The sequence below is a fragment of the Aquarana catesbeiana genome, linkage group LG06 (genome assembly GCF_042186555.1).
Source record: "Aquarana catesbeiana isolate 2022-GZ linkage group LG06, ASM4218655v1, whole genome shotgun sequence".
NCBI classification, from domain to species: Eukaryota; Metazoa; Chordata; class Amphibia; order Anura; family Ranidae; genus Aquarana; species Aquarana catesbeiana.
Genome location: NC_133329.1, coordinates 108433037 through 108558342, shown reverse-complemented (window position 1 = coordinate 108558342; position 125306 = coordinate 108433037). Strand labels below are relative to the sequence as shown.

At 44.2% G+C, this 125306-nt stretch overlaps 1 protein-coding gene across 4 annotated transcripts; it reads right to left on the bottom strand.

The window, feature by feature from the left end:
- Positions 1-3669: 3669 nt before the first annotated feature.
- On the bottom strand, positions 3670-74483 carry LOC141148849 (uncharacterized). Of its 4 annotated transcripts, none has more exons than XM_073636645.1 (15): positions 74396-74482; positions 61420-61485; positions 55544-56542; positions 53931-54144; positions 50591-50739; positions 42067-42174; positions 41056-41250; positions 31421-31968; positions 25918-26233; positions 20368-20578; positions 16748-16896; positions 16523-16636; positions 15251-15433; positions 10416-10509; positions 3670-6807 (listed from the first exon to the last, which is right to left on the bottom strand). In XM_073636645.1, the coding sequence occupies exons 3-15, from the start codon at positions 56382-56384 to the stop codon at positions 6744-6746; spliced, it is 3186 nt and encodes a 1061-aa protein (XP_073492746.1). In that variant the 5' UTR covers positions 56385-56542; positions 61420-61485; positions 74396-74482; the 3' UTR covers positions 3670-6743. The 4 variants fall into 4 exon arrangements, with proteins under 4 accessions (XP_073492746.1, XP_073492749.1, XP_073492747.1 ...); XM_073636648.1 differs by having other exon boundaries at positions 25921-26233; XM_073636646.1 differs by lacking the exon at positions 61420-61485 and having other exon boundaries at positions 74396-74483.
- Positions 74484-125306: the final 50823 nt, after the last annotated feature.

Below are 125306 nucleotides of genomic sequence, written 5' to 3'. Positions count from 1 at the left end.
CTACACACTTTCATAAACAGGCACTCAGAGGAGCGCGATCTCCTCTGAGAATGCCTGAGAACTGAAAAGCGGTATTTTACCGCACTTTCATAAAAGGACACCAGTGTGCCACAGCAAACAGTGGGTGTGGTAAATTGCTCTTGCTGACATCATCGCCCTGCCCACTAGTGATGTCGAACCTGCTCCTAGACAGCCGCCCACAGCCCCCGGATGGCAGCAGATTTGTGTATGACTATCTTGGTTACTTGGGAAGACACAGCCCAGTCTGAATAACGTGTCCGGGTTTCAGTCTGCCTGAAACCCGGACACATGATTTAAAACCCAGACTGTCCGGGTGAATCCTGGACAGGTGGCAACCCTACACGCGTACATGGGATGAATCAGACTCCTGGCTTGGCATTTAACTATGCTATACAGAGGGTGGATCAGATCAGGAATTTTTTTTTTCTTTTTCAAGCCACATGATTAGAGCCCGAGGCTCTAAGTGGCTTGAAAAGGGTTGGGCTCATGTGACAATAGCGAATCAATATTCGCTATTGTCTTCCGGCTTCTCCTCCCAGCCAATCAGGACAGGAGGCGGATCCAGTTGGATGGGAGAAAAAGCAGAGGAGTCCCCGGAGGGGCTGAGTGCGGGGGGAGGGGGCGTGCCATGGAGGGGTGAGTGCGGAGGGGGGGGGGAACCGTGTCGCCCCCCCAAAAAAAGTTTAGCACCAGCCACCACTGATTTTGGTGCTCTGACACTGGACCTTTGGGTCTTCTACACAGCAGATACACTGCATGCCCCTCCTTTCCCTTATCCATTCACAGAAGACTTTGTAATTTGTGAATGGGTTCACACATCAAAACACTTTCTGTGACTGGGCAAGAGGAGAGAAAGGTCAGACAGACTCTGAGGTTGCTGTGGAGGAGACCTAAAGGTTTAGTGTCAGAGCACCGGAAGTAATAGCTATACATTCAGCGCTCAATAAACATGTAAATTGTAAATAAATGAGAGAAATCCAGGAAATAACATACACCTCATTGGACATAACCCATTGTAAGCCAGCAACATTAAAATTGTGAGCTAATTCCTGGCTTCTTCTTGTTCTTTAAACCCCAACTTCAAATGTAGGTAGAGTGAGGAAGGGTAAGAACCTCTGTCAGATTTTTATTACTGCCTATGGTCTCACTGGGGAGGTTTGCTCTCACTTCTTGTCCCAGTAAACAGGGACGGGAAATAGACAATAGCTGGCAAAAGTTCTACCCCTTTCCTTCTGTCAAAAACTAAAAACAAAACATTTTGACTGGAGTTGGGCTTTAATAATTTCTGTTATATTAGGATCAGCAGATTTTTCTTTTGAAGCAACTTTAGGAAACTTTTTACATAAAGTATTAGACTACGAAGGGATATTGTAAATGACAGTCAACACCTACATGTACACATTCATAGAAAGTTATTTTTTTTAGGAAATTCCTCACTCATACAATAAGTGTTACTTGTGTCACAGAAAATTATTTTGTGTTTGAGTCTTGAAAGAAAAATTCTGACTCTCGCATATATTTGGCCTTGGTGTCATTTTATTTGAAGAACTTTTACGGGGATTTCCAACTTATTAAAAGATCTTTTTAAACATAGCAAATATGCCAAAACTACTATCTGCAAATATATCTTTTGGTAGGAGAAAGAAATTGTATGGAAATTTACAGTAAGACGACTTAGAGAGGAAGTAAACCTGGGGTTTTTTTTTCTTCTTTTTTTCCTACCTGCAAAGTAAAGCATGGCATACTAACACATTATGTAACACCTGCAAACAAAGCCCTCGTCGTCCCTGCTCGAGGCTGCATCCATCTTCCTTCCGGGTTCGCGGACTCCGGCTGTGTGACTGGCCAGAGCCACGTGACGCCACTCCAGCGCAGGTCCCGGCTCAGGCTTCTGAAAAAATGGCATGAGCGGCCTTTACTCCAGAGCCGATGACATCATTGTCGCAGTATACAGTGAATATCTTCTAAACGGCACACGTTTAGGAGATATTTACAGTACCTATAGGTAAGCCTTATTCTAGGCTTACCTATAGGTACAAAGAATACAGGAAGGTTTACTTCCTCTTTAAATGCCAGGGACCTAGTTAGTATTTTTATTTGTCCACCCAGCTTGCACAATTAATACTAAGGCTGGGTTCAAACTGCAGTGCGGAGTGGCTCACAGCAGAGGTCTGGTGCATCCCTGTTCACCGTTTCAAGTGCAATTTCGGTGTGAATTTTTGGCTGCATTCGGACCTGAAATGGACCAGAAGACACATAGGACTCCTGTGCAATTCGCTCCGCAGCTTCCCCGGAGCTGTGTGAACTGGCTCCATTGAAAGACATGCGAATTGGATGCGGAGAAACCTGCATCCAATTCGCAATAGTGTGAACCCAGCTTTAGCCTATAAAATGCATACTCAAGGTTCAGTGCTAATGGTTTGTGCTTCAGATATAATGGGGTTGATCTACTAAAACCGGAGAGTGCAAAATCTGGTGCAGCTCTGCAAAGAAACCAATCAGCTTCCAGGTTTTATTGTCAAAGCTTAATTGAACAAGCTGAAGTTAGAAGCTGATTGGTTAGCATGCACAGCTGCACCAGATTTTGCACCCTGCAGTTTTAGTAAATCAACCCAAATATCTTCATCTGTGAAAATGTAAAATGGTATAGTCATTTTACTGTAAATTTTGAATGGTATAGTAATTGTGACTGTAAAATAACTTTAAATAATTTAAAATAATTAAGTTAATAATTTAAATAATTTTTAAAATTTGTCAAAACTCATGAACAAAAATGTAATATATTGCAGCTTACCAGTCCTTAGCTGCATTTGTTTTCTTTCTTTCTTTTTTTCAGGATTTTGTTCCATTTATTTTCACCATGTTATCCTACCAGTAACACAATTCCCATCCTGGGGTCCTCCCTTTCTTATTCTTTTCCATAATATATTGGAGAGGTTTCTGTAGTTCTCAGAGAGAGCTGAGAACAATGTAACTGATAAGAGTGCAGCACAGGAAGTTACCAGCTGTCAAGTTTTCTGGCAATATCAACAGGTATTTTTTGCACCTACCGAAAAGGTATAACATAACGCTTTCAATGGCATATTTAAAGTGGTTGTAAAGGCTCAAGGTTTTTTACTTTCATGCATTGTATGCATGAAAATAAAAATCATTCTGTGTGCAGGTGCCCCACCAAATACTTACCTGAGCTCCATCTCGATTCAGCGATATGCACGAGAGTTGCAGCTCTCCTGGGTCTCTTCCTCCTCATTGGCTCAGACAGCAGTGGTAGACATTGGCTCCCACTACTGTCAATCACAGCCAATGAGCCAATGAGGAGAAAGCATGGGTGGGGCCAAGCCATGCTCCATGTGTAAAGGGACACAAAGGCAGGGGCTCAGGGGTGAGTCTGCTCCCGTTCCCCTCATAGCAAGCTGCTTTCTATGGGGGCACTCGGCAATAGGGAGGGGCCAGGAGCGATGGCAGGGGACCTGAGAAGAGGAGGATTTGGGCTGCTCTGCAGCTAATTATGACATGTTTTTTATTCATTTTTTTTTTAATCTGCCTTCGATATCACTTTGACAAATCGAAATAGACCAAATAGGAGAAGTGCATTGTTAGGGTTTACATACACTTAAAGGAAGCTTAAAGTGACCAAAGCAGCAAGTATTTTTTTAACAAAAAAAATATGCAGAACTTTATTTTAAAAAATCATCTGTCAAAAGCAATGTACATAAAATATATCTGTTTCCTATCTGATTTACAACAAATGCAGTCAGCCATAAAACAAACTGGATAAATCTCAGTTCAGCCATATGATAACCTATTACAGCACATCTACCTAGGTACACCCAGATGTCTACATCTCTGTCTCTCTGACTGCAATCAGATTACTGCACAGGTCTGTTAAGCACCGTTGTGGCAGAGCTCTGAATTATAAGGTGCAGATTGGACTGGAAAAATCAAAATTTATGGATAATCCATGAAAAGATCACCAAGAAAATGCTAAATGTATTGTTTGACAAACTATAAAATATGTACCGTTAATAAGTGCACTTGTAACTTTTTCAATTTGACATTTCCGATCAGCTCAAACATTTTTATTTGATATTCTGCTCTCGTGCATTTTAATTGGATCATCAAAGGTCTTGACAATTCAAGTTTTTTAAATATTATCTGTAAAGGCCATGAAGTACCCTCTTCACAGACAGTTATATTCAAGAAAGAATTCTTGGCATCCCCTAATAGGTACATTCTCAATAGGCTTGGCCTTGGTAAGCCAACTGGGGCTGAGCAAGGAGATTCACATCTATAATTTATACCAGGAATTCTTTCTTGTATACAATAGTAGAACACATTCGCCTTTCTCCTCCTACATCCAATACATTTAGCTTTGTAGATGCTTTTAAGCTGAAGGCATGTGCTGCATAGAAGTGACTAGTTTAATCTTCTCAATAGAATGTAGTTCTCATAACCTCATTGCATTTAAATGATGATGTTAATTTTCAATAAAAACTCTTAAAATCACCAAATCTTAACGTTATATGATTCGTTTTGTACTGAACCTATGACAACAGTGGATTTTTTTCTTAAAACAACAGTTTCAAAAACTAGCAATGATCTTCAGGATGGTGGACCTGAATCAACCAGGTATGAAAAGCATCTTAACAGTTACTTCTAAAAAGAGTAAAGGCATTGGTTTTATCTCCTTCCCAATACAATGCACTGGGGACCAAGCATGCTTGTAATATGCCCTGCATCCCTTCACAGCCTTCATTGACCGCTGGGATGCATAATGAGCTGGTAGGTCATAGCTTTGATGTTGGAGCATAAAGAGATGGCAAAGTGACTGAGTCTCTTTAAACTCAATTACCTTCTTCCTATTCCCAGCACTCCCTTGCCACAGCAGCCCTAACCCTATCCAAGCTCTATATTGATTAGGGATGTTCTCCCCCTCTCACATAAAAGTTTTCAGACCTGGTGAATAGCTGCTCAGAAACACTAGGTATTTTGTGGTGGCTCCAATAGAGCAACATAGTAGTGAGGGATGATGGCAAAAGTAAGTAAAGCAGGTCTGGGGTTGGGATCTAAAAAACTCAGAGCCTTGAATGAGCAAAGTGACAGCATCAGAGACTGTTACTTCACCCTTGTGATGTGCCTTCTGATAGTGATGGTGCCTTCTGATAGCCCACATTCCCAGCAAACCATACTTAACTATCTGAGCTCTATCACTGCCACCCACTCTATCAGAGGTTTGCTGTATTGCTGAAATAGAAAGAGGGCTTAGCCAGCTTAGCAGGGAGGCAATTAGGCATCAAAGATGGGTGAGTATACCTGGGTGGAGGGGGCAGCTATCAGGACGCATTACCACTCAGCCTGTGAATAGGCAAAGTGACCTTTTTTCTTCAAGTCAGACTCCTTAGTGTTCTTCCAAGGCACATTTTAAAGAGCTCTATCACCAGCTGATTCTATATGCTGCCTGGCTCTGCATCTGTGGAGCTTCCTTGACTCCGTTATTACTAACACAGTCCCAACTGCAAAGACCTGATTTTCTGTTTGGTTGGGAACAGAGGGGACCCAGGCATTTTAACATTAATTTATACCCAGTCCCAAATCCATATGAACTGTAGATCTGAAGTCTGACTGTGATAAATGAAAACTTTCCCCTGCGCCTGGCTTCAGGAATGTCCATTTTGGTAGCAAGTCTCAAGCCCTGGCCAGAGGGACACACATAGAAGATGGATATGTAGAGGTGGGATGCATCCTGCACCATGAGCAATCCTAGGGCAGACCACAGCTCAAGAAAGTACAGACCCATGGTTGGGGCAAGAAGGTGCCTGGGACATCAGAAATGGTAGGAATCTACCCTGAAATACTTTGTAGCTGTGTACATTGGGGGAGCTGGAAGAGGCAACTCCTTAATTATCGGAATGGGCACTCTTTACAGGGAGGCAACAAAACAGGCCCAATTTTACATCTCTGCCATCCCTTACAGACCAACCCAACTTGACATCCATTCACCCTAGACCCCTCTGCCCCAAGCCAGCATAGAACACAGGCCAAATGGATATCCAGTTAGCTTACCATATTAGGGTCACCCATGACTGTTGGGGTTTATTGGGAACAGAGGTTCACAAGCATTTGTTGGTAAATAGTCAACATAAGCAATTTTAAAGACAATATTGGAAGATCTATTTCTTTCCTGAAATGGTACCATTTCATGATTTTACATGAATTCACTGACTTAACATGAGATTCTAATTTGAAAGTTAGAGCGAACTTTTGAAACCTGATATACTGTACATACTGGAGGGGCCATGTTGGAAAATCTGCTTTCATACTTGTGAAGATGTTACCAAACATGCTCTTGTCTTAAAACTGTTATCAGCATGAAGTACCAGGAGAGTAACAGTCTTTATAGTCCACTTTAGAAATGTTCCACAACTGGCAATAGTTGCAACTGTTATAAAAAGTACGTTTCATACAAAGCAACAGATATTTCTGCCCCAAAACCAAACAATGGTCTCTTTTTCCATAATCCAAGAGGAGTGTAGTCCCATATATGCAACAGGTGCATCAATTTCCTGCTCTGGTTTTTAGGGTGCAGATACTTCTTTGGTTTTGCAAGCTGCAGCGCTGACCCAACAAGGCCATGCTTATCAGGCTGAGCCTACAGAATAGTTGTGCCTACAACAGGCCTCTTTATTTGGTCCATAGTCTCTTTGCCTATTTTTCTCTGCTTGTTAATAGTCTAGAGTCAGTTCTCTGTGTGCATTCATTTCAATGCTAGTGTAGTTCTGTGGCGTTCTGCAGGGGTAAAGGATACAATGGTTAGCCCAGCAATTTAATTCAGAAGCACTATGGAAACACAACCTTGTCTTTCATTATTATTTGTGTTCTGGCATACAACTTCAACTATTTTCAGTATATCCCATAAACCATACTGAAAAGTTAAAGGACAACATACAATGGGGAAAATAATTATTTGATCCCCAGCAGATTTTGTACGTTTGCCAACTTACATAGAAATGAAAAGTCTATCATTTTTATCATAGGTATATTTGAAATGATAGAGACAGAATTTCAACCAAAAACCCAGAAAAAAAACAAATGTTATAAATTCAGTTGCAGTTCAGTAAATTAAATAAGTATTTGACCCCTAAGCAAAACATGACTTAGTACTTGGTGGAGAAGCCCTTGTTGGCAAGCACAGAGGTAAGACGTTTCTTGTAGTTGGTAACCAGGTTTGAACACATCTCAGGAGGGATTTTGGTCCACTCTTCTTTACAGATCTTGTCTAAATCCTTAAGGTTTCTTGGCTGTTGCTTGGGAACTTGAAGTGTCAGCTCCCTCCATATCCATACATTTTCTATGGGATTAAGGTCTGGAGACTGGCTAAGCCACTCCATGACCTTAATGTGCTTCTTCTTGAGCCATTCCTTTGTTGCCTTGCCAGTATGTTTTGGGTCATTGTCATGCTGGAAGACCCATCCACAACCCATCGTCAGTGTTCTGGCTGAGGGAAGAAGGTTCTTACAATACATGGCCCCATTCACTGGCCCCTCAATGAGGCAAAATAGGCCTGTACCTTTAGCAGAGAAACAGCCCCAAAGCGTAATGTTTCCATCTTCATGCTTGACTGTAGGGATGGTGTTCTTAGGGTCATAGTCAGCATTTTTCTTCCTCCAAACACAGCGAGTCGAGTTAATGGCAAAGAGCTAAATTTTGGTCTCCTCTGACCACAGCATTTTCTCCCAATCCTTCTATGAACCATTTAGATGTTCATTGGCAAACTTCAGACGGGCCTGTACATGTGCCTTCTTGAGGAGGGGGACCTTGTGGGCGCTGCAGGATTTCAATCCATGGTGGCTTATTGTGTTACCAATGGTTTGGTGACTGTGGACCCAACTGCCTTGAGATCATTCACAAGCTTCTCCCGTGTAGTTCTGAGCTGATCCCTTACTTTTATCATGATCATCCTTACCCTGTGAGGCAAAATCTTGAATGGAGCTCCAGACCGAGGGCTATTGATGGTTATTTTGTATTTCTTCTATTTGCAAATAATCACTCCAACAGTTGTCTCCTTCTCACCAAGCTTCTCACCAAGCCCATTCCAGCCTTGTTCATGCTTTAAATCTTGTCCCTGACGTCCTTTGACAGCTCTTTGGTCTTGCCCATGATGGTGAGGTTTGAATGGAAGAAAGAGATTCTGTGGACAGGTGTCCTTTATACACATAACGAGTTGTCATTAGGAGCACCTTCCTAAATTGAGAGGACTAATCTGTGTACCACAAGAGCACATACTGTAGCCAGTCTGTGGGAGCCAGAATTATGGTTGGTTGGTAGGGGATCAAATAATTATTTTACTCATTGAATTGCAACTAAATTCATAACATTTGTAACATGTGTTTTTTCTGGATTTTTGGTTGATATTCTACCTCTATCATTTAAAATACACCTATGATAACAATTATAGGCCCTTCATTGCTTTGTAAGTGAGCAAACTTACAAAATCTGCAGGGGATCAAATAATTTTTTTCCCCACTGTAAAATAGAAGACAAAATCGAATAATCTCTGTGGTCTCTGCTGATGCAAAGGAACTCAGGTACTGATTTTGGCAGACATGGCTACTGGTTGGCTCTATCTAGGGTTGCCACCTCATCCCTTTAAAACCGAATACATATTAATTACACAGGTTCTGTGGCTGATTTAGGTGGTAATTAAACTCACTTTGTACCTTATTTTCATTAAATTAGTCTCAGAACCTGTGTAATTTGTATGTGTTTGGGTTTAAAAGGATGAGGTGGCAACCCTAGATCTGTAATGCCCCGTACACACGGTCGGATTTTCCGATGGAAAATGTCCGATCGGAGTGTGTTGTCGGAAATTCCGACCGTGTGTGGGCTCCATCGGACATTTTCCATCGGATTTTCCGACACACAAAGTTGGAGAGCAGGAGATAAAATTTTCCGACAACAAAATCCGTTGTCGGAAATTCCGATCGTGTGTACACAAATCCGACGGACAAAGTGCCACGCATGGTCAGAATAAATAAAGAGATGAAAGCTATTGGCCACTACCCCGTTTATAGTCCCGACGTACGTGTTTTACGTCACCGCGTTCAGAACGATCGGATTTTCCGACAACTTTGTGTGACCGTGTGTATGCAGGACAAGTTTGAGCCAACATCCGTCGGAAAAAATCCTAGGATTTTGTTGTCGGAATTTCCGAACAAAGTCCGACCGTGTGTACGCCCTATTACACCTTCGGTTTCCAAGAATACTTTGGTGGAGATCACAAGAGCAACTTTGTGGTGTAATTTGGCCTAACTAGGCACCAGATGGGTGTGGATTTTCCCTCTTTCCAGAAAAGGGTAGATTTTCCTGTATATTTATTTTCAACATCGTACCATAAATAACATGGGTATGTCAGAACTTAATCTGCTTTCATTTGAAACCCCATAAAAATCTCTACGCATGTTTAATTTACTCAGAAAATCCAGTCGGGATAAATCAACAGCTTACAGTTAGTTTTTTTTTAGATAGCAGCCACCGCCTGAGTAGGAAAGTCTGTTTCCTGCCAGCATGTTGCAAAGAAGGACCATTACTCTCTGTGTGGAAGAAGTGGTCTCTTTGCAGAGGTTCAACTTGCCTAAGGCTCCTTTCACATCATGAATTGCGGGCGGAATCGATTCAAAATCGCGGCTATTTGCGGGACGCCCCTGCATTCCCTGTCACTGCCAACAGCACCCCAATCGCAGTGCGATTTTGCTGCGTTGCGTTGGGCAACAATCGCGGTAAAATCACCCAAACAGAATTGCATGACGCCCAAGTTCTTGTACTTCTTTAGGGCGACAGGCGTCCCGCGATTCTGTTTGCACAATTTTACCGCAATTGTCGCCCAATGAATCGCTCCATGATTGGGGTGCCATTGGAAGTGACAGGGAATGCACAGGCGTCCTACGATTTGCCACTGTTTCGAATTGTGGGCAGAATTGCAGCAATTCCGCCTGTGGTTCGGAACGCCAAGATGTGAACGGAGCCTAATACAATCAGGAAAGTTCATGTGCTTTGCTGGTTGGAGAGCTCTAGTTCTGACCCAGCAGTGGCATGGTGGAACCTCTGCAGAATGACCACTGCTTCCACACAAAGATCAAGGTTCTTCCCTGCACCATGCTGGCAGGGGACAAGCTGACCATTGTAAGCACCCCATCAGTATAATAATTTTTCACAGCTGACACTTTTGCTGCATGTAAAGATGGAGGAATATATAAATAAAGCCTTTGCAAAAAAAAAAAAATAAATAGTGAATACTATCACAACAATTATTAACCCAATACAGTTATCAGACTATAATATATTTTTTACTATAATGGTGTCTTAAAACTGCAACTCTGGCTTATGTGTCTGCTCACCTCTTGCGCAGGTAAATTATAAATCCGACTGCTCCACATATTATTAGCAGCAATAGCAGCACCAGAAGACAGACCTGCCAAACCTTAAAGGATCCTGACAAAAAATAAATAAAACAGGTTAAATAAATATATTTTAGCGGGTTTTAGAAGATGTTCTACACTTCTTGCAGACCAACAGTTCTCATCATTCACATCCAGCACATTCAAAATGAAAGGAGGGCAGGTTACACAATGATTTGGCTGTGCCTGCAGTGCTGTGCTGAGTAATTATGCCAAGCAAATACCTTATATTGCTGTTTGCCCCTGTAATCAGCACTGGATTATCCATTGAGCAAAATAAGCCTGTGCTTAGGGCACAAAGGGAAAGGGGCACCACGGAGTTCTCCCCTAGTTATCATGCCCTCAATGTGGAACTAATAATTTCCTATTAAAAAACTGCCAGCACGCTCTTTATTTTAAATTATTTTTTTCGTATTATAATCCTAAATACCTCCTTTCACAGCGCCACTCTGAAGTCACATGACCTCCCTCTGCTGATCAGCTGATGTCAGAGGGGAATCTCAGCTCCTCCCGATGCTCTCCTTAGATTGAGGAAGGAGAGCGGAGGGGGATCACGTGACCGCAGAGCAGCACTGTGAAAAAATGTATTTAGGATTATAATAAAAAAAAAACACACACACATACAGTTCTTTAGATCTTCATAAAACAGAGAGGATACATGTAATGGGGGTATGTGACCTAATGACCACTTTAACACTCCTTATTAAAGAGGCTAAAGAGATAAAACTGTTTGCATAAAAGAAAAACAGAAACATATTGGGAAGCTATGAGCCTAAATGCAGACGAGGCATGGCCTTGGTCATCTATCATTTCTGTCTGAGCTGTCATCTAGGTTGTATTATAAATAGTCGAGGATTGGATATCTCTCTTTGGCTCCATGTTAAAATCATGTCAGTAGCAGAATGACAGAGGTCAAGGACTCAAGCCAAGTACATGGCTATCCTCCACTTTTAAAGGTCAGGCCTGAAGAGGAAAATAAAAATTAAAGGACCAGATAATATGGAATTTTCATATTCATTTACAAATACTGCCTGTTATTCTTGACAAAGCATTTGGAACTGCAAGTCATTTCTAGCAGGTTTGCACTCTGACATCTATTTCTAGATATAAAATGTATTTAGTGATAGGTAAACCTCCTGATGTATGGTCTCAGCTTATTTTCTTTACATACTGTATGTAACAGGAGTCTATACAGCCTGTTCTGGTTCAGTAACTAATTGATTTCTATCTCATCTCCAGTTCATGTGATATTTTACAGCCAGGAGGCAGAGTTCTGTACTGAAGTTTGACGATGTCAAAGAAAGCGGGTGTCTTAAACTGACCATACATGTGAGAAATTTTCTTGTTCTGCCCTAAATCTATGGATTCCCCTATCCATGCTAAATAGAGTGAAAGGATGAATTCTTTACTGCTGGTAGTTGTATTCTGACCACCAGCACCTGCGGTTGTCAGAATACCCGAACAGAGACGGCAGCTGATTGGCTAAAGTCACTGTTTGGTCAACTTTATTCAGCCAGGCTCTTCATTTACTTAGGCCGGCCATAGACAGAGAAAACGTATTTCTTGCAACCAGTCAGTGTTGATGGAGGAATTGATGTTTGTCTGATGGAGGAGCCATTGTGTGGGATGGAGGAGCCATTGTGTTTTTTGAGCAGGGGAAGCTGTTCGCGCTGGGAGAACGCAGCGATTACTGCTAGCGGCTATAATAGCCGCTAACAATCGCATGTAAAATCCAACAGGCTGGTTGTACCCAAGTTGACCAATCGATCAACTTGGATACATTCAGCCTGCCCATACATGGTTCAAACCTCAACCGTCTATGGCTGGCTTAGTCAAAGTTCAAATGGAGGAGCAAGTGACTCAATTCCCTTCTCACTCATGTGCGTGCTCGTGCTTGGTGACTGATCCAGCCCTGTCCACATAAAGAGACATATTGTTACAAAGAGACAATTATCAACCCTATGTAAGCCCTGACTAGAGCAACTCAAAGATAACACAAAGCTCCTGTTCCTTGCCTAAGATGGCTGATGAGAGAAGTAGAGATTAATATGGACAGCTTGGGCAGGGCGTAATAAAGAAAAGGTAAATATATGCTTGCTGGAGGAGGACGGAGTGAAAGAGAGCGGAGTATGGGCTGCTGAAGAAAAGAGAAGAGTGAAGGACAGGTGAGTATGGTCTATTGGAGAAGGGTGGGGTGAAGAAGAGGTGAGTATGGGCTGCTGGGGAAGGGTGGAGTGAAGAAGAGGTGAATATGGGCTGCTGGGGAAGGGTAGTGTGAAGAAGAGGCGAGTGTGGGCATCTGGGGAAGGGTGGAGTGAAGGAGAGGTGAGTATGGGCTGATGGGGAAGGGTCGAGTGAAGTAGAGGTGAGTATGGGCTGATGGGGAAGGGTGGAGTGAAGGAGAGGTGAGTATGGGCTGCTGGAGAAGGGTGGAGTGAAGGAGAGGTGAGTATGGGCTGATGGGGAAGGGTCGAGTGAAGTAGAGGTGAGTATGGGCTGATGGGGAAGGGTGGAGTGAAGGAGAGGTGCGTATGGACTGTTGAAAAGGGTGGAGTGAAGTAGAGGCAAGTATGGGCTACTGGAGAAGGGAAGAGTGAAGGAGAGGTAATAATGGGCTAATGGGGAAGGGTAGAGTGAAGGAGAGGTGAGTATGGACTGCTGGGGAAGGGTGGAGTGAAGTAGAGGTGAGTATGGGCTGCTAGGGAAGGGTGGAGTGAAAAGAGGTGAGTTTCAACAGCTGGGGAAGGGTGGAGTGAAGTAGAGGTGAATATGGGCTGCTGGGGAAGGGTAGTGTGAAGAAGAGGCGAGTGTGGGCATCTGGGGAAGGGTGGAGTGAAGGAGAGGTGAGTATGGGCTGATGGGGAAGGGTCGAGTGAAGTAGAGGTGAGTATGGGCTGATGGGGAAGGGTGGAGTGAAGGAGAGGTGAGTATGGGCTGCTGGGGAAGGGTGGAGTGAAGGAGAGGTGAGTATGGGCTGATGGGGAAGGGTCGAGTGAAGTAGAGGTGAGTATGGGCTGATGGGGAAGGGTGGAGTGAAGGAGAGGTGCGTATGGACTGTTGAAAAGGGTGGAGTGAAGTAGAGGCAAGTATGGGCTACTGGAGAAGGGAAGAGTGAAGGAGAGGTAATAATGGGCTAATGGGGAAGGGTAGAGTGAAGGAGAGGTGAGTATGGACTGCTGGGGAAGGGTGGAGTGAAGTAGAGGTGAGTATGGGCTGCTAGGGAAGGGTGGAGTGAAAAGAGGTGAGTTTCAACAGCTGGGGAAGGGTGGAGTGAAGTAGAGGTGAATATGGGCTGCTGGGGGAGGGTGGAGTGAAGAGGAGGCGAGTATGGACTGCTGGGGAAGGGTGGAGTCAAGAGTAGGTGAGTATGGGCTGCTTGGGAAGGGTGGTGTGAAGAAAAGGTGAGTATGGGCTGCTGGGGAAGGGTGGAGTGAGGAAGAGATGAGTATGAGCTGCTAGGGAAGGGTGGAGTGAAGAAGAGGTGAGTATGGGCTGCTTGGGAAGGGTGGTGTGAAGAAAAGGTGAGTATGGGCTGCTAGGGAAGGGTGGAGTGAAGAAGAGGTGAGTATGGCTGCTAGGGAAGGGTGGAGTGAAGAAGAGTTGAGTATGCTCTGCTGGGGAAGGGTGGAGCGAGGAAGAGATGAGTATGAGCTGCTAGGGAAGGGTGGAGTGAAAAAGTGGCTAATATGGACTGCTGGGGAAGGGAAGAGTGAAGGAGAGGCGAGTATGGGCTGATGGGGAAGGGTGGAGTGAAGAAGAGGTGAGTGTGGGCTGATGGGGAAAGGTGGAGTGAAGGAGAGGTGAGTATGGGCTGATGTGGAAGGGTGGAGTGAAGAAGAGATGAGTATGGCTGCCAGGGAAGGGTGGAGTGAATAAGAGATTAGTATGAGCTGCTAGGGAAGTTTGGAGTGAAGAAGAGGTGAGTATGGGCTGCTAGGGAAGGGTGGAGTGAAGAAGAGGTGAGTATGGGCTGCTTGGGAAGGGTGGTGTGAAGAAGAGGTGAGTATGCACTGCTGGGGAAGGGTGGAGAGAGGAAGAGATGAGTATGAGCTGCTAGGGAAGGGTGGAGTGAAGAAGAGGTGAGTATGGGCTGCTTGGGAAGGGTGGTGTGAAGAAAAGGTGAGTATGGGCTGCTGGGGAAGGGTGGAGTGAAGAAGAGGTGAGTATGGCTGCTAGGGAAGGGTGGAGTGAAGAAGAGTTGAGTATGCTCTGCTGGGGAAGGGTGGAGCGAGGAAGAGATGAGTATGAGCTGCTAGGGAAGGGTGGAGTGAAGAAGAGGTGAGTATGGGCTGATGGGGAAGGTTGGAGTGAAGGAGAGGTGAGTATGGGCTGATGGGGAAGGGTGGAGTGAAGGAGAAGTGATTATGGACTGCTGGGTAGGTTAAGCTAACTTGTTGCTTTGACCTGCATGAGCAAAGAACAGGTCTGCTTTAAGTTATATTATGTACACACACACACTTTTCTACTCCCCTTCCCTATCACCTAATATGCAGGGCTGTCTACAACCTACCAGAAGCACCAGACATCCTTCAGTTGTCAGTGTCAGGACATGTGGTTGCTGTTAAAAGACAGGGGCTCTATTCACTGCTTGAATATCTGTCTGTGAAAACTCCCAGTGCTATGACTGTGCCAAGGTGCAAGGGGTGAAGGAGATCCCTTTGGTTTGGTTCTTAAAGGTAAAATCCATTCAAACATGAAAGCTTTGCATTAATTCAAAGTCATGGCCCGCTAACTACCTCAAAAACTACTTCTGGGCAGATGTGTACATTTGTTACCTTGTCTCTTTTCCACCATTAGGCATCCTGTAAAAGACCCAAGAGATTTGTCTTGGAAGGCAAAGACCTGAGAATGATTGACAAGGTCATTGTTCCATCTATGTATAAGGGGTTGGTCACTGTAAGTACTCAAGATGTCAGCGGAGAGGGACAGCTTGTCCTGCATACACATGACATTCAGTTCTAAGGGAAGAGAATTAAAGATTGGGTTCAGAAACAAGTATTCAAATAACAGTAGCTGTTTTCTAAAAAAAAAAAATGGAGGATGCTGTGTTAATTGCATTAGCCAATCAGACAAAAGCTGTATTTTTTTTTATTAATCAGTCATATTATTTTTTGTAGCTCTGGATAGAGTGGGTTTCTGTGTCCCTGTCAGTGAAATATACACTCTCACCAGGACTTAATTTTAGGGAAAATCCAAAATATTGAGTTGTCACCAGATTGGTAATGAAGGTTAAGTCTTTAGGTGGAGATCCATGTACTCGTGATAACTGTCTAGAGGGGATTTTCAGCACTTCGTCTGTCTATTTATCTTTAATTTTTTTAATAAATAACATTTTTATTAAAGATTTTAGAAAAGAGGATACATACACTGTGTACATAGCTCAAATTTTACAATCCAATTTCATTTCTCTTCTTATTGTGCATATAGGACAGAAAGTCAAGGGGGCACAGATGGCAGAAAAACTTGCAGGGGTTTTAATCATTTCTTACTCAAAAAATGGCTTCAGATATACAGTACGTTAAGCATAGGAGAATATTGTATAAACTATAGTTAAAAAGTTTCCTTTTTTGCATGGTAATTATAGCGGCATGCCATAGGCCAGATTGGCCAGGATCCCCCCATGTTGAGTAGAGAGGTATGTCATAATAGGGAATAGGGGTGGTAGGCAGAGAGGTCCGAAACAATCAGCAATTACTATTTTAACAGAGGCTGCCTCCTATTAAGCCTTCCTCCAGCTGCCACAAAAGGTTGACCAAGTTTGAAAGCCTACATCTAATTAGGTCGCAGGTCTCTACTGGTAGTGGAAGCCCATAAGTATGCATCGTGGGTTGCATTAATGGCTCCTAGCAACCATGAATCGAGGGTGCACAGATGGTGACACAACTACTTTCATGAACTTCTGACATTTGCAAAACCACAATCAGGGATAAATAAGTGTTAATTCTGCTTTGGGCCCCTAGACAACGTCTTTGATCATCGTACACGCAAGATGACCCTGAATATAAGACATTTTTGTTTCTGAAAGGCAGGATTAGGAGGGTACTAACCTTGTATATATGAAGGAGGTACAGTACACGAACAGTGATTTTCAATGGAATGGCTTAGCAGGATTTTTATTCTGTCCAGTGTAGAAGGCTCCATTGTCATCCATTCAGAGCAATCTAGTAGCAAGATAGCAGATGTTTTAAGTCTGACACATATCTACTCTACAACAACTTTTTACAAACAATTGCAGGTTCCAATGTAGGAAAACAAAGTGGCTGCCATATTACCTAGGTTGGAGTCCTTCATACACAGGTCAAGCTTTATCGAGGTGACTGTGGAGGGACATATGTTTTCTGAGCCAGGGCTGGGTTGTTGTACAGGCAGTAGTGCAGTAGAGGATCCATCGGAGAGACTACAACGGCTTATTGACACTAACCTAAAATAACACAAAAGAGGCCTTGTAGCAATGACACTACAGAATTGAAAAGGGATTATAATTGGAGGCACCTAAAAATCATTAAAGCTGAAGTTTAGGTCTTCCCATTTTTATTTAGTTACATTGGTCCAGGTTACAACATTGGTTACATTGGTACATCAACAGGATACGCAAGTTGGAAATCACTGTAGTAGACACAGCTAGTACAGTAAAGTAATCTCAACTAGCTTTTGTGTCCCGTGCCGAGCAGCTACCCTTCTGCTTACTGAACACAGTAGGTAGCCCAATAGGCATGGGCACCATTCAGATAGAACTCTGCATTTTCTTAACTAATGCAAAATGTTCTCTGATTGGACAATGTGGAAATGGTGGCATCACCCCCTCTCAACCCTGTCCAATCAGAGAAAGCCTTGTATTCATTTAGAGAATGCAAAGTGCTCCTTAAATAGCACCTGTGCCTAGCAAAAGACCTCCTGCATTCACAATGCAGCAGGGCAGCTGCTCGGTGCAGGACCATGATAGTGGTGCCTACTACAGTGATTTCCAGCTTCCACAGAGATCCTATAGGTATGGTACACACATATTTACATTGCTCCAGGCTGGATCAATGTAACTATGTAAAACTTACTTCAAGTATTTATAGAAATATTTTACAGGGTTTCAGATACCAGGTCAACAAGGCTACTCTGTAACAATGTTCTTTTAGCTTTGAACACCCGTTCCGTGAGTGTCACTGCTGCCCACAGCAACCAATCAGATTCCAGTTGTCATTATTTTCATATGTAACAATTCTGAAAGGAAAACTATGACTGCTTCAACCTTGACTTTTCTGTCAGGCAAGAGACTTTTAACACACAAGCACAACAGCACAAGCAAATTCTTGTTTTCAGAGCAGGTGTTCCCATTGGAAGACTTCCCCTCACCTCTTATTATTATGGTCATAATTGTAACATTTGGGATTTTTCATCACCTGCTATCTTGGTGACAGTGGTCACTAGGACAACTAGAGGAGGTGAGGCTGGGTTTACACCTCCGACGGATGCGGCTCGCAGCAGGGGTCCGGTACGTCCCTGTTCTCCTTTTCAGGGACGAATCAGGGACGAGTTTTTGCCTGAATTCGGCCCTGAAACAGAGCCAAAGACGCACAGCATTCCTGTGCAAGCCGCTCCGCAGCCGCAACAGAGATATGTGACCCGGCTCCAGTGGCGTTGCTAGACGGGGCGGGGGGTGCGGTCCGCACCGGGTGCCACCCACTGGAGGGGTGACACCATCCCGAGCAGGGACGATCCTGGACGGGGTGCAGTGCACCCAGGCGCCACAGAGGTGGGGGCGCTGAAGCGCCAGAGTGCTCCCCTCCCTTCTCCTCTTCCTTGTCCGTAGGCGGCTCTCTGCTGATCGCCGCCTCGACCTGCCGAGTGTCGAAGCCCATCCCCCGTCCCTCCTCCTGTCAGAGGAGGAGAGCGAAATTAGATCGGAGCGGCTGTCTCTGTGTGAGAGACCAGCCGCGCAATGACGTGACTGACGTCACTGGGGGGGCGTGCCCAACGTGTTCCACTTCAGACAGTTCTCCTCCTCCGACCTCCCTGACGCATGCTTCCCAAGCCTGACACACTTCACCCGGGCAGCGCGGCTGCATACTGTCCTCTCCTCTCCAGCTGCCGCCCGGGTGTTTTAAGTTAACCTAATGTGGGGGGGGGGGTGGTTTGTCCTGGGGGTCTATAGTAATGTAGGGGGAGGGGTTTGTCCTGGGGGGTCTATAGTAATGTAGGGGGGGTGGTTTGTCCTGGGGGGGTCTATACTAATGTAGGGGGAGGGGTTTGTCCTGGGGGGGTCTATAGTAATGTAGGGGGGGTGGTTTGTCCTGGGGGGGTCTATACTAATGTAGGGGGGGTGGTTTGTCCTGGGGGGTCTATAGTAATGTAGGGGGGGTGGTTTGTCCTGGGAGGTCTATAGTAATGTAGGGGGGGTGGTTTGTCCTGGGGGGGTCTATACTAATGTAGGGGGGTGGTTTGTCCTGGGGGGTCTATAGTAATGTAGGGGGGGTGGTTTGTCCTGGGGGGGTCTATACTAATGTAGAGGGAGGGGTTTGTCCTGGGGGGTCTATAGTAATGTAGGGGGGGTGGTTTGTCCTGGGGGGGTCTATAGTAATGTAGGGGGGGTGGTTTGTCCTGGGGGGGTCTATAGTAATGTAGGGGGAGGGGTTTGTCCTGGGGGGTCTATAGTAATGTAGGGGGGGTGGTTTGTCCTGGGGGGGGTCTATAGTAATGTAGGTAGGGGTGGTTTGTCCTGGGGGTCTATACTAATGTAGGGGGGGTGGTTTGTCCTGGGGGGGTCTATACTAATGTAGGGGGGGTGGTTTGTCCTGGGGGGGTCTATACTAATGTAGGGGGAGGGGTTTGTCCTGGGGGGGTCTATAGTAATGTAGGGGGGTGGTTTGTCTTGGGGGGTCTATACTAATGTAGGGGGGTGGTTTGTCCTGGGGTCTATACTAATGTAGGGGGGGGTGGTTTGTCCTGGGGGGGTCTATACTAATGTAAGGGGGGTGGTTCGTCCTGGGGGGGTCTATACTAATGTAGGGGGAGGGGTTTGTCCTGGGGGAGTCTATAGTAATGTAGGGGGGTGGTTTGTCTTGGGGGGTCTATACTAATGTAGGGGGGTGGTTTGTCCTGGGGGGGTCTATACTAATGTAAGGAGGGGTGGTTTGTTCTGGGGGTGGTCTATACTAATGTAAGGAGGGGTGGTTTGTTCTGGGGGTGGTCTATACTAATGTAGGGGGGTGGTTTCCTCCTGGGGGGGTCTATACTACTGTAAGGAGGGGTGGTTTGTTCTGGGGGTGGTCTATACTAATGTAGGGGGGTGGTTTGTCCTGGGGGGTCTGTACTAATGCAGGGGGTGGTTTGTCGGGGGATCTGTACTAATAGGGCGGGGTGGTTTGTTCTGGGGGGGTCTGTACTAATGCAGGGGGGTGGTTTGTCGGGGGATCTGTACTAATAGAGGGGGGTGGTTTGTTCTGGGGGGGTCTGTACTAATAGAGGGGGGTGGTTTGTTTGGGGGGGGTCTGTACTAATAGAGGGGGGGTGATTTGTTATGGGGGGTCTGTACTAATGGAGGGGGGGTGGTTTGTTCTGGGGGGTCTGTACTAATAGAGGGGGGTGGTTTGTCCTGAGGGGGTCTATACTGATGGGAGGTCTGTACTGAGAGAGGGGTTTATACTTAGTGGGGGGTCTGCACTTAGTGGAGGGGGGGTCTGTACTGAGGGGCGACTATAGTTGGTGGAGGGGGTGACACCATGTTTTACCGCACTGGGTGACACCAACCCTAGTGACGCCACTGCCCGGCTCCATAGAGAGCCGGTCACAATCTCCTGTCATGGGAATTGGATGCGGGGTATGAACCCAGCCTTAAATCTCCCCAGTCCAGTCTATCAAACACCAAACAAAAATGAATAAAAGTGTGCTTTGTATTACTCACCAGTGTTCTCCATACAATATGGTGGACAGTGTATTTAGGCTTCTGAGAACATCAGACGGTGTGCTACTTTCCCACGTATAAACAAATGCATCCACAAAATCCTTTTGGTTCAAGGCGGACCCAATAGGAAATGATTCAGGGTTTCCCTTATAGAGAGCTAAGGCCTCAGAACTGAGGGTGTATGGCCTGGACAAAACAGGGAGCTGCTGATCTACAGATAGACAGCAAGAGAAAATGCAGAAGGTCAATTGTATTATATTTAATGTATGTATCTTTAAAATGTGTTTTCAGACTGATGATCATATATTTTTCTATATTTATTTCTTCTATGACAGCTGTGCTTTAATAAAACCCTTTAAGCTGGCCTTACGCTCATCAAATTTCACCCAGTTCCTGCTGAATCTGCCAAAATGCATTCCACATGTGTCCCTGTCAGCAACATCTGCATCATCAAAAGTCAATTTTTCAAACTACTTTTGTCTAAGGAGCTGGGTGAAAAATTGTCGGCTGAACGGCACCTGCGTCCAATCAGATAGCTGCAGCAGGAGATTCGTCCATCCGCTCTATTGTGTGTGGATGGAGGAATCTGTTACATTTTGTTCATTCAGCCCACAAGTTGAACAAAACAAACCAAATTGTTATGGCCAGACATTTTTTTTTAAGTTTTAAGCTCACCAAACAAGTTACAATCTGACTGTACAACCTCCTTTAAGCTGGCCATTGAAGGATCGAATCTCAGCCAGTTCAGCAGGGACCAGCCGAGATTCAAACCATCTATGGGCAGGCTGAATATATCCAAGTCATTTCATTGGGTACAACCAGCATGTTGAATTTTCTGCATGTGACTATTGCCAGCAGGATTATTGGCATTGCGTTCTCCCAGCAGGGACAGCTCCCCTCGCCCCCACAAAACCCCCCCCCCCCCGCGCGCCGGGAGAACACAGCTCCCCACGCCCCCACTACCCCCCAACCCCTGGGAGAACGCAGCTCCCCCCGCCCCCCGCAACACCCCACCCCTGCCAGGAGAACACAGCTCCCCCCGCAACACCCCACCCCTGCCGGGAGAACACAGCTCCCCACGCCCCCATAACAACCCCCCTGCTGGGAGAACTCAGCTCCCCACGCCATCCCCCCCCCCCCCCCGCCAAGAGAACATAATAGCTCTGTGGGAGGAAGTCAGTGGTGATGGTGGTATTGAGTGATTTTCTTTACTGCAACCTGTGGTTGCAGAAAAGAAAATTACACCATCTATGGCCTGCCCTAGGGTCACCATATAATCTGGCCATACAACCTTTGTACAATTAACCTTGGATTTACCAAAACTCTGTAATCTCAAGACCTACCTAAATTATCCAATCAATTTGTATTAAATTAGAGAGACTCTTGCACAACATAGTTGTTGGTTGTTAGTAGAGCTAAGGGAAATTGTAACAGGTGTGGTTATCTTAAGATCTACCAAAAACAACTCTATGTTGTACAAGGGCTTCCCTGATTGGACGAATCTAAAGAAGATTGTAGGGCGTGAGCAATACATACGTAGATCAATGAGGATGGATTTACTGTATACTTCTCAAGGTATGCGATTTTAAAAAAATAAATTTATTTCTTTGTATATTTTCTTTTCATTATGCTCCTGAAAACTGCTGTGTGTATTACACATGTAGGTTCCGCTACCTGCTTAGAACAGTACAGTGATTGTTCCGTACTGTTGCGTTGGCTCGATGCAAGTCTATTAGTTATAACAGACTAATATAAACAATATTGGAAGGCTTATCCTGTAACTTATTCAGCAAAAGTGCTCATTGCATTGTCTGACATATAGACAGCCACTAGACTACAAATCTCAAACTTCTGTATGAGATAGACTCATGAAAATATAGAATAGCAAGCATGTAAAAAATGTCATATTAAAATGACCTTCACTGTAGCAATGATTATTGCAAATATGTTAGAGTTTTCCTTTAATGTAAGACCTCAGAAGAGAAACCAATACATGATATGAGTACTGTATATGTGCAGCTGGTGCCCATCAGCTCAGCACAGTGCGAGCCAGCCAATAGGATGTCAGCTGGATGGCTGTCCTGGCCGTTACCCAACACAGCACTAAGAATAGCACAGCGTGCAGAGTGTACCTAATACCTGATACTGCAATTCTGGATAATCCCCCCACTCTGTGCCATTCTTCCATATGTCACTTCTTACAAGTCTTGCATCCATCTACTGTATAGGATTCATAAGACCTCTGAATGCAAAGGATGGTGATTTCTCCTATTAATTAGCAGCACGGTCTTCTTTAACCCATTTACGACCTCTATATGCAAATATGAGGCAGCAGGCGGGTGTGCCTTAACACCCAGCCACCACATACCCTATATTACCAAAAGTATTGGGACGCCTGCCTTTACCCGCACATGAACTTTAATGGCTTCCCAGTCTTAGTCCGTAGGGTTCAATATTGAGTTGGCCCACCCTTTACAGCCATAACAGCTTCAACTCTTCTGGGAAGGCTGTCCACAAGGTTTAGGAGTGTGTCTATGGGAATGTTTGAACATTCTTCCAGAAGCGCATTTGTGAGGTCAGTCACTGATGTTGGATGAGAAGGCCTGGCTTGCAGTCTCCACTCTAATTCATCCTAAAGGTGTTCTATCGGGTTGAGGTCAGGACTCTGTGCAGGCCAGTCAAGTTCCTCCACCCCAAACTCGCTCACCCATGTCTTTATGGGCCTTGTTTGTGCACTGGTGGGCAGTCATGTTGGAACAAGAAGGGGCCAACCCTAAACTGTTAACACAAAGTTGGGAGCATGAAATTGTCCAAAATGTCTTGGTATGCTGACACCTTAAGAGTTCCCTTCACTGAAACTAAGGGGCCAAGCCCAACCCCTGAAAAACAACCCCACACCATAATCCCCCCTCCACCAAATGATTTGGACCAGTGCACAAAGCAAGGTCCATAAAGACATGGATGAGCGAGTTTGGGGTGGAGGAACTTGACTGGCCTGCACAGAGACCTGGCCTCAACCCAATAGAACACTTTTGGGGTGAATTAGAGCGAAGACTGCGGGCCAGGTCTTCTCATCCAACATCAGTGCCTGACCTCACAAATGAGCTTCTGGAAGAATGGTCAAACATTCCCATAGACACACTCCTAAACCTTGTGGACAGCCTTCCCAGAAGAGTTGAAGCTGTTATAGCTGCAAAGGGTGGGCCAACTCAATATTGAACCCTACAGACTAATGCTGGCCATACACTATACAGAAAATCGGCCGAACCCATTTTCGAAAAACGAACGTTCGACCGTGACCGCAAACGATCGTGCCATCATATAATGTCCAATAATCTGTTCAGTGGACATGAATAAATAATTTTGTGTTCGTTTTTTTACATATACCTAGTGCAGGCAGTTCGGACGGGAAACACATTAACCTTGCAATTTATCGTACGTTCGGCAGAAATTTTCCAAACATGCCGTTCGTTTTTTTTCCACAAAAACGTCACAAACGATTATCGATTTGTACCCACTAACTTGCCAAAAAACGAACGAAGTGTCCATACGAACGATTTTTCGGCCGATTTTTCGTATAGTGTATGGACAGCATTAGACTGGGATGCCATTAAAGTTCATTTGCGTGTAAAGGCAGGCGTCCCAATACTTTTGACAGCATAGTGTTTATATGTCACCAACAGCTCGTGGTCACATACTGACGATCAGGATTTTGGTAAAATTGGCTCCCAATGACACCAGTACTGTGCAGCCAATATATGTGCAGAAAGACAGGGATTCCCTCTTATCTCTGGGCATCACAGCCCATTTAAAGCACTGGCTGTGACTGGCATAAAGGGCTTAACTTGTCAATTCTAGTTTAACAAAACTATTTAGGTTAAAAAAATAAAAAATTAAAATCAGCATCCTCAGAGCCCCAAATCTGCATCTGATCAAGAGAATAAAAAACAAAAAACAACAAAAAGGTGTCCAATTTGTTCCAACAGGGAAAAAATATCTTCCAGATCCTTCAGGCAATTGGATATTCTTTGTATCAACAATTTACAGTGTTAGTTCTTATAAATACTTAGGCTAGGTTCACACTATACAGGTGTGAAAAAGCCCGCAAGAAACATGGAAAAGAAGTCTCTGACCCTTTTCCGAAAACATGCTGCACACACAGGTATCAGTGGATGCATTAATAACCCCTTAGCACAGGTGTTATATTATTACACCCCCTCCCCCACATTGGTTGTCAGTGGCATTGAAATATAACCCCTCCCACCCTTTGATGTAAGCTAGTGCACCTACAACATGGGCTCCCATTAGTTGGCCCTTGGGCCCAGGTGACATATATGGACCTTTGGTTTATCCCACTAGGTCGCCCAGTGGACAGTTAGTAAAAATGTCACCTGATCGGACTTTCCCAGCCCATGCCTTTTTGTTATGTTTAATATGCTGTACCCCTGCGTAGGTGAACGGTTGTCAAGTTGTTATGTTCATTACAATAAAAAATGATTGTACCAGAAATGTAACCCCTCCCATGACCACCAATGTGGGGTGGGAGTGGGTTAACTTTCACCAGCATTGCCACAAATACAGAAGTGGGGTGGTGGGTTAAAATTTCACTGCCATGTCGGATGGGGATGCGGTCAGCCTCAGAGATCCAACCCACCTACCTGCCCACTCGACCACCTGGAAGAGAACAGACAGTAGGGCAGTGGTCATCAACCCTGTCCTCAGGGCCCACTAACAGGCCAGGTTTGCAAGATAACTGAAATACATCACAGGTGATATCATTTGCTGCTCAGTAATTGCAGTAGTATTCTAGTCTGCATCTCCCCAAGGTAATACATAAAACCTGGCCTGTTAGTGGGGGCCCTGAGGACAGGGTTGATGACCACTGCAGTAGGGGAATGGGACTGCAGCAGGCTGGAATTGAGGAAGGGGTTTACCTTGCCATGAGGACCAATGCATGGTCCACAAAACAGAATCCCAAGGCTTCCTTGTGAAGGGGCACCCCCGCTCAATCGAGTGAGGGGAAGACTTTGGTGGTTTTCAGAAACTTGGCAAAAGGAAATCCAAGACAAATGGGTCCTCTCTGTGGTAGCCCTGGGCTATAAACTAGAGTTCCAAGAATGTCCACCATCTCCTTTTCTAAGATCAAACGTTCCCAAGGACCCAGTAAAGAAAAAGTCCTTGTTTCTGGCACTGGACCGGTTAAGGTCTCAGGGAGTAATAATAGAGGTCCCCTCAGAAGAGAGGGACATGGGGTTTTATTCAGATCTCTTTACGGTACCAAAACCAAATGGAGATGTCAGACCCATTCTAGATTCTGTTCTGAATGACAGGAGTGACCGCAGTGTCACTCCTGTCATTCAGGTAGCTAGACAGCTGTGTGCTCATCTGCTCTCAGAGCCCGCTCTCCACATAGCATCTCTGCACCCAGGGCACATGTCCCTCCTGCCTGCGCCTTGTCCCAGCCCTGATATGCAGATAAACTCTTTTCAGTCAATGGATCATACAAAATCAAATAATAAAAAAAAAAAAGAATACGCAAACACCACGTACCACCTGTGCCATTGGTGCTGATCACGTACAGTCCACTGTCTCTAATAACGCCTTGCACACCAATCTTCTCAAAAATCTTTCCTTCCCTATTGTACATGACCAGAGTGTAATCCCGGATGCGTCCTCCGGCAGGTCCCTTTAGCTCAATGAAGCTATATGGCTCAGATCCGCGCATTACCCCCACTTCACTGATCAGCAGAGTCATAGGGGAGGTAGGGGTAGCAGGCTGAGAGGACGTTCTGGGTCTGGAGGTGCCAAATGGGATTATATTTGGAGCTTCACAGTCATTCTTAGTAAGGGGGGTGATCTTGGTGATCTGCAAAAAAAAAAGTTATGTTATATGCATATTAAAGGGGGGCTGTACTGAGAAAATGACAGAAGCTGCCGATGTCCACAACCTAAAAAAATGCAAATCTGGCTGTTTTTTAATACAGTGGTGGCAAACAAGCAAACAGCTACAGCAATCAAAACAAAATTAGAACTCAGGATTGCTCAGGATATTTTTTCTGGGCCAGAAAATATTGAAGCCTTTCGGATCAGTATAACAAGCATGTAGCCAGCATTTTCAAAAGGAGTGTGCATTCAATACATTCATTAATGACTTTATGCACTCAGGTTTCATCAACTTCATCTTTTTAATAAAAACAAAAAAAAAATGCATTGCCCATTGGTGCCTCCACTTTCCGATCTAGGTGGTCCTCTTTAAGGTTGAAAGACACTCAGGCCTTGGCTGTCATGGACTTGCCCCTGGAGTGTGTCATCATGTTGGCCTAGGCTGGCAGTAGTGCTGCACAGAATGGTGCTCACATATCATTACATACAAGTGAGGACCATACACGTCAAGTAAGGAAAGACAATACACATCATTAAGTGTGAATAAAGACCATATACTGTACATCATTATATGTGAGTAAAGCCACCCATAGATCGAAATTCAGTCCGTGCTGAGCCGACCAAATTTAAATCCATTTATGGGCAATGAGGTTGCACGGAAGTCAATCAGTTCTGTACAGCTGGAAAATTTCCTCTCAATTAGGACTGCAGGCTATAGTCTGTAGCACTGATCTGTGTATTCTGACAGTGGGAAATCTCCCCACTAACAGAATACAATGACTCAGCGGGAGTATTTCCCCATCCACCTTGAATGTATAGATGGTGGAATCGTGTCAGTTTTTTTCTTTCAACCCCGCTGGTTGAATGAAAAAACAGACCCATCTTTGGCCAGTCTTAGGACCATACACATAATTACGTGTGAGTAAGGATCATACATATCATCAAAACCCACCATTGGAGGAGAAGTGGAATTTCATGTCATCAACCAGAAAATTATTGGGTTTCAGGTATGTATAAGGTGAAGTTGGGATTTAAAGAGGTTTTGAACAAGTATGGTAAGTTCTGAAGGATCAGTCCATCCAAAACTGACATTCCAAATAATGGTAGGTGGTGATCTGTCCCACTTCTGTCCACCTTCTCTGGTCCTTAAGAGTAGGCCTTACTTTAGGACTCAAAGGTTGTGTTGGGAGCACAGCTGGAAACTAGAAGGCATATGTATAACTTATAACTAATGCCAATGAGCTATGGAGCAAAGCTTAAACAAAACATCTCATGGGAGAAGCGCAAAGGCTGCCATAGCCTTATGGAAATGCTAGAAGCCTGAATTTCATGCTGACCCTTTTACTTCACTTTTATTTCTCTGACCCAGGACAAATATGCAGTTTAAGGAAAATTGTCGGTCCAGCACCAGATGCATCCAATCACATGTAACCCCTGCTCAGGCATTTTGATATGTGACCTTATTCAATCTTATTTTCTCAACAGATGCTCAACAACAGGAGCAAAGTGTAGTGGAAGAAGAGGAATGCGATTCCTCCTGTTCAAAATGTAATAGAGGCACAATTGAGCAATCATGATTGGGCCCCATGTAAGGGTGGGCCCTGAAGTAGTTGTCCCCCCAACACTCTAAAACAGTAGGGGGAACTCAACACTGATACTCTGTGAGGGTAAATCTGGCCATACACCGTTTTTTATGATTTGCCAGAGGGAGGAATGAAAACAAATGACCAGGTTCCTCCATCTACACAAGCCAGGTGGATGTGTCTTGTCATAAAAAGTCTTATCATAAAATAATCTATCAATAAATGAAATATCTACTTTGGGTTGACAATACTAAAAAAAAAAGTTCAAGCCAGTTTTTTTTTTTTTTTCAATTTGGCTAAGGCAGGGAAGGGTTTGCAATTTTTTTTTCAATTATTTACTTATACCAAAACCCCTGTCAGTTTTTTTTTTTTGGCCATCTGTGTCCCATTGGAGGAGACGTCCCTTTACTTCCCATTCCGTAGACAGAGCAGGAAGTAGCTTTTACTTTGGTGGCCCTTACCAGTCTGCTGTTATAATGTTTTTGCATCACAGCACAAGATCTTTGCATACACCTGTCATTCCAGTCACAGCAATCAGCAGATTCTCACAGCTGGAATTCACAGTGTGTGCTAATCACCCCTGTGAATGGACCCTTAGGACTTCACTAATGTACCAGCTCAGATTTGGTGAGTCCGCTATGTGCTTTCATTAATTATTAATGGCACATTGACATCTATAATATATGCCCACGTGATCTCCACCCCAAGTACAGCACCACCGACCCACATCACTCGCTGGGCGGCTGACTTCGATGTCCAGCTGGAACCTGAAGATTGGTCGGATATTTGGCATTGCACTAAATCATCTACTGTTAACATATTGGCTTTAGAAATGAACTATAAAGTCTTAACTGGGTGGAATCTGGTCTAGAATTGCAAAAATGCTTCCCACTTACTCCCCGAACTGTTTTAGGGGATGTGTGGCGATGGGCATATATGGTGGACCTGTCCTGTAGTTTTTTTGTATTGGGCTGAGGTATTTAATATGCTTTCGGCTCTTATAGGTATCCAAATATTGCTGGACCCTGTTGTAGCGTTATTGAATAAACGCACCCAAGATCTGACGTCTACACCAGGGTTTCTCAACCAGGGTTCCATGGAACCGTAGGGTTCCTCCAGAGGTTACCAGGGGTACCTTGAGCAATGAGCAATTTCTGCCTCTCAAATAAGTTCACCCTGATACCTTTCATCTTTTTAGCTATCTGTAAGAGGGAAATTCTTCCAAATGACCACAAGTGTAAGGAGCATTCTTCCCACTGACCATCACACTAATGTATCATGAGATGTAGATATAGTAATTTTTAGCAGAGGGTTCCCTGAGACTTGAAGTTATTTCAAGGGTTCCTCTGCTTTGAAAAGGTTGGGAAAGGCTGGTCTACACAATTTAAACTATTACTTTATGTCACCACAGCTTCTAAGCAGACCATTGCCAAAGCTTGGAAAAAGCCCACTATATGTATTCTAAAAACTAAACACGGAATAACCCAATTTATGGTACACAGTAAAATTGAAGCTACATTGCTTGACTGTAAACTGAAACAATATACTAAACATTTGACAGCCATGGGTAGACCATTATTTGTTTCTCAATATTGATCATTTGCTGCTGGAACCTTAATCGCTCACTACAGAATAGGTGGCCCTGCTTCCGGAGTCTCAGAGTTTGGGCTCTGCCTGACCAGAGAGTGACTACGAACCCTCCACCCTCCCTTTACTTACTTTTTTCTCTCTACCTTCCCTTTGCTCAACTTCACTCTAATGCCCTGTACACACGGTCGGATTTTGCGATCGGATTGTGTTGTCGGAAATTCCAATCGTGTATGGGCTCCATCTGACTTCTACCGTCGGAATTTCTGACACACAAAGTTTGAGAGCAGGCTATAAAATTTTCCGACAACAAAATCAGATTGGTTAAAATCCGATCGTGTGTACACAAATCCGATGCACAAAGTGCCACGCATGCTCAGAATAAATTAAGAGACGAAAGCTATTGGCTACTGCCTCGTTTATAGTCCCGACGTACGTGTTTTACGTCACCGCGTTCAGAACAATCGGATTTTCCGACAACTTTGTGTGACCGTGTGTATGCAAGACAAGTTTGAGCCAACATCCGTAGGAAAAAATCGATGGATTTTGTTGTCAGAATGTCTGATCAATGTCCGATCCTGTGTACAGGGCATAACTCTTACTTTTCTTTACACTTTACAACGACAGCTTGTCAACAGTCACTTTGAATGGAGAATTTTGGAGGTGTTAAGCATATCATTTCGCCTGGAGATAGGAGAGACTATGTATGCTACTACAATCTTGATCGGCTCTATGTAATTTTTAAGTTCTGTTTATTACACAATTTGTACATCTTGTATAATTACAGAAAAGACAAAATGGAAGGTGTGCACACCTAGTGCATTACCAATGACATTTATTGGATGATAAAATCAATATAAAGTGCGTACTCACAAAATGCAACTCTCAATGAGCCATAAAATCACAGAATGTGGAAACATTTGCAAAAACACATCATGGGGTACAAGCTAACGCGTTTCGGGGCACACCCCCTTTTTCAGAGTTAGGCTCAGTTCACTATATGGACCTCTTATATATTTGTACATGTTGATCATATCCCCCCTTAATCTCCTTTTCTCAAGAGAGAATAAATTCAGTTCCTCTAATCTTTTCTCATAGCTGAGCTCCTCCATGCTTCTTATCAGTTTGGTTGCCCTTCTCTGCACTTTCTCCAGTTCCCCGATATCCTTTCTGAGATACATTTATCAACATTAAACCTCATCTGCTACATAGTCGCCCAATTAGACATTTGCATTGTGCATTGAGGTCGGCTTGTAAATTGGAGACATCCTGTAAGGACGTTATTCCACTGCATAGCTTAGTGTCACCTGCAAAGACTGAAATGGTACTTTTAATCCCAGACCCTATATAATTTATAAAGCTATTAAAAAGTAAGGGTCCCAGCACTGAACCTTGGGGTACACCACTGATAACCTTAGACCATTCAGAGTAACAATCATTAACCACTACTCTCTGAATTCTGTCTTTTAGCCAGTTTTCTATCCATTTACAAACTGATATTTCCAAGCCTTGTAGACTTTACCTTACACATTAGCCGTGTGTGGGGAACTGTATCGAACACTTTTGCAAAATTTAGGGTGTAACATGTAACATGGTGCCAAGCCAGACCCCCCCACCCCCAAAACAGCCCTCCTCTGAAAGTGTACAGAGATGTGTAAATGAATAAACCACTACGGCAGACAGACTTGAAGTCAATGGAACAAAAGTGCGATGACCACCACACTTGTAGTCCTTTGCCACTTTCTCCAGTTCTCTAACTTAAAATCTATACCTTGGTACAGGCAGAGAGCTGGAGAAAGAGTCTGCAGGAGCCTTGCATTTTATTTTGGTTGCAATGCTTTTCAGGCTCTTTTGCAACAAAAATAATAAATGCACATTTTTTTTTCTGTAAATACAGGTGCATTTATTATCCTTTTGTTAGGAGGCCCCCATCTGACAAAACAAGAGAGGCCCAGGCTTCTGTCCAATTTCCCACCTTGCCAGCCTTCTTCTGCCCTTACCTGATAGGCAGAGTGGTCCAGCGGCTTCAGTCCTTGGCATCGGCTCAATGATTCATCTTCCAGTATAAACCTCTCATCCTCATGTACAGCTTCCTGTCCAGGGGTTAACACCTTTAAGAGGCCAGAGGCATCATCCCTTGCTTGAGATACATATACTATGACATCTCTCAGGCCATCTGCTGTCACAGGCATATTTACAGTGTAGCCGGCCTTTCCCAGACGGTAATACAGCGCAATGGCATCTGCCCCGTTCTGAATGGTGTTGGCACGTAGCGGAATGTGAGGCTTTGGCGTCATCTTGGTGCTGCCAATCAGGAAGTAGCCATTCTTGTCCGTGTTGTAGCCTTTCAGATTGAGGATGCTGTAGGCCAGGTTGTTCTTCCCGTTGTAGAAGACCAGCCAGTAGCCAGCCAAGCTAACGGAACTGTTGCTTGTGTGGTAAAGTTCTACATATTCCATATCCTCAGCTGAGCCCGGAGTATTGGGATTGACTTCATTAATTAGTAGGAGGCCAGGTTTAAAAGGTGGAGAGGCAGTTGTAGTCATTTCTGCAGGAGGGAATATAAAAGAAGTGACAATTTGGGGTTGATGTACTAAAACTGGAGAGTGCAAATTCTGGTGCAGCTCTGCATGGAAACCAATCAGCTTCCAGGTTTTTTTGTTAAAGCTTAATTAAACAAGCTGAAGTTAGAAGCTGATTGGCTAACATGCACTGCTGCTCCAGATTTTACACTCTCGATTTTTAGAACATCAACCAATATGTGACATATGCATGCATCTGACATCTATAAGGATTCCTACTACCCTAGGCAATCTTTCACAGCATGTGATTTGATAAGTGTTATCCATACAGTAAGTCTCTTTGTACATTTAAGATTTCTGTGAAGCATTATGTGACTTATTCTATTAAGATATGGATTACCCTTGTATTGTGTTTAGTTGATTGAAATCACTTATTTTGTTTCTGTATTGAAAACCTTATAAAATTCAATAAAAATACAATTATTAAAAAAAAGTTTGCTACAGCTTACATAAAGGAACCAAGAGCAGTAAAATACAGTGCTGCGAATGTACAAGAAAGTCCCACAAGATTAACAGGTAAAGCAGACCATCTTTCCCTGGATACATGGGGCAACATTTCTTTCCTCACCCCTCCGCAATCTAATACAGCAACTTTCTTTTCCTTTGTTTACCCCCGGCCACCATTCTCACCTATCCGAAATGACATCTCTACCACTCAGAAACCTCCTGGCATTGATACATCTTATATGAAGGATGCTTGCCTTTTCATTCACAACAGCTGGAGGACAATAGGCCTACAAAAAAATTCATGATGGATAGATGTCCATCTGGAAGAGTGGATGTTCCCAGTCCCATGCTGCCATTTTTGTTTCTGACATCATCAGGTGTCAGCTGTCTCTTCCTGGTTCACTGATGATGCAATCAGTGAACCAGGAAGAGGCAGGTGACACCTGATGCCAGAAATGTAAATGCCTCTAAGTATAACAAAATGGTTATATTTAATGAAAGTACAACATTTAGCAACTCACATGGTTGATGATTAAAAGAGGCACATCTCTGGAGGACTGGCAGATCATGACAATAGCTCTTACCAAGGGTTCTAGGAACGTTCTCATTTTGGAAAATGCCTACAAAGTGTTCTATAGATGTACTATACGCCAGCTAGACTTGCTCGCTTAATTCCATCCTACTCCCCTCTTTGTTTCAGGGGCTGCTCGCAGGAAGGGACCATGGCCCACATGTCCTAATGTCTGTAGACTACGGGTCAGGGTTTATACCCTTCTTTGTAATGTTTCATTCCAATCTTAAAAGAGACCCTTTTGAAGCTCTCATTTGCAAACCTATCCCTGCACTCCTTCGTCTGGAACGCCAGCTGGCTCTTCACGTTTTTAGTGCAACTAGGTTGACCATTGTGAGGGCCTGGAAAACTCCTGTGCTTAGTTTTGAAGCAGTTAAAAACCGCATAAATGACATTATGATTAACGAGAAACTGACAGCCTTTGCCTCTGACAGTCACAATAAATTTCTTAAGGTTTGGCAACCACGGATAACATGCAACCAATCCTCTAGATTTAACAATATACTTCTTTTAATTTAACAGTCTCCCGACGCATCCCCCCATTGGACTCCCCTCCTTCTCTCTCTTTTACTTCAGTCCTCTCTTTTTTCCCTCTTACATTTCACCTCTTGTTTCCACAATTTTCTCCTTCTGTACGATTCCTTCCCCGACACAGCTGGATCCCAGGAGTCGGTTCAGTGGAAATGGTTACAGTGATAAACTAACTTCATAACTAATCTATAGTTTTTATATGTATACATGTTCTTCCTCATTATCGCTTGGGGTTTCCAAGTCTTTGCTTTATATACAGTATGAGTCAGGGCACTGAATGCTCTTTATTGCGGTTTACAGTTAATGTTTCCCTTTACATTGAAGAATAATGTACCATGTTTTTAGTATCCCTTTGTTGTGATCTTTTTCTTTCTGCATTGTTTGATGTAACCACCACACTGTCATACGAAGCTGTTGAATTTATTTTTTCCTACTAATAAAATTATTTTGTAAAAGAAAAGAGGCACATCTAAGTATGCAGGCCTTCGGGGTAAAGCTGTCCACATAGAACCATCCTCCTCAACGCCATCACCGTCGTCCCTTCCACACTGCACTTCTAGACTCGCTTTCAGATCTCTCTATTGCAGGGTAGTCTTCCCAGTCATGATTGCAGACTGACAGCGGTGAGAGTCGGCAGTGTGGAGGATGGTCTATGTGGACAGCTTTAACCCGGATGCCTGCATACTTAGATGTACCTCTTTTAACCTCCCTGACGGTATTCCCGAGTGTGGCTCGGGGTTAAATTTCAGTCCCATTAGCGGAAACCCCGAGCCACACTCAGGATTACATTGCAGGATCCTGGTGCAGCGTTACTTACCTTGTCCCCAGGATCCTGCGATGTCCCCCGCTGTGTCTGCGGGCTCTATCTCCTCTGAAGCCTCTCCATGCCAGGCTCCATTCCCTGTGAGCGTCGTGACGCACGGGGGCGGAGCCTGGCGGCAAATTAAAAAAAAATGTACAAACCACAACATATACAGTACTGTAATCTTACAGATTACAGTATTGTATGAAATCATTTCACATCCCTTTTGTCCCCAATGCTTTGGCCCATGCCCTGCATGCAGTTTTATATGATATATACTGTTCTTTCTGCCTGGAAACTGGAGATTGTCCATAGCAACCAAAAAGTGTCCCTTTATGTCAAAAGTGGCTTTAGACCAGCTAGAAAACAGCGATAGTAAATTAGAACACTTGCAGAATTGAGCGATAGTGAATCGTGGGGAAATTTATTTTATTATTATTATATTATTATTTTTGTAAATTATTTATATTTATTTATTATATTATAATTTATGTTTTTGTGTTTCAAACTTCATCATACCCGGGATATCTACTAGACGCTTGTTTGGACAGATTTAAGTGTGTTATTGTTAAGAATTACAGGCCTACAATATAAAACGCCAAATTTCCATGCAAAATATTGTACCACTTTCAGCACCTAAAATCCGAAATAATCGCCAGGGAGGTTAATCATCAACCATGTGAGTTGCTAAATGTTGTACCTTCATTAAATGTAATCATATTGCTACACTTGGAGGCGCCTCTCTTCTCTTTTATACTCTGTAGCTCCTGCTGGATTTTGCTTCTAATCCCCTAGTGGAGGCTTCCATTTGTGGATGTATATAGCAGTATTTGTTTGAAAAAGAGGACAACTAGGACCTCTCCAATTGAGTCCTGCCTCTTTCAATTGGAGAGGTTACACTTGTAGCTGCTGACTTTTAAATGGGTGGAACTCCACTTTAACCCACACACATCTGGCAAACATGGGTGCGTTCACTTTCACCAAACCACATGGTACCATGCGGTTTGATTCAGAATGATTTAAAAAATCGTGCTTGCTTTACTTTTTGCACATTCCTGCATGTTTGACAGCCCATTGAAATGAACAGGCTGTCAAAAATGTGCCTTTCGTGAACGCACAAAACCACGCACAAAGGAAAGCGTTCTGGTGTGAACTGGCTCCATCTGACCTTGTGACACACAACACTTGCATTGCGAGAGTTATTGGGGAAACATACTGTACACCCGACAAGATGACATAACAGGATGGCACAATTTGCTCAGCAGACATCTTCCGGACAGTAACTTGCATGTGAGCAGATAGATGAAATGTGCCACCTAATAATATTCTAACACCTATAGATCTTCCTACCACAAAAGAAGTACAGCCGTGCAAAGAGTTCTGCAAAAAAAAAATCACAAACATGTTGTATGGAGCTGTGATGTTTCCTCTTTCTAAATGTTGAACTCTGGATGAATGTCTTTGTTAATTGTGAAAACCAGAAGCGGTTATTTTCAGCTGTGGCAACCGCCACTGTTTCCTTTCATCATGGACACTGAAGATTTGGCGCAGACATTGTCAATGCAGGAATAAACTGGGTATGCAGAAGATGGGGTTATTTAGAGTTGGGGTAAGGCCCTTTGCACATGGGCCCATCTAGGTGCAGTGCGTCCCTCCTGATGTTTTAATGCGCTCTAGAAGGACAGGTGCAGCAGATCACCTGTCAAAGTCTATGGTGCATAGGGCCCTAAACGCGGGTGTCACTCGGAACAGCATTCAGCCGCAGCCTGCCATTGTGTCTGCAGTAAATATCTTCCTGTGTGTGCAGGGTGCTGTGCTCCGCGGGGGAGGTCATGACGCATACTTCCCAACATTTTGAGATGGGAATGAGGGACACCTACTAGAAAACGTATGTAGGCATAGGACACGCTCCTTGCCACACCACCTTAAAGGAGAATTAACCAAAAAAAAAAAAGGTCAAAGGGGTTGTAAAGGTTCGTGTTTTTCCACCTTAATGCATCCTATGCATTAAGGTGAAAAAACACCTGTCAGTTACGGGCCCCCCAGCCCCCCTTACGTTTTACTTACCTGAACCCTTGAACTTGTCTCACGGGGACGCGCTGTTTCTCTGCTAGAGGGTTCTCGGCTGTTGATTGGATAGATTGAAAGCAGCGCAGCCATTGGCTCCCGCTGCTGTCAATCAAATCCAATGACGCGGCCGCCAGGGGGCGGGGCCAAGTCCTGCATTCGGCGTCTATGGGAGTGTGTCCGCAAGGTAACTCCCTGGGAGAGCGATTCTCCCAGGGGGTTATCTGATGCGGGAAGGAGCCGCAAGAGCCGCCGAGGGACCCCAGAAGACGAGGTTCGGGGCCACTCTGCAGAACGAGCTGCACAGTGGAGGTAAGTATGATATATTTGGGTTTTTTTTTTTTTGAATGAACCTTTAGTGTCACTTTAATTAAACCCACAAGTGCTTTTTTACCACTACTATTCCTTTATACCGGCTTTTATAATTTACAAATTCAGCAATTTAGAATTTGGATGAAAGGTTTAGCACTGGGAAACGCTTTTTAAAAGATAAAAAGTGCATTTTATATACAACTATATAGATCAGACCAAAATGAGGGACAAATGAGGAGGAAAGAGGGACAGAGGGAAATTGCTCCAAATCAGGGACAGTCCCTCGAAATCAGGGACAGTTGGGAGCTATGCATGATGTCCTGCACTCGCAGTCTCTTCTCAGACTTCCAGGTTGAGGACATCCTGTGATATGGAAAAGGTACTTTGGATGATAACCCCAGTTTAAAGTTGAGTATTGCAGCAAAAGCGATTTATTACAAAAGGACATTTTAGGAAAAAAAAGTTCAGTATTGAGCTTTAAAGCAGTTGTAAAGGTAAATTTTTTACCCCTAAAATAATAAACTGGGTTTACTTACCTGCTCTGGGAAATGGTATTGCACAGAGTCAACCTGAACCTCTATTAGCCCCAAACCTTCTGGGGTCCCCCAGCAGACCTCTCAACTCCTCTACTGTGTCTGCTCCCATAGCAAGCTGTGTGCTACGGGGGCACACTCCCAAGCCCTGCTGTGTGCATCCATAGACACACACAGTGTGGCTCAGCCCCCCACCTCTCTCCTCATAGGATTTGATTGACAGCAGCAGGAGATTATGGCTTCCGCTGCTGCCTCTGTGAGGAGAGGAACAGAGACCAGCACCGCTGCAGACAGGCACAGAGCTGAATCGAGATAGGACTTAGGTAAGAATATAGGGAGGTGTGTGTGTGGGGGGGGGATGGGGGGGGGGTGAGCAATACAACTACTGGGACATTTTTTTAACTTACCACTGTGAGGTTATATTTTAGGGTTAAACTTCGAGTTTGATGTTAGAGGATACATTAAAGTGGTTGTAAATCGCTGGGTGCTTTTTTTTTTTTTTCAGACCTGCAAGGTAAAGGCATAATGTGCTTGTATGCATTGCCGCTTCCATCTTCTCCGGTGTTCCTTTCAGGTCCGTGAACTGCGGCTGTGTGACTGACCAGAGACGCGATGACGTCACTCCCACGTATGCACGGGGGAGCCGCCATTTACGCCACGGGAATCTGAAGGAACGGCCCGGGTGGCTGTTCCTTTGGAGCGTATTTGCCGATGATGTCATCGGCTGCATATATAGTAAATATCTATACTATTATAGGTACTGATATTTACAGTACCTATAGGTAAGCCGTATTATAGGCTTACCTATAGGTACAAGTACAAGATTGAAGATTACAACCACTTTAAGTGTTGGTGGTGATTGCCGGGGACAGAGTTTAAAGGGGCCCTGTGCTCCATTTTATAGTTTTGTAGTAAAAGTGCTCCCTACAAGCAGACACAACTAGTCTCCTGTTGTTTCATATATCAGTCTGAATTGGCTGCAATTATAGAACATGGACTCACTAAAAAGATTTGAATTCACAGTGGCGAGTTAAGAGGATTGTTCCATTTTTGTGTAATATTTTTATATACCGTATTTATCGGCGTATAACACGCACAGGCATATAACAGGCACATTAATTTTAAGAGGGAAGTTTCAGGAAAAAAAACTTAAATTTTAAATAAGGTGGAACTTTGAAGCAAAATAAGGGTCAGTGCCCATCTGCAGCCTCACAAGTGCCATCAATGCAGCCTCATCAGTCCACATCAATGCAGGAGCCTCACCATTGCCATCAATGCAGGAGCCTCACCATTGCCATCAATGCAGGAGCCTCACCATTGCCATCAATGCAGGAGCCTCACCATTGCCATCAATGCAGCCTGATGGATGCCCACCTGCAGCCTAGAGGGGACAGGGAGGGGGGCGGGACGAGCGCCGACAGATTACATACAGTGAGAATCTCCTATGATAGACAGAACAGTGGTCCAATGGCAGCCCAGGAGACGGGACTTCCTATTACAGAGGCCGCCAAGCAAACAGGGGATTCTCACTGTATGTAATCTGACGGCGCTCGTCCCGCCCCCTCTCTATGTCCCCTCCGAGGCAGCTAAAATTGAAGTATCAGCGTATAACACGCACGCGCTATTTGCACCCGATTTTTCAGGGTGAAAAAGTGCGTGTTATACGCCAATAAATACAGTACATTTGTTTGCAATATTTGTATAATATTTTTTTTTAAGGTGATATCACAGCGCTACTAGTAACTAGTTATTGGTTGCACTTTTGAACAATTATAGAATATGGACTCTTGCTGGTATAAAGGAAACCACTAATCCGCTTGTTTTGAATGTGGTGTTACTGTAGTGTCTCCCTTTACAGTGGAACCTTGGTTTACGAGTAACGTGGTTAACGAGCATTTTGAAAGACGAGCAACTTTTTTAAAAAATTCTGACTCGGTTTGCGAGTGTTGTCTCGCAAAACGAGCAGAATTCAAGCAAATGGGCGGTGCAGTACCGCATTCAGCCAGAGGTGCGGGGGCACCGGGGACACTCAGAACGGTGCGGAGCCGGAAATACTCAGAAACAATGAGAAATACTCCATTACCGAGTGTTTCCGAGCCTTTACAAGTTCATCCGAGCTGTCCCCGAGTATTTCCGAGGCTCTCCAGCGCCCCCCCCCACCTTTGGCCACATGTGGTATTGCATGTAATAGAAGACAATGCGGAACAAATTATTTTCATTTCCATTGACTTCTATGGGGAAACTCGCTTTGATATGCGAGTGCTTTGGATTACAAGCATTTTCCTGGAACGGATTATGCTCGTAATCCAAGGTTCCACGTGTATATTGTAAAGCGCTGCACACACCATTAGTGCTCGATAAATCCTGAAGATTAATAATAATAACCACTACTATAATAAAACAAATTATATTAACTATATACATTGGGGTTTATTTATTAAAGGCAAATCCACTTTGCACTGCAAGTGCACTTGTAAGTGCAGTCACTGTAGATCTCTGTAGATCTGAGGGGAAGATCTGAAATGAGGGGAAGCTCTGCTGATTTTATCATCCAATCATGTACAAGCAAAAATGCTGTTTTTTATTTTCCTTGCATGTCCCCCTCAGATCTACAGCGACTGCACTTCCAAGTGCACTTGCAGTGCACTTGTAGTGCAAAGTGGATTTGCCTTTAGTAAATAAAAGCCATTGTGTTACATATTTACACACAAGTCATTTTGTAATTTAATGGAGTAAGTTAAAAGTGATATGTAAATTAAATTCTACAGTCATCTGATTTACTAAAACGAATTTTCTTTGCAGAATGGGTTGTGGTTTTTCTAAAATTCTACTAAGGAATTAGACAGAAATGGTCCTTAGTGGCGTTGGGCTTGAACTTTTCCCTGCTTTGAGGTTACCATGTATATGGGCAGCCCCACTAGATATCCCTGGTCAACCAATCCAAGGGACTTTTAAATGAATAGAACAAGTATGAAAACCTTGTCCAATTACTGTTCTTTCTTCTTCTTAGATAAGTCATAATCAAAAATGGCCAAGCGGGCATAAACATGTTGGTCTGTTTTCTCAACTGCAGGTGGCACTCAACCACAGCAGCATTGCAGAGGGAGAGGACATCAAGGGCAACTTAGTTTCTCTATGGTTTCATGGGTCACAGTGGGGCAGCTATCTAATTGGATGCTGGTGCCCCATGGGATTCTGGCGGTCATCTTGGGTCAGGCAGAGTCTATTTAAGACCCTGGCTCCCGGGCGCACATTTTGCATGTGACTAGAGTAGGGACTGGTTACCTGTCTGAAAAGGAAAGTGCTTAGCGTCAGGGAGAGGTTCTGGAGGAGTAGGGAAAGTGCAGGGACACACTATCCCATCTGGAAAGCCTCCCCACTTAGGTATGGACCAGCCAGGCCTCATTCCGCTCCTCGAGACAGGTGATGTCAGAGCTCCGGGTTGGGTTGCCTTCTCCCTGGGCCTATTCTGTACTGCCGAACTTCAGTCACAATATATTTCTGCTTCTCTGCACTGGGACTCTGAGTGTTTTCTGCACCTCCCCACATGTATATTTAACCACTACAAGAATACCAGTTTATGATACAAGCCTCGTGACAAGTACATCCAAGGGTTTTTCAAAGTGTATGGCCCCTCTAAAGATTTGCCATGCTCTGGTGCACAGGAAGTCTATAGACAAACACTGAGCTACTGCAACAGGCTGCTGGATGATATATCAAAAGGTGGCCAAAAGCTTAACAGGTCTCCCTAACAAGATATAGGACGCTACTATGGTATAGTAAATCTTACCTGTAGGCGTTGTTGGGATTGTCGTAGGTTGGGAGCAGACTGATGTCACAGTGGCACTCTTATTGCGCACATTCAGTTCAATCCCTGTTGTTACATACAGCTGGATATCGTCCAGGTCAATACTTTGAGGAGTCAATGTTGCGTTTTGCTTTGCATGAAGGGTCAACAAGTGAGGTTGACAGGCAAGACTGGCATCTGTTCACAAATAAAAGGATGAATTAAGTAAATATATCTGCATAAGGGGATATGACATCAGCAATTTTTCCAGTTTTCTCCAAAGAACTGTTCCCAGTCCAAAGGCATAAGCTGTAATATGACTTAAAGTAGGATTGCACTAATACTGTTTTTTACCGGCGAGTACAAATACTAATACTTTTAGTCATATACTCACTGATACTGAGTACCAATACCTTTGCAATGCGATTTGAGCCCGTACAAAGTGAATTCACTATGACAAGTCTGGGTTCACACAGGAGCGGTGGGGGAAACCGCATGTGATTCAGACAGGAATCACACCACATTCCAGTTCAAATAACATGCAAATCTTTGCAGTGCGATTTGAGCCCATTCATTTTGTATGGGCTGAAACCACACCACAAAAGGTATCAGTTTCAGGTATCGGAGCATTTGCGCGAGTAGAAGTACTCGCGCAAATGCTTAGTATCGGCATCGATACTGCTGTTAGTATCGGTGCAACCCTAGCTTAAAGTAGCAGTACAGCCTAAAAGGGAGGTTAAACATGCGTTGTTTCTCAGTTGTAGCCCAACAGCACTATGTACAGGTCTTTTTTCGGGATTTTCTTATTTTTGCACAGGTAAATTTATCAGTGTTGTATTGGTAATAACCACAGCTTTCCCCTGGCAGAAATCTCCAAAACATGACACGTTGGTTGGGTACTTCAGGTCTGAGTATGATTAACAACATAATAAGCTACTAAACCGGTTCATTTCCCCATCTTAGTTAAAATATTGCTGCTTGAACCATCTGAACATTTTTCAGTCAATAAGCTACCTGTGAACATGCTGGCAGATACATGACATTTGCAGTGAGTCTGTAATGACTGAATCACAGCAGTCAGAAGGTCAGAGAGGTCCTCACCACCCTTCCATAGGGAGCAGTCTGCAATGAAAAAGTTGAAAAGTGCTTACAGATGAAACATCTACCCAAGAGATTGCATTAGTAATAGAGGCTAAAGTGGATAGGATTGCATTTTTGTAAACATATCAGTACATATTATAGTAGATGATGCATCTCCATCAAGTAAATGAAAAACATAAACATCTATCAGTGTAAGCGGGGGCTATGACAGGTGTACATACCCCAAAAATAAGTGCAAAGAATCTAACCCAAAGATCCAGGAAGAATAAATGATATGTATAGCCAAAAAAATGTTTCTGGTTTTAGAGTAGGGAAGGGCTAGAGTCCCATTCAGTTTATTTTCTGCTGTCTATGCTCTCTAGTTACATTTACTTCCTTTCTTGGAGATGCAACAAAAAGAGAGGAAGTCCCTACTTAAAGTAGAACTATAGGCAAAACTTTTTTTTTTTTTTTCATTTTGGATAAAGCAAGGGAAGGTTGTAACCCCTGTCAGATTTTTTTTTTACCCTATCTGTGTCCCATTGCGGAGATTTCCCTTTACTTCCTGTCCCATAGGGAAACAGGAAGTGAGAGGAAATCCCTGCAAATTAGGGAATTCCTTGGGGACCCCCAGGCCACCAGAACTAGTGTCCCCATTGGAAGATTTCCCCTCCATTACATTTCTGGGAACAACCCAAAATTTGGGATTTTCTTTTACTTTCAATGATAATGGTAAACAGGACAAATAGAAAGGGTGAATCTCATTAATGGGGGCACAGACAGCAATAAAAACTGACAGGGGTTCTAAGCTTTCTACACTCTGTCTAAAACTAAAAAAAGGTTTTGCCTTTAGTTATACTTTAAGCTGGCCATACACGTATAAAATTCAGCCAAACCAGCAAAGAGCAGTCATATTATAATCAGTGAATATAAAGGAGAAAAATATGTCCATTCCCCTATCCCAACGCTATGGTGCTCAAACCTTTACAACATAAAAAACTGATTAGAACGAAATTATCTAAAATCCGAAATGTATTTATCAGCAGCTGCTTAATATAAAACCCTTAAAACATTCAAAAAGGTAAACAGGTCCAAAAGTACCTAACCAGTACCAGGTATTTACCAAAGCAGCGCTCCTGTCCTTAATTAATATGACTGGCTTACATATGTTAATACACATATGTGCACAAAGAAAAACACATTGGAATGACAGATGGTGATAAAAGTCCAGAGAAGACACAGGTGGTGTTGATTGATATATGTGCACCTTTCACCAGAATCCTCACAGCTGTGCGTCACACTCCCCTCTGGGGTTTAAACTCACCAGAAAGTAGTCATTTTCAAGCCTCAAATCACTTTAGCCATTGCCATCAGCAATATGAACTGGATCAGAGCTGCATACAATCTCCACAGGTATTGGGGTTTATGAGAAGAAAAACTCCACATAGTACAGTTCCGTTTTAACTTTTATTGCAATCCTCCAATCGTTAAAAAAAGACACCATAAAACAATCTGCATCAAACTGGTCAAATGTCTCAGTTTCAGCGTTATCGCCAGTCTTACTGTAGAGCCGGAGGTGGTCAAAGGTAGTCTCAGTAAACTGGACAGTCTACGTTCGTTCCTTCCGGTTGTCTCTTCCGGTCGTCGTAAGCTCACGCACTGACGCGTTTCATCATTACGACGTGTTTCATCATTACGAATTTCTGAGTTAAATTAAATCTCTCAATGCCAAAACCGCTCTATTAATAGGTACACACTAGTGGTGACTTGAGTAATGCTCACAGAATACCAATCTCTTAGTTCCTTTATTGACTGCGGCCGACACTAAACATTAGACCATTACAATCTTCATTTATGGCTCATGTGAGCCTATTTAAAAGTAATGCGAATAACATAAAATTGACCAGTCAGTGGAGCAAGGAACAGATAAATTTTTTAGACGTCAATATCTATAGATATAATGACAGTTTGGAGACTACGGTCTTCTTTAAACCAATGGATGGCAATAGCTTTTTACCCACACACACTGATCATCACCTTCTTTGACTGAGAAACGTTCCTAAAGGCCAAATGAAGCGGGTAAAAAGGAATTGCTCCACCACTGAGAATTTTGATGCTCAATCTTTAGTATTAAAAAGCAGATTTTTAGAAAAAGGCTACAATGCTATTCCCCCAAGAAGAATGTCTAAGGGATAAGATACCAGAGACAAGTAATAAGAGCCATGAATGGGGTTTTATATCAGCCTTCCATTCGCAGTATAGAGAAGACACTCAAAATGGAGCTTCCAACCATGCCCAAGTTTATCTACAGGAAATCCCAAATTTTGGAGACTTGGTAGTTAAAAAAAGTGTTAGACCCCCCAACTAGAGTTCCATTAATTTGGGACAGAGATGGCTTTGTCGTGTGAAGAAAATGTAAGTCATGTGTCTAGACCCAAGAGGGGTTTGGACAAGTTCACATCAACCTCTAACAATAAGGAATTCTCTATCAAAGAATTTATCACGTACAACGCCTCACATGTGGTCTATGCCTTGGAGTGCCCATGTGGGCTGATGTATATAGGTAGAACCAAAAGGTTGTTGAGGATTGGAATAGCAGAACATGTCCATAATACTAAGCTGGGTTTTAAAGATCATAATGTGTCACTTCACTTTAACCCTTTCCCGACCATCCGCCGCAGTTGTACTGTGGCAGTTTGGCTCCCCTGGGAGAAACTACGTCGGTTCGCCTTTTGACAACTAGGAGGCGCGCGCACGCACCCGCGGCGCAACGCCAGAGCCAATGCGTGTGCCCAGCGGTCGCGACAACCGCCGGGCACCCATGATCGCTCCACACAGAGACAGAACTGAGATCTGTCAATGTAAACAGACAGATCTCCTTGCTGTCAGGGAGTGAGTAGAGCGATCTGTTGTTCATACTAAGTAGGCAGTCCCACCCCCTCACAGTTAGAATCACTCCCTAGGACACACAATTAACCCCTTCCCTGCCAGTGACATTTACACAGTAATCAGTGCTGATCGCTGTATAAATGCCAATGGTCCCAAAATCTGGTCCCGATCTGTCTGCCATAATGTCGCAGTCCTGACAAAAATCGCTGATCACCGCCATTACTAGTAATAATAATAATAATAATAATAAAAATACCATAATAAAATTAGCTTTTTAAAACAAAAAAAAATGGGGATATTATAGCAAAAAGTACAAAATATTTTGTTTTTTTCTAAATTGTCACTTTTTCTTGTTTATGGCGCAAAAAATAAAAACCGCAGAGATGATCAAATACCACCAAAAGAAAGCTCTATTTGTGGGAAAAAAAAGGACGTCAATTTTGTTTGGGCAAAAACCGCGCAATTGTCAGTTAAAGCGACGCAGTGCCGTATCGCAAAAAATGGCCTGGTTATTGAGCAGCCAAATCTTCCGGGGGGCTGAAGTGTTTAAACTGCCTCACAATCAAGACCCTTCAGGTCTAAAATTTTGGGGAATAGACCATATAAAACCAACATGGAGAGGTTCAAATCTGGTGAGAGAGCTCTCTAAGCTTGAAACTCACTGGATTTTTTTGACAGATACTCTTGCCCCCAAAGGGTTAAACATAGAGCTTGATATTAATTGCTTTATCAGTGACTATTGAGCTCTGTGGTGGTATTGACTTTTTGATATCTGGTAATGTGCACATTAAAATATTCTAATATGATGCTGCATACTTTTAGTTACCTTTATAACTGTAGATTTGAGTACAATTAGAAACAGTGGAGGAGTCTAGATTATTTACACTGTATATTAAAGGAGTTCCCCTTTTAGGTGTAAATATAATTTTATAAGGAATAGAGTTTTTTATAAAAAAAGTTAATTTTGACAATATTGTATTGTTTTTACTGTTTATTTTTTGAGTAATAGTGATGCTTATTGAGATCTTGCTAAGAAAATAGGTGATTTTATTAATAATATCTGTATTAAGTTTAGATACAGATAAGAAAATATGGTATTTAATAAAAGGTACCTGTGATATTTGTACATAGGCTTACATTTAGAGTTATAAACGAAGATTGTAATGGTCTAATGTTTAGTGTCGGCCCGCAGTCAATAAGGTACTAAGAGATTGGTATTCTGTGAGCATTACTCAAGTCACCGCTAGTGTGCACCTATTAATGGAGTGGTTTTGGCATTGAGAGAGTTAATTTAACTCAGAAATGTTGAGATAAATTCCGGGACGCCGTGCCGTAAGGCCACACCTTCAGACAAAGTCGTAATTGACAAAACGCGTCAGTGCGTGAGCTTTCAGTGACCGGAAGTGACTTTTGCGTTCCACAGCCTGAGAGAGACAACCGGAAGGAACGAATGTAGGCTGTCCAGTTGACTGAGACTACCTTTGACCACCTCCGGCTCTACAGTAAGACTTGTGATAACGCTGACACAGACATTTGACCAGTTTGATGCAGATTGTTTTATGGTGTCATTTTTTTAACGATTGGAAGATTGCAATAAAAGGTAAAACTGAACTGTGCTATGTGGAGTTTTTCTCTTATATATCAGAATACCTGTGGAGAGATTGTATGCAGCTCTGATCCAGTTCATATTGCGGATGGCAACGGCTAAAGTGATTTGAGGCTTGAAAACGACTACTTTCTGGTGAGTTTAAACCCCAGAGGGGAGTGTGACGCACAGCTGTGAGGATTCTGGTGAAAGGTGCACATATATCAATCAACACCACCTGTGTCTTCTCTGGACTTTTCTTATCACCATCTGTCATTCCAATGTGTTTTTCTTTGTGCACATATGTGTATTAACATATGCAAGCCAGTCATTATAATTAATGACAGGAGCGCTGCTTTGGTAAATACCTGGTACTGGTTAAGTACTTTTGGACCCGTTTACCTTTTTAAATATTATAATCATTGTATTGGTTTTCCCTCTCAACCTCTGTTTATTTCAGGTATTTATATAGTGTTGACAATTTATGCAGCACTTTAGATGTATATTGTACATTCATATCAGTCTCTGACCTCAAGGAGCTTACAATCTAAAGGCCCACTTTTTTTGTATAATGTGAAAGATGATGTTACGCAGAGTAAATAGATACCTAACATGTCACGCTTCAAAATTGCACACACTCGTGGAATGGCGCCAAACTTTGATACTTAAAAATACCCATAGTTGATGCTTTAAAATTTTTTACAGGTTACATGTTTTGAGTTACAGAGGAGGTCTAGTGCTAGAATTATTGCTCTCGCTCTAACGTTCGTGGCAATACCTCACATGTTTTTTTTCTTTTTTTATTATTAATTTTACTTTTATTTTTCTATTTTGACACTTTCTTATTAAATTTTTTTTTGATCACTTTTATTCCTATTACAAGGAATGTAAACATCCCTTGTAATAGGAATAGTGCTTGACAGGTCCTCTTTACAGTGAAATCTGGAGTCAATAAGTCCCCAGATCTCACCACTAGGCTGGGAAGCCTGAAATAAAAAAAATAAATAAAAAAAAAAGATCTCAGCTTCCCAGCCGAGGCGGCGGCATTTTTTCAAATGCAGAGGCCGGGCGTGACGTCATAACATCGTGCCCAGCCTCCGAACGATCATAGAGACTCCAGGTACCATCTGGCCTGCCGGAAATCTCTATGGTTAGCATCTGGGGCCGGTCGGTTCCTTCTCCGAAACGCCGGTAGCAGGGGCGAGTTGGGAGAAGCACCGGAGGGCGGCGGGAGGGGTGAGATGTCCCCTCCCGCTGCCTGTAAGAATGATGAAGTGGCTGAACAGCCGCTATGATCATTCTTATGGTGTAGGGCAGGGGTCTCTAAACTACGGCCCTCCAGTTGTTCAGGAACTTCAATTCCCATCATGCCTAGTCATGTCTGTGAATGTCAGATTTTTTCAATGCCTCATGGGACGTGTAGTTCCACAACAGCTGGAGGGCCGTAGTTTGGAGATCCCTGGTGTAGGGGATCGCCGGCTCTTTAAAGACGATATCTGAATGATCCCTGTAGCTGCAGGCATCATTCAGATATCACCACTTAAGGTCAGCGACGTCATATGATGTTACAAGGGCAGCAAGCGGTTAACCTACCAGCATGCCTTTGGAATGTGGGAGGAAACCGGAGGAAACCCAAACAGGCACAGGGAGAACATGCAAACTCCAGGCAGGTAGTGCTGTGCATTGGATTCAAACCAACAACCCTAGTGCTGCTAGGCAGAAGTGCTAACCACTTAGCTGCTGTGTTGAAAACACATGTAAAAATGTCCATCAATTAAACTGTCAGAATACACTCATCATTGGCTAAGGCCAATGATCCATGTATTCTGCCATTGGCAGATCCCTTTGTCAGAATACAATATGCAGTAGGAATTGTTTTTTTTTTCGCTAGGCGCACTGGCTGTACAAAAAACAAAACAAAAAAACCCCAAACCTGTATGGTCAGCTTTAGTTTTCATTTGAACAGGTGTCCCCAGTGGAAAATGTATCCATACTTCTTGTTCTGGTGACAACTGTAAACTTTTGGATTTCCCATCACTTTCTATTTCAGTTAAAAAAAAAATCACTAAGTCTTTTTTTTGGGCTATGCATACACTTAAACTACCCATACATGGATCAAAATTTGGCTCGTTAGGCAAGGACCAGCCCAATTTCGATCCATGTATGGGTACCCTGGTTGTACATACGTTGATCTATTGATCGATTTGTGTATAACCAGCCTGTGGTTTATTTCCTGAATGATTAGGGCCATTGGCTTTAGCCAGCAACACTAATCATTGTTTTCTGTCAACAGCAAAAGCTCCCTGCAGGCAGAATACAATAGCACTGCAGGAGGGATTCCCCCATCAACACTGACTGTGTTGATGGGGGAAACCAAGCAATTTTCTTTCTTTCCACCTGTGGTGGAAGAAAAGAAAATTGCACAATCTATGTCTTGCCTCTCTAAACTACTGGAAAGTGAAATATCAGTTTTGGGTGGACTGACCCCTTAAACCAGGTTACAAACAATTTAGCTTCATCTAAATGAGTCTGCTTGGAAGACAGAGATAAAACATTTTGATTGGAATCCTTGACTTAAAGAGGAGTTCCTCCTGGGGAAAAAAAATATTAAAAGTCAGCAGCTATAATTACTGTACAATTACCTGTCCAGGGAGCCCACGATGTCTGCACCCCAGCTGATTTTCAGATCGGCTGCCAGGTGCTGCCGCCACCATTTCCACTAAGGGAAGCCGGTAGTGAAGCCTTTCGGCTTTACGGCCAGTCCCCTACTGCGCATGCAGGAAACACGCTGCACTTTCTAATTGGCCCGGCAGCGGAGGAAGGAGGAGGGGGCCCAAACTTCAGAGGGACGGCGACGTCTCCCAGAAGTGAGGATGGGGATCTGTCATACAGGAAGCAAATAAGCGGAGGTTCCACTTTTGGGTGAAACTCTGCTTTAAATTATAATTGAATTTGCGCAAACAGGTGTAGTGGCACTGCTACCTTCCTTTAATCCTCATCTCCACCCAGTGCTCAGACTATGATTCTGCCAATGACTCTGTAAACTGTAGACCACTGAAGGGACAGTCGGCACTCAAATGTCAAATTGCAATTATCCTTTATTGAAATGACATGAAACAGCTGTAAAACAGCCAATGCATTTGTCCATCAGGCCTTAATCATGGCTCATGATTAAGGCCTGAAAGCCGAAACGCGTGGCTGTTTCATGTCATTTCAATAAAGGATAATTGCCATTTGACATTTACCCGAGTGCCGACTATCCCTCCAGTGGTCTTCTAACTGAATTTACAGTTTAAATGAGCTAAATACGTGTTAAGCTCTCCAATCAGCAGGGAACATGAGCTTTGCTAACTGCAGAGTTGTACATTTGACTAATTAGGGGGCATGTCGGACCTCTGCAATGAGACTTCTGCTTCTGCACAAAGAGCAAGGCTCCCACTCTGCTGGCAGGAGACAGGCTTTTCTACTTCGGCTGTGGCTGCTTTAGAAAGAAAACAAACTGTAAGACATTGAAAAGGTTTTGTTTGGAAGAATCTGGAATATATTTAGCGGACTTAAACTGAAGGTTCGGTTGGTTTTTAATCCTAAATTTAGCCATATGTTACTGCAGCATTTCATTATTGTAATAAACATTTTCTAATAGATAACTTTACATATCATTGTGGCATACATTATTGACGTCAAAGTTTGTTTCCTGTTTCCTAAAGATGTATTATTTATTTTTTTATCTTTATTATATATGGAAAAAGCTGCATATCATATTAAACAGAACATTAGTCTGTAAATCTGAATAATGTCTACTAAACATCATATTTATGCCTGTATGATACCAAATAAAACCTTTGGAACATAAAACAAGGGAGTGCATTCTAAATGTCAGCCACTTTCAAAATTGTGTGCCAGTGTACTGCATGTATTTAGTGTGGGTGGTAACTGAGCAGATCAGGGATTGTGGGGTGTACAGACTAAACCAGGGACACTTACCAGAATTTATCTTAAAGCACAGTGTTAGATTCTGGTGGGCAGCCACTGGGGGGCAGTCATTAACTTGCCCAGGAGTGCTGCCTCCGAGCATGAACAGTGCAGGCATGCCTTCTCCTTGGCTACAAAGGCTGGCAGATATATTTACGTCCCTATGGGGGAAAAAAAAGAAACGACTGAATGCCACATTGGATTGGGTGAAGTTTGGCACATGAGTTGCTCATGTTCATTAATTAGTCAAATCTGGTGGAACCAGGCTTGATTCTGATTGTGTTGTGATTCTGATTCTGATAGTGAAACCCATCACACCAGAAGCTGGTGACATTAATAATGGTTTCCTGGTGGATTTCCCTCAAAAGCACAAGGTCAGTACACTCTAGGGTGAAGAAACAGGAGATTGACCTCACAACAATATGCTGGGTGTCTCTTTTGAAGTAATTGGAGTAAAAACTTGATCTGACCCTTCCACACTCTATTCTAAACCAGGGGTCCCCAAACTTTCTAAGCAAAGGGCCAGTTTACTATCTATCAAACATTAGGGTGGTCCCCGGAGAGTAGAAAATGCCCCAGCGTCAGTGGAAGTAAACAATATCTCTGGCTAGGTGGTCAGTGGGAGTAAGAAAAAGACACAGCACCTCTGGTCAGTAGGAGCAAGAATGGTGCCCCATGTTTGGTGTCATTGGTAGGAATAGTGCCCCATCGTTGGTGTCTTTGGGAGGAATAGTACCCCATCGTTGGTGTCTTTGGGAGGAATAGTACCCCATCGTTGGTGTCTTTGGGAGGAATAGTACCCCATCGTTGGTGTCTTTGGGAGGAATAGTACCCCATCATTGGTGTCATTGAGAGGAATACTGCCCAATCGTTGGTGTCATTGGGAGGAATACTGCCCCATCGTTGGTGTCATTGGGAGGAATAGTGCCCCATCAGTGATATTGGAAGAACTGTGCTCCATCGATGGTGTAAGTAGGAGGAAGAGTGCCCCATCTTTTGTGTCATTGGGAGAAATAGTGCCCCATCATTGGCGTCATTGTGAGAAATAATACCCCATCATTGGTGTCATTGGGAGGAATAGTGCCCCATCATTGGTATTGCAGGAATAGTGCCCCATCATTGGTATTTGAGGAATAGTGCCCCATCAGTGGTGTAAGCGGGAGGAGTAGTGCCCCATAGTTGGTGTCATTGGGAGGAATAGTACCCCATCCATGGTGTCATTGGGAGGAATAGTGCCCCATCTTTGGTGTCATTGATTGGAAAAATGGTGCCCCATCGTTGGTGTCATTGGGAGGAATAGTGCCCCATCATTGGTATGGAGGAATAGTGCCCCATCATTGGTATTGGAGGAATAGTGTCCCATCATTGGTGTAAGCGGGAGGAGTAGTGCCCCATCTTTGGTGTCATTGGGAGAAATAGTGCCACATCATTGGCATCATTGGAAGGAATAGTACCCCATTGTTGGTGTCATTGGGAGGAATAGTGCTCCATCATTGGTATTGGAGGAATAGTGCCCCATCGTTGGTGTAAACAGGAGGAGTAGTGCCCCATAGTTGGTGTCATTGGGAGGAATAGTGCCCTATCCATGGTGTCATTGGGAGGAATAGTGCCCCATCATTGGTGTCAGTGGGAAGAGTAGTGCCCTATTGCTGGTCCATTGCTGGTGTCAGTGGGAGGAATGGTGCCCCAAGGGCCAAATAAAGGCAAGCAAAGTGCTGCATATGGCCCGGGGACAACAGTTTGGAGGATACTGTTCTAAACCAATAATCAAGCTGCGATTGAATTTCCATTTTGGTCCAAAATTTAGAGGCAACCACCTATGCTTTATCATTCTGAGAGGCCTTTTGACCAGGTTTGCAGAATCAGTGAGGACACATTTCTTGACTTTCTAATTGACTGTGGTGGGGACCAGGTTGCAGAATGAATGCCAGAGCAGTGAGGTTCTAGATCTGAGCCAGAAGCATTAATACACTATCAGAGGTTGGTAAGGGTGTTGTCGGAGGGTGAATGGGGGCCGGGCAAACTGCAGGAGGAACAGAAGCATGTCATCTAGATGATGGAGGAGTGTAAGGCAGAGGGGGCCGGAGTGGAGCAAGAGCCAGTGTAGAAATCTACTGGAATGCAGAGGGAACGTAGGTGGAGGTCACCAGAGGATGTCATCACTTAAAGAACTGAAGGGAATGTGAGAAAGAAGGAAGGGAGGAAGATGGGGATGGAAAGAAGGGTGGAAAGAAAGTAGAGAGAGAAAGAAAAGATAGAATGCAAGGAATGAACAGAAAGAAGAGCTGAAAAGAGGAGGTGCACATTATAATTGAAAAGCATAACTAAACCCAAGAACTAAAATGTAATATATTGTAGCTTACCAGTCTTTAGCTGTGATGGCTGCATTCGTTTTCTTTTTTTCAACTTAAAAACATTTTCGGCAAGTATAGAAAATACCTGTTTGTTCTAAAAGCAAATACATTGGGAGGGATTTACTAAAACTTGAGCACTAAGAATCTGGTGCAGCTGTGCATGGCAACCAATCAGCTTCTAACGTCAGCTTGTTCCATTACGCTCTGCCAATAAATCCTAGAAGCTGATTGGTTTCTATGCAGAGCTGCACCAGATTTTGCACTCTCCAATTTTAATAAATAGCCCCCATTATTCTATCGTGTAAGCTACCGGTATGTATACCATCAACCCCATGTAATGGAGAATGACAAAGGCAAACATGTTTGAAGTCCAGCCTTTGTGACAACCTTGGCTCCTAGCTACAAATGGACAGAAAGTTTTATTTGCAGGATTACCATGTAGAAAAAGAGGGAAAGAAGCCTGAATAAAATAATGCATCCAACACATTTAAAGTGCAATTACAGTCAAGTACTAACTAAGCCTAAACCTACTCCCACCCCCATTCTAAGCCTATTGTAACTACCCTTTAAAGGAAAGAAGTCTATACTTACCCATGCTGAGGGCACGCCAGTCATGATCTCTCCAGTGGTCGGCTTCAGGAAAGGCTACAGAGCCTGGGCAATGACGTTACCCATAGGCTTACTATGGGGGATCTGTTGTTGCCTATCCTTCCTCTATACTGAAGTTGGTACTGGGACCCAATCATGTGACCAATGATACTCCGAGAGGCCACAGAATAGTTAAGTATTGGCTTCTTTCCTTTACAGGGTAGTTAGAATAGGCTTAGAATAAGGAGGGGAGTAGGTTTAGGCTTAGTTAGTATTTGACTGGAGTTACACTTTAAGCTCTGGTAAGCTGTAATATATTCCATTTTTGTTTTTAGGTTTAGAATACATTTTTGTTTTTTGGCTTAGAATTGCATTAACTTTAAGGAGACAACAGTTTTTTTTTCTCTTACCATGTATGCCAGTAAATAATATTATTGCCTGTGGTCAGGTCCTGAAGGGGATGGGGTCCCATGTCTTCATAATCGCCGTATACTAAAGCATTCATTAAACCACTGGTGGTATACCGATTCTTCAGCAAAACATCACTATTCTTCCCCAAGTACAGTGCTACAGCACCACCTCCCTTTTTTAACAGGAGGGCATTGTTGGGAAGAGTCTGCTGAGCTTTGGGAAAAAGACCAAACACAGATGACAATGGGTGAAAATGAATACCAGAGAAACTCAAAAATGAAAAATATATAAGGTGACAATACTGAACCTGTGACCAGGCAATAGACATTACAATATTTACATATTCCTAATTTGCAGCAAATAAGCTTTACATCAAGTCCTCATTAACCTCTGTAGCTGCAGGCACTGTTGAGAAATTCATCAAAATTCACAGCTGATTAACTGAAGTTACAACTTATACTATATTGCCAAAAGTATTGGGACACCTGCCTTTACATGCACATGAACTTTAATGGCATCCCAGTCTTAGTCCATAGGGTTCAATATTGAGTTGGCCCACCCTTTGCAGCTATAACAGCTTCAACTCTTCTGGGAAGGCCCTCCACAAGGTTTAGGAGTGTGTCTATGGGAATGTTTGACCATTCTTCAAAAAGCGCATGTGTGAGGTCAAGCATTGATGTGGACGAGAAGACCTGGCTCACAGTCTCTGCTCTCATTCATCCCAATGGTGTTCTATCAGGTTAAGGTCAGGACTCTGTGCAGGCCAGTCAAGTTCCTCCACCCCAAACTCGCTCATCCATGTTTTTATGGACCTTGCTTTGTGCACTGGTGCGCAGTCACATTGGTCCAGGAAGGGGCCATCCCCAAACTGTTCCGACAAAGTTGGGAGAATAAAATTGTCCAAAATGTCTTGGTATGCTGATGCCTTTAGCGTTCCCTTCACTGGAACTAAGGTGGCAAGCCCAACCCCTAAAAAAAACAACAACACACCATAATCCACCATAATCCTCCCTCCGCCAAATGATTTGGGCCAGTGCACTAAGCAAAGTCCTAAAAGATATGAACGAGCGAGCCAGGTCTTCTCAGCCTGACCTCACAAATGCGCTTTTGGAAGCATTGTCAAAGATTTCCATAGACACACTCCTAAACCTTGTGGACAGCCTTCCTAGAAGAGTTGAAGCTCTTATAGCTACAAAGAGTAGGTCAACTCAATATTGAACCCTATGGACTAAGACTGGGATGCCATTAAAGTTCATGTGCGTGTAAAGGCAGTTGTCCCAATACTTTTGGTAATATAGTGTATGTCTCTCTGCTCCCCCTCTCAGCTACTTGACAGCCTTCCAATGTAAACACCAAACAGGTGCTTTAAAATCTATTAAGAAACCAACTACAACCCAACATTAGTGTCTCTGCCATGAACTTTGGGAGTAAATTGCTCCCCTGTGTCTGTAGTTACAGAGCATGGCCTAAGGTACATTTTAAATAAAGGAAACAGGAGCACTTCTAAAATTGCCAACAACAATTTATATGATCCCATGCCCAAGCCCCTGGTTACAAAATGGAAGAATCTGAATGTTATGGGCATTGTTCTTTTCATTAGCCCAGTAGTTACCTCGATTGTCGTGCTTCTCATTCACAAGCAAAAACAATCCACTGGGATCAGTTTGGCCCCTGATATCCGTAGAAAAATAGACTTGCTGGTCCATACCACTAATAAATCCTATAGTTAATCCAGAGAGCGAAGTGGATGGCGGTCCACGGATCTCCACATATAGATCTTCAGCGTAAGGTGATGAGACCTCATTGATCATGAATGGAAAGCCCTTACAGTGATTCTCACTGCCTGGGGAGAGATGTGTCAAGTGAAAAGTCCATTGACCTCCTATGTCCAGGCACCTCCCAATTGATTCATCAGCTGAGTGAAAATTGGCATCTTCCAGGAAAGCCTCCTTCCCTGGTGAGAGGATTTTCAGAAGGCCATCGGCTTGGTCATAACTCCTAGACTTATGCACAAGCACATCAACTAACCCATCACTAGTAGCAAGCATTGACTCTTTGTAAAGACCCCTTCCAAAATAAAGAGCTATGGCATCAGGTCCATTCTGGATGGTGTTGGGTGGTAGAATAATGTTGGGTTTGACTGCCAATGACCCAATTAAGAAGAAACCTTTCTTATCTGTGGAATATCCCGTTAAGTTAAGTACTTTGTAGGCCATGTTTGTCTTTCCATTGTACAAGACCAGTGTGTAGCCATCGAGTGAGACATTCTGACCACTAGTGTGACGAAGTTCAATAAATTCAGCTGTGTCATGACCTGGGTTATCAGGATTCACTTCGCTAATTAGGAGTTGATGTTCCAAGTTTACTTCCTTGAAGTTCTTAATAAGGTTTTGGGATTTCACCATCAACAATGTCCATAATAACCATATTACTGAAGACTTTGAGGCCACCATATTGATATCTCTGTTTTAAATTGTCAAGTTTTTTTACTTGTCCTGATTAATGGTGACAGTTTAAAACAGGTTGACGTCAAAGGAATATGGAGACAGAACAGCGTGAACAAATGTCTGGAGAAAGTATTCTAAGACATGTGCTTCGACATTTTGGGAATCTAAAAAAAAAACAAAAAAAAAACACAAATTTATTCTATAAGATAATATACAGAATCTTATTAATGCAAACAATAAATACACACACAAAATATATACAGGACTGTTCTACCTGCCAAAGGATTGTTATTTCCGTCCCTTCCTTTCTGCCAAACAGTAGAACTCAGTCTGAAGATCTGATTGTTTTTTCCTGGTGTAGTTAAGTATCACAGGTCTTAACCCTCCCCCAGCCCCCATGACCAGGCAGTGAAAGGGTAAACAGCATGCTGATGGGCTCATCTCTTTGTCGTTCTCTTTCCCAGAAAGCAAGCACTTGTGCTGCAAGTTTGAAAATGACCTGCTAAGCTATTGCTAGACTTGCCAGGCTTCACAAGTTTGTTGCACAATTGCAGCAAGTTCGCATTGCATGACTCCAGATCAACTTTCTTTGCAAAAATTCTGAAAGTCTGCTGCAAGTTCTGGTTCAGTTATGTTGTGCAATAGTCATCTCACCACAGGGGGGGTCTCTGTTACTGAATACTCATGTTGTAGACTTTCAGAGCTCTTGCTGTATACTCAACCACTGAAACTTTGCTCTTGCTAGAGACTTGCCATGCAAATTTGCTACAAATTGGAAAAGCGTCAACTAGACCTTGTGCTTCAAGTGCTCTGCAAGTGTACAACTTGCCAGTGAAAATGTGCAGCAAGTTAACAAGACTTATGCCGCGTACACAGGAGCGGACTTTCCGGCGGACTTTCCGGCGGACTATCCGGCGGACTAGGTCCGACGGGATTAGTCTAAGGGACAATCCGATAGTGTGTGGGCTAGTCCGATAAAAATCCGACGGACCTAGAAATAGAACATGTTTCAAATCTGTCCGACGGACTAAAATTGGGAAAACTGTTCGTCTGTGTGCTGGTCCGACGGACCAAATACGGCGCAAGGGAAGCTATTGGCTACTGGCTATTGAACTTCCTTTTTTAGTCCCGTTTATGTCATCACGTTCAAACCGAACGGACTTATGAACGGACTTAGTCCTATCGTGTGTGGCCAAGTCCGTTGGTTCGGAAAGTCCGTCGGACCTAGTCAGAAAGTCCGTCGGAAAGACCGTCTGACCTAGTCCGCCAGAAAGTCCGCTTGTGTGTACGCGGCATAACAATTCAACACTGCCACAAATTTGTGGCAAGTTAGCCTTGCTATCTGGGTTGTCACTGTTATTTCCTCCACTCCCTGTCAGATGGTGCTCCCCCCATGCTGTGGCGGCAGATTGTCCCTCAGTGTCCTCACATCCAATCTAGGACTATGGACTCGACAGTGGTCTTCATGATGCCAGCCCAGATAACTAGGCTAACTTGCCACAAATTTGTGGCAGTGTTGAATTGTAAGGCCCCTTTCACACGATAAGCCTGTCCGTTTTTCAGGCGGATCCGAGCGGGACACCCATTGACTCCTATGGGGAGATGGATGTCAGCGGAGATGTGTCTGCTGACACCCGTCTGCCATCCGATCCACTAAAATCAGAGGTAAGGCCATCTGTCTGGGCGGATCGGATGAGATCTGATGATCCCCCCATAGGAATCAGCGGGGGTCTGACAGGTCCCTCCCTCAGTGAGCAGAGACGGACCTGTCATCCGCCGGCTCAGCGGAGATCAACGGAGAGATCTCCTGCTGAGCTGGCGGACTCCACTGAAACGGATCCGCCTCATGTGAATGAGGCCATGTCTTGTTAACATGCTGCACATTTTCACTGGCAAGTTGTACACTTGCACAGCACTTGAAGTACAAGTTTTAGTTGACACTTTCCCAATTTATAGCAAATTTGCGTGGCAAGTCTCTAGCAAGAGCAAAGTTGCAGTGTAAGGTCTACAGCAAGAGCTCTGCAAGTCTACAGCATGAAAATTCAGTCACAGTGACCCCTGTGGTGGGATGACTATTACACAACATAACTGACCCAGAACTTGCAGCAGACTTGCAGAATGTTTGCAAAGAAAGTTGATCTAGAGTCATGCAATGCAGACTTGCTGCAATTGTGCAACAAACTTGTGAAGTCTGGCAAGTCTAGCAAAAGCTTAGCAATTCATTTTCAAACTTGCAGCACAATTACTTGCTATGTGAGAGAGGATCTTTGACTGCAGGAGCAAGGGGGAGAAGAGGATGTTGGCACCAGTCTAGTTGACCAGGGGAGCTGGAAGGAATGGAGGATTGTGTAAGTAAAAGTGCTTTTCAAAATCCCCAAGACCTAAGACTAGAACAGCCCCACTGCAAGAGAGCATTTTTACTTTTAAGCCAGTCATAGATGGCTGATATTTGAACCATGTATGCGCAGGCTGAATGTACGCAAGTCGATCAATCAACTTGGGTACAACCAGCCTGTCGGATTTTGCATGCGATTATTGTTAGCGGCTCTTATAGCTGCTAGCAATAATCATTGTGCTCTCCCGGCGGGAGAACACAATGGCTCCGTGGAAGGGATTCCCTATCAACACAGCATTTGATACTGTTCCCTATAAACGTTTACTGTACAAAATAAGGTCCGTTGGCATGGACCATAGGGTGAGTACATGGATTGAAAACTGGCTACAGGGACGAGTTCAGAGGATAGTAATAAACGGGGAGTACTCAGTATGGTCAGGGGTGGAAAGTGGGGTGCCACAGGGTTCTGTACTGGGACCAATCCTATTTAATTTGTTCATAAACGACCTGGAGGATGGGGTAAACAGCTCAATCTCTGTATTTGCGGACGATACTAAGCTAAGCAGGGCAATAACTTCTCCGCAGGATGTGGAAACCTTGCAAGAAGATCTGAGCAAATTAATGGGGTGGGCAACTACATGGCAAATGAGGTTCAATGTAGAAAATTTAAAATAATGCATTTGGGTGGCAAAAACATGAATGCAAACTTTACACTAGGGGGGAGAACCTCTGGGGGAATCTAGGATGGAAAAGGACCTGGGGGTCCTAGTAGATGATAGACTCAGCAATGGCATGCAATGCCAAGCTGCTGCTAACAAAGCAAACAGAATATTGGCATGCATTAAAAAGGTGATCAACTCCAGAGTTAAAACGATAATTCTCCTGCTCTACAAGACTCTGGTCCGGTCACACCTAGAGTATGCTGTCAAGTTCTGGGGAACAGTCCTCAGGAAGGATGTGCTGGAACTGGAGAGAGTCCAGAGAAGGGCAACTAAGCTAATAAATGGTCTGGAGGATATTAGTTATGAAGAAAGGTTACGAGCACTGAACTTATTCTCTCTGGAGAAGAGACGCTTGAGAGGGGATATGATTTCAATGTACAAATACCGTACTGGTGACTAGGTTTTTAAAACGTTTCCGCGAAAGGGAATTTAATAAGACACGTGGCCATTCACTAGAATTAGAAGAAAAGCGATTTAACCTTAAACTGCGTAGAGGGTTCTTTACTGTAAGAGCGGCAAGGATGTGGAATTCCCTTTCACAGGCGGTGGTCTCAGCGGGGAGCATCGATAGTTTCAAAAAACTATTAGATAAGCACCTGAACGACCACAACATACAGGGATATACAATGTAATGCTGACATAAAATCACACACGTAGGTTGGACTTGATGGACTTGTGTCTTTTTTCAGCCTCGCCTACTATGTAACATTGACTGTGTTGATGGGGAAATTGAGCGATTTTTCCTTCCTGCAACCCCTGGCTATAATAGTCTCTTGCAATAATTGTATGTAAAATCAGACAGGCTAAAAAAAAAAATAAAAAAGTTAAAAAAAAAAAAAAAAATCAATCAGGCAGGCTGGTTATACCCAAGTTGATCGATCAATCGATTTGGGTACATTCAACCTACCTATACATAATTCAAATCTCGGCCGGCTTAACAGTAAAAATGCTCTCTTGCAGTGGGGTTGTGCTAGTCTTAGATCTAGGGGATTTTGAAAAGCACTAACAATCCCCCCCCCCGACTGACAATGCTGCTATCCAAATGTGCACCCTGTGCTCGTTCATCCAGAGTGGAGCCGCTCGAATACAGGGGGTGTGTTACTGGCCAGATCACCAGGGGAAAAAAAAATCCTAAAAAAAGAAAACAAATGCAGCCACCACATCTAACGATTGGTAAGCTGCAATTTATTACGTTTTTGGTTTTGGGTTATAGAGGAGTTCCACCCAGGGGGCCCGTCAAAAAAAATAAAGATTAAAAGTCAGCAGCTACAAATACTGCAGCTGCTGACTTTTAATTGGACACTTACCTGTCCCAGGGTCCAACGATGCGGGGGATCGAAGCCTCGCTCGTCTCCCCCTCCGTTCAGCGGCGCCGGCATTGCAACTGTGGGCGCCGGGCTGTGGCTTCACAGCCTGGCACCCACTGCGCATGCGCGAGCAGCGCCGTGCGCCGTGATTGGCCGCTCAGTCACCTGGGACCTGTAATGGGTCCCAGATGATTGACAGGAGGGAGGGAGCAGAGCGGAGCCCTTCCTGTGCCGAGGGGGAAGTGATGTCACCAGCCCAGGCACTGGAAGGGGCAGACTACGAGGGACCCCCTAGCAACAGTCATTTAGAGGTAAGTAAAAAAAAAAAAAAATATCCAAATGTTTTTTTGTTTTTTTTTTTAGAATTTTTCATGTATTTTTGTTTTTTTTGGGTGGAACCCCACTTTAAATACCACTTTAATAAAAAAAAACTCCTCCTGAACTTATTTGATGAAGTAAGATCTAACTAGCAGGGCTCTCTGATTCCTACTGTAATAAACTGTATTGTAATTGTACTATCTGCCCTTATGTTGTAAAGCGCTGCATAAAATGTCGGCGCTATATAAATCCTGCATTATAATAATAATATAAAAAAAAATAATGAAGTGCTGCATGCCAAAAGGGCTCTTCTTTTTTGTACAGACAGATGCAAGTAGCAATAAACACCAAAGACATACACACATACAGCCATCTGCGCTCAGCTCCTGCGAATCCTGGCATCCGAAACTGGAAGAAGTCACAAACTAAAGACAGAAGGAAAGAAAAACCATGAGATGATGGAAAAAAGGAATTTTCAAACTAACCGTAAACAGATCTTCAGGGATGGAGAGGAGAGGAACGGAGAGGAGTGCATGGACGAGGAAGAAGAGTTCACAGACGTCTTTCTCTTTCTGAGTCAATTAAACACAAGACACAAGCAGTGCTATACTAATGACTCAATGGTAGGGATGATTCACAGAAATCTGTACCAATCGTCGCTGTGTTTGTAATAAGAACTCACTTTCTATAATTACGCAAATACGCCACAATAATGTAAGACAATTATGAAATATTGTGCAATCCACAGCTGCCTCTTCTCAGTTTGGCTGAAGAGAAATGAAATTAAAGCAGAAATGCAAAGTGTAGGGCTTCATTTGGAAGTGTGGATGAGGCCAATGAACTCAGATATTATGAGTGCTGTTCTACGGTTTATTTCCTTGGGCAATAATTACAACCTCCAATCAGTAGGGGTCGCTCTTGTTAAGTGAGGTATGATGTTGATGAGGATGGTGCGGTGGAACGAGTACTACTTTGTTATTTTGTATGACACACATAGGAGTTGGTTTACTTAAAGCGGAGTTCCACCCAAAAGTGGAACTTCTCATCTGATTGTTCCTCCCCTCCGGTGGCACCTTTCGGGGGGGAGCGGGTACCTGTTTTTGACAGGTACCCTGTCCCCACTTCCGTCGGACCTCGCTGCGGCAAGGTACGTCAGATGTCTGGCCCCCTCCTCCTTCCCCTGCTGCCAGGCCAACAAAAGAGTGCATTGGCTGGGGTGCCCACATTGCTGGAATCCAGGACAGGTAAGTGTCCTAATATTACAAGTCAGCAGCTTTTTACTTTTACTTTGAGAGGTAGGGCTTTGTATCAATACACTCTGGGGTTGATTTACTAAAACTGGAGATTGCAAAATCTGATGCAGCTGTGCATGGTAGCCAGGTTTGTTTTTATTTTTTCAAAGGTTAACCACTTAGTGGCTGCCCCACGTACATTTGGAAAAAAAGGAAACCGCGCTAAACTTAAAGAATAAAGAAAACAATAAACAGGCTGCAACTCAATGTGGGATAAACACAAAGAAGTCCGAAAAATTATATAGGAGCTGCGCTAAAATAAAAAATGTAATAAAAAAAAAGATCAAGTGCAAATTAAAAAAATAGTTCATATTATTCAATCATTCAGTGACACCATGATGACTTCACACAATATGAAAGTGCCCGACCACCGTGACTACAGTCTCCTTACCAGATGGTAAGCATAAAGAGCATTCAGCTGTGACCCAGCCGCAGCCTTTGGCTTGCACAGATGACCCCTGGAAATCACAGGAACCGGACCGTTGACAGGGAAAACCACCTAGGAACCTCACGTAGCCGTGCTCGGATGTTGTTGTAAATGTGCTCATAGGAGAAAGAAACTGACCATAGTGTGATACAGTTCAAGCATTTCATAAAGAATTAGAAATGCACTTACATAAAAACAAGAAATATTCGCATAAAAACAAATGCCTGGCCGGCACATACAGGAGCCTGTCCTCCTCTCGAACAACGTGATGACGTCACTGCGTACCTTCCCAGACGCGTTTCGTCATAGGTGACGTTTTCAATGGGGAACATTTACTGCGGCAGGGCGGCTCTGTGCCAGATCACATATGATCTGACACTTCCGGGTCTGGGGCGCATGCCTCCGCCGATTTGCTCCCACTGTGATTGGACACAGCGGGAGCCAATCAGCAGGTATGGCAGGGTCGATGTCTGCCAGGATCTTTCTTGACACAAGCGGAACGGCAGTCTGCTGCCTATGTAAACAAGGCAGATTGTCGTTCTGTCAGCAGAAAAGGCTTTGACCCTGTGTTTCTGCTAAGCAGGAACACAGATCTTTGCCTTCCCCTATACAAAGCACCTCCTCCACAGTGAGTAAGCACAACCTAGGCATACATTTAACCCTTTGATCGCCCCGGAGGTTAACCCCTTCCCTGGCAGTGTCATTAGTACAGCGACAGTGCATATTTTTTAGCACTGTATTAGTGTCACTGGTCCCCAAAAAGTGTCAAAAGTGTCAGCTACGTGTCCAATTTGTCCGTTGCAATATCGCAGTCGCGCTATAAGTGGCTGATCGCCCCCATTACTAGTAAAAAATAAAAGAACAATAAACAAATAAAAATATCCCATAGTTTGTAGTTGCTGTAACTTTTGCGCAAACCAATACATTTACGTTTATTGGGATTTTTGTCACCAAAAATATGTAGCAAAATATATATTGGCCTAAATTGACGAACAAATTCGATTTTTTTAATTTTTTATTGGATATGTTTTATAGCAGAAAGTAGGAAATATTGTTTTTTTTTTTCAAATTTGTTAATAGCGCAAAAAATAAAAACCGCAGAGGTAATCAAATACCACCAAAAGAAAGCTTTACTTGTGGAAAAAAAAAAGGACGTCAATTTTATTTGGATACAGCATTGCACGACCATGCAGTTGTCAGTTAAAATAACACAGTGCCGTATCGTACAAAATGGCCTGGTCAGGAAGAGAGTAAAACCTTCCGGAGCTCAAGAGGTTGATTGAACAAGCTGAAGTTAAAAGCTGATTGGCTACCATGCACAGCTGCACCAGATTCTGCATTCTCCAGTTTAAATGTATTTTATTGGAATTTTATGTGATAGACCAACACAAAGTGGATCATACTTGTGAAGTTGGAAGGAAAATGATAAATTGTTTTCAAAATGTTTTACAAATAAATATGTGAAAAGTGTGCATTTGTATTCAGCCCCCTTTACTCTGATACACCTAACTAAAATCTAGTGCAGGGATATGCAATCAGCGGACCTCCAGCTGTTGCAGAACTACAAGTCCCATGAGGCATAGCAAGACTCTGACAGCCACAAGCATGACATCCAGGGGCAGAGGCATGATGGGACTTGTAGTTTTACAACAGCTGGAGGTCCGCTAATTGCATATCCCTGATCTAGTGGAACCAATTGTCTTCAGAAGTCACCTAATTAGTAAATAGAGTCCACCTGTGTGTAATTTCATTTTAGTATAAATACAGCTGTTCTATGAAGCCCTCAGAGGTTTGTTAGAGAACCTTAGTGAACAAACAGCATCACGAAGGCCAAGGAACACACCAGACAGGTCAGGGATAAACTAGTGGAAAAGTTTAAAACAGGGTCAGGTTATAAAAAAATATCCCAAGCTTTGAACATCTCATGGAGCACTGTTCAATCCATCATCTGAAAATGGAAAGAGTATGGCACAACTGCAAATCTACCAAGACATGGCTGTCCACCTAAACCTACAGGCCGGGCAAGGAGAGCATTCATCAGAGAAGCAGTCAAGAGCCCCATGGTAACTGGTGGAGCTGCAGAGATCCACAGGTGGGAGAATCTGCCAACAGGACAACTATTAGAGCCCTTTCACACTGGGGTGGTTTGCAGGCGCTATTGCGCTAATAATAGCGCCTGCAAACCGACCCGAAAGTGCCGCTGCTTTCATTTCAGTGTGAAAGCCCCGAGGGCTTTTACACTGGAGCGATGTGCTGGCAGGACGGTAAAAAAAGTCCTGCCAGCAGCATCTTCGGAGCGGTGAAGGAGCGGAGTGTATACCGCTCCTTCACCGCTCCTGCCCATTGAAATCAATGGGACGGCGCGGCTATACCGCCGGCAAAGCGCCTCTGCAGAGGCGCTTTGCGGTGGTATTTAACCCTTTCTCGGCCGCTAGCGGGGGGGTAAAACCACCCCCCCGCTAGCGGCCGCATACCGACGGTAAAACGCCGCTAATAATAGCGGCGTTTTACCGCCGACGCCGCCCCCGCCCCAGTGTGAAAGGGCTCTTAGTCGTGCACTCCACAAATCTGGCCTTTATGGAAGAGTAGGAAAAAGAAAGTAATTGTTCAAATAAAGCCATAAGAAATCCCATTTGCATTTTGTGAGAAGCCATGTGGGGGATACAGCAAACATGTGGAGGAAGGTGCTCTGGTCAGATGAGACCAAAATAGTTTTGGGGATGCTTTTCTTCAGTAGGTACAGGGAAGCTGGTCAGAGTTGATGGGAAGATGGATGGAGACAAATACAGGGCAATCATAGAAGAAAATTTGTTAGAGCCTGCAAAAGACTTGAGACTGGGGTGGAGGTTCACCTTCCAGCAGGACAAGGACCCTAAACATACAGCCAGACCTACAATGGAATGGTTTAGATCAAAGCATATTCATAGTCATTGTTAGGTCTGGACTTTGACTGGGCCATTCTAAATCCAATTGAGAATCTGTGGGAAGACTTGAAAATTGCTGTTCAGACGCTCTCCATCCAATCTGACAGAGCTCGACATATTTTGTAAAGAAGAATGGGCAAAAATGTCACTGTCTAGATGAGCAAAACTGGTAGAGACATCCCCAAAAAGACTTTTAGCTGTAATCGCAGTGAAAGGTGGTTCTACAAAGTATTGTCTCGGGGGGCTGACTACAAATGCACGCCACACTTTTCACATATTTATTTGTAGAAAATTAAAAAAAACATTTATCATTTTCCTTCCACTTCACAATTATGTGCCACTTTGTGTTGGTCTATCACATAAAATCCCAATAAAATACATTTACGTTTTTGGTTGTAACATGACAAAATGTGGAAAATTTCAAGGGGTATGAATACTTTTTCAAGGCACTGTATATACACAAATGTTTTTGCCTTTCATTTCTATTTTAGGCTCGATTCACATCTATGCATGTTGCTTTTGAGTGTTTCTGCAGTGCTTTTTTTGCCGTGTTTTTGAACATGCGTTTTTGCCCGCGATTAGCGTGTTTTTTTTTTTTTACAATTTTTTTTTTTTTTTTTTACAATGTGGTTGCTTAGCAACCAGCTATATACAATGTAAAAAAAAAGAAATACAAAAAACGTAAATCGCAAATCGCGGCAAAAATGCGTTACTTGCGTTTTGTATGCGGGTCCATTGAATTCTATTACATGCAAAACGCTGCATTTTGCATGAAAAAAAGTCCCAGACCCTTTCCAAAAACGCAGAGGCACAAAAATGCATTGATGTGAACATGTTCCATGGGAACCCATGTTAAAAAGTTTCTCTGCTTTTCTGCAAAATGCATCAAAAAACGCGCTAGTGTGAATCGAGCCTTACACTGAATGGGTTGTTTTACAAGGCGAGGGTTTACAACCACATTGAAGCATTCTGCAGCACACTTCAGAGAGACCTGAAAACTGTCAAATTCTATGTGGTTGACCTCCTTTACGTGACTTCAAATGTTTAAATTAGTCAGCAGGTTTGAATTCCGCTTATTGGCAGAAGATGCATATTGTAGTGAACCGAGGTTAGCTAGGAGCACTGTACATATTACTACTTGGTAGAACTGCTTAGTAGGAGAGCATCCCTGGAAAAGTACTGGTCACTACAGTCACGGGACATTGCAATCAGATTAGGAGCCCAGTGTTTTTATATGAACTAATCCACAGTGAGGAGGACGTATGAACAGCAGGATAGAGAAGAGCAGGGCTGGGATCAAACACGAATTCACTTTCTCTTTATGTGTGGTAACAACCATTGACCGGGCTCACTGATGTACACAAACGAAAAAAAAAAATGCACCACCCGTGCACCATTGTGTGCTTTTGAAAGACATAGAGAAAGCTATCTCTTTCTGAAAATGCTAGCTGCCTGGCTGCCTCTGGCTTTACCAGTTTCTACACAATTGTTCAGGAATAAGCATACAGCAACCTCCTCCTCCCCTCCTGTTATCTTTCCTGTGAAGACTGGAAATTCAAAGAAGGGGCACTGAGACAGCAGGAGCCAGCAGTATTCAAAGTTGTAAAATGCAAGTGCTGGGGGAACATTTGTTAACAAATAGTTTACTAGGGAATGTGTATTTTATCCACTTGTTGAGCACGCACTATAGTTCTACTGCTACAGTGTGAACAACGTAGTGACGTCACTGCGTACCCTCCCAGACGCGTTTCGTCATAGGTGACGTTTTCAATGGGGAACATTTACTGCGGCAGGGCGGCTGCCCTGTGGAAGATCACGTCAGATCATACGTGATTCTGCATTTCTGTGTAGGGGGTGCATGAGCAACCCTGTCTACTGCCCAGGGGCCCCAGGTGCATGGGGGCCCCATGATAATCTCTCATTACATCATACTTGCCAACTGTCCCGGATTGGCCAGGACAGTCATGCTTTTTACTAAGCTGTCACAGAATGCCTGTGTCCCGGGCAGCATCCCGAAACCTGTATTTACCTTCCTGATCCCCCCCTGTACTGTGGCATTCCGCTTTCCCCCTCTTTGTGTTGATTAGTCTTTGATTTATGGCATGTTTGAAAATTGATTTTATTGAAATTACTAATGAATATATATTTAATTCCATCAACGTTTTATACTTAAATTCTTGAGAGACGGTGCATAAATTGGGTCAGGCTGGTAGGGGCTCCAGTGCAATACTTTGCCCAGGGGCCCATGATGGCATTAAGGCGGCCCTGGGTGCACGTGCCCACCCAGCTGGCTGTCTCTTCTGGTAGCGGTGATGTGTCGTTTTTTGTTTCCGTGCAAAGCGGGGAATAAAAACCCTAAGTAAAATCAGCACACATTACATGAAGTAGTAAACATTGTTAAAGCGGGAGTCCACCCATCTATCTTTTTTTTTTTTTTTTAGTTCATTCACAAACTTTTCTTCTCAGCATTACATACTCACATATTGTGTGTAATATGCCCGCCTGTGTCAGATTTCGTCGGAAAGAATAACTTATATTATTCACTGCAGGCGGTTTCCATCTTCATTGTGGGCATTTGAAGCCCACAAGCATTCATTTCCTGGATGTGGTGAATGCTGTGCTCCCAGCATTCACCGCTCGTTCCCGCACATGCTCAGTGGCATCCTGGGAAGCCTGAGACTAGCTCCAAGGAGCCTGGGAGAGGCCAGAAACACGCCTACTCCCACGGGAGGAGAACCAGGAAGTGCAAAGAAGAATAGAAAAATAAAAGGTAATTACGGCGATTTAAATTTTTTTAAACGGCATGTCAGCATCTAGGCAAGGAAGAGAATACATACAGATATTGTTCAAAATTTGGGTGGAACCCCGCTTTAAGCACACATTTAACCCTTTGATTGCCCCAGATGTTAACTTCTTCCCAGCCAGTGTCATTAGTACATTGCCAGTGTATATAATCACTGATCACTGTATTGGTGTCACTGGAGATGTCAGAGCCAGTTCTCACAAAGTGTCGGATAGTGTCAGATTGTCTGCCGTCCCGCTATAAGTCGCTGATCACCGCCATTACTAGTATAAAAAATAAATAAAAATTCCAGTATATATCTCACACTTTGTAGACACTATAACTTTCACGCAACCCAATCAATATACACTTATTGGGATTTTTTTTTTTACCATAGACATGTAGCAGAATAAATTTTGGACTAAATGTATGAAGAAATTATATTTTGAAAACATTTTATTGGATGTGTTTTATAACAAAATAAAAGTAAAAAAATTTTTTTTCAAAATGTATGCTCTTTTTTCATTTATATCGCAAAAGATAAAAAACCCAGTGGTGATCAAATATCACCAAAAGAAAGTTCTATTTGTGGTGAGAAAAAAAAATTATATAAATTTTGTTTGCCCACAGCATTGCATGACCGCGCAATTGACAGTTAAAGTAGCGCAGTGCCGAATAGCAAAAAATGGCCATTTTTTTTTTACATTTTCACTTAGGGGTGTACTCACTTTTGTTGCTAGCGGTTTAGACATTACTGGCTGTGTGTAGAGCTGGGCGATTTTCTCCAAAAAAAAAAACTCGATTCACGATTCTAATCAAGTTTTTTTTTTTTTTTTGATGGACACCGCGCCGGTCCTGAGGAGCTGCGGGCAGGAGTTTTTAGGCAAGGCCGCGGCTTTGGCCTAGTCCGTGGCTTCCGGCCTCGCGGACTAGGCCAAAGCCGCAGCCTCACCTAAAAACTCCTGCCTGCAGCTCCTCAGGACCGGCGCGGTGTCGGACACCGCGCCGGTCCTGAGGAGCTGCGGGCAGGAGTTTTTAGGCGAGGCCGCGGCTTTGGCCTAGTCCGTGGCTTCCGGCCTCGCGGACTAGGCCGAAGCCGTGGCCTCGCCTAAAAACTCCCGCCCGCATCTCCTCAGTACCGGCGCGGTGTCAGCGCCGGTCCTGGTGAAAAAAAAAAAATCGATTTGCTGAAAATTTGAATTGATTTGACCTCTCAACTCAATTCAAGATTCAAATCGCCACCATCACCCCAGCACACACCCCATACTTTTTAAGAAGCACAGCGTATGGTGAGCACATGTTTTTAAACTTTAATAGTGCCACACATGTGCGGTATCATTGCGAATGTGAGAGCAATAATTCCAGGGCCATAGTTCACGGTTAACTCTAAACTGATGATCCGTAAAGGCTTCTAAAGCGTTGCTTTTTTTGGGGGGGGGGGGGGGTGTTGTTAGTTATGGTCAATTTGAAGTTCAGCTATTTAATTGTAATACATTAAATTGTAATATGTATGTATGTATTTTAGATGTTTAAATGGAACAATAATATTAAAGCGAATTGAAATGAATGCGTTGCTATGGAGAGTTTTGGGCACCATCGTTTTTTTTTTTCCAAAGGACTCGGTGATCGCAGATCACATCGCACGGGCAGCGTATCCATGTACGCCCTCCCAGCAAACGAAGCCCGCGTTGTTGCTGTGTTTCAGCTATAGCGCAGGCAGGAAGTGGTTAAACAAGGTACGAACGCATATGCAAGAAAAAATGAACTTCAATGAGCCTAGTTTACACCATTGTAATGCTTTCATGTGCGTTTAAAAAAGTTTTTCATACATAAACATCTTGGGATGCGCGTGAATGCGCTGTAAATGCATGAAAATAAAACCGTAAAAAAAAAAAAAACATAAATAATGACAAAAAACGCACCGCAAATGCTTTACAAATACAGGTAAACACACATGCAGAACTGTATACTGAATGAAGGATTGCGGTATAAATGAGCCCTGTAGGTTTAGGTGCTTAGAGTGTCCAATCGGATCCTGGACACACAGAATTCTGTTTTTTCTAAACTGATCACACCTAAACGCAGGTAAATGTGTGAATGGCTTCATTGGCAAATGACATGACATGCATTTAGAAATGTCCTTGAGGCCCCTTTCACACTTGTGCGACTTGTCCTGCGACTTGGGACTGCAAAGTCACATGACAAGTCGTACTCCATGATTTCCAATGAGTACCATTCATATCTGTGCGACTTCAAGTCGCACCGACTTTAAAGCAGTCCCTGTACTACTTTGGTCCGACTCTGATGCGAGTTACGCAGGCATTCCCTGAAATGGTGGCAAAATCGCACAACTTTGAAGTCACGGTAGTGTGAAAGGGGCCTGAAATGTATGTATATGCAAATGAAGCCTTACAGTAGAATTAAGGGCAAATCTTTTTTTCCCATTTTGGATAGAGTAGGTGAGTGTTATAACCCCTGTCAGGTTTTTTTTTTGCCATCTTTGCCCCATTAGGGAGATTTCTCTTCACTTCCTGTCCCATAGCCAAGATAGGAAGTTAAATGAAATCCCTCAGAAGTGAGAGAATCCTTGGTTGTCACTAGAACTAGTGTCCCCATTGGAAGATACCCCCTCTTTTTCTGTTCTGATGACAACACAAATTTTGGGATTTTCTTTCGCTTTCACTTTCGGTGATAACTGTAAACAGGAGAAATATAAATATATAAATTCTTTAATCTCCCTAATGAGGACAGAGACAGCAAAAAAACCTGACAAGGATTCAACTCATTCTTCACTCAAAAAAAAAGAGCTTTAGTTATACGTAAAGTGATTGTAAGGGTGTTTTTTTTTTTTTTAAAAAACAAACATATCATACTTACCTCCACTGTGCAGCTCGTTTTGCACAGAGTGACCCCTAACCTGGTCTTCTGGGGTCCCTCGGCGGCTCTCGCTGGCTCCTCCCCATATCAGATAACCCCCTAGGAGAAGCGCTGGGGGGGGGGTACCTTGCTGACGCGCTCCCGAGTCCAGCATTTAGCATCCATAGCTGCCGAATGTATGACTCGGCCCCGCCCCCTGGTACCCGCGTCATTGGATTTGATTGACGGCAGCGGGAGCCAATGGCTGCGCTGCTATCAATCCATCCAATCAGGACACGAGACACCGGCCGTAGCTGTTGTGCTCGTTCCCGTCGTGCAAATTTCGGGGCTCAGGTAAGTAGAAGGGGGGGCTCGGGGGCACTGCATAGAATGCATTAAGATGAAAAACGGCGAATTTTTAAAGCGTTTGTTACCCCAGCATTTCTTACTCAAATGATATACCTGGTGTACCATGTACTTGTATGAAAAAGTCTCCTGTTCTCTTTTTATTGCTTCCTTTATGTGAAACCCCTGGTGTTCCTGCCAGATCCTCTACTTTCCTATTAAAAACTGACCACACTAAGCAGGAGAGCACACCGTGGTCAGTTCTCTAGCTGTGCTGGGAACTCAGCCTGCTCCCCTTTAGGCTGGGTTCACATCTCTGACAGATGCGGCTCGCAGCAGGGGTCCGATGCGTCCCTGTTCTCCGTTTAGGGACGAAACAGGGCTGAATTTTTGCCTGAATTCGGCCCTGAAACGGAGCCAAAGACGCTCCGCAGCCACAACAGAGATTTGAGAGCCATTCACAATCTCCTGTCATGCAAATTGGATGTGGGGAAACCCATATCCAATTCTCATAGGTGTGAACCCAGCCTTAATGATCAGACTTGCCCTGAAACCCCACCCCTTCATAGCCTTTCACTGGTTAGATTAGTGTACTATTGTTTCTCCTCCCCCAGCTCTTATGCAGCTGAGAACAGAGATTATGTGAAAAAGGGGAAAATATTGTATTTATAATATGTATCTATACACAAATGTTTTGCCTTTCATTTCTATTTTAAATGGAATGGGCTGTTTTTATAAGGTGATCGTTTACAATCACTTTAAAGTATTACTAAAGGCAAAACTTTTTTTTAGTTTTGGATAGAGTAGAGCGAGATTAGACCCCTGTCAGTTTTTATTGCTGTTTGTGTCCCCGTTAGAGAGATTCACCCTCTTTATTTGTCCTGTTTACCATTTTCATTGAAAGTAAAAGTTAAAAAAAATCCCAAATTTTAGGTTATCCCCAGAAAAGTAATAGAAGGGAAATCTTCCAATGGGGACACTAGTTCTGGTGACCTGGGGGGGCCCCATGGGATTCCGCAGACACACCTGCTGCCTTTGCTAGATGCATGAACATGCCACTAGAAAATGAATGGTACCTGCACACATCTGCAGAGGGCAGCTCGCTTCCGTGCGTTTCCCGAAAAGAGTAATCCAACCCTTAGTGCAGGTTTCCTGATGGTGACAGCAGTGGACCATGTCTGTGTAATGTTTGTTCAAATGGCCAGTTGCAGTCCCCAACAGAAGCCTGTGTGACAGGGTGACAACACAAAAACACTGTTGGGATTGTTGGCACTGCGATGATGCTGAAGGCACGATGCTGTATATCTTCTGAGACTGTCCCAAACTTGCCCCCTTTTGGCGCAAAGTGATCTGCACAGTCAAGCACCTGACCAATGTCGACCTGGAAGGGAACCCGGCGGCCTGCCTGCTTCATCTCTCCAACAGACCAATAAGGAAATATAAGGCTTCTCTTACAATCCAACTGCTAAATGTGGCCAGGGCATGCATCCCCCTTTGTTGGAGATCGGAACCCCCCGTCAAAATCTCTGTGGTCCTCCAAGGTGAACAAATTGAGAGACATGGAAGATCTCACAGCTACCTTGCATAACTGGGAGGAGACCTTCCGAGATACCTGGTGACCCTGGAACCACTTTATGTACACCGACGCATATATATACAGGAGGTGGCACATATGAGCTAGCCTCCTCAGATCAAGCTTGACTCAATGGGCAAGAGGTCCTCTATGCCCTCTCTTTCTATCCCCTCCACCTAGTCTCTTCTGTCCGGGGGACACTTACCCCCAACATCTACCCCCCCTTTCAGGTTGTTCCCCCTTGCCTTACACCCCCCCCCCCCTCTTTTTAGTCACCCTTTGAAAACCCAGTGATGGGATACACCCTTCAGATTTGATGTATATCCTGCTTTAATATTGCCCCATCCCTGGGCCTGTTAGACCCAGGGGAAGTACTAACCCCTGCTACGCTACCTGGAAAATTCCAAGCTAAGTTACCTTATTCCACCGAATACTATATGTGGTAATAGAGTCTATCTCACTGTTTTATTCATTGCAGCACATGTGCCTTGACCATCTACATAAATATATCTAAGACACCCTAGTGTGACACACTGAGCACTATCAATCAATAAGTATACGCTGTTATGACCACATACTCTATGCAATGCCGGGTCCATTGTTCTCGGACCCGGCCTCCGATTATTTACCTATTTGTTTTCTATTTGAGATACTGTAAATACTATTTTTCTTGATTGTTACGTGTAACTTTCTTTGGCGAATAAAGGAATTACAAATAAAAACAAAAGAACACTGTTGGGAAATAGTAGGAGGGTGTTGTCACCCTATAACAGGAAGTGCCTGAGCAAGGAGCTTCATGGCAGGATTTCCGTGTATTGTTATAACAAAAGCTGGAAATTTAAAAAGATTGAAAGAGACTTTTGAAATGACATTACATAAGAGAAAGAAAGAGATAACAGCATAGAGTACATATGAAGTGCCTATGAAATGCATCAGAGCAATGCATCCTATGTTCCTCTATAAGGATGATTGCAGAACCTACAGGATGTTCATGAAATTCCTTTGCATGGATCTCATAGAAGAAATGTGACGTTTTTTTCCCCTGCCATCCTTCTCGCCAGCAGAGTTTGGCAGAGTTGGATCCTCTTGCTGTCCCCCCCCCACCCATAGATCATGATAGGCCCCCTGAAACTTACTGATCATCCTGCCTCCTCCACCGCATGTCTGAACCAGATTCTGCTTCCAGCCCCTTCCCAGCTTCCTGTTCTCCTCCCTTCATTCCCAGAAAGCCAGGAGAAGTTAAAAAAAAAAAAAAAGACTCTTTTACTTTTCCCTGAAATCTGAAACCTTTAATGTACACGTTGCTGTAAAGAGCCCTGATTTGATTTTTCGGATCCTTCCCCAGTGCAGGGATTAGGAGTGAGGGGGGGGGGGGAGACTGAGCCTGATCACTACCAGATGTTGGTCACTGCAGACCACAGGGCCGCGTTAACCCTTTCTCCGCATTGTAGGATGACCGTTAACACGGTGGAGCCCGGAGAATCCAGAACAACTGTATTTAAAATGGAACTAACGGAAAAACTTTTTTTTTTGTTTAGATCTGGATGAGGGGTGAGAACCACTGTGAGGTTTTTATTGCTGTCTGTGTCCCCGTTTGGGAGATTCACTCATTCTAAGACTGGCTATACATGGTGTGAATTTCTTTCCTGCAACCATGAGACTATAGCAGCCACTAGCAATAATCGCAAGAGAATCCGGCAGGCTGGTGGTACCCAAGTCGATCGATCAATCAACTTGGTACGTTAAGCCTGCCCCTTAATGGTTCAAATCTAGGCTGGTTCCTGCTGAACAAGGCGAGATTTGAACCGTGTATGGCCAGCCTAAGGATCCGTTCACACTTAGGCCCCTTTCACACATGTGGACTCCGTTTTGATCAGCAGATCTGTTCGGAGCAGAGCGGGCAGATAACACATCCATGTCCCCTCTGTTTCTGTGTTTCTGTGTACACCCGACTGCCCTCCAATCCAGTGGTGACTGGTGGCTTTTTATCTTTTGGGGGGGGCGGAAAACAATCACCCACCCCCCCCATCTGCCGGTCCTTCCGGGACTTACCCCATCTGGGTGGTGGGTGGCAAGCAGGGGGCCGCGGCTCCTTTGTCCTCTCCTCCATCACGGCGGCTTCCGCCATGCGGCTCTCCCCTCCTCCTAGGCGTCCAATAGGATCGCCTGTCCTTTCAGCCAATCGGGTGATGGGTCTCAAGATCCGCTTCCTGATTGGCCGGGAGGAGGATCAGTGTTACGATAGCAAATATCTATTCGCTATTGTACTACACCTGGGTGGGCTTGGTTCACATTCTCTGCGCCCCAAGCCCACCCTATTTTGAAGCCTATTAGAGCCTCTGGCTTTAATCAGGTTCTTCAAACCCCCCCCATTGGAATCCATTCATCCGGGGTCTTGCAAGGGACCGGACACATGGATGGATGGGCGGTGCCCGTGCGCCCTTAATGGAGGGGCCTCCCCTGCTCCAATCCCATCTGCCTAGATGGAGGAAGACAGATACTGATCCCCTTCCGTTTTCTTGTTTAGTGGACTGGATCGGAGGTAGGCGGGTGTAAATGGACACAAGCCAATTTACACCCACTGGTCCATAGGGGTGAATGGGCCATCTGATCAGGTTTGCCTGAAAAACTGAAAAGACCAGTTGGCAGGTGTCAGGGCCATGTCGGTGGCCGTCAGGCTAACATGCGTGTGCGCAGGTGCACGAGGGGCTTTTCCAGGGCAGTTCAGCTGAATTCCCCACTGGGGGGCGCCGGCGTGCGCCCGTTCGCACTAGCGCTGTTTGGCGCCAAAGACTCTTTAAAAGTTTGTCAGATGCTTCCATCAGGTGCTGTTCGTCTGCAGCTCTGCACCTGAGTTCCTGTATCCTGCCTGTTGTTATTACCTGCTATTGACCCGGCTACGTCTGACCATTCTTCTGTCTCCAACCCGACCCGGCCTGCCTGACCTTGCTTATATCTTGTGACCCGTTGCCGAACACCTGCCTGCCTGACTATTCTGTGATCATTCCTTCTGCCATATACCTGCCTGATCTCCTGCCAATACGGACTGTTTGACTCTGCTTTGCCTGTGTCCTGTGACGCTGGTCTGCTTCTGCCTGTCAGTATCCGCAGCTCAGCCATCCCGGAGGAACGTCTTCTCAAGCTCCTGTGTTGGCCACCGCAAGGACCCGCATCAGGCACTCCTACCCACTGTGCTCAAGAGATCACTGTTCCCACTCCAGTGGCTCCTGAACCAGCGCTTAAGAGAGGTCTTCTTCTACCAGTCGGGCTCATCTACCAGGTACCTAACAGTACGAACAGCCATGACTGAGCCCGCAGGAGAGACCTCTCCCATTAAGGAGATCTGTACGCGTTTAGCGGCACTCACCCAGGCCGTAAAGACTTTGCAAGACAGCTACACCAGACTGGAGGGTCAAGTCCTGAACCTCAGTGGCCCGGGAGGTGTGTCTCCTGCCTCAGCAGCTGCTCCAGTACAGGCTGCTGCATCTCCCGCTGTGGTTATGCTTCCACCCGAACCAAGAGTCCCTATCCCTGAAAGGTTTTCTGGTGACCGAACCAAGTTTCTGGCCTTCCACAGCGCCTGTCAACTTTACTTCGCCCTACAGCCATGGACTTTTTCTTTAGAGGCTACCAAAGTGGGATTTGTTATATCCCTCTTACAAGGGGAACCTCAGACCTGGGCCCACCGCCTGCTTGAAACTAACTCTGCACAGATCCAGTCCTTGCCCGCTTTCTTCGAAGCCATGGCTCAGTTATACGAGGATCCTCAGCGGACTGCCACAGCTGAGTCAGCTTTGTTCGCGCTCCAGCAAGGCCGCAGGCCGGCCGAGGACTATGTCACGGACTTCTGACGCTGGAGCACGGACACACAATGGAACAATGCAGCTTTACGCCATCAATTCTGCATGGGGTTATCTGAAAGTCTAAAGGATGAGCTTGCTCGGGTAGGAATGCCCGATACCCTTGAAGAACTTATTGCCTTGACAATCCAGATCGACCGACGTCTTCGTGAACGCCAGTCTGAACGTTCCTCCCAGCAAACTCGCCCTATGTGGATGACTGCAAGGTTTCCGGCTCCTGCCTCCCGATACCTACCTTCCACCTGCTCAAACCCGGCCACACCAACACCCGATGTTCCTGAACCAATGCAGCTGGGACTAATGCGTTCTACTCTACCCCCAGAAGAACGAGCGCGTAGACGCCAGCTAAACCTCTGCCTCTGCTGTGGTGGGGCAGGCCACTACGTGAACAACTGTCCGGTCAAGACCCGTAAGTGTGTTTCTTCTACCCCGGCCAGTTTATCCGCTTTAACCGCCAATGCAACTCAACTTGCTCTCCCTCTCTCGTTACAGCTCCAGGGAAGAACAATCCAAGTCAACGCCATTATTGATTCTGGGGCATGTAGCTGCTTTATCGATTCTGCCTTTGCTACCCAACAAAACCTTCCCCTGAAAGACAAGACTCACAAACTCTCAGTTTTTCTGGCCGATGGGTCCCATATAAGATCGGGACAAGTCTCTTAAGAAACCCTTCCTCTGTCTGCCACCTGTTTATCCCAGCATAAAGAGATCCTAACTCTGGACGTCATCTCCTCTCCATTATTCCCGATCATTTTGGGCATGCCCTGGCTTCAGGCCCATAACCCCCACGTTAATTGGGCCACTGGTGAAGTCAAGTTTCTATCACCCTATTGTCAAAGACATTGTCTACCTGAACCCTCCAAATCTGCTGCCACCTTACTTTGCATGGATGTGGATCAAGATCTGCTTCAAACCATACCAGAGGTGTACCGGGAATTTGCAGATGTATTCAGCAAGAAGGGAGCGGACGCCCTGCCACCCCATCGTCCTTATGATTGCCCAATCGAGGGCCGAGATTCCTTTAATCTTTACGCTATCTGAAAAGGAACAAGAGGCACTTAAGCTATACATTAATGAAAACCTCGAAAAGGGCTTTATTCGACCTTCCACCTCCCCAGCTGGGGCCGGAATATTTTTTGTCTCTAAAAAAAAAAAAAAGATCAGACTCTTCGTCCATGTGTGGACTATCGGGAGTTAAACAAAGTCACGGTTAAAAAACGCTACCCGTTGCCCCTGATACCTGAACTGTTTCAGAAATTGAGGTCTGCCATCATCTTCACCAAGTTGGATTTAAGAGGGGCCTACAACCTGGTCCGCATTCGGGCCGGGGATGAATGGAAGACGGCTTTCCGGACCCGTTTCGGGCACTATGAGTATCTAGTCATGCCCTTCGGCCTTTGCAATGCCCCTGCCACATACCAGAATCTGGTCAACAATGTATTCAGAGACTTCCTGGACATCTTTGTAATTGTCTACTTGGACGATATTTTAATTTTCTCCAGTTCACTTAATCAGCATCGGGAACATGTTCGCAGAGTCTTGGGCCGTCTTCCATTGCATGGACTGTACGCTAAAGCGGAGAAGTGCAAATTCGAACAAAAGAACATTCAGTTTTTGGGACTAGTGATCTCCCCAACCGGCATCAAAATGGACCCTCAGAAGGTGTCCACTGTGTTAGATTGGCCAGCTCCTCTGGACAAGAAGGGCGTGCAGCGCTTCATTGGATTCGCGAATTTCTATAGGAAATTCATTAAGGGATTTTCCGCCATCATTTCACCCATCACGCAGCTAACCAAGCAGAACTGTCGTTTTCACTGGAGCCCGGAGGCTCAGGAGGCCTTTGAAGAATTAAAGAGGCGTTTCACTTCAGCTCTGATCCTCAGTCATCCTGACCCATCTTTACCCTTTATCCTGGAGGTTGATGCCTCCGAAGTGGCCGTGGGTGCAGTCATCTCTCAACGGCAGGGCAACAAGGATCTGATGCACCCCGTGGGATTCTTCTCCAGGAAACTCTCGCCGGCTGAGCGAAATTACGACGTGGGTGATCGGGAACTACTTGCCATCAAGACAGCATTAGAGGAGTGGAGGTATCTGTTAGAGGGCGCAGTTCATCCGGTTCTAATATATACTGATCACAAGAATCTCGAATACTTAAGATCTGCTAAGAGACTAAAACCCCGACAAGCCCGGTGGGCCCTATTCTTTACACGTTTCTGCTTCCACATTACTTACCGGCCAGGAACTAAAAACATAAAACCAGACGCGCTATCGCGCATGTTTGACAATCCTAAAGACCTTTCTGTACCCGACACCATTCTGCCGGCTAATAGCTTCTTGCTCCTTCAGACGGATCTCCTGTCCTTGATCAGAGAAGCATCGCCAGAACCTTAAAGTCTCCAGGGATTCACCCCAACATCTCGAGATGGGTTATTGTGGAGAGGAAGTCAAATATTTGTACCGGAAAACGTCCGAGTTAAGGTGCTAACTTTATTGCATGACCATCCACTTGCAGGACATTTTGGGGTTCGTAAGACCCTTGAACTCGTGCAACGCACGTTCTGGTGGCCAAACCTGAAAGAATTTTGCAGGAAGTACGTCAACTCTTGTTCTGTTTGCATCCAAAACTTCTAGGAACCGAGCCTGGGGGCTGTTGAGGCCGCTGCCCATACCAGATAGGCCCTGGAGGATGATAGCAATGGACTTTATAGTTGAGCTACCATGCTCTGAAGGATGTTCGGCGATCTTTGTGGTCGTCGATCGTCTGTCTAAGATGGCCCATTTTGTGCCCCTAAAGGGGACGCCTTCTGCCGTAGAAACAGCCGTGTGTTCATCAAAGAGATCGTTAGGCTGCACGGAGTCCCCGCAAATATAGTGTCCGATAGGGGGGTGCAGTTTACTTCACGCTTCTGGAAAGCCCTGTGTGAAATCTTGAAAATTGAACTAGCCCTGTCCTCAGCATACCATCCCCAAACTAACGGGCAAACAGAAAGGACAAATCAGATGCTGGAGCAATACATTAGGTGTTTTACATCTTTTGTACAAGATGATTGGGTGTCCCTGCTGCCCCTAGCGGAATTCGCTTATAATAATGCCAGCCACTCTGCCACCGGTCAGTCTCCTTTCTTTGCCAATTATGGTTTTCATGTATCTTTCTTACCAGATTTTCTTCCAGAATCTCCAGTTCCAGCGGTCCAGGACACAGTACAGTTCCTCAGTCACAATAATCAGATGTTACAGGAAGCGGTATCCAAGGCACAAGCAGACAGCAAAAGGATCTTCGATCAAAAAAGAAGAGGAGATCTGAACCTGCAGCTTAGTGATAAGGTATGGCTGTCTACCAATAACATTAAGTTGGCTTGTCCTTCCAAAAAGTTTGCTCCTAAATTTATTGGGCCCTTCCCGGTGAAAAGGAAGATTAATGAGGTATCTTATGAACTGTGCTTACCTGACTCACCTAAAATCCATCCTGTATTCCATGTGTCGCTATTGAAGCCTGCTGTGGGCGAGCCCTTTCCTGATAGGGGCACCAGGGTCCCTGAGCCTGTTTTGGTGGACGGAAACGAGGAATACGAAGTGGAGGCCATCCTCGATTGCAGGAAGAGATTGGGGCAGGTACAGTTTTTGATTAAATGGAAAGGGTATGGTCCAGAGAATAATTCATGGGAACCTGACAGCAACATTCATGCTAAACGTTTGATCCATGCCTATTTCTCTGCTCATCCTGAAAAGAAGACTTATCTGGGCATCCGGAGGCTGCCCGTTGGGAGGGGGCAATGTCAGGGACATGTCGGTGGCCGTCAGGCTAACATGCGTGTGCGCAGGTGCACGAGGGGCTTCTCCAGGGCAGTTCAGCTGAATTCCCCACTGGGGGGCGCCGGCGTGCTCCCGTGCGCCCGTTCGCGCTAGAGCTGTTTGGTGCCAAAGACCCTTTAAAAGTTTGTCAGATGCTTCCATCAGGTGCTGTTCGTCTGCAGCTCTGCACCTGAGTTCCTGTATCCTGCCTGTTGTTATTACCTGCTATTGACCCGGCTACGTCTGAACATTCTTCTGTCTCCAACCCGACCCGGCCTGCCTGACCTTGCTTATATCTTGTGACCCGTTGCCGAACACCTGCCTGCCTGACTATTCTGTGATCATTCCTTCTGCCATATACTTGCCTGATCTCCTACCAATACAGACTGTTTGACTCTGCTTTGCCTGTGTCCTGTGACGCTGCTTCCAGCCTGCTCTTCCATCTCCAGGTTCTGTTGCTGCCATATCATCCACCTGTCTGCTTACGGATCCGCTTCTGCCTGTCAGCATCCGCAGCTCAGCCATCCCGGAGGAATGTCTTCTCAAGCTCCTGTGTTGGCCACCGCAAGGACCCACATCAGGCACTCCTACCCACTGTGCTCAAGAGGCCACTGTTCCCACTCCAGTGGCTCCTGAACCAGCGCTTAAGAGAGGTCTCCTTCTACCAGTCGGGCTCAACTACCAGGTACCTAACAGCAGGTCAAGGAGTCTTTGGGGGTAAGTGAGGAATTACATGGTTACAAGATTAGTGGGGCTTATCTAAGGTATGGCGCTTCCACTTGGTTAGCGGTGGTTCTCCCAGGAGCTAGGTCCCCTGGGGGAGGGAACTATGGAAGTATGTGTGATGTTGGAATTGCTTTGAGCCGGTTGGGGGCGCGGTTGAGGACATGGACCATTCCAGTTAAAGTTGTGCCCTAAAGACACCCAAAGACCTCTTGTTGTTGGGCATTACTTTGTTGAATTTGCTCTTACGGGTATGTTTTACGTGATGTTATTTTATTCTTTGGTTAAGAAAAAGTTGGCTGCAGTGGCCATATAAAACCCATGTCATGTAAGGACCAAGGTTGATGAATCCTTTAGTCAAGAGGCGGCTGCCTCTTTTCCCACTTGTAAAGCACCAGGGGACGACGGGATCCCCATGGAAGTCTATACCCAGTATGGGGAGGTAATTTTACCTAAACTACTGGAAGTATTTAATTCCTCATTAAAGTCGGGGCAGCTACCTACAACTATGTCTAGGGCAAATATTATACTGTTACTCAAACCAGGAAAGGATCCGGTGAATCCAAGCTCTTACAGGCCCATCTCCTTGCTGCAAAGTGACGTAAAAATACTAGCCAAAACTCTAGCCTTAAGGGTTAATAGGGTTATTCTGTCTATTATTCACCGAGACCAGGCAGGCTTCATGCCATGAAAATCCACTGTGACTAACCTTAGAAGACTTTTTTTGCAGACCCCAGCAGATAATGCAGGCCATAGGGCACTAAGGCCTTTGACAGTGTCAGCTGGCGTTATCTCTGAGCTGTATTGTCCAAATTTGGATTTGGACAATACAGATTTATTGCATGGAACACGGTTACTGTATAGTCCTCCACAGGCCGCCATAGGCATGTCATACAAGATGTCTCCTGTCTTTGCACTGGGCAGGGGACTAGGCAGGGCTGCCCCCTGTCTCCCCTGCTTTTTGCACTGGCCATTGAGCCTCTCGCTGCCCAGGTGCGGTATTGTCCACAAATCAGGGGATTTCGCTATAGTGACCTGCATGAGAAAATAATGCTCTACGCCGACGATATGCTCCTCTTTTTGGAGGACGTGGACAACTCATTGTCTCATGCAATGTCACTCTGAATTTGGCCACTATTCAGGCCTTACCATTAATTGGTCTAAATCCGCATTGATGTTTTTGGACGAGGCACCTGAGTGGAGCGCAGAGCTTCCCTGCCCTGTCCCTATAGTGACTTCCTTTAAATACTTAGGCATTTACATATCCCCCAAACTGATTATTATTATAGTCTAAATATATACCCCTTACTGACTCGTTTCAGAGACAAAATAAACATATTGAACTGACTTAAAATGTCCTTAGCAGGGAAAACAAACCTTATTACGATGATTCTTATGCCCCAATTTCTGTACCTGCTCCACAACACACCTGTGGTTATTCCACTGAAAATATTTCGAATGGTCAACTCCCTATTCAAATTACTGTTATGGCATAACAATCCCCCCAGGATCAAATTGGTGCAGATGTAATATTTGAAGGAGGGGGTGGTCTGGCACTCCCCAACCCTTGGATATACTATTTGGCTGCACAGTTGCAGCACTTGATGGGAGCCAAGGCTCCAAGACCTGCTGGTTCCTCAGCTAAACTCCTGCTTGTTTGCACGAGGGCGGAGTCTGTACCGGAGGGCCTGGAAGCACAGCTGTTTCAACGACCCAACAAACAAATGCCCACTTACATACTCCTTCATAAGGTGTGGAATAAGGTCAAACAATTGCAGCAAGTAATGGGGTATACAACATGCAGCCCACTTTTTGGGAATAAATCATATGAGGAATTGGTCAAACACCAACAGGGACCCAGGTGGCTCTCCCTGGGAATAACTCACCTCAGGCATGTCTTTCATAACGGGAGACTGCTCTCTTTCTCAGACCTGCAATCTAAGTTCGCACTGCCTTCCAGCATGCTATTCTACTACTTAAAATTAAAGCATGCTATTAAAGCACAAGGTGCCGCAATAGAATGGGTACAATCACCCACCCCCTGTTTTCCACATACTGCAAAACACAACAGATACAAAGGGTATAATATCCCGATGCTATCTTATGGTCCTATCCGCACTCTTAGAGGGATACCCTATGAAAGCAGTGGCCCAGTGGGAACCAGACTTAGGCCCTATTACAGGAGAACAGTGAGAAGAGGCCCTTCAACTGTTAACACTTGTTCGCTGAACGTATTGCAAAAAGTATCCCAATGTATATCCTGTTGAAAGCTCACTATACCCCAGTAAAACTCTATAAAATGGGCAAACTACCCGACTCATTGTGTGGCAAATGTAAAATAGTGCCAGGTGACCTGATACATCTCCTCTGGTGTTGCCCCAAACTCCATAGGTATTGGAAGGGTGTCCTGGCCACACTTAACCAGGTATTACAAACAAAAGTCCCTCTTGATCCATTATGTTGCCTTCTAGGTGTTCTGGAGGGGGCACAAGGATGGCCTTCGCCAGAGCCTTATTCCAAGCTAGGAAAATAACACTTATGAGCTGGAAGTCTGCCATTCCTCCATTGGTTGAATCCTCGATTCAGCACATGGGTAATACCCTTATCCTGGAAAAGTATATATATCATCATAGGGGGAAAATTTGACAGATTATCGGCCGCATTGCTTGATACACCAGGAATTAGTCCCAGAGAACTGATACAGATGAGGTTGCTCAGATGCCCTTAGCTAGAATGGGTGCCAGGAGAAATGCTTGCTTGAGAAATATGTAACATTGTAGGGAAAATGCGGGGATGATATGGCTGCCAGTGCAATGGCAAGGGTTCGCAGTGTGTCACCATATGGAGTAAAACAATGAATGTGCCTTACAATGACCACTTACTGTTACCTACCTATTGAAGGGTATGACCAATGGTTATGAAACTGATTTTTCAATGTCAAATTGAAGTGTAATGTAATTTTTGTTTGGATTTGCTGTATTTTTCTTTTGCAATAAAAACCTTTTTGATTTAAAAAAAGAACATGTTATTTTGCCTAGTACAGGTAATGTCCAGGAATTCTTTAACATCATAATTTACTTATCTTCACTGCATTTCACTTTCAAGGCCACTGTAAAGCTTGTCCCCTACAAGTGAGATCTATGATAAAAGCTATCTCCCACAGTGCAGGTATTTCCTGGCACCCAAAGGGACCAAAGGTCACATTCACTCTGCACGCTCATAGGCGTAATTCATTGACCGTAGCATGCACCTTTTTTTGTGATCAAATAGCACCAAATGTACCATGTTTAAAATGTAAATAGAAGGTTTTACAAGACCAAGCTGTCTAACAAAAGTGATAGTGATAGGGGGCAGGGGAAAGTATCACATTATCTGGAGTGTTTACGAAAAAATAACTGTTGCTGCTACTGCTGCAGTTTTATAGTCTATCCCAAGCCATGTCACTTTTGCTGGGCACTTTGAGTTGCATATGTAAATGTTGAGAAAATATGCATAACAACATGTGGAATAAGAGTGGAATCCATATACTGATCACTATCTTTACAGGTATTAACTACATACAATTATCAGAATAATTTTCATGACAAGCTCACCATATACGTTACAATCTGATTGTACAATCTTCTTTAGGTCTACCAACAAGTATGTGTGCAAGGGCCTGCCAGATTGGATACAAATTGATTGCGTAGTTTAAAAAGTACAAATTCAAACAGAAACAACAGTGCTGCTACACATACAACATACCAATAAAAAGATCTTCTGGGTGCCCGACTCTCAGCCATTTCACTGAGTACATATATAGAAAGATGTTCCGCACACCAAGAGTTGCTCATGAAAAATCTTCATCTTTATTCAGAAACCAAAGTCCACAACCACAGATAAAATCAGTTGACGCCTTTCAGCCCATGAGGCCTTAGTTATAACAGTTATGACTAAGGCCTCATCGACTGAAACGCAGCAACTGATTTTATCTGTGGTTGTAGCAACTCTTGGAGTGCGGATCATCTTTCTATAGTTTTAGAAGGTACTCCATGTTGCATTGTTTTTAGAAATCTAAACTTGATTGTATGGTCAGATTGGTGACTCATAGGGGGAATTTCGGTAATGGCCTCAATCAGCCTACTGCTGGTCATACAGATAACATTTAAAGCAAACAGCAACATTTACAGAGGAAATACACAAAGGGGAGCTGTTTTACAGTGCCTTGAAAAAGTATTCATACCACTTAAAAGACCAACACAAAATGTCACATAACTGTTAAGTCGAAGGAAAATAAATGGTTTTCCAATTTTTTACAAATAAATATGTGAAAAGTGTGGCGTGCATTTGTATTCAGCCCCCTTTAATTTGATACCCCTAACAAAAATCTAGTGGAACCAATTGCCTTCAGAAGTCACCTAATTAGTAAATAGAGTCAACTTGTGTGTAATTAAATCTAAGTATAAATACAGCTGTTCTGCGAAGCCCTCAGAGGTTTGTTAGAGAAACTTAGTGAACAAGCAGCTTCATGAAGGCCACCAGGGAACACACCAGACAGGTCAGGGATAAAGTTGTGGAGAAGTTTAAAGCGGGATTAGGTTATAAAGAAATATCCCAAGCTTTGAACATCTCACGGAGCACTGTTCAATCCATCATCCGAAAATGGAAAGAGTATGGCACAACTGCAAACCTACCAAGACATGGCCGTCCACCTAAACTGACAGGCTGGGCAAGGAAAGCATTCATCAGAGAAGCGGCCAAGAGGTCCATGGTAACTCTGGAGGAGCTGCAGAGATCCACAGCTCTTCCTCCTGGGCCTTACACCAGACGGACCTCTCTATGCAACAGGGAGAGAGGTCACGGCCTACCACATGGAGTCTTACTTCCAACCCGAGGCCTAAGGGGCCTAGCTCTGTTATTCGCTGTTGGACATCCTGTCGCCAACATCATTCGGATCGCCTGCCTGTTGGTGTGGGTGCTTGTGGCAAGCTTCACTTCAGAAGACCGAGACAACCGATCCGCTGCACGAGTGCCACTACAGGAGTCCCTGTACAGAAGACATCGGAGCGATTTGGTCGTTGGTGAGAGGGCAAATTGCTCGACCTTTATCCATTTATTGCCACCATTACAGAGAAACTTAGCACAGACATCTTTACCCCAAGAACAGTTTACTGCATTGCTTGAACACTGTGCTCAGACGCATTGAAATCTTCACCACTAGGAATCTATTGCTTTCATTATACCCAAACGGATTACAGTTAACAAGCGCCATTAGCTGGCTAAGAACATCAGATCTGCAACGTGGAACTCTTTTGCCATCACTTATAGCAAGATCCCCTATATTGTTCTTTGTAGACCTGCTCCTTTCAATAGGTCAGCATAGGCTGGCTAGATTACATCTTTCTCAGTGTGGCCGCATAAGTAGTTAACTGAAACATCCACTAGGAGGTGATCTCTGATCAAAAGGGAGTGCACATATATGTATATAATATTGTTGTTGCTGAACCAATGTCTTGCGTCTTTGGGAGGAATTTGTCTGCTGAGTTGGCACTGTTATCCCGGCTCAGCAGATTTATCATCTCTCTCTTTGAAGTAACTTTCCCTTATTTGGTTCAAGTAAAAAATTTCAGAACCTAATTATACTGAGTTGTTTGATTATTGCGACACAGTGCTACAAGGATGTCTGAACCCAGAGTGTCAGGTGGGTTGGAAGGTTCACTTTGCCATGGCCGTGCAGATGAGCAGGTAATTCTCAGCAGTCCTATAGGGGGCCATGCTACAGATATCATTTTTTACAATAACCCTCTCATGTTAAGCCTACAAAGTCTGCATTTTTTTAATTAGAATTTTTATAACTCATTTCAATCCTTTTGTCTAAATTTTGAACAGTGGCATAGCGGGAGTCCTTCCTTTCTAAGTCCCATTTGCAGTTTGCGAGGAGCCATGTGGGGGGGACAGCAAAGATATGGAAGAGGGTGCTCAGGTCAGATGAGACCAAAATTGAGCTTTTTGGCCTAAAAGCAAAACTCACTATGTGTGGGGTGGAAAACTAACACTGCACATCACTCTGAACACACCATCCCCACCGTGAAACATGGTGGTGGCAGCATTATGTTGTCTGGATGCATTTCTACAGCAGGGACAGGGAAGCTGGTCAGAGATGATGGGAAGACAATTAGGCTAAATACAGGGCAATCTTAGAAGAAAATCTGGAAAAGAGGAAGGCTTTGTCAGCTGCCTAAATACCTCCTGTGTGTGTGTGCTGATTGCCCTCTATTACCTCTGTATGCAGAACCACGGCCTCTCCCTTTTGGTCTGACATTTTTAATAAAGGGGGTTAAGTCATTTACCTTAGACTAAAAGTAATCCAAGGACCCTAATGTCAGCATGGCTGCGTTTGTATCCCACTAGCCAGTGGTTTAGACAGAGCCTATTGCTCCTAGATATGTCCTATGGTAACCTCTATTGTGCCTGATTTCAGATTATGATTTTTTCACATCTCTCTCTTTGTAATGAATATTACCTATATAACAAAAAAAAATATTGTGCAATGCACCACCACCCAATGCTTAACAATCTTACCTTTGCACCACAGATTTTATAAAACACTGCCAATTTTCCTTAACTCGACTGCTGCCACTTTCAAAGTAATACCATATAATCCAAATAAATTCCCTTCCTTGTGATAGGGAAAATAGTGGAGCTATCATACATAGATCAATCAGTGACATACACAACCATACCACAAAGAATCAAAAAAATATTAATTAGAAAAAATTTAAAGGAAAAATAAAAACACCCAACATTGTTATTTATTGTGTAGAGAAGTAATATATCTATAAATGCACATAGAAAATCCACTCTTTGATAGTCCGGAGGACCCTGTGAAAATCTCAACACTGTGCAATCTTCACACCACACTATGTGCTCAAGTATCACCAGCTCCCAGTAGGACAGTCACTCACCAGATTATATCGTCTCACATTCTCATGTTTGGCATACTGCACTTTATCTCTTTAATAAATTCAGGGTACCATCAGGACTCACACAGTTCAAAGTTGCTCATATGCACAACAGATTTGCTCATACAAAAGAACCATTTATTTCCTTCTGACTTAAATTACACCTAAAATACAAAAATCTTTAAAGCCTTAAAGGATAAGTTCACCTTTTAAAATGAATGCACATCTTTTTGCAGATAAAAAAATTGGGAGCCATGAAAGCATTGCACCCACGATCAGCAGATCGTGGGTACTATTGCAGACTCTGTATGTAGGCTGTTATACGGCCAAGCAGTTACACATTAACAAGAAAAATGAATGAACTACCACAGTGCTCAACAGCGCCATGGTAGTTCATTGAGAGCTACAAGCCGACAGCCGCAAAGGCTGCCGGACTTTGTAGCTTTCAATTCACAGAACTTTGTGAATGAGTGATGCAGCCGGACGGGCGACGGAGTCCCACACGGCCATGTTCTTTGAAGATTCTCACAGAGAGCGGAGGGAGAAGATCCCCTGCAACCTGTGAAATCGGGGGGGGGGATTAGGAGAAGTATGGGGGCGCGTGGATGAGTACAGGTTACACCCTGATTATGGGTGTGACATGTTACAAAAGGTAAACTTATCCTTTAATACTGTGTAAAGTCACTACAGTGACTGGATAGGCTTAGCCAGGCCAAAAAACTCAGCATCTCATCCGACCACTCCTCCATCATACCGACACTCCTGGATTGTCAATTCCAGTAGAACGTATTGCATCACTTCTGGTTACGATGATGAAACACAACTGTACGGCTTACCAGAAGGATATCACCCTTAAATTATAAAGGGTCACATCACACTTTATATTCTATAATGGCAAGCCCTGGAAGAAGTTGGGTGTGACGAAATGTGTGGGGCAGAGGTTGTTGTGATGTTGAAACATTTTTTATCGGGAAGTGAATTTAAATTCTGATGTGTGCTGGAGTTTTGCCTTTTTAAACAGCACTGATCAATTTTAATGCTTGTGAGTGTTCTTTTAAACAATCTATATTAAAGTAATTTGCAAATTTCATACTATGTGGAGCTTGTGATTTCTCTTTTTGGGAACTTACCTGCGTGCACTGATCTTTGAGCTGGTGAGAGCTATTGTGGTTCTTCCTGAGGGGGTCAATACTCAAAGAGGGTACTGGAGATTGATGCAGATGTATCTATAAAGCGTGATGTGACTCTATAATTTAAGGGTCATATCCATCTGATAGGCAAATTTAGGTCTCTTCTTGGTGGTAGGTGAACATTTTGGATGTGGTGTTTTTGAAGATTGATCCATTCTTCTAACCATTTATTATTTGAGGTTTTGTACATTTGGGACATTTCACATTTCATTTCATTGTATTTTGAATAGTAGCGCAGCACATTCTGGACCTTTATAGTTGGCATGAACTGCTTTTCTCTACAAATATAACCTTTTTTACTATTCTGCTATTGCATTGATGTTATGTAATGTAGATGGTTTGGATGTATGTATTGAAAATGTAAGAGTAGGGGGGTATAGTTTAATCTGTATTGTTTATTAAACTACAGACAAATACCCAGCAAACCCCAGATCCTTATTTTCAAGTAACAACGTTGAGTTATGATGATGCGTTTGATATTCCAATATCAGTGTTCAATACATTTTATTTTGTGAATTCAGCAAATATAATGTTATTACATTTGATGTCACATTTTGTAGGTACGATCAGTTTAAAGCATAGGACTATAAGATTTCCAAAAGGAAAAGTATGAACACATTGGCTGTACAATCTCTGGTTATACATTGTGACATTGACAAGAGGCAGTAATAACGAGAATATGCTGAGGATGTTATAAACATATGGAATCATCATACAATACATGGTCTTTACATTCCATAGGGATCTGATAACCTGAAGCCTATTCCAGTACAAACAAGTATAAAAGTACAACTTTACAGGAGTAGCAGAGGGATAAGAACTAATCCATAGGGAGTTTTCATATTAATGAGCTATTAACCAAATTCTGTCTATGCGTTACAGTCATGGGATAATAGGTTAATATGTGGAGTTTGTTTACTGAGGCACTCAAGGATATGTTTTATATAAAATACAGTTAGAAATTGCCCAATGTGGTTGTGGGTTTATAAACACAGTTAGAGATTGGCCAATGTGGTTTTGGGTTTATAAACATAGAGATTGGCCAATGACTAGAGTCCACTGAATGTTATTAGAGGGTTTATGAAAGCCAGGTTAAAGCAAGTCTATCTTCAAATTTGACATTTCCTTCCCCATATGAATTATTTCATTTTGGAGCATAGGGTTTTCAGTGTCATTAGTTTGATTTTAATATAAATAGAGACCAAAGCTTTTATTACATTACATTATTTTCAACATGATCCTAGCTTGCACTGTTAAATGGGTACCTCAAGTATATTGATGATGTAGTTATCAAGGTTACAGTACTAACCTAAGGTTTATGGTTGGTGGTTAGGTTTAAGGTTAGGTGTAAGAATTATGTTGAGCCTAAATTGTATGAGATACAATGGGTCAGAAACCAGTAGAACTCCTGTCAGTTTTTTTGTTGTTCATGGTCCAGTCCAGAAATTTTGCTTCACGTAGACAGTGTTTTCACCACAACAGGAAGTGAGTTGAGATTACTTTAATAAGGACACAGCAAAAAAAAAAACACTTTATTAGTAGGGTGGGGAAGCCGCCCAGGGTGTAGTAGTAGGGGGACACTCCCCACCGTACACAAGCTCCTTATTAGTGGCTAGCAACCAGCGGGATGCAGCTCAGTGTCTTCTCTGACAACTACTGCCCACAGCTGACACGAAAAAATACACTTTTTATGTGCAACTACTGTCTAGTTGGTAGAAAGCAAGCAGTTGGCCATGCTAGTGCAGGGCATACTCAATAGCATCCATGGACAGCTGGAGCAACAGGGCAGAGAATGGACGCAGAGAGGGACACCCATTCTACGGCTTGTATTGGGAGCAAGGAAGGGGGTGCAGTTTTGCATCTATGCCCTGGGTACAGGATGAACCTATCCGGGTACTGTGGCTAGAATGTCTGTTAGCGGTTTATTGTCATCTATGTCCCACATCAAGAGTACACCTCACTTTCTGGAAGAGTGATACATTGGCACCAGAACAAGAAGGAAGAGGCCTCTCTAGCAGGGGCACAATTTTAATAAAAACAACCTTTTTTTTTAATAGGGTGGGGGAAATATTATTGCTGCCTATGCCCCCTATAGGAAAAAGCAAAAAAAAAAAAAAAAAACAATGGACAGGCATTTCTTAGAGAAAGCTTGGCCACTGATTCACTTTAATAGAGGTTTAGGGGTTAGATTTAGGGCCTACATTGAGGTTCAGGGTCAGGAAGTGACTACTCCTTTCTCAGATTTGAAAAGTAAATCTGGGCAGTTAATAAATGCGTAAAACAAAAACAAACATTATTTTAGAGGGAGGGGTTGAACTGAGTTAGAATATGAGGGCTCATAGGTAGAGGGCAAGGTTGGGGGATAGAAAGATTGTAACGGAGGGATTCGGGTTTGAGGGATAGAGGGGATTTGTGATGCTGTATAATTTGTACATTAATAAAATTTCGAGGAGGTAACCCTTGGGTGTGCACAGTACACTCCCTGTATGTTAGGGGAGCACCACCTCTGAGTTTTGGAAAACTGCAGTGCTCCTACGACTGCTAGCTTTTTGGAATACAAACATATTTTATGTGGAAAATTTGCCTACCAAATTTCCTGGTGCCTAAATTCCACTGCACATTATATAAAAAGCAGCAAAGCTAATTTCTAGACAGCAAAACTAACATACTATCCTGGATTTCTCATGATCTAGACACAGCATGATACGCATATGTAAAGATTTGGAAAATAATTTATGCATTTTATTTACTAACTAAACCACATGATAAAGACGTTTTGTGTTGAGGTCATGGAATTCTGAGTTACCAATAAAAGGAAAGAAAAAATAGATGATTTAGATTTTGGGATTGATGAATTTTATGTTTTTTAAGACTTCATTGTGTGAAGATCCTTAATAATTGTACTTTGGGTATTGTGATGGGATTATACATATACGTAAACGGGGTCACAGGGCTGAAAATGTGAAAAATATGACTATTGTTTTGTTATGCCGGTCAACAGATTCATACTGTACATAGCATGGTATGACAATTTTTCTACCCAGAGATCACTATGTACAATCCGATGGATGCTCTTTACAGCCTTTAACCAGCAGTAGAAATAGGGAAAAAGGTGAATTGACACAGGCTTTGTGATGGAAATTTTGAAACCGTGAATCGGCGATTGTGACACCAGACAGGAAGCTGACAGAGGTGACCAGAAGGGATGTGGGCACCAACCCCGCAAGACTTTGTGACGAACTGGAAAAAAGGGAAGAGGAAGAACACGTAAAAATATAAATAGACTATTTCATCCTATAGATTATTTTATATTCACTTGAAATATAAATGATTCAGATTCTCAGAATGATGAATATATGCCAAATCCTTCCTACAGATCTCAAGTCTGTTTTTAAGACTTCATTGATTTAGAGGCAAATACTGTATATCTTTTATTGCTTTTACAAAATGACAAGGAAAGACAATGCCACTTCCATGTAAAAAAAAAAAAAAAAAAGAAAATAGCCATGAACATGGGGACTAATAACAGTTAACATATTACACTATTAAAGACAAAAAAAGGTTAGAGAATGTACTTCTCAAATAGGCTGACAAATAAGCAATCTATAGTTGAATGAGTAGAGTCGAGGTCTAAAATAATAGAAGGCAATGTGGCATAGTAGAATAAAAAAAACAATGACCACTGAGTGCTCTGAAAGTGAGAAAAAGAGGGTAAAAGAAGGAGATTAGAACATGAGCGAATCCTGAGGACCAAAATAATTGAAAAAGGGGGCTACCAAACAGAGGGTGGTGCCTAAGCTAACTGTTGGGGCAAGCTTGTTAGGTCCTACACCATCCTTGTGGAGGACTGAGACCATGTGGCCACTGAGCCACTAGTGGAGGATAAGATCTCCTTGAAGTCATCAGAGGTGGAGAAATGGATCCAAATATACCATAACATAGTGAACTTCTCAACGGTATCATTGTCCAATGCCAGCATTTCTTCCATGCGTCATTCACCATGGAGACCCATAAAGATATAGGGGGGGGGGTGACAACTTCATTGGTTTAGATGTTATAAAGAAGACGCTTATTCTAGTTGGGGGGCAAACCTTGGTTGTCTGCAAAAGGAGTTTGCAATAAAAAGACTCAGCAGTAGTTCATCTGGCAAAGACGTCCGAAATAGGATGTGTAAAAATAGGCAGGAGTCATCAGCTTTACTGAACAAAAAGTTTCTTTATTTCACCAAATAAAAAAACGCTTTGTGTTTCAACTTTCTACTTCCTAATTTCAAGGTGAAAACAAAGATATCTGTGAGTAAATGTTACATAGGGTAGGTGGAATTAATCACATAATACATATGAAATATAAAAAATATATTTAAAAAATAAATTTAAAAAAAATTAAAAATTGTAAAATATAAAAGAAATAATAAAAAAGCTGAGGAAGTGGCAAATTGAACCACAAAACATGCTTTATCTAGTGAAATAAAGAATGTTTGTGTACACTAAAGCTGATGACTACCTATTTTAATACTGATTGAACTTCTGATGGGCTTTTTTATTAGAAACTCATATTGCACACAACCAACTCCTTGCACCCACTCAGAGAGGACCCAGGAGGGGAACACCCAAGGCTTAGAGAGCGACCACCTTTTCCCTGCATGGAGACGGGTTATCTCTACCCACTCTCTTGGACGTTTTGTGTATTTCCATACCTTTGGGTGACTGTAGCCTCAACAGCTGTAAGTTATTTTTTTCCTGCTTTCCGTTATTCCCACTGTGGAACCATTTTTCTTTTGAGTGAAGCACGATTTTTTCTGGAGTGAAACACTATGCCACCTACAAAGCAATTTATTACAGTATAAGGACTCTCCCATCTCCCTTCCCTTTCTTTTCCTGTGGACATCCCATGCCATGAGATCATTAACCAGCTCTGTTGAAACCACATGTTTTTGGGCTTCGCTTGACCGTCAAACCACAACCTCTAAAAGCAGACTTTGAGAGCACATGTGGCATGGCATGTAAAAATCAATTATTCCCTATGAGCGCCGTCTTAACTGGACCAACTTGTGTCGGTTCGACTTTGGAAAAGGTTCCTGCACTACTTTGGTCAGACTTCTGTCCGATTTCAGTCCATAGAATAGAATGGAAGTCGCAAACAAGTCGGATCAGCATCTTAACTGTGCTCAGGAGCAATGTTAGCAATGCAAAACGTATTGAAAAAAAAAACAGCGTGGGGCCCTCCTCCCCTCCAAATTCATAACAGACCCTTATCCGAGCATTCAGCCTGGCAGGCTGAGAAAGGGGGGGGGGGGGAGTGAGCTCCCCCCTCCTGAACCATATCAGGCCACATGCTTTCAACATGGGGGGGTGCTTTGGGGTATGGGGGGGCCTCTGCCATGTTGATGGGGACAGGGGTCTCTTTCCCACAAGCCTGGGATGTGGTTGTGGGGGTCTGTGGGCAGGGGACTTGTCGGAATCTGGAAGCCCCCAGATCCCACCCCCTCATTATGTATATAAGTATGGGGTACACAGTACCCCTACCCATTCCCCCCCCCAAAAAAAAGTGTAGTTTAAAAAAATACATGAGGCAGTTTTTGACAAGTCCTTTATTCAAAATTAATAATGTCCCCTGGTGTAGATCCAACGTCAATCACAATGGCCGTCATGCTGCTGACCCAATAAAAAAAAAAACGCTCCTCCTCTGACTAATACTCCTGCTGTTCTGGCAGCTCCTGTGTCTGACAGCTCCTCTATAGCTATGGGGCGCGGCCATGTGGTGATGTCACCCGGAGACCCCACCCCCTTGCTACATCACCACCCTGGGCATTTGTGACATCACCACCCCAGGCATGAAGGGTCCGTGACAAAGTACCCCCCCATGTTGAGGGCATGTGGTCTGGTATAGTTCAGGAGGGGGCGCACACTTGTCCCCCTCCCCCCCTTTCCTGACCTGCCAGGCTGCATGCTCGGATAAGGGTCTGGTATGGATTTTGGGGGGGACCCCACACCATCTAAGAATTGGTAAACTGCAATATAAAAATTTGTTTTTGGGTTTAATATCACTTTAAAGTATAACAAAAGGCAAAACTTTTTTCTTATTTTGTCCCCCAGCTTGCTATGGGGCACCCAAGCCGAGCCGCAGCTCTGTGTATTCAGACAAGGAGCTCCTATTCGGCCCCACATCCTATCTCTCCTACTTGGCTAACTGACTTTGATCGACAGCCGCGGGAGCCAATGGTGCCGCTGCTGTGTCTTAGCCAATCAAGCGGGAGAGTCCCGGATGGCTGAGGGACTCGTGGACATCGCTGGACATAGATGGGTTCAGGTAAGTATAAGGGGTTGCTGAGGAGGCTGTTACACACAGAAGGCTTTTTATCTTAATGCATAGAATGCATTAAGATAAAAAAAAACCTTCTGCCTTTACAACTGTTTTAATTAAAAAAAAGTACCTTATATTGCTCCTAAACTCCTCCAAATCTCCAAAATCCTTTTTTTTTGTGATGTGATCTGACTTCCTGTTAGAGGGTGGCTGCATTAGTTCTCCATGGTCTCACAGTATGTAGGAACATAGCCACCCTCTCTTGCTTGCTACCAAGATGGACTTTGGGATATGTAGTGTGCACAGAACAGTGCATGTGACTGCAACTAAAGTGCATTGATCGTTTCAAATATACGGAAGAGAGGGGGAAAGGGACATGAAAAACAGATTACAAGGACATTAATTGCTTGTCGCCCGCCCACCGTCAAATGACGGAGGAGCAGTGCGGCTCTCATTCTGGGTGGACATCATATGACGTCACCCCAGAACGGCCAATCTTGTGCGCCTGCAGGGGGGCGCAACATGGCGATTGCGGCCTCGCTGTGTTCCTAGGACACGGCGCAACCCCGATCTCTGTAAAGAGCCAATGACGTGGCTCTTTAACCATGTGATCAGTTGTGTTCAAACACATGTAAATGCGGAAGTGCCAGTAATCAGGTCTCTCCACACCTCACACTGATAGAGTGTGTGGCGAGGAGAGCCGATCAGCGGCATCTCCTCGCAGGGGACACCCAGATAGGTAATCAGGGCACTGATCATCAAAAGTGAAAGTGCCCTGTATTGAAGTGGTTAAGTAGTGGATGAGTATGTGTTATTATTGGAGAATAAGGATATTGTTTAGTGTCACTTTAAAGTAGTTATAAACAGTCACAGTGACTGGCCTCAGGTGATACACAGGGATGAATAAAATCCTCCTACATAAGTTGTAACTGTTTATCTGCAGTCTTCTCTACAACTGTCCAAAGTACGGAATGTATACAGCTTGTCTGAGCTTTCAGAAAACAGAGGGCGGGGAGCTGAAGTTACACACAGTGAGGACTGATTGGAGGGAAGGACACCCCCCCTTCACACAGCACACAGGAACAGAGCTGAGGCTGTCAATTACAGACTTTGTGCTGGAGCTCCCTCCCCTGTCACCCTTTTCTTTTTGGTGCCAGGAAAACTTGTCAGAAAAGACTCATGCAGCAGACAGAAATCGCACTCAATACTCTGGATTGAGACAAGTACACACAATAGAGGGATATGCTTTGTTCATATTTCATGTCTGAAGTTTACAACCACTTTAAGGCTGCAAAAATGTGGACAGTTTGATAGTGGCTTACCTAAAAGCATAGGCGTGTGCACAGGGTGTGCCGGATATGCCTGGGCACACCCTAATCACCCCATGTGGTGCCGATTCCCCCTGCTTCCTGACCACTTGCAGTGCTACCACTTCCCTCCTCTCCCCTCAGGAGTGGGGAAGGAGCTGGTAAATATTTAATTAACCTGCTCCTTTCTTTTCTGAATGAACACAGTAAGTGATCTGTACTAATCGCTCCTGTCTTCATTCTTAACTGAAGCATAGTAAATTATATTTACTGCAGGCTGCAGAGAATGGGACTGGGTGATCTCTGTCCTCAGTTTCTTTCTCTGGTTGAAAAGTTACAGATCAGGGGTCTGTTTAGACCTTTGATATTTCACCAAAGCCCCTTAACGGGGCTCCTAAAATAATTGTTAAAAAATAATATTGTAAAAAATAATAATAGTAATAAAAAATCTACTGATACTGTCCATTGCCCTACTGACACCAATCTTTGCTCTACTGACACCGTCCACTGCTCTGCTGATATACACGCATGTGTTTTTGTGCTCTGGGGTGCACACCCTAATGCAATAGGCTGTCCACACCAATGCCTAAAAGTGAATAGTAGTTAAAGTGGTTGTAAACCTCAGGGAAGGAAGTTAATGGGTTCTCGAAAGCTTGGATCTTTAATGACTGAAGTTAGCCAATAAAGGGTACCAAAACTCTTAACTTCCTGCTACACCTGTGTGCAAATTCTGGATCTGGACCTTGCTTTAACGCCCCCTTTCCTTCATCTTACTGCTTCACACATTTAGGCCAGATGCATATGGCCACACATATGTACAGAGCCTGCATAATAACATCCCTGACACCTGCTGCCAACTTGTACATCCATCTACTGAGATGCATCAGAAGAAATGGCTGTACATGGTCATGGGGAGTTGCATGAAGCAACTGCATGCGCACTGATGTATGCTTGGAATGCAGATAGTGTGCATTTGGAGCAAAACTGAATGCCCATGCAGGTGCTTTACTTAACCACTGGTGCACGGCCATGTACAGCTGTCTATTCTAATGGAACTTAATTAGCAACTGTATGCTGAGGAAGCAGGTCCTGGAGATGTCATTACGTTACGCAAGCTCTGCGCACTGTACAGCCATGTGCATGAAGCTGTAACCTTCCAGCTATGTTGTGGAGAGATTCTTACTGAAGATCCCTCCTTCTGCTGATAACATTGATACTGACCAATAGACCCTTTATGTTTGATCACATGACAATAGACCTCATATGACTTAGCACAGGGGACCCATGGGGCAAAGCCACTGTGATAGGCATCAGCAATTTCCTTGTCTGCTCAGGAGGATTTACTGTAAGTACCTGTCTGCAGGCACTCTTTAACTGTATGTTTCATTAGGTGGGACACTAAAGTTCATTGTGGTGGTGAAAATGGTCCAGTAGGAGCCTGGTGCTACAATCACATTTCCTATGCCACTGTGTATCAACTCACCAAATGCAGGGATCCCTTCATTGGCTGTCTGTATCAGGACTGCAAAGAGGAAAATAAAAAGAATAAAAAATGATTAACTGAGTAAGACTGCTGTGATTTTTTATTTTTTTTTGGTAATAGTTCTTTAAATATCATGGTACAATGAGACATGTTACAACAGAGTAGAAGAAATCACTGCCCATATTATAAATTAACCATCATCCTTTAGATCTATACTCTACTCCAGCAATCAAACTTTATACTCTCAGCCCCTAAAGTACATTAAGCTCTAAGCAGAACTCTTGGATTGAGCGCTATGTTGTAAATGTCCTAGCAACAACCCGTGGTCAAATTAACTAATATATAAAGCCATTGTGTCACATGTGAGGTCACCCAAGGTACCATTGTGTGGGGGAACCCACAGCTGGATAGTGTATACACCAGGTATAATTCAAGCTAGTGCCATTGATTTTAGGTTTGAGCATCCACTCTTTCATTACCTCTATGTATTCATAATCTTTTTAATAAAAGTTGTTCTACCATTGTGCAAGCACGGCAAGAGGTAGATATGGTATTCTATGTCAAAAATTCTTGTACGGAATCCAGCAAGAAGATTTGTATGTCTCGGAATATAAACCCCGCATTAAGTAGAATTTGCTTAATTACAGGAGTAATTCCATGAACAAAGGTCCTTGTGTCAAGTTAGGTGCCAACGTTTACATGAGGAATAAGCAAGACAGAAGCATCATCTACAGTACTACCTGGCCAAATGTTTATGGTACCCTGACCATCACTCATATATAAAATTGTTGGACATTACATTCCAACACAATGGACTTTAATATGAGGTGGTCTCAATTTTGTGGCTATAACAGTCTGATATGCTTTCCACAAGATTTTGGAGAGTGTCTGGGTAATTTGTGCCTAAAAAGTATTTGTGAGGTTAGGAACTGATGTCGGACAAGGAGACCTGGCTCACAATCAGGGTTCCAACTCAACCAAAAAAGGTGCTCAATTGTGCAGGCCACTCAAGTTCCTCCTCATCAAGCTTTTCAAACTATATCTTTATGGAGCTGGCTTTGTACACAGGGGCACGGTCATGCTGCAGCAACAAAGGACCTTCTTCAAACCGTTCAGAGCAAGAGAATGTCATTGTCACACCACAGCTCTCCAGAGCGGGTCCAAAGCTTTTATTCAGTGATCACATTATTAAAACAGAAGCAATGTTTCAGAACTTTTCAAGACCCCATCTTCAGGCATGTGAGTCACATGCCTGATAAAGGGGTCCAGCGAGGCTCCGAAACTTTGCATCACATGCCTGATGAAGGGGTCCTGCAAGGCTTCGAAATGTTGCTTCTGTTTTAATAATGTGATCGCTGAATAAAAGCTTTGGACCTGCTCTGGAGATCCGTGGTGTGCTGGTGACATTCTCTTGCTCTGATTATCTCTGATTCCAGCCGACCGTTGCTACAGAACCCCTTAACATCTACAGACACCTTGCAGGAATGTGTGCGTTGGGAATAGCATGTTTCTTCAAACTACCAGGCTGGAAGCCTTTTCGATTGGAGGGTAAGGGGTGGTATTGAAAACAAACCATGTACTAAAAAGCATAGTGGACTTATTACATCAGGGCCCCTACCCTCATGGCAAATTATTGCATTAAAAAAAAATAGGAAATATAGGCATTTCCCCACAGTGCCTACACAAGAATTATGCCACAATTCTTACTGCAACATCTCGGGTAATGCTGAATATCTGAAAACTTGCAAGAAGATGCACCAGCACTATGTGAATCTAAGATCTTGCCAGTAGGACAGTGATGTCACCCTCTGTTTGCATGAAAGCTGGGGGTAAGGTAAGTATATGTACTTTTTTGTTTTTTAGTGTGATTTCAAATGGGGTGGAGGCCTTGATGTAATAAGTGCACTGAAGTGCTGAACAGACAGGAAAGGTCTGAAATGTCTCTAGGATAAGATGACATGAGCACTGGACTTCAAAATCATATTTGCCAACATTCTCAAAAACATTTTAGGAACACTTTTTTGTCTATAGGTGGAGTATTTAATTTGGGGAGGGGGGGGCATTCGTCCGTGTCCTCCTGTCCCCCTCCGTGTCCCCTGGTCCCCCCTGCATCTTCCTCCGGTCCCCCCGTGTCCTTCTACGGTCCCCCTCTGGTCGTCCCCCTTCGTGTGCTCCTCTGTGTGCTCATCTGGTCCCCCGTGTCCTCCTCTGCCCCCCCCCCCCCCTCCAGATCTTTCAGGATGGAGAGCCGAGGAAGGAGCCTGTATATATGTCATTTACCGGCTCTTTCTTTTTCTGAATGGACAGAGTCACTGATTCTGTCCATTCATAACTGAGCATTATAAACTGTGTTTACGATGCTTCAGTTTATGAATGGACAGGAGCCTCTGTCTCCTGTCCATTCATCTTCAGTGCAGCTGAGGCTGCAGAGAAAGTGACTGGGGAATCTCTATCCTCAGTCCCTTTTTCTGTCTCAAAGGGGAGATGTCAGGGGAGGACATTTCACCAAAGCCCCCCAACAGGGCTGATTAAAAAAAAAAGAAAAAAAAAAGGGAGACGTAATAATGAATATTTAAAAGTAAAATTGTAAAAATAATGAAAAATAAAATAAATAAAAAAACACTGACACCATCCACTCACCCCGCCCCCCCCCCCAAAAAAAATTGTATAAAAAAATAACAAAAAACATTTTTCCTGACGCCAACATGGCAGCATACTAGTGATAGAGCTCTGCCTCTTGACCACTTCCTCAGGACCAGTGAATAGCATAAAAAAAGGACTAGTTAGCTGCCCCCCCCCGTTCTTCTTTTTTTCCTCATACCTCCACGCACCAGTGAAGAGTAAGCAGTTCAATGTCCCCACCTCTGCCTCAGTGCAGTAGCAGTCTGAATTGCCTCTCCTAGTGCAAAGTCCCAGCGCTCGGGCTGCTAAATGCGCTAATAGCCTGGGAACCTGTTCTGTGGGTCTTTATGGGGCCCCTGCAGTGTTTCCTCATTAGGAACGAAATCTGCCATCATATAAGTGTCTATGGGCTGAGGCTTGGGGGGGGGGGGGGGGGGGCAGCTAGTTTATTTCTTTTCCTTTTTTTGGTTCCTTGCACCATACAGGGCTGCCTATCCCTTTTATTCTGTCTCCTCGTATGTGTTCTCCCTTACCTTGGTATGTTTCTCTTTCGAGTGCCTCCCATGTCTCTGAGCACTGTCTCATGGGAGGAGGTCACATGCTTCACCATATCCAGAACCACCAGGACACATCGGACCCTTTTGACACATTTTTTAAACGATTGACAATTATACAGCGATCAGTGCTTTAAAATGCACTGATTACTGTCTAAATGTCACTTGCAGGGAAGGGGTTAACACCAGGGGGCGATCAAGGGGTTAACTGTGTTCCCTGACTGTGTGTTCTACCTGTGGAGGGAATGGACTGACTATAGGAGATGACAGATCGTTGTTCCTAGCTATTAGGAACTCACGATCTGCCTTTCCTCTCCTTACAGAACAGGGATTTCTGTGTTTACACACACACACACACACACACACACACACACACACACACACACACCCCCGTCCCTGTTCTGCCTCGCGATCACACGCGGCCGCCAGCCATGAGCATTGGCACCCCTGCAATGCAGCGCGCACCTGCTATTCCGCATTAAGGAGCCGATGTACAGCTACGACGGTTCACGGGATCGTGCTGACCTGCCACAGTAGAATGATGATGGCTCGTCGGCAAGTGGTTAAAGCCCAATTGAACCCTTAGTTTAAATCAGGCGCAACACAACAAAAGATGTTCAATATCTTACAGTTCTATTTCTTTTTAAAGCAGCCACAGCCTGAGTAGAAAAGCCTGACCTCTGCCAGAGAGCCTTGCTCTCTGTGGGAAAACAGTGGTCGAGCAAGACCCATAGCTGTACAATCAACAAAGCTGGTGTTATTTGCTGATTGGAAAGCTCTGGCTCCGACTCAGCAGTGGGAGTTTCAGACCTCTGCATGTGCAACCACTTCTTCCATATAGAATTTCTTGGCATCATACTGGCAGAGAACAGGCTGTGGCTGCTTTCTAAAGAAAATGTGCTTTGAGGCCTGTCACAGAACTTCCCACACTCCGCTTGAGTGCTTCTGTCAGTATACCACTTGCTCCCAGTCTGGATACAGATATCAGATATTCCAACTGCTCCCAAGCACAACACAAGGCGAGACTTGCTTAGCTGCTAACATGGACTCATTTATTAGAACCAAAATTACAAGTCTTTATATACCGTTAGAGGAGGTTCCCCCCTCCTGCTCATATTACTCTAACAATACAACTGTAACCTAATTAACACGAGCTAGTTTACTAAATCATTTACCCAAACTAGGTGACTCAGAGACATTACCTTTGGGTTTAAGACTTTACGTCTCCTACCTCATTGACTATTCAATACACATTACCATAAACATGAACACAGGGTTAATTAGAACAAACAACAATGTGTGGAATAGAAGCTGTGGTAAGCCAGACTAGACTCATTTACATTAAACACAGTATAGCAGACATCAGACAGGTGAGTGGAGTTGATGATATTAGCATCTCCTCACAGTATGAGTCCCAACAGTATGACTCTATGTCACTATTGCTAATATGGCAAATACAGGGTCCCCAGAGTCTGTGTGTCCTGGAGGACAAGGACCCAAAGCCAAAGTAACAACACCTCAAGGGTACCCCAAATGCCAGGGCCCATAATCTGTAGGAAAGAGGCTCACATTCAGTCCCCTCCAAAAGCCTCTGTCCCGGGTGAGTCTGTCACAAGGCCTGATTCACATCTATGCAGGTTGCAGTTTGCATATTGCAGGTGCATTTTGCATTTTTCAATATATGCTTTTCATCCATTGAAGTCTATGGAACCAAAAACCAGAAAAAAAATCCCTGGCCCTGTCTATAAAATGCACAAATGTGAACTATATCCATAGGAAACCATGTTAAATGGACTGTATATATGTGGAATAACTGCTGACTGGGACCTCTCCCCTCTGACTACTTCTAATATACACAAGTTGTCATAACTTCTATGGTGCTATAAAACTACATGGTTCATCAGTAAATTTTGAGCGTGAATTCTGTTTCAGACGCATCACAGATGTGTTTTGTTCAGTAAGTCACTTACAAGTGTCTTGACCGAGCAGCAGCCCGTTCTTGTCTACGCCTGGCGTAGTAGTCTTGCTCCATATTTTCTTGTACAGCTTGTTCTAGAATAAAAAAACAATGACAGTCTGAGCAAAGAAAGACATCTTTAAGGCCGGGTTCACATATGTGCAGCCGCGGTTCCCAGCCTCCGGTCCGGTGCATTCCTGTTCACCGGTTCAGGTGCGATTCAGGTCTGAATTCACACCTGAATTCACACTTAAACCGATCCAAAAAACGCACAGGTCCGTTTTGGAACTTGCACTGCCCTGAACATGTTTGACCCAGCTCCACTGAGAGCCGGTCACGCTCACATGTCATGCGAATTGGATGCAATGAAAACCACATCCAATTCGCACATACAGTCAGGTCCATAAATATTGGGACATCGACACAATTCTAATCTTTTTGGCTCTATACACCACCACAATGGATTTGAAATAAAACGAACAAGATGTGCTTTAACTGCAGACTTTCAGCTTTAATTTGAGGGTATTAACAGATTTTGGAAGAGGAGGGAGAGGGGAGAAAAAACCTCCAATAGTGTAATAAGTTAAAAAAGACTTTATTGCCTTGATCCTGCCTGCCTGTGCCCCTTTGAAGACGTCACGTATGACGAAACATGTAGGGCATGGCTACGCAGTGTATGCCAGTATGCCATAGAGCTCCATGTAATTGTGCACGGGCGTTCTGTTTGTTTTTAAAATTTTGCGGGCTTTTTAATATTTTTCTGGATATTTGTGTAATATGCTGCCTGGTGGATCGAGGCAATAAAGTCTTTTTAAACTTATTACACTATTGGAGTTTTTTTCTCCCCTCTCCCTCCTCTTCCAAAATCTGTAAATACCCTCAAATTAAAGATGAAAGTCTGCAGTTAAAGCACATCTTGTTCGTTTTTTTCTCCCCTCTCCCTCCTCTTCCATTCATGGTTCCTGTGATGAGGGATGGTGTGTCTCAAACGCGGAAGTGTCGGAATCATCTCCTGCTGCGGGTTGAGCTGTCATCTTACGCCCCTGCAGAAGGCCAAATCTGCATGCTTCTATGACCTTGCTATAAAGGAGGTCCAACGTGTATGGTAAGGGTACATCTGTTATTACTCCTTGGACCCACTGGTGGCTGGATGTCCCTTCACGTCCCTCTATCCCTTTCTACATTCATATGGGATGCGATTTATGAACTGTGGACATTGCAATTCCTTGCTATTTATGCGATTTTTTTGAAGTTGCATATAATCTCACATTTTTAATTTTGCACTTGGGTGGACTGTATTTGATCAATATTTTTTTGACACTTTATGTATCGTTATGTATTGTATGTTATGAAATATCAATATAGGATTACATTTTTCATTAATTTTTATACCATAATTTGCTGTGAAACATAGCGATAGTGTCATGTAGAGTCCGTGAGAAGGACATTTTTCTTTTTATTTATTTTTGTCTTCACCTCATTGATATTTGTGGTATTTGTTGCAGCTGCAGTTATTTTCTTTTTTGTTGCTTGGTAGCGCGGGTTTTTTTTCCCCTTTTTTTCGTAAGTGTGTCAAAGTCAACAATCAAGAGAAGACTTCACCAGAGTGAATACCGAAGGTTCACCACAAGATGTAAACCATTGGTGAGCCTCAAAAACAGGAAGGCCAGATTAGAGTTTTCCAAACAACATCTAAAAAAACCTTCACAGTTCTGGAACAACATCCTATGGACAGATGAGACCAAGATCAACTTGTACCAGAGTGATGGGAAGAGAAGAGTATGGAGAAGGAAAGGAACTGCTCATGATCCAAAGCATACCACCTCATCAGTGAAGCAAGGTGGTGGTAGTGTCATGGCATGGGCATGTATGGCTGCCAATGGAACTGGTTCTCTTGTATTTATTGATGATGTGACTGCTGACAAAAGCAGCAGGATGAATTCTGAAGTGTTTTGGGCAATATTATCTGCTTATATTCAGCAAAATACTTCAGAACTCATTGGACGGCGCTTCACAGTGCAGATGGACAATGACCCGAAGCATACTGCAAAAGCAACCAAAGAGTTTTTTAAGGGAAAGAAGTGGAATGTTATGCAATGGCCAAGTCAATCACCTGACCTGAATCCAATTGAGCATGCATTTCACTTGCTGAAGACAAAACTGAAGGGAAAATGGCCCAAGAACAAGCAGGCACTGAAGACAGTTGCAGTAGAGGCCTGGCAGAGCATCACCAGGGATGAAACCCAGCGTCTGGTGATGTCTATCCCTCCCAGGCTTTAGGCTGTAATTGACTGCAAAGAATTTGCAACCAAGTATTAAAAAGTGAAAGTTTGATGGATGATTGTTAATCTGTCCCATTACTTTTGGTCCCTTAAAAAGTGGGAGGTACATATACAAACTGTTGTAATTCCTACACCGTTCACCTGATTTGGATGTAAATACCCTCAAATTAAAGCTGAAAGTCTGCAGTTAAAGCACATTTTGTTTGTTTCATTTCAAATCCATTGTGGTGGTGTATAGAGCCAAAAAGATTAGAATTGTGTCGATGTCCCAATATTTATGGACCTGACTGTATGTGAACCCAGTTATTGCTCCTTCTTCAATGGGAGATTTCATGATGGTTTCATAATATAATGCAGTCTTAGTAAGGACAGAGAGCTGGGACATCCTGGAGTTAGAGCTTCAAGTCAGTCCAAGTTTCATATGAAATACAGTGATCAGTTCCATACCAGGACAAGCTTGATGAATCATGAATACATCCTGATCCAGAGAAGCCCACAGCAAAAGACAGAGAAATAAGCGCAGGACTGGCATGACAGGGTAGCAGGGCAAGCAGGACACAAGGGGTTAATCAGGTGTTTTGGATGTTTAGTCAAGTGGGGGTGGCAAGGGGGGTTTACAGGAACTAGGAAGGGAGGTGCCAAGTGTCCGGTGGTCATTCACAGGTCATCAGACGAAGATGCCATTGGAGAGGTTCAGCAGGTTTATGGGGGTCAGGCGTGGCTCCGGTACAACAAACAATTTCATCAGCAAAAAGCCGTCCGCCCCTCATTGCGCTAGAATCACAAAGACATCAGCTTATGGATGAAGCTGTCATCTGCGTGGGCCTCCACGTCGTTTTTTTCCCAGCGGGGCCAGATGTTCAAATTCCCCACGGACTGCCAGCCGCCAAACGACGTGGGTTTTGTTGGCAGTACAACGAGGGGGCGTGCAGGTTTGGAAACGGTTGTCTTGAGTGCTCCAGTTGCGGAGGCAGTCACACGCTGTCTCGTTGCTTCAAACAAGGAAAAGGCTGTTCTGGAGATGCTTCGGGTAATAGGGACGACTCCGGTGATGGTGGAAAGGATGCTTACTTTCCTAGGTAGGTACCCGGAACGAGCGGCTGCCCGGCTCCTGGAGTTGGGTTTTACAGAGGGTTTTCGGATTCCATGTTCCCTTACGCATATTCCTCCGGTGTCCAAAAATTTGCGTTCTGCACTGCTTCACTCTTCAGTGGTTTCTGAAAAATTATGCAAGGATGTGGTGTTAGGGCGCATGTGCGGCCCCTTCCCCCCCGTTAGCGGATTTGGTGGTTTCACCGTTGGGGGTGGTCCCAAAGAAAGAGCCCCAGAAATTTTGGATAATTCATCACCTTTCTTTTCCTAAAAGGGGATCGGTTAACCACTTACCGACCGGCTCCTGTACATATACGTCGGCACTTTGAAGATGGATATCTCGGTAACGGCAGCAGCTTCTGCCACAACTGAGGTATCCATCTTTACAGGAGCCGGTTCTGTGTACGATAATGGTGGTCTCTGCGTTGGGTTCGCCGCAAAATCACTGTTATCGGCGGCGGGAGAGGTGCCACCCCCCCTCCCGCTGCTCTCCCGTGCCCTCCGCCGCTTACCGGAGCCGTCGGTAGCGGCGGAGGCGATCAGGACATTTCTGTGCCTGGGTATGGAGACGAGTGAGGCTAAGATGGCCGCCACCCGTCTCCATACCATTGGAAGGCTGAAGCGACGTCATTACGTCAGCTCCACCCACTTTTCTTAAAGGCATTTTTTTTTTATGTCATTTTTTCAAAACGACTTTTTTTTTTGCATTTTAGTCCAAATATGAGATCTGAGGACTTTTTGACCCCAGATCTCATATTTAAGAGGACCTGTCATGCTTTTTTCTATTACAAGGGATGTTTACATTCCTTGTAATAGGAATAAAAGTGACACCATTTTTTTTTAAACAGTGTAAAAATAAATAAGATATTGTAAAATAAATAATAAAAAATAAAATTTTTAAAACCCCCCCGTCCTGACGAGCTCGCGCGCAGAAGCAAACGCATATGCGAGTAGCGCCGCATATGAAAACGGTGGTCAAACCACACATGTGAGGTGTCCCCGCGACCGCTAGAGCGAGAGTAATAATTCTAGCCTTAGACCTCCTCTGTAGCGCAAAACATGCAACCTGTAGAATTTTTTTAAACGTCGCCTATGGAGATTTTTAAGGGTAAAAGTTTGATGCCATTCCACGAGCAGGCGCAATTTTGAAGCGTGACATGTTGGGTATGAATTTACTTGGCGTAACATTATATTTCACAATATAAAAAAAAATGGGCTAACTTTACTGTTGTTTTTTTATTCAAAAAAGTGAATTTTTTCCAAGAAAGTGCGCTTATAAGACCGCTGCCTAAATACGGTGCAAAAAAAAAAGTATTTCAATGACCGCCATTTTATTCTCTAGGGTGTTAGAAAAAAAACAATATATAATGTTTGGGGGTTCTAAGTAATTTTCTAGCAAAAAAAACCTGTTTTAAACAAGTAAACACCTAAAATCCAAAACGAGGCTAGTCCTTAAGTGGTTTGCAGAGGCATAACTAGAACCTTCAGGGCCCTGGTGCAAGAAACCATGAAGGGCCCCCCCCGATCTCTGGTCCAGGGGCCCTTTCCAATGATCATGGGGTCCTTTTCTCCCATTGGGGCCCATGTGAAAGGGCCCTAAGGGGGAGCTCTGTGGATTGTAAAATAAAGGTGAACTCTGATGTAAGGGGTGCTCTGGGAATCAATATAAGTGGGTCCCTACTCACCAAAGTCCCCACTTACATCAGAATGCCCCTTTACATTACAGTCCACAGAGCTCTCCCTTACATTGGTGTGCTCAGAGACTGGCGAGATAAGAGAGGAAGTGAGGGATGCTTCACTCACCATAGATGGAGGCTTGGGCCCTGAAGTTCTGCTACTGTGGTCAGCAAGCAAGGCCTACTAGCCTGTGCTATACACATAGGCTGACAGAGCATGCTGGGGCTTGTTGTGCACCATACCAGGAAAACCCCATCAGGCTGCTGTGTTGGTAGATGGGCTCTGGAGGTGACAACACACTCTCTCTTCATGACTGACCCAACTGTGTGCTGCTTTCTTTTCAATCACTGAGAAGTTTGGGAAGGAAGGAAGGCTGTCCTGGAGAGCTGTGGATCCCCTGTGGAGGGTTGCAAACTTGCATCTTCCATGGTACATACCTGTACATGCTGATCTTTCATCCACTATCTAGCTGCAGGCTGCTGGACTTTTCCTTTTGCGAGGCACGGAGCTGCCGGGGATTGGAATGTGGGCGAACCGCCACTGGTACACACAGGAGGATGAGGAGAAGATCCTGCTCTCTCTATCTCTTTCCTCTCCTGAGTGTCCATACGAGGAGGAGGAGGAGGGGGGGGGGGGTATGGGCAGCGTTACAGAGTGTAATACACACACTCTGCTCATAACTGGAGTGACATCCTGGGCTTCTGCCCCCCCCCCCCCCCCAGTGATGGAACTACAGGGCCCAGTCCCAAGTGTGACTGCTGCGACTCTGGTAGTTCCACCACTGAGTTAATGATGCGATCGACCCTGGGGTCTATTCCGTGTCATAGACCTCTTTTGATTCCGCTCATGGCCAAAACTTATGTGGAGGCAGCCTTTCGGCTGCTGCTGGTCCATCCGCAAAGTTTTTATCTCCTGGAGTGTCATTGGCGGGATGCCTTTCATGTGGACCGATGTCTGCCTAAGGGGTGTTTGATCTCTTGCTCCCTGTTTAAGACCTTCAGTTAATTTGTGGAATGGGTGGTGCGGGACGTGTCTGGTAATTCCGTCATTCACTATCTTGACGATTTTTTATGCGTGGGCCTCCTTCCTCTAGGTTGTGTGGTATCTTGCTGGCTACTCTCCAACATATTGCGGAACGCTTTGGGATACCGCTTGCGCCTGACAAGACTGTGGGCCCAGTGGTGGAGCTTAGCTTTCTGGGAAGTGTTATCAATTCCCAGGCGATAAAATGTCGGTTGCCTAATGACAAGTTGATTGCTCTGCAGTCAGAGATCCGCTTGGTGACAGGTAAGCGCAAAATCCAACTGCGACAGCTACAGTCCCTTTTCCAAAAGTTGATTTTTGCATGTGGGATCATGCCTATGGGGAGGGTGTTTTGTCGCTGTTTGTTGGCTGCGACAGCGGGCATCTCTTCTCCTACTCATTTCATTAGACTGACGCGGGACCACAGGGAGGATCTTCGCGTTTGGAATGTATTTCTGGACTCCTTTAATGTCTGTTCGCTTTGGATGGAAGGGCCGGTGAGTAATTTTGATTTGGAATTTTTTACCAATGCGGCCGGGTCGTCAGGCTATGGAGCCTTCTTTGGAGGACGATGGCATGCAGAGCGCTGGTCGGATGACTGGCGGGGGGTGGGTTTTCTCAAAAATCTTGTTCTGCTGGAATTGTTTCCGGTTATTGTCATAGTGGAAATCTGGGTTAAGTTCTTTCGTAATAGGAAGATCTGTCTTCATTGCGACAATTTGGGGATAGTTCATGTCATCAATCAAGTGTCGGCTTTGTCAGCTTCGGTTGTTCGCCTGTTGCGGCACCTGGTGTTGCGTTGTCTGCAAGTTTTTATGTATGCGGTGCATATTCCGGGAACGACTAATGCAGTGGCTGATGTTTTCTCTTGGTTTCACTGGGACAGATTCCAGGAGTTGGCACCGGAAGCATCGCAGCACGGATATCCATGTCCCCATTAGCTGTGGCAATTTGCTTTGGAGTCGCCGCAGGATTGATCTGGAATTCCGTTAGCGGTAGGACGTGGTCTGCGTATGTAAAGGTTTGCAGGAGTGGTTTGGGCTGTTGGAGCGGGTAGGTGAAGTTACTGGTGAGGGGGTAGTTACGGTGTTGCTGTATTTCATTAGTTGAATTATGAGAAGGGTGTGTCCGTTTCGGCAATGGATCGCAAGATAGTGGGCGGGGCTGGGATTTAAAAAAAAAAAAAGGGACCAAGAAGCAGGACGGACGGCGCCCGGTCATTTTCTCCATTTTGCAGCAGTTGCTTTTGCAGGTGAGTTTGGTGTGTAATTCTAGTTACGAGGCCTGTTTGTTTAGGGCAGCATTCATATTGGCCTTCTATGGGGCTTTTAGGGTGGGTGAATTGGTTAGGCATTCTCGATCGGCTCAAGGGGGACTTCTGGTAGGTGACGTTCTCTGTGGAAGTGCTTCAGTGGCTCTCTTTTTTCGCCAGTTGAAAACAGACCGGTTGGGGAGGGGTAAGTATGTACATGTATATAGGGTTCCTGGGGCGTCCATTTGCCCTGTGGCTGCTGTTGAGGAGTATTTGGGCATTCGCCCAACAGTTGGGGGATCCTTTTTAGTGCACCTGGATGGGTTGTCCTTATCTGTGTTTCAGTTTCCGCCGATGTCTAGGGGCAGTGGGTTATGACCCCACAGCTTATTCCTCTCATTCCTTTTGCATCGAGGCTGCCACTGAGGCGGGGATTGGAGACTTCAGTTATAAAGCGCATTGGGCGATGGGAATCTGACTGACTCAAGCTTTACATACGCCCTCATTTGATTTAGGTCACCCGGGCTTGCCATGTGCTATTTTTCTGTGTCTTTTCTTCATGTTTGTTTTATTTTATTTTCTATGTTGCCACATTTTTCTTTTCAGATGATGTGGTTAATCTCGTGTGGATCATGGGACAATCTTTTGTCCCATGATTTTCTCTTGGTTTCACTGGGACAGATTCCAGGAGTTGGCACCGGAAGCATCGCAGCACGGATATCCATGTCCCCAGTAGCTGTGGCAATTTGCTTTGGAGTCGCCGCAGGATTGATCTGGAATTCCGTTAGCGGTAGGACGTGGTCTGCGTATGTAAAGGTTTGCAGGAGTGGTTTGGGCTGTTGGAGCGGGTAGGTGAAGTTACTGGTGAGGGGGTAGTTACGGTGTTGCTGTATTTCATTAGTTGAATTATGAGAAGGGTGTGTCCGTTTCGGCAATGGATCCCAAGATAGTGGGCGGGGCTGGGATTTAAAAAAAAAAAAGGGACCAAGAAGCAGGACGGACGGCGCCCGGTCATTTTCTCCATTTTGCAGCAGTTGCTTTTGCAGGTGAGTTTGGTGTGTAATTCTAGTTACGAGGCCTGTTTGTTTAGGGCAGCATTCATATTGGCCTTCTATGGGGCTTTTAGGGTGGGTGAATTGGTTAGGCATTCTCGATCGGCTCAAGGGGGACTTCTGGTAGGTGACGTTCTCTGTGGAAGTGCTTCAGTGGCTCTCTTTTTTCGCCAGTTGAAAACAGACCGGTTGGGGAGGGGTAAGTATGTACATGTATATAGGGTTCCTGGGGCGTCCATTTGCCCTGTGGCTGCTGTTGAGGAGTATTTGGGCATTCGCCCAACAGTTGGGGGATCCTTTTTAGTGCACCTGGATGGGTTGTCCTTATCTGTGTTTCAGTTTCCGCCGATGTCTAGGGGCAGTGGGTTATGACCCCACAGCTTATTCCTCTCATTCCTTTTGCATCGAGGCTGCCACTGAGGCGGGGATTGGAGACTTCAGTTATAAAGCGCATTGGGCGATGGGAATCTGACTGACTCAAGCTTTACATACGCCCTCATTTGATTTAGGTCAGCCGGGCTTGCCATGTGCTATTTTTCTGTGTCTTTTCTTCATGTTTGTTTTATTTTATTTTCTATGTTGCCACATTTTTCTTTTCAGATGATGTGGTTAATCTCGTGTGGATCATGGGACAATCTTTTGTTTTTTGGGGGCTAAACGAGCATATGTTCGGTTAGGTGTCCCTCGGCAGGTGGCCAAGGTCCGTTGGATTGAGGTCCCAGGCATGTTGTGGAGCAGGGTGTTGCCTGAGATACATAAATATGCCCGCCTGGATCGGGCCCCGGACGTCTTGGTATTGCACGTCGGGGGCAACTATTTAGGAGTTCAGTCTATGCGGCATTTGGTTCGGGACATTAAATTTGATGTCCTTCGTATCTGCATGGATTTTCCCTATACTCTCATCGTATGGTCGGACATCGTCTTCTTGGCGCTGGGCTAGGTCAGTGGAGAAGGTCAACAAGGCCTGCATTATGGTTAACAAGGAGGTGGGCAGATTTATTACACGTAATGGAGGTTTTGTGGTCAGGCACCGGGACTTGGAGGTTGATACAAGTCAGTACTTGAGGGGGGATGGTATCCATCCCAACGCCGTTGGCATTGATTTTTGGTTTCTAGGCCTGCAGGATGGAATACAACGAGCTCTGCATTTATTGGGATGCCCACAGGTGTAAGGCTTTACACCTGTGTGCTGTGGCGGTTGGGATCTTTGGAGGCCGGCAAAATGAATACTGATATGGCATAGTGGGGAACCATCTATGGTATGGGGTCCTCTGTAAGATGCCAATTAACCAAGGTTTAACTGGGCATATGGGTATCAGCGTTGGAAGGTGGAGAGTTGGTATTGTCCTCGAGTCTGTGTGTTGCGAATGGGGACCTTGTGTGGCCACTCTGATACTAAAAGTCGATTTGGGCCTTTTCAGTGCCTTCAAAGATTAACAACCTGGTTTAATATCTATCTGTGAGATTATTGTTTTTGTAAATAAAATGTTTATGGTTATTGTTAATAAATGGCCGGTACGGCCAATTTTTACTCCAAAAAAGGTGTCGTCTGGTTATTTAATATGGGTACAACAAATACGGTAGGCGTAAGGGTGGTGTTCAGTTTGCATCTGTCTTACCATAGTCATGGCTTTTCTACCTAGTTAATCACCAACCTGAAACCTTTCGAACAAGAATAGGTCTTCAGACTTTTCACACTTAAACCTAGTACACATGGACCGAATGTCAGGCGACATCGGCCGGTGTGTACTGCAGCTGGTCCAACAGTTCGACAAAGGGTCATGACCAAAAAAGGGGGAGGGGGGGTGTCCCCCTGTCAGAACACAATAGCACAGCAGGGAAGATCGCTGTACTAACATCAGATTGTTAGTACAGCGGCTCTGACCTGAGCTGTCAGTTTATTTTCGTTCAGTATACCTGTTTCAGGTCAGTGACTCACTAAGTAAGCAATTGAAGTTTCTATATTTCTGTCCTAAAAAGTTCTTTTTAACAACTTTGTATTTATGTATGTACATGGCAGTAGCCAATTCTCATAACTCCCAACTTTCTGAGTTGCAAAAGAGGGATACCTTTTAGTACACAGTATGTAGAAAAGGGACAATACAAGTCTGCAAGTCTGCCAAAATTGAAAATACAATTTCTAGGTTATTTATCCTACAATTGGTCTTACTGTATCTGAGCAATTCTTCAGCTATTATTTTGAAGGCACTGGCTTGACATAAAGACAGCTACCCAGTCCCCAAACATTCTCATAAACAGAATGTAAACTATATGTAGCCTCATCGTAGCGTGGGATACTGGGTAAACTTCGTTTTTTGCTCCATCTACATTCAAATGAGCAGTGATGGTTTGTCCTGGTCTGTTCAGGGTTTGATAGGTTTGGAATTTGATTGCTTCCCCCTGCCTCTGGAGGGAGATGCAAATAACCAACCTGGGTATTTATCATGCCCCCAGCCAATCCTCAAAGAGGAGTGTCCAGAAGGGTCTGGAAAGGCGATAAATAGTCTGAAGCACTGGAGAGCTGGGTTTCTTTTCCACAGGAGGGTTCCAGAGCCTGAGGGGTTGCTGTCTTCAGGCAGCCCATAGACTGTGCAGCTGTTCTAAAGGCCTCAGCTGTGTCGGGGTTGAAGGCCAGCATGGATCTACTTAGAACCTGATAGCAGGACTTCCCCACAAGGGATCCGGTCTGAAGAAGGACTGTCTCACTCACTTGACAATGTCTGGAGGAAACTGGAAGGTGGCAGCTGTCCTACGGACTTTTGAGTAAAGACCCTAAACTGATCCCTGTCACTGTGTAGTGTTCTAGAAATTGCATTGTCTACCAGTAGTTGTGTATAGGTGCAAGGTAACCAGATGCCAAAGAAACTTGCCTCATGGTCTACAGCTGTGAGGCCTTAGACCAGCTCAGAAACTCACCTCAAGGTCTCCAGCTGTGAGGTATTAGCCTGTTCAGAAAGAGACCTCATAATCTTCAGTTGTGGGGGTTTAGACTTATTAACATTCACGTTTATTCAAGGAGAAGATTGTCCGCTAATTTCTATGTGCTCATTTTGGAGTATCCCATGATCTAACCCATTTCCTGTTTAAAGTTCTGCATGCAATACATTTCAAAAAGACTGGCCTTAGACTGAGTTATTGGAGCCGGAGTGATGGAGTGGTGCTTGCGGTGGTGGGCAGCCTCTGTACTATTTGGAAAGAACCAGCTATTACCAGCAACCCCTATGGTGTTGCCTAGGTGCATGAGGCTCTGGCGTTTAGGTGCAGATGGTGGGCACAGACACGCCGTCAAGCACCACTGCTGGCAGCCTGTCAAACTCAATGAGAGGCTGGCAGCTGCTGCAAATAGAGGGGGCTGGATTGTGCACCTAGGATTATTAACATTTAGGGCAGTATACACCCTGGGACAATAGCCCAGAATGCAGACTGCTTGCATTCCAGGTATTCATCTCTGGGCGCATACTGCCCTAAGTGTAAGTACTGCTAGGTGCACCACCCAACTTCAGTAGTGGTAGAATAGTCATAGAATTTGACATGCTGCTGGCAACAGGATTGAACAGTGCACCTGTGTCCTCCACCCAAACCTAAAAGCCAGAGCCTTACGCACTTGGGCTAAATGCCAAGTGTGCATGGGGCCTAATAAATGTTTAGGCTGCAGTTCTACTTTAAAATCTAAGCTAAGAAAGTAAGGAGGTTACCACTGCTAAATTCAAAGTTGCCTGGCTGTCATGCTGATCCGGTGGAATTTTCCTGCTCAGAGTCAGTGACTTGGGAAGTACTGAAGCCACTGCATTAATATGGCAGCCAGGCTACTAGCATTTCAGGAGGTTGGCAATAGCATGTTTCTCTTTAATGTTATGTTTCTTTCTAATGTTACTAAATCAAAATTCCTTGGGGTTTTGCATAGTACATACAGTTTTTTTTTTACCAGAAGTGAATAAGATAGAAATAAGATAGAAAAATTTGACTCACCAATTTCATCCATGATATTCTCAACAGCAGGTGCAGCTGACTTTTCCTAGAATATAAGCAATATTGCAGTTTAAAACCATGTGATAGGACTTTCAGATTACAGATCAAATGCTAGTTATTAAATATACTGTACATTGATGTGGGACCCTTTTAGTGTTGGGGCACACATCACACATCGTGCTGCTCCTCCATAGATACAGTCTGGTGAATGAGTGTTGTCACCCTAGGAAAGGAAGTGTGTTATTGACAGGACCATCAGGTGTAATATAGGGAAAAACAGAAAAAAAGGATTGCAATTTAACAGGCCAACTCCCCCCCCCCCCCATACTAGGGGACACCCTCAAGGGCCACCGACAGCCTCCTCAGCACTCTATCTCCATCCGACTGCCCCTGCTTGCCTGACCCAAGACTAATTATGAGGTAACTGTCCCTTGCCAGCCCATTTACTGGGGATTGGCTGGGGCCCTGTTCAATATTCCAGGCAGCTCCACCTAATCTCCACCCGATACTTCTGGAAGCTTCTCCAAGGTTCCAGAGAGCAGGGGGAGGTACCAGAGTTGCTGCCTGCTGATCATCCAGCCTCCCTGAGTCACTCAGCCCTGACCTAGATTCAACCTAGGCCTGGCTCTTAGCCAGGCCAAATTTTCCTACAATGACATCTAATCTATTCTAGCACACTAGGGGGTGCTATAGTAGTACTAGGAGTAAGATTTTAAACACAGAGGGTGGGACCTGTGCCTCTCAATGAACTCCAAAAAATGGATTTTACTGTAAATACAAATATCCTATTTTTTATTTCTCGTTCACAGGATTTAAAGACAACTGAGACTTCCATCTGTAACAAAACACAACCCTTTTCACACTAGTGCGCTTTTGCCACCCTTTTCCAGGGCGACAAAAGCGCATAAAAACTATTACCTGTTAAATACTATACAACTGTTTACACTGCAGGTGTGCTGCGTTTTGAAAAGTCCTGCATGCTGCATCTCTGGTGCAATTTTTCAAAAGTGCATCAAAAAGGCACCTACCATTGTAAGTCAATAGGAACGCATCAAAATCATGTAGGCATGTTGAAAAATGTACACAATTAGCTATCCTGCAGCCAGCCCAGGCTGTGGAAAGGGTTAAGTGTTTCTTGCTTAGTTCCTGGGCTTTTGGTCCTAGCCAGCCTGTAGGCAGGTGCAGTCTGCTGTCTCCACTGCAGGTGGCGCTCAACCGCAGTGGCAATGCAGAGGGAGAGGAAGTCATTGGGAACAGGGTTCCTCTATGGTTTCCTAAATCACTGGTGCACCTCAGTGACGATCTTGATCCAATTGGATGCTGACTCTTGGTATGTGACTCTTGCAGCCATCTTAGATGTGGCAGAGTCTATTTAAGACCCTGGCCCCTGGGTTTGGTGCGCTTTATGCGAGTAGGTTGTGTAGGGAAAGGTACCGTCTGTTAGGGACAGTATTAGCGATAGGGAAAGGTTCCTGATGAGGACGGAAAGTGTAGGGTCACATCTCTCTGCATACCTTTATGATTGGGCACATAACAGCCAGGCAGCATTCTATCCCCTCTCAACATATGCTGTCGGTTCGGCTGGATCCTGCTTCTTCAATTTATTGGAAACTATGACTGTGCCTGGCTGGGTAGCTGTCCATTGTGAACTGTTGCTGCATTACTTTAATACAAGTTTTATATTGCACCTGATTGTGTGAATTATTGCTGCCACTCAATGCTGCAGCCCTTTTACAAGCCCACCTGTGCTTTAATAATGGGACAGCTGAGGTCTAAACAGGTGGGTTGCGGTGGGTCTAGGAGTTACAGCATCACCTGTGAGCGTGGTCGTTGGCACTACCGAAGAACTAGGATTTGCAGAGCACATCCAAGTCATGAACAATGATATAATGGACTCTCACCTCATGGAGGTATGCTTGGGCCACTACATTATTCTAGTTAGGATTAGGGACAGGACATTGTTCAAACTGAATTGTTTGCTGCATCATGTTTAGTAAAATTATAATAACTGTTATGAGCCTAGTCTGAAGTAATTCAAAGGGGTCAAAAGGGTGTATGTTGGTTCTGGTGTATTCCAAAGAACCTGGGTCTATAAAGCACTATGGTGTATGACGTAACACTGCCACAGAGCCTTAACTCGGCAAGGACAAGAGAAGTGTAGTTGCTATTAGGTAGCCAAGCAAAGGAAAAAGCTACAGAAACCAGTCGTTAAGAGTGGTACCTGGTAGGGTGATAGCGGGGGGGGGGTTGATGTTCTGGCTCCTTCTCTAGAGGTCGGAATACAGTGACAACCGGATCTGAACCCGTGTTAAGGAGATCTATGGCCTGGTCAGGAGGTAAGGGAAAGGAAGAATTCAGTGAGAGCACGCATGAGGTCACGCTAGGTGCTAGGTGGAATCCCATTCTGTTACTGGGAGTGAGGTAACATGGGTACCCTGGTCTGGAGGAGTGGACGTAGGCTGAGCACGTCCCTCCTAATGCAACATACAAGTTACAGTGTGTAGTGACATGGGACAAGTCACTTTTAAGAGGAACTCTACACTTTAATACTGTACACAGTGAAGGCTCATCTCTAAATAAGGGAACTCCCTAATGTTAGATTCTTCACATGACCGCAGTCTCCGCCTGGTCCCAGATGAAGTCACGTGAGCGGTGACGATACTCATGGGGAGGAGCCAGCGGACGGAAAGTGTGGCAGGAAGTACAGTGCGGTGACCCAATTAATTGTTTCTTACAATGCCAGTTATTTGTTTTAAAATGTGAGTGCAATTTCAAATAATATTTATGATATTGCTCATTACTACATTATGGTGCTCCTATGAGGCTTTGAGTTCACTCTATAGAGCTAAACAGCAGTTCAGCAAAGTTTTAAAGCGATATTGTCCCTTTGTGAGCAGTGGATGACAGGGGTGTCCAGGACCACCGAGAGACCTATTATCCCCAGAAGGTGGGGGAAACACTCCTTGAACTATATTAATCAATAGGTCAACATTTGAAGGTGAGGGCACATCTTGAATCATGGCTGAGGTGGAGCACACTGGTTTTACAGCACCAGAATTTTGGGTTCACTTACCTCTAGTAAGATCACATTCTTCAAGCATGATTGTTCTAAAAAGACTATATTAAAGTGCATAAGGATTCTTTTAACTACATGGGACGGAGTGCTTTATGATTTGATAATTAAAATGTTTGTATGCATTTGCATTTTTGGTATAGCACTGAAGGTTTAGTTATATTTATTTGTATATGGTAGCGTATCACATTTTAATATTGATTCAGATCTTTGAATTTGTGGTGAACACAATTGCAGCAGCTGGACCGACCCCATCGATTAGATTATTAATTTACACATGGAAAAAGTAGTAGCGCATAAGTTTGTTTTGGGTTTATTTGTTGATAAGAGGTACCCCCACCATCCACAGGCACAGATGACCCCGCCCACAACTGCATCAGTGTGAAAGGGCCCTTAAGCTGCACAAATGCGCATTAGGGTGAAAGATCCCTAATAGATCCACAGAAACAAAGCTACAGAACTGGGGGCTGCCTGTAGCTAAAAGAGCTGCTCGAAGGACTTTACCCAAAGATAGAATCATGAGGGCAGAACGTGTGAACAGAGGATCAGGTGGCAGATTTGCAATTCTGTGAAACATGTATTTATCCAAATCATCCCCAAACAGTCGATCCCCATGAAAAGGGAAACTAGTCAGAAGCCTTTTGCAAGGTGCTTCGGCTGACCAATTTTTTAACCAATGGATCCTATGCATGTGTACTAGCACAAGTGCAAGGCGAGACGCCTGGTGAATAGAGTCCTTTGCCTTTGGTAGTTCGGCGAACTCATGGGCCTGTTGAGCAGGGACCTCCTTAAGGGCCTCTCTGAACTGGTCCTTTAGGGACTGACAGATGCCTATTGCAGCGACTGCATACTGAGTAACGGTCCCTGCCAAGGAAAAAGAGGATTTTAAACAGGAATTCAACTTTTTTATCTGTTGGATCTTTAAGCATTTGCGCATTGTCTACTGGACAAGTTAAACTTTTATTCACACTGGAAATCACAGCGTCAACTGCTGGTACATTCCATCTTTTGGTGAATTTCTCCTCCATGGGATAGAGAACTGAGAATCTCTTTGGGGGACAAAATGCTTATCCAGGTTATCCCATTCAGCATAAATAAGCTTTTCTAGTAATGCATGGACAGGAAACGCATGAAAAGGCTGTAAAGGTTTTAAAGAACCCAAGGAAGAAACCAAACTTTCAGCTGACTCTGTTAGGGGTAGCATGAAAGTGGAACGAACCATCTCCGTAAGAGTTTGTACCAGAAATCTCTCAGATTGCGAGGGTGAAAAGGGTTAATCAACTGTTGTTTCCTCCGCAGAGGAATAATCGACTTGTTTTTCCTTGTGATCGCCTGAGAGTAATACCTCATCCTGTACCCACTGTTCCCTTGGTAAAGGGTTTGAGGTGGGAGAGGGGGATCTAGCACGCTTCCTATCCATTTAGATGGAGGATGCGATTAAAGCCGCTAATCTTCCTTCTAGGCCCTGCAGGGCAGAGGAAAATGCATCTCAAGCCACGTATACAGGGGCTGAAATGTGAGAAGCAGTTGCACCACCAATTGGTTCCAATGACTCACCCTGGCTTGTCATATCTGATATCTCCGGAGAAGAAGACAGTGTGGAGGCATGACTGGAGTTCCCAGCGCCTGGGAGTGGAATTTTTGGTACCTTTGTGGTAACTCTGGAAGCCATAGTGCTAAGCAGAAAAGCAGAGGCACTTTAAGAAAATGTACTACTTGCTGAGCAATAGTCTAGCACAACAATGCCACCATAAAGATCAGCTTTTGGTGCTAAGTAACAGTGTTTTTCCTGTACTGGAAATGCCTGTATACATCTCTTATGTGCCCCAGCGCTCCTGTGTCCTTGTGTGTCAGACTTCCTCTCTTCAGTTGCTCTGATAGAGATCTTCTGTAAATGAGAGTGTCTGTTTTATAAAAAAACTTCAGGTGTGAGCCTCATTAGCGTCCTCAGCGTGTGTTCCACGTGGGCGCTGAGTCCCGCACAGGGCGCTCCCTGCCTTAAGCCATGCCCATTCCAGTAACCCACCCTCCTCTTTGTTTCAAAAATTAACCTTAGTCCACGCGCACGTGGACGGCACGGCATTCGGGTCTGTATTGCATTGATGAAGAGGAGGCTCTGCGATCGACGTCTGGCGCTCTTGCCAGATTTCTACATGTACAAGTACTGGGGCGCAGTAAGGCTTATTTAAAAGGCAGGTCTGACATACTAAATGTGAGTCATTATAGTAATACCCATAAGGAAGCCACCACCGCACCCCTCCAGGAGAGGGGGGGGGGGGATGTTTTTTCAGCAGTATGAGGCTTAGTATTCTGGTAACACTTAAGTGTTTTAGCAGGAGCCATGATACATAACAATATGCTGTACCCCCAGCCCCTTACTTCCCCCATTTGGGGGAGAGGTACACCTTTGTTCAATTAAGAACCCCCTCCTGGCTTCTGGGACACACACACGCTGTTATAGCTGGACACAGAGCTGCTGAGAAGCAACGTACCAAGGTATGTGTATTTTTACTCCCTCTAGTGGAGATTTTACGGCTTTACAATGTTTTTCATATGGAAGAAAAAGGCATCGGTGGACTTTTTACAGTTCCTAGGCTTCTTCCCTTACCTTTTCCTTGCTGCAGGATACTGCTGAAAACAGACAGATCCAAACTTTATCCATCATGGCGGGCTTCATTAATAAACCTTATAAGACTGGGTCCCTAATATAGGGGTTCCAATCCTTTGGTCCTGTATAGCACCCCTCAGGAACAACTTTAAGTAATGTAGCATGACCAAAAAAAAAAAAGAGTCCTGGGTCCTAGCCCTCAAAGAGAAGCAGGCAAAATCTCGTTCTTCTATGCAAGGCCCGGGTACCATCCTTTGGCCTCAGTGGCTTGGATGGATCCGGTCTGTGGAGGTTATTTAAATCCAGCCTGGATCCCTCCAGTGGAGCTCCTCAGAGCACATCTTCACTTGTGACTAACACCTTAGACACTGGTGAAAAAACTGAGGTACTCCTGGTAGGAGGATGGGTTATATAGGGGAGTGAACTTCCTGTATTGGGTATACCAGTGTCCATCACCTGAAGGTGCCTATATACCCATTAAGTTATTACTTAGGCTCTGTGTCCCATGATGTATGATAAAGAAACAGAGGTTTTAGTTGCACAACATTTGCATATCTATGTGGAAGCCAATGAAGCCTCATCAAGGCCCTTCTGAATAGTGCAGTCCTAGACCAGGCATCACTAAATGAAGGACCGGAGTTCCAACCAGGGCCAAGTGACAGTCCCATCCAGACTGTGGCCTTGCCATTTAGCAGCTTGGGTTTCCTCTCCTGGAAGTGATCGCCACTGCTGCTGCTTTAACATGATGTGAAGGGGGACTGACGACACTACTGGGGAACTATGATGTAAAGGGGATACTGAGGACACTGATGTAATAGGTAAGGGGGACTGGAAACACTGATTCAAAGAGGAGAATGAGGTTACTGATGTAAATGGCAGGGGCTGTGATGTGAAGAAGACTGTGATGTAAAGGGGAGGGTACTGCGATGTGAAAGGGGGACTGAGGTTACTGATGTAAAGGTAGACTGTAATGTGAAGGGGGACTGATTGGGGTTAGGGGACTGATAGGTAAAGCAGGGACTGAGGACACTGATGTAAAGAAGGGAACTGTGATGTGAAGGATCAGTGTTCTAGCATAAACATGAGATTTGGACTTCTGCTGGAAGATTTTACAGAGAAGACCTCAGTGAATTTTAATTCAATACCCCTGCTCTAGTCCAGTGGTAGGCAATCTTGGTACTCCAGCTTTGGTGAAATTGTAATCCCATGAGGCATTACAGGACTTGACAGCCACAGCCATGACTCCCAGAGGCTGAGGCATGATGGGATAGCTGAAGTGCCAAGGTTGCTGACCCCTGCTGTAGTCTACGAGCCTTTGCTGGCTAGCTGGTAGGAAGGTGGTGTGATGAGAAATACATATTGCTCTTTGCAAAGCCCTTCCATATGTACCTCACTTTAAAAGATAGTTAATCATTGGGAAGGTTGACATTTTTGTTTAGCTTGCAGGAATTGGTGCAAGGTCACCTTCAGCTGCCAATGTGCTTTGCTGGGCTTCTGGTGTTTTTTCCTGTGCCTTTAGGGAGGAATGGACTGAATCCAGGCATACCTGTCCTTAATTTATCTATTGCTATTTATGCTTCAACGTGGAGGTCCTCATGTACTAGAATTAGGACTGCACTATCTAGAAGGGACTTGGTGAGACAGTGTGGCTTGAACATACAGTATATCTCCAAATGAGGTGCTATAAAGCATACAGACATGGAGCCATATTAGATTCCGGTACTGGAAAAACCCAAAGACAATTTAAGCACATACAAATCCATTAAATAAAGTGATTCAATATTCTGCTGACTCTGATGGTCATGGCCTTGTTATCACACTAGCTCATACAATGCATGACACTGTAAATTGTTAAAAAAATGTATATTACTAAATCGAAAATGAATGACTCAAACAAAACCTTTACACTTCCCCTACTTACGCATTCTTCCTTTCCACTACATTTACCACTCTTATTCATGTCTTAAACTTTCAAAAGTTTGTGGGCAAAGCAAAGAAAAAAAATGCTGATGGTATGATATGGGTAACTTACTTTTGCATGATATTCTTTCACTCAAAAGAGATTTTAATTATTTGTGCTAGGTAAGCCCCTGGTTTCCTATATGTCTTGGACACTCTAAAAGGTAGATCTTTCTGCCATAGTTGCCAACTAGGGATGAGCCGAACACCCCCTGGTTCGGTTCGCACCTGAATATGGGAACAGACAAAAAATGTGTGCGAACACCTATGGGACACGAAAATGAAAAATCAAAAGTGTTCATTTTAAAGGTTTATATGCAAGTTATTGCCATAAAAAGTGTATGGGGACCTGGGTACTGCCCCAGGGGACATGTATCAATGCAAAAACAAGTTTTTAAAATGGCTGTTTTTTCAGGAGCAGTGATTTTAATAATACTTAAAGTGAAACAATAAAAATGAAATATTCCTTTAAATACAGTGCCTCTGGGTCCCCTTGGTCTGCCTGTAAAGTAGCTCATCTTTCCCATGTTTATAATAGTACCGCAGCAAAATGACATTTCTAAAGGAAAACAAATGTAATTTAAATTGCTCGTGGCCTTAATGTATTGCCGAATCCCGGCAATATACATAAAAAATCATTGAAAAAAAACGGCCTGGGTCCCCCCCCATAAAATGGTGTGGGGGTCCCCCCCAAAATCCATACCAGACCCTTATTCGAGCATGCAACCTGGCAGGACGCAGGAAGGGGGGTGGGGAGAGAGCACCCCCCCCCCGAACCAAACCAGGCCACATGCCCTCAAAATGGGGAGGGTGCTTTTGGGGTCCTATTGATGGGAACAAGTGCCTCATCCCAACAACCCTTGCCCAGTGGTTGTGGGGTTCTGCAGGCGGGTGGCTTACCAGAATCTGGAAGCCTCCTTTAACAAGGGGACCCCCAGATCACAGCCACCCCCTATGTAAATGGGTAACAGGTACATTGTACCCCTACCCATTCACAAAAAAGTGTCACATGTCATCAGAAGGGGGCGGGGTCACCCGGTTACGTCACCGGGTGGTCCCGCAAAAAGACAGCAGTCGGCGGGATGCCTCCCATAGAAGCGGAGCTTTTTTTTTTTCTTTTTTTCGGGTCCGTTGGTGTGATTGAAGATGGATGGACATCACGGGACACTTTTTTTTTAATAAAGGAATTGTCAAACTGTCTCCTGTCATTTTAACTTTTTTGGTGAATGGGTAGGGGTACCATGTACCCCATACCAATTCACATGGGGGGCGGGATCTAGGGGCCCCCTTGTTAAAGGGGGCTTCCAGATTCCGATAAGCCCCCCGCA

Bases quoted from the DNA above. Each gene is read 5' to 3' on its own strand.
- LOC141148849 (XM_073636646.1), bottom strand. From the start codon at position 56,384: ATGGTGGCCTCAAAGTCTTCAGTAATATGGTTATTATGGACATTGTTG. The intron at 26,234-31,420 runs GTAAGGGCAGAA...TTTTTTTTGCAG, and splicing joins TGGACCACTCTGCCTATCAG to ATCACCAAGATCACCCCCCT. The intron at 15,434-16,522 runs GTTAGTACCCTC...CTCTTCCCTTAG, and splicing joins ACCTCCTTCATATATACAAG to AACTGAATGTCATGTGTATG.